The 142,009-nt window shown below is 38.9% G+C and overlaps 12 protein-coding genes and 2 long non-coding RNA genes across 18 annotated transcripts; 9 read left to right on the top strand and 5 right to left on the bottom strand.

Moving 5' to 3' along the window:
- Positions 1–6,252: 6,252 nt before the first annotated feature.
- On the bottom strand, positions 6,253–6,957 carry LOC141283066 (uncharacterized). The gene is made up of 2 exons (XR_012338049.1): positions 6,871–6,957; positions 6,253–6,547 (listed from the first exon to the last, which is right to left on the bottom strand). It is a non-coding gene; the product is annotated as an uncharacterized lncRNA (long non-coding RNA).
- A 1,913-nt stretch (positions 6,958–8,870) lies between these two features.
- Positions 8,871–10,751, bottom strand: LOC135738492 (uncharacterized). Its single transcript, XR_010528710.1, has 2 exons — positions 10,378–10,751; positions 8,871–10,217 (listed from the first exon to the last, which is right to left on the bottom strand). It is a non-coding gene; the product is annotated as an uncharacterized lncRNA (long non-coding RNA).
- Positions 10,752–22,558: 11,807 nt separating this feature from the next.
- fkbp3 (FKBP prolyl isomerase 3) lies at positions 22,559–28,691 on the top strand. Its single transcript, XM_065256577.1, has 7 exons — positions 22,559–22,717; positions 22,994–23,095; positions 24,022–24,123; positions 27,820–27,955; positions 28,092–28,159; positions 28,238–28,335; positions 28,471–28,691. Exons 1-7 carry the CDS (start codon positions 22,613–22,615, stop codon positions 28,523–28,525), a joined length of 666 nt encoding a protein of 221 aa, XP_065112649.1. The 5' UTR covers positions 22,559–22,612; the 3' UTR covers positions 28,526–28,691.
- Positions 28,692–30,195: 1,504 nt separating this feature from the next.
- On the bottom strand, positions 30,196–31,687 carry faua (FAU ubiquitin like and ribosomal protein S30 fusion a). Its single transcript, XM_065256578.1, has 5 exons — positions 31,606–31,687; positions 31,033–31,112; positions 30,805–30,949; positions 30,465–30,520; positions 30,196–30,380 (listed from the first exon to the last, which is right to left on the bottom strand). Exons 1-5 carry the CDS (start codon positions 31,655–31,657, stop codon positions 30,255–30,257), a joined length of 459 nt encoding a protein of 152 aa, XP_065112650.1. The 5' UTR covers positions 31,658–31,687; the 3' UTR covers positions 30,196–30,254.
- Positions 31,688–32,496: 809 nt separating this feature from the next.
- prpf39 (PRP39 pre-mRNA processing factor 39 homolog (yeast)) lies at positions 32,497–40,723 on the bottom strand. Its single transcript, XM_065256579.1, has 14 exons — positions 40,579–40,723; positions 38,236–38,741; positions 38,027–38,152; positions 37,707–37,825; positions 36,948–37,115; positions 36,473–36,635; positions 35,971–36,078; positions 35,677–35,841; positions 35,145–35,271; positions 34,077–34,345; positions 33,560–33,744; positions 33,398–33,472; positions 33,038–33,155; positions 32,497–32,949 (listed from the first exon to the last, which is right to left on the bottom strand). The coding sequence occupies exons 1-14, from the start codon at positions 40,589–40,591 to the stop codon at positions 32,860–32,862; spliced, it is 2,232 nt and encodes a 743-aa protein (XP_065112651.1). The 5' UTR covers positions 40,592–40,723; the 3' UTR covers positions 32,497–32,859.
- A 914-nt stretch (positions 40,724–41,637) lies between these two features.
- Positions 41,638–44,694, top strand: arf6a (ADP-ribosylation factor 6a). 3 transcript variants are annotated; one of them, XM_065256583.2, is made up of 4 exons: positions 41,639–41,795; positions 41,909–42,181; positions 42,321–43,291; positions 43,861–44,694. In XM_065256583.2, coding segments are annotated over exons 3-4 (447 nt in total). In that variant the 5' UTR covers positions 41,639–41,795; positions 41,909–42,181; positions 42,321–42,845; the 3' UTR covers positions 43,862–44,694. The 3 variants fall into 3 exon arrangements, with proteins under 3 accessions (XP_065112652.1, XP_065112655.1, XP_065112653.1); XM_065256580.2 differs by having other exon boundaries at positions 41,638–41,795; positions 42,321–44,694; XM_065256581.2 differs by lacking the exon at positions 41,639–41,795 and having other exon boundaries at positions 41,862–42,181; positions 42,321–44,694.
- A 3,435-nt stretch (positions 44,695–48,129) lies between these two features.
- Positions 48,130–61,688, top strand: LOC135738498 (E3 ubiquitin-protein ligase pellino homolog 2). Its single transcript, XM_065256588.2, has 6 exons — positions 48,130–48,602; positions 52,623–52,752; positions 52,857–52,958; positions 53,801–53,998; positions 54,337–54,522; positions 54,996–61,688. The coding sequence occupies exons 1-6, from the start codon at positions 48,529–48,531 to the stop codon at positions 55,593–55,595; spliced, it is 1,290 nt and encodes a 429-aa protein (XP_065112660.1). The 5' UTR covers positions 48,130–48,528; the 3' UTR covers positions 55,596–61,688.
- Positions 61,689–61,837: 149 nt separating this feature from the next.
- On the bottom strand, positions 61,838–71,400 carry LOC135738497 (uncharacterized). 2 transcript variants are annotated; one of them, XM_065256586.2, is made up of 9 exons: positions 70,974–71,398; positions 70,818–70,854; positions 67,700–68,687; positions 65,483–65,815; positions 65,235–65,336; positions 65,020–65,166; positions 64,835–64,866; positions 64,619–64,753; positions 61,838–64,542 (listed from the first exon to the last, which is right to left on the bottom strand). In XM_065256586.2, exons 3-9 carry the CDS (start codon positions 68,589–68,591, stop codon positions 64,471–64,473), a joined length of 1,713 nt encoding a protein of 570 aa, XP_065112658.1. In that variant the 5' UTR covers positions 68,592–68,687; positions 70,818–70,854; positions 70,974–71,398; the 3' UTR covers positions 61,838–64,470. The 2 variants fall into 2 exon arrangements, with proteins under 2 accessions (XP_065112658.1, XP_065112656.1); XM_065256584.2 differs by lacking the exon at positions 70,818–70,854 and having other exon boundaries at positions 70,974–71,400.
- A 758-nt stretch (positions 71,401–72,158) lies between these two features.
- Positions 72,159–84,773, top strand: actr10 (actin related protein 10). The gene is made up of 13 exons (XM_065256589.2): positions 72,159–72,341; positions 72,770–72,842; positions 72,960–73,042; positions 73,203–73,311; positions 79,468–79,575; positions 79,936–80,003; positions 80,085–80,158; positions 80,330–80,365; positions 80,444–80,523; positions 80,854–80,927; positions 83,024–83,105; positions 83,320–83,521; positions 83,641–84,773. The coding sequence occupies exons 1-13, from the start codon at positions 72,265–72,267 to the stop codon at positions 83,820–83,822; spliced, it is 1,248 nt and encodes a 415-aa protein (XP_065112661.1). The 5' UTR covers positions 72,159–72,264; the 3' UTR covers positions 83,823–84,773.
- A 1,937-nt stretch (positions 84,774–86,710) lies between these two features.
- Positions 86,711–96,236, top strand: LOC135738500 (zona pellucida sperm-binding protein 4-like). Of its 2 annotated transcripts, none has more exons than XM_065256590.2 (8): positions 86,711–87,211; positions 87,286–87,473; positions 87,542–87,639; positions 87,709–87,866; positions 87,951–88,143; positions 88,215–88,362; positions 88,441–88,513; positions 88,729–88,842. In XM_065256590.2, exons 1-8 carry the CDS (start codon positions 86,749–86,751, stop codon positions 88,803–88,805), a joined length of 1,398 nt encoding a protein of 465 aa, XP_065112662.1. In that variant the 5' UTR covers positions 86,711–86,748; the 3' UTR covers positions 88,806–88,842. The 2 variants fall into 2 exon arrangements, with proteins under 2 accessions (XP_065112662.1, XP_065112663.1); XM_065256591.1 differs by lacking the exons at positions 86,711–87,211; positions 87,286–87,473; positions 87,542–87,639; ... (3 more) ...; positions 88,441–88,513; positions 88,729–88,842 and adding exons at positions 94,136–94,572; positions 94,647–94,834; positions 94,904–95,001; ... (3 more) ...; positions 95,803–95,875; positions 96,118–96,236.
- Positions 96,237–106,585: 10,349 nt separating this feature from the next.
- Positions 106,586–108,962, top strand: LOC135738502 (zona pellucida sperm-binding protein 4-like). Its single transcript, XM_065256593.1, has 8 exons — positions 106,586–107,099; positions 107,171–107,358; positions 107,427–107,524; positions 107,594–107,751; positions 107,836–108,028; positions 108,098–108,245; positions 108,324–108,396; positions 108,852–108,962. The coding sequence occupies exons 1-8, from the start codon at positions 106,586–106,588 to the stop codon at positions 108,926–108,928; spliced, it is 1,449 nt and encodes a 482-aa protein (XP_065112665.1). The 3' UTR covers positions 108,929–108,962.
- A 5,266-nt stretch (positions 108,963–114,228) lies between these two features.
- LOC135738503 (zona pellucida sperm-binding protein 4-like) lies at positions 114,229–116,510 on the top strand. The gene is made up of 8 exons (XM_065256594.1): positions 114,229–114,670; positions 114,744–114,931; positions 115,000–115,097; positions 115,166–115,323; positions 115,408–115,600; positions 115,672–115,819; positions 115,898–115,970; positions 116,396–116,510. Exons 1-8 carry the CDS (start codon positions 114,253–114,255, stop codon positions 116,473–116,475), a joined length of 1,356 nt encoding a protein of 451 aa, XP_065112666.1. The 5' UTR covers positions 114,229–114,252; the 3' UTR covers positions 116,476–116,510.
- A 6,447-nt stretch (positions 116,511–122,957) lies between these two features.
- Positions 122,958–125,331, top strand: LOC135738504 (zona pellucida sperm-binding protein 4-like). Its single transcript, XM_065256596.1, has 8 exons — positions 122,958–123,494; positions 123,569–123,756; positions 123,825–123,922; positions 123,990–124,147; positions 124,232–124,424; positions 124,496–124,643; positions 124,722–124,794; positions 125,217–125,331. The coding sequence occupies exons 1-8, from the start codon at positions 122,969–122,971 to the stop codon at positions 125,294–125,296; spliced, it is 1,464 nt and encodes a 487-aa protein (XP_065112668.1). The 5' UTR covers positions 122,958–122,968; the 3' UTR covers positions 125,297–125,331.
- A 3,839-nt stretch (positions 125,332–129,170) lies between these two features.
- LOC135738505 (zona pellucida sperm-binding protein 4-like) lies at positions 129,171–131,491 on the top strand. Its single transcript, XM_065256597.2, has 8 exons — positions 129,171–129,649; positions 129,724–129,911; positions 129,980–130,077; positions 130,147–130,304; positions 130,388–130,580; positions 130,652–130,799; positions 130,878–130,950; positions 131,377–131,491. The coding sequence occupies exons 1-8, from the start codon at positions 129,193–129,195 to the stop codon at positions 131,454–131,456; spliced, it is 1,395 nt and encodes a 464-aa protein (XP_065112669.1). The 5' UTR covers positions 129,171–129,192; the 3' UTR covers positions 131,457–131,491.
- The last annotated feature ends 10,518 nt before the right edge of the window (positions 131,492–142,009 follow it).

Genomic DNA, 142,009 nt, shown 5'->3' with positions numbered 1-142,009 from the left:
GCATCCACAGAGTGCCTGTCAGTAAAGACACAGACTGCATCCGAAATCACAAACTTACCGAGTAGGCACCACAAGAACCGCCAGCAGGATGACATCACAGTACTGCGAGGGCAACTCAAAATCAGACTTCTTCATATGATTTCTGGAATCGTTCTTGTGGTACTTTGATGTCATCCTCCTGTTGGTTCTTCCAGTGCTGCATGAACTCGTACAGTCCTAATAACAGGCATGAAAACATATGTGCTTGTATGAGGGACAGGTGCACTAACACCTGATTGCATCGGTAACTTGACAACTCACACACACATGCTGAACATTCATCTCATTTTCCAGTAACTGTACACTTTATTTATTTATTCTGTAGTCTTCTGCTAGTTGTAAGAGTTGATTTATGCTCTTGCAGTTTTCTTCTTCATTTGTTTACCGAGGTCAGTCTCAGCGTTCAGCTCCAGAGCTTTGTTTTGATACCTCAGGCAGAACATCTCTGAACCCTAAAACAATAAAGAGCCAAGAAGATTGGAGCCAATAAAGCACAAGAACTAAAAATCATTTTGTATTCTTCATGGAGAGAATTACTGTGATTTCAGCTTCATTTATAAACAGTCATGTTTGATACTCTCGTGAATCCTGAGGAGAGGATCGCTTCAGTTCCAGTCCTCGAGTCTGATTGGTCAACAGCTGTGTTTTATACGATATCACTGCGCAGCACCTTTAGCAATGTTGAAGATGACCTGGAGATGAAGAATGGCAGATAACAAAAGAACTTTAATAAGCAATGAACTTAGTAAACATACAGGCTATCAAACAGGAAGACAAAACATGGTAATGTAAATATAGACCGGACAACAAAACAAGAGTGAGCTTAAATGTGGAGTTGATGAAGGAGAATGACTGGCGGGTGAAGACGAAGATGAGGTGCAGGAGAGTGAGGGATTCTGGGAAATTGAGTCCATATGGATTTGATGGGAAAACAAAGGAAAACAGGCAGGCAGGCAGACTGGGATTGTGATCAATGTAAATATATGTGTCAAACATTCTGTTGTTGTTGCTCAGAGACTATTTTATCCAGCGGAAGGGCGGCTTTAAGGGATTTTACTTCATTAAAGTTGTGTTAATAGAGATTATTTTTGCTTTAATATTTGTATGGAGTGGTTACCGTTAAATGAAAGCAATAAGGTACTGACTGCTCTGCTGTATGATGAATAAATCTTTGCTGAATGGGTTTGACTTGTGCTTAACAATAACACCCTTCAGTCGTGACTTATAATCACCATACTGTACATCACAGCATCGATGACCTTATTGCCTACTTTCATATTAATCCTAAATGGTTTAGTCAATATAGTTGTACTGTAATGTTAATCTTGCTTTTATTAAAGTACAGCTGTAGTAGCAATGGTCTTTTATTGAATACAATCTGTAAAATCACGATTTCACTGCAAACAAACATTGTTACACTGTTACTGTAAGAAAACCACGTTTCATTTGTTATAACCATGGTTAATTTAAGCATCCCAACAGTGTCAATAGCATCATACAATACATAACCAGACTTATTTTACTGCTGAATATGTGAGATTTCAGAGAAGATGTCTTCAGTGGATGTTTCTCAAGCGTCTTTAATGTTGAGATGAAGAAGATCTCATCAGATGGACAGCAGAGCTTCAGGTGTCAGAGGATTCAGTTTTCGCTGAAGTGTCAACATACTATTGTTAGATTTGATGAAGTAATGTGTTTAATGTGTCTATAAGTGCTCACCTGATTTCAACATTGATCAAACTCATATCAGTAATGCAACAGGTCACAGATCAGACAATCTGATGTGTAGTTTAAATTGAAACACTTAGATGAAGTGTAATTAAAGACCTTTATCCAGTCAGGTTTCACACATATAGATCAGACTACTAAAGTGTTTTGGACACAGGGGTTAAGACTGTTGGGTTTTTCTGACAGGTTCATTAGTTAAAGGTTAATCCTTCAGTCAATGACTCATTTCATTGAGGTTTATCACTGTGGCTTTCTCTGATCTGAGGTGTATCTCAAACCATTTCAATCAAAAACTCATCAGAGCTCTAAAACAACATTTTAAAGGTTTCCTGCCATACATACGCTCAAATATTAAAAAACTAAACTAGCATTGTGAAACATCTAAACATCATTATATAATTTTTCTTAATATTAGAAACAGAATCTAGTAGAGACAAAAGAAACAACTTCAGTTCTTTATCAACAGCATTTCTAAAATAAAAGTGAGGATTTTTAGGTATAGTTAGAGACGCATGCAGGTTAATGAACATTAAAATACATAAACATATTCAGATGAGAATAAAGTCTCTGAGTATGAATTGAATACTTGTTGTCCGTGACCGTGAGCTTTAAACTGAGATAAAGATGATTTGACAGCTGTTGTATAATCTAATGAAGATAAAGATGCAACGCATCTTACACATCAGACGCAGATGATGAGAGACTTTGATTCATCTGAACTCAATATGAGATCAAATCTGAATGTGATGATGATGGGTTCATTGTTGAAGCTTACTGAAGTCCACTTAAAACTGATCTCAGTACACAGATTCATTTAATTCATTTAGATTAATGAGTACCTAAAGATATAATATCAATTAAAGACTGTGTCTGTAGTGAATCAGCAGCCCAAGAGTCAATCAATATAAGTGAATCAGATTTGAATGAATCATATAGACTGATTCACACTAGCACACTGAATGATTTGTTCATGAACATCTTCATAACTAATGATTCAATTATAAACCACTTTTAATATTGCTTGACTGGAGTTTGAGGTTAAATAGTTAATTCTGGTCTTATTTATTCTTTTATACTTTCAAATGTAATTAAAAGGTTCAATCTTTCTGAGATTCTTTATGTATTTAATTCTTTTAAATGTCCAGTATGAAAGGGTGTGTAATATAACAGAGTTTATATTTACAGGCAGTCAAAGACTTACCATTGGTTTACCAATCATTTAATCATATTAACTTGATCCTGCCAGGCTTTGATATGAATCTCTGTACTGGGCGTCTGAAGGTGAATATCAGATGAGATTCTGTTAAATATTTGGACTTTTCTACACAAACAGCCTGCTATGATTTCTGTAATAAGAACTAAATGAGTCTCGCTGGGAAACACAGATGTCTGTGTATGAGACTAATCTCATGTTTGCTGCTGTTATTGCACACAAATGAAAATGATATTTCTTACAAAGAGAAACTTCTGCTCAGATTCCATCGGTTAATCTTTTTTTGTGTGAACAAATATTTAGATGCTTGTATGTCTATAGCAAATGAATAGTTTAAATTATTTAAAGAGCACCTATTATGGGATACACGTTTTTAAACATCCTTTTGTGTGTAAGTGTGCATTAGTACATGCTAACGATATTCAAAAAGTACGTACCTCAAAGAAAACGATGACACGAGTTATCGTCTCTAACGTTCGAGGACTACAAAAAACACTCGGATTGTAGGCAACAGTTTACTTCCTGGGATTAGTGACGTAGATAAGACCAACATTATCATAGTTCAGCCCTCTCTGCTTTGCTTGGGTACGCCCTCAAAGACGGGGGTGGGGAGCGCCGAGTCAGAAGAGAGCTAAAATGGCGGAGGTTGGGAGTCCCTGCTTTGACTCTGTTTGCAAACTCTTGTTTCATTGTTTAAGCGATTAAATCTCTCGAGTAGACGCTGTCTCTTTAGATGCAAGGGCAAAATAGCACTTTATGGACTTCCACAGAGGACATCATGTTTAATACGGTTCCGGAAAAATCCAGTCAGAAGTTGTTCACGGAGTTTTCACAATAACTGCTTCTCATGAACCGAAGCTGGACGTCTCCTCCTGAAAGTTGGATTAACGTTACTGTGCACTTCTGGATCACAGGCTGTAAGTATTCACGTTTATTATTTGCCTTTTACTGTACGTTACGTAACCGGTAACCGGAGATTAACATAATGTGCGTGTAGAGCTAAGCTTGCAAGCTAATTGTCTTGTGTTGTAATACTGTATTTCATAAACAACATACCATTTACACACGTGTATGTTGAATTATGCAGACTATCGTTTTTTTTAATCGATGTTGGTTTAGACATGTTTACAAACTTGCTAAGTTAAATACAAATACAAATGCCAGCTAAACTGTTACCGGTAAAATTTGTTCTCATGATCAAACTCAAGAAACTCTAAGTACAGATGATTTGTTTAAAGTTATATGTATTTTACTGTTGTATTTACTTGAAGCTTTCTTAGATTTTGAAACAAAGTAAACACATAATGTGTGTTGCTAATGTTGGGCCATGTAATATGTCATACATTTACGTTTTAATGAATAGTCTAACGATTTATAGTCGTTGTACTCTATTGTTATAATATGTCTTTTTGACTGAATACATGTTTGTTTTATTTGTCTGTATCCTAGATTCGCAGCTGGACACATCCTTCTACACTGTATGCAAACATGCAACATCATTACACACAGTACAAGGAGTCAGACTGGCATATGAGGAGCAAAGGTGTGTAACACATATGATGTATTTAGCTAATGAAACCACTACCAGTCTTAAATGTATAACTGATGATGACAAAGTTTTTTTTCTCTGCATAATAATAGGAACCCAGGCAGTAGCATCGTTGGTAACGCTTTAGATTACAGCCCGGAAAGTACTACGTAAGTACAGCGAATTTACAGCGTATGTTTCTGTAATTATAGTTTACTTATGAAGTACGTACGTGTAATTATAAGGGAACAATTTATAATATTTGGGGAATAAAGGGGTAACAACCAGGAAAAATACAAATAATATATGCAGTAAAGTACTGCGTAAGTACAGCGAATTTACAGCGTATGTTTCTGTAATTATAGTATACTTATGAAGAACGTAGGTGTAATTATAAGGGAACAATTTATAATATTTGGGGAACAAAGGGGTAACAACCAGGAAAAATACAAATAATATATGTAGTAAGTATTTTAGATTACTAAACAAAACTTAAAATTCAGTTAATGTGTTTATGCAATTTATTAGTACGATACAATTTATTTAGAATTTTCAATAAAGGTTACTGACCTTAATAAAGAAGAAGAGTACAGGAATTTATTGGGTCATCAAGCAAAATTAAAAATAGGCAAGGCAACTTTGGTGAAAAAAAGCAAGCAAAACTAGAACTACACTCTTAGAACAAATGTGTTAAAAACAACACATTAGTGTTGATTCTGGGACGACACACTAAATGCGTTGTTCCAAAATCCACCCATCTCTGTGTTATTATGGAAACAACACATTTTGTGTTACTTTTAACACAAAATCAACACAAAATGATATATAATGTGTTAAAATTACACATAATGTGTTGAAAACTTAACACACAAAGATGTGTAAAAAATTAACACATCCTTTCTAAGAGTGTATTTTCTGTAGTAACTGTTTTGTGTTGTTACAATCTAAGTCAAATTTTTTTACTCCCTTGTTTCACGTAGTTACAGAGTAAGTACAGAATCTGCGGGCTGTAAATTAAAGTGGCACTTGTTACCCCCTTGTTTCATGTAGTTACAGAGTAAATACAACATCTGCGGGCTGTAAATTAAAGTGGCACTTGTTACCTCCTTGTTTCACGTAGTTAAAGAGTAAATACAACATCTGCGGGCTGTAAATTAAAGTGGGACTTGTTACCCCTTTGTTCCGAAAATATTATAAATTGTTCCCTTAAAATTACATGTTTGTACTTTATAAGTACACTATAATTACAGAAATGTATGCTATAAATTCGCTGTACTTACGCAGTACTTTACTGCATATATTATTTGTATTTTTCCTGGTTGTTACCCCTTTATTCCCCAAATATTATAAATTGTTCCCTTATAATTACATGTACATACTTCATAAGTAAACTATAATTACAGAAACATATGTTGTAAATTCGCTGTACTTACCCAGTACTTTCCGGGCTGTAATCTAAAGCGTTACCGCATCGTTTCACAATGTTTCCATCACCATCATCAGTGGATGCCTTTGCCGTCTGTAGCCTGAGATTTCAGATTTGCAGCAAAAAAAAATTGATTTTCTCATTTATTGGAATGCTGTGCAGGTATTTAAGTATTTTAGTAACTTTGTTAAATAAAGTAGTATTTACTTTTACAATAAATTAATTGCTTGTTTATATTTTACAGGTCACCAAGCCGTAACAAAAGCAGGAGAGGAAAAGTACAAGGCTATGTTCCCAAAACACACAAGTGACATACCGTAAGCAGTAATGTTTTATTTCAAATACATTCATAATTAAAAACTTAATGTATGAAGCAGGGAAATAAATGATCAAAACAAAAGATTTATTGACTGCAATATTTCTACAGTTATGTGGATGATGTGATCAGGCTTGTGTTTGATGAGGTATTTGAAGATAAGCTGAAGGAAACCCCGATTCCAATGGACCTGGCATCACAGTTTGAGAGACCTTCAAAGGAGGACGTGATTGCATGCCATCTTCAGTGCAGGGGTCGTCGAAAGCCAACATTCAGATCAGGAAGCTCCAAGCATATCTGGAGAACAACACATGACAGGATGATAACCTTATAGTGTCGTCTTAGATAGCACCAGCTGACAAAGCTTTGATATGCCATTTATCTGAATAGATAGCTGTTAGAAATGAATTGAACAATTTTTGAAACAAGAGCACAATATGGTTACTAAAGTATGTTTATTTGTATATTGTTTAACATTTAAATATATATTTGTAATAAATAAATAAAACTTTTGACTGACTATTATATTTTCTTTAAAGTTACATCTTTTGTTCTTTTGGGTACTTTGTTACTATAATGATACTTTAGTGTTATTGGTTTAAAAATGTAATAAAACTTACTCTAGTCCTGCACCTCAAAGGCTTATAGTCGGTACAATAAATGTTCTGTGTGTAGGGATTTAGACAATTTGTGCAAAACCTGGATGATGAATCACGCAGGTAAGAGGCCCTGGAACATGTTACATTCTCCTTAAAACCTAATAAGTAAAAAGAGCACTTTTAAGTAAGCAGTCTTTCATAATAAACTTTACCATAGTGAAATAATGTAGAACATTCATTTCAATTAATACTTTCTTTGTGCTACATTTGGTGTTTCCATATAGTTTGCACAGTGATATAGTATGTAACAGTCTTTTATAATAAAGTTTACTATAGTAAAATAATGTCAACAAATGAAAGTTTTATAATCATTTCAACAAATACTTTCTATGTGCTACATTTGGTGTTTCCATATAGTTTGCACAGTAATATAGTATGTAAGCAGGCTTTTATAATAAAGTTTACTATAGTAAAATAATGTTAATAAGTGAAATAGTTTTATAATCATTTCAAAAAATACTTTCTATGTGCTACATTTGGTGTTTCCATATAGTTTGCAAAGTAATGTAGTACGTTATAATTACCTTTTGGATGTCTTTGCAACACATTTTCGTCTTCGTTTAGCATTCTGGCAGAACTAAGGACACCTAAAAAAGTTAAATCCAATCGCGTTCATTGACGGAGATCGTTTATATCGTAACGGCCGTCTGAACTCTCTGGATCGAGCTTGAAGTGGTAAGGCAGTACAGACACCATCGTTTATAGAGAAATATAGCGCTTGTTTACGTTGCCTGTGACTCTCAGTCAGAACCGGAAAACCCACGCGTAGTCAGGGGCGTAACCTTTCAAACACACGCCGAACCCAGTTGACCAATAACAGTTGAGTAGTCATCTGACCAATCCGAATACACTAGACATTTTGGGAGGCGGAGACAGGAACTAAACCGAGCGTTTTCCAGACTGGCAGAAATCGGTGAGGTATGTAAGCAATTTATAAGACTCACAGTGCATTAGTTCAAGTTTTAATAACATGTATGTACTATGGGATATGACAATAAGGTGCTAACGTGCTAATTTATTAGCATAATTGGTGCTCTTTAAACATTCACAGAGGCCTCTGCCATAAAATAAAACATTGATTTACATTCATGACATCATGTTTGATCTGAAAGACTTTACTACATTACAAATGATTACAAAATCAATCAATAAATCAGTTTTAAAAGTCTTAAACATATCAAACACATCACAGGAAGAGAGTTTCTCCTCGGCTTAAGACACACATTAAACAGGTGAACATTAGGGTCAGTTTCTTGGACTAGGACTTAGTTATCCCAGGTGAAAAAAAATTATATTAAAAATATACTTTAAAAAAGTGTACTAAGTATATTTTCTAGATTTTGTACTATTTTCGTCAAATCCAAGTATAGTTAAGTGTACTCAATTATGTATTAACTTCAACTTAACACCTATTTGATTACACTTCAAGTGTAAATAGTATGCTAAAATGGAACAACTTTTTTTAAACTTCAAGTGCACTAAAATACACTCCTGAAAATCAAGATTTATGAGTAATTAAGCACACTTACAGTACAATTGCATTGTATTGCCATTTTAATGGAAATACACTTAAAAAGCCATTGCAGCACAAATTATAGTTGCGTTTAAGTACATTTTTTGCATACTGCTATCATACTTATAATTAGTATAAACTATGTTAATTTAGTATGCTTCTGTAATATTTCAAGTGCTCTACAAATGCACTTCCTAACTATTTTTAGTGCTTTTAAAGTGTCCCACTATGACAATAATAATGTTTTTAAAGTGAAGTTCAATTACAACCTAAATATCATAAAGACGTACTTTCAGTGCAATATTATTATAGTGTATTTTTATATTTTAAGTATATTTAATTTGTACTTTTATCCCCATTTTGTTATACTTAAGCATGAATATTGCAATTACACTACAAGTGTATTATATAAAAATTCAGTTCAAATGCACACAAACAGATTACAAACTGCATTTCAAAAAAGGATCTTTATTATTGACACAAAAGTAACACACAAAACAGATATTGGCAAAATGGGAACCTTAAACAGTCGACTTTCTTTGAAATGCCGGGAAGAGAACAATTGCGAACAACTTGTACTATATGCACATCTAGCTCTGATTTGAACTACTGGAGGCCTTGTAACTGGCATTGTTGCACTTCCTCCGTAGAAGGTCCCGGATCTCTGCCACCTCGATGTTGGGAAATCACTCCCTCACTGCATCTGTAAAACAGGAAAGAGACATTTCAATTTTATTTATATAGCGCTTTTCACAATTTGTAGTTGTTTCAAAGCAGCTTTACATTAAAAGAAGCAGGGGAAACATAGAAAAATCAACAGACAATATAAGTAGCAAAATACAGCGGCTATGAATAAACTTTACAAGCGAGCAAATTAATAATGTCTCGTATAAAAGAGGGTGCTAAGTTAAGCCAATGTTGGTTGACTCCCCGAGGTTGAAAAACCCCTAGGAGAAAAACCTCAGGGAGGAACAAAAAGTCCTAGGAGGAAAAGATATACACATATATATATGGGATGTAAACGGATAAGGAGATTTAGCGGGTTCCGTCGGTGGTCAGGCATCGGCTGGGCATCACGTTGAAGGGCAGCCAGTAGATCAGTGGTGTGTTGACCTCCACGGCAGCCGGAACTGGTCCGTTTGTCTCAATGTCCTCGGGTTTGAGGACGAGACAGGGAGAGAGAAACAAAATCCTATTAGTGTAGGGGCCATTCACATGTAATGCAAGTGTTACACAGTGTTGTGTTTTAATATATGCTCGGTTCCAGACAGGCTAGCTATTGCGGCATTAGTAAATTACCTAGACAAGTTATGTGAATGCTTTGTTCTGTACAAGCTAACTTTTGCGAGATAAGTATAATATACTAGTCAAAATATGTGAATGCTTTGTTAAAGAAAAAAGTCTTAAAGAATAATTCCGGTATTAAACGCTTTGAGTCTCATTTCTGGTTTGTTTTGGATGAACTACAGTGATGGTCACTGAAATTTTGACAATGGGTCATGTCTTGACTTTTTGACTTGTTTAGAAGCGTCTCTTGACTGCTTCAGAATGGAGGTCAAGGGCCATGCACAAGCATGTCATTAAAACAACACTTAACGTTCATTTTTAAAACCGAGTGGTTTGTGGTTTTCGTTGATGATTAAAAACAAGTAGTGTAGCAAAATACAGTTTCTGTCGTGTTTTATTTGGCATTTTGTAAAGTTCCATTGACTTCTCTTGGAAATGAGACTCAAAGTGTTAAATGGCAGAATTATCCTTTAATGCAGTGGTTCTCAATCCTGTTCCTGGGGACCCCCTGCTCTGCACATTTTGTATGTATTCCTTATCTAACACACCTGACTCTAATCATCAGCTCATTAGATGAGAGCTCCATGAACTAAGCAAAGTGTGTCAGGTTAGAGAGACATACAAAATGTGCAGAGCAGGGGGTCCCCAGGAACAAGATTGAGAACCACTGCTTTAATGGACCATTTCACCCGTAGAAACATTAATCTTTATTGAAAGTGTCTCATATTTGTAGTGGAAATGTAACATACATTTCGAATTTGGTGCCTATTTGACTGAAAAAGGGGTGTTTGTAGTCTCACCCCCTCAACAAAGATATTGGACTTCCTTCTTTCAATGATGCAAAATGATGATTTTTACATCATTGAAAGAAGAAAGTGCAACACTGAAATCTGTATTTCTCCTGTCTCAGGAAATGATGCACGAACATTCAAAAACATGACTGGGGTTCTAAAGATACTAGGCTTAAAGGAATAGTCTACTCATTTTCAATATTAAAATATGTTATTATCTTAACTAAGAATTGTTGATACATCCCTCTATCATCTGTGTGCGTGCGCTGCGACGCTTCGATAGCATTTAGCTTAGCCCCATTCATTCAATGGTACCACTCAGAGATAAAGTTAGAAGTGACCAGACACATCAACGTTTTTCCTATTTAAGATGAGTAGTTATTTTGGTGGTACAAAATAAAACGTAGCGCTTTTCTAAGCGGATTTAAAAGAGGAACTATATTTTATGGCATAATAGCACTTTTGGGAGTACTTCAACTCGCCTGAAAAATCCGCTCCCCTTCTTCCTCTCATAATGGGAGAGGGAGGGTGTTACTGCGCCGAGTCGAAGTACTCCCAAAAGTGCTGTTCCACCATACAATATAGTTCCTCTTTTAAATCTGCTTAGAAAAGCGCTACGTTTTATTTTGTACCACCAAACTTGCTCGTATAACTACTTGTCTTAAATAGGAAAAACGTTGATGTGTTTGGTCACTTCTAACTTTATCTCTAAATGGTACCATTAAATGAATGGGGCTAAGCTAAATGCTATCGAAGTGTCGCAGCGCGCTCCAGCGCTTACGTGCACGCACACAGATGATAGAGGGATGTATCAACAATTCTTAGTTAAGGTAATAACATATTTTAATATTGAAAATGAGTAGACTATTCCTTTAATACAAATGGGTGAAGTGTCCCTTTAGATTTAAAGTGATTGACTGTGTCTGATTCACAGACATCAGTTGGCAAATCATTTCAGAGCTTAGACACTTTTGATATTCTAGGAATAATTAAGAGACCAGAATTTTGCGACCGCAGTGTACGTGTTGGATTGTATTCTGATATTAATTCTCTAAGATACGAAGGTGCTGGGCCATTTAAGGTTTTATAGGTGATTAATAGTATTTTTAATTGTATGCGATATTTGACTGGTAGCCAGCATGACATGGGCATGAATTAAAACAAGATTAATGATTAAACTTACATCATTTTAACACAGAAACCTCTTCAGCAGCAGCAAGGTCGACCACATGGTACATGACCTCTGTAAACACAAACATGGATAGACATCATATTAAAAAAGAAGGCAATCATACAACTTTAAAATATATTTTGACTCCAAGCTTCTTTACAACAGCATCTAACGTTAGTTTATCTTAAACTTAACGTGAAGCTGGCTTAAGTTGGTTACTAAACAGAATAAAGCTATTAAAACAGGCTTGCAAAATAAGCAGCATCTATCAGAACTACAGCAATGAGCTTTTAAACAACAAGAGATCGTCTATATCGTTTAAAATAGCAGAAAGAGCCATTTGCTACAGTTAGCTGAACATCTCCAACACAAGTAATCTTGCAGTTTTATTTAAGTTTTAAACATCGAATTGATTCGTTTATCAGGCATTTTGCATGTAACTTTGCTCACTGAAAAACCGCATGTTGAACTTACTAACGTTAAGTTACTGTGTACAGTCACAGTGTATACTCTTAATGTTTCCTGTGTGTGCTTTAAATTAAAACACTTCTCGCATAAAGACAAAAATAATCACAGTGAAGAACATAATAGGAACAAATACGGAACAGATCTGCGCGATGTAGAGGAATGCAAGTCAAACTTACCTCAGCCATACTGTTTAGCATGAAAACGAAAACCGAGTCACTCAGTAGCGGTTTGAATAATGCCGTTGATCCTGATTGGTGGGAATGAATGGGTGGGTGCAGGTGCATTCTGGGAATTGAAGTCTTTTGCCCTGGCGTTCACATGCTGCAGATGTAAATTTGACTACGAGTTCCAAGATGCATTGGATGTTTCAAATGTTTTTTTTTTCTTCATTATTTTGGATCCTCTGCTGGCACTTTATGTACTTTTTATAATCTGCGTTTTCACACGGATTTGTTCTTTATACTTTATCAATAATAAAAATATAAAATATTTTTATAAAATGTAACGTTTACAAAACATGTTTAGTTGACAAACATGTTGACAGTTATTTTCAGTGATGCTCAGATTTTCTTAAATAAAAAAAACTTTATCAATTAAATCACATTAGCATAATAATACATGTATTTAGTAAACGCACTTGTAGATATATAATGTTTTTATCCAGTTTTTATGTTATGTGCTGCCTCGAACCTCCCACCCAGCTTTGAAAACAGAGACAGCACCTCTGTCATTAACCCTTCACACCTCACAACCAGCACTCCTCACATCCAGCTTTGAGGATTCCTGGAAACTTCCACCAGTTCCTATACACAAGGTTTCTGGATGTTTCACGAGTTTACTTCTGAGTACGTTTCCAAGCACTCTGCCTCATTTATCTGGCAAACCTAAAGTTTAGCAGGGATTTCCCATCCGTATTTGTCCGGATACAGCTCTTTTGATGCAGTGTATACATTTTATTATTCTAACGTATTTTATGAAAGTACTCTGATATGCAACTAAAAATACACTTATTTTAGAGTGTACCGTATAAAGTGTACAGAAGTCACACTTCTAATGAAGTGAGATCATAGTACACTTTAAAAAAGTAAATTAACAATTAATTTCCAAAAAAATATACTTCCCATAAGTATATTGAATTGTCACTCTAAGTATGTCAAATTTAATACACTTTAAAAAAAATAAACTTCTATACAATTTAAAATACATTGACAACAAAGTACACTTTCAAAAAGTACATTTAAAAAATAAATTAATTACTGGTAAATTAGTATACTTATTTTTCTGGACTCTTAAGTTGAACTTAATTACATCTTTTTTTGAAGTATACTTTCAAAAAGTACAATTAAAAGATAATTGAATTTCTGGTAAATTAGTATACTTATTTTTGGACTCTTAAGTTGAACTTAATTACATCTTTTTTGAAGTATACTTTCAAAAAGTACACTTAAAAGATAATTGAATTACTGGTAAATTAGTATACTTATTTTTTCGACTCTTAAGTTGAACTTAATTACATCTTTTTTGAAGTATACTTTCCAAAAGTACATTTTAAAAATAATTGAATTACTGGTAAATTAGTATACTTATTTTTTCGACTCTTAAGTTGAACTTAATTACATCTTTTTTGAAGTATACTTTCCAAAAGTACATTTTAAAAATAATTGAATTACTGGTAAATTAGTATACTTATTTTTTGGACTGTTAAGTTGAACTTAATTACATCTTTTTGGAAGTATACTTTTAAAAAGTACATATTAAATACTCTTTAAATTAAGTACAACAAGTAGAAGCATACTTGTTTTATACTTCATGTACTTCAATCATATTTCTAATACACTAAAGTATACTACTTTTTTACCTGGGATATTAGGACATTTAAGTAGCTTTTTAAAAAAAAACCTTACAAAGAAACATTACTGGTGTAAAGATATGTCAGTGCAAGATGTTTTGAAATGAAGACAGCTTAAACATGCATTTTATTCTGGGACTAGGATCAACCCTTTCTCAGAAATCATCCCAATGAGTTTCTCCTACATGATAATGATGATTAAATCTGTCTGGATCTTCATTAACTCCTGCAGTGATGACAGCGTGCGTGTAAAAGTGTGCAAGTGTTGATCCAGAGAAGATGATTCCTGTTCCTCCAGAACAACGAGAGATTTTTCCAGGAGAAACTCTTGAGAGTTCAGTGAGTGAAACTTTAATCAGGTCCATGAATGAATCAATAAGCGTACAGGATGATAAAGTGTTGTTAAATGGACACTGTAGCCTACTGAATAAATCATTTCCCATGATGCTCTGCGGCTGCTTGACACCATCAGACCTGTGTGACCGCAGTTCCTCGTAAGCGTCCGTGCCCATGAATGTTAACGGTAAGAATCGGATTTCATTTGCATATTTTTACACCCACACTGTCTCTTGATTTCTGCTGGGAGAATCTGTGGATGCTGAATGTGAATGCTGTGCAATTAAGTGCCATAAAGTTTCCTTACTGGGTTTCCCACGAGACCTCAAAATACAACTCATGAAAATTCATTTCCAGCATCTCATGTGAAACAAATGCAGTGTTATATTAAGAGCTTACTTGTTTGTTTGAATGTTCTGTGTGGTTACATGCAGGCTGAGTCTCTTTGATTGTGATGATCTGATGATGATCTGGTGATGATACGATGATTATCCGGTGATGATCTGATGATGATCTGGTGATGATCCGGTAATGATCCGGTGATGATCCGATGATGATCCGGTGATGGTCCGGTGATGATCCGGTGACGATCCAGTAATGATCCGGTGATGATCTGATGATGATCTGGTGATAATCTGGTGATGATCCGGTAATGATCCGATGATGATCTGATGATGATCTGGTGATGATCTGGTGATGATCCGGTAATGATCCCGTGATGATCCGATGATGATCCGATGATGATCTGGTGATGATCTGATGATGATCTGGTGATGATCCCGTGATGATCTGATGATGATCCGGTGATGATCTGGTAATGATCCGGTAATGATGATCCGGTGATGGTCCGGTGATGATCCGGATCCTTCATTGTGACTCTCTGAGATTTTTACATTCAGAAATATAATCACATTAGAAAATGTATTGTTTTAGGAATAAAATCCAACCTCAAGTGTTTAAACAATCCCAGATGTCCCGGTCAGATGTGGGATTTTACAGAGACCAGCAGCAGTGACTGCATAAAGATGAAAAGGTCGAAACAGCGTCGTTTTTGTTTTTATCTTAACCGGCTGCACCGATTGCAAATGTGACCTAAAGTTGCTCTGGGATTTTGTAACTTTATTTAAAAAACTTTGTGCATAAGAAGGTGAAATAGATAAGGGTTCATTGAGAGAGGAAGGTTAGAAGAGAGCGTAATCTTCATTTTAACCTCAGGCCGCAGTTCCTGCGTGTTGAAGGATTTCTGCATTGTATTAGCGTGTTGTGAATACAGATGAATCTTATCTATAGCGCTGTAGTCTTCATCTCACTGTGTTGAATATAATACAGCTACAGACTCTTGCTCTCTTTCTAAACCTCATCGTTTTCTAAGTCAGTATAATCATTTACATCTGAACATCTATGTGATGCAAAATATCAAGCTCATTGGGTCACCAAGGCCTGGAATATAAATCTCATATTGATCATATCTGGATATCATCTTCACTTTCATCTTCTACTCAACATCTCCTCTGATGCTCCACAGAAAGTCATGTGGGTTTTAAATGACATGAGGCTTTATTTTATTGTCTAAGATACAGAACAAGCAGTGCTTATAGATGTTATTGTTTTATTTCAACTTCAGAGAAAGTTTCATCAGTCAGAGCGAGAGCCTGCGGGCGAGTCACAGAGGTCTCGCTGTTTCTCCTTCTGGGCTTTCAGAGGTTTGTGAGAAATCAACACGCAGACACTTAATGAAATTCTTCTCCACTCGCTTCCTCGTTTATTTCCTGTCCTTGGCTTCACTTGATGGATTATGGCATCAGTAAGAAATAATTAACAAGACTCCAGACTCCTGTCTGACTCAACACTGCTGCTGTGTGAGGTTAAAGATCAAACTCTCTTATTAACAGTCTTCTTCTTTCTTCCTCTTCTTCTGTTACAAACACAGTCAGATGTCAACACTTAAATAATCCACATACAGTATGGCACAAAAGTCACATTTCAGCAAATATTTAACTATATCTTCTCAAGGGAAAATACAATAGAAATGAAATGTGGATATATTTAAGAGTAGTCAATGTGTTGCTTGTATAGATTTACTGTCCTCTGAAAATAACTTAACATACAGCCGTTAATGTCAAAACAGGTGGCAACCAAAGTTAGTACACCCTAAGTGATAACAGATGTATATGGTTTAACCATGCAAAGCCACATGTCCTATTCATTATCATCATCTTACAAATGTGTGTGTATTAGAGATGCTCAAATTTGTTGCTTTGAGTAGAAATCTGTCATACTGACCACTGGATGTTGAAACTCTCTGAAGGTTTCACTGAATGTCTTCTGAAACATCTCAACTGTAGATCAATAATATTCAACAACAGATCTGTTGGTTGTCTGTTAAGCCTGTTGTTGTTTAATAGCAGTCGATTTGGATTAAAGTTGTGTGTTGATGAACTGACCCTTATAATGTTTGTATTTGAAACATAAAACTCATCCGTTTGTTATTCTGTGGCCTGAAGCATCTGAACAACTCAATGATTCATTCATTAAAGAACAGCAATTAAAGAAGAAAATCTTCAGAATATTTTTGGCACTTTATCTAAAACTTTTTGAAATTTTCCACATTAAACAAGTTTGATCATTTGACCCTGTTTCTGTTTTATCTCATTACTGCTAACACGTAGCCTCCTGACAAACTTCCAACTTGAAATGTTCCGGCTCACTTGGTTCCGGCTATATGTATTTACAATGGGCAGTTGCTGAAACCTAAACTGTTAAAAATAATTGTAAGTACATATATTTTCAGCAATATAAGAATAAATATTTTATACATCACTAGGTACTTCATCTTCAAAGGAAAAGTGTCCACCCAACAGAAGTCTTTGTTGGTAATCGGCATCCCTGCGCTTGACAATCAGCGTGATGCACCAGGTTATCTTGATTCATCAGATGCGAGGCCACTTTCTTCCAACCGTCCACGGCCCAATCACAATGATCCCTAATGACATTTCATGCATTGTTGGTAATGGTGCACAGTTAGCGTGGGGCCCTGGCTGGGTCGTCGGCTCTGACGGTCCATACGCAGAAGGTTTCAATGAACTGTGTGCTGTTGCCCCAATCATCTCTGTTGTAGCCGCTGGTGATGACCCCGCGGTCACTGTGAATAATGGGCGACAGTCTCTAATCACCTTTGGCATTGATGAGCTTCAGATGACATGCAGCTGGACAACGGTTTGTCATTTGGCCATCTGTGCACCACTTTTGATATGTACTCACTACAGTGTCACGTGAATAACTCACACGCCATGCCTAGGGTTGCAAAGGAGCGGAGAACTTCCAGTAAATTAAAGGAATTTATATAAACTATATCATATATAACATAAATACAATTTAAAACATTTAAATGGATATGGTAGCCACCATAGAACAAACACGTTGTCGTCTGAGACAATGTAGTGATGAAACACTCTCTGTAGAGCAGTTTAGGGTAGAAACCATAGACTGTAAAAAAAGATGGACGACACCCGTTTGCTCTCTTCCATTGGTAAAAAGTGAAGCCGTCAGCGTTCCGATACGGCGCTGACATCTTGGGTCTTGAATCTGCACAGTAGCAATTTTCGGGACCAGTCCTGCGCAGTAGTGAGCAGGAAGTAAAGCCGTGAAATCAAGGCCCCGCCCTCGCTCATATCACAGCTGTCAATCATGACGTGACACTACCGTTTTTATAGCATTAAATAACTAACTAAAAACAATCTTATTTTAAAAACAAACATCAGCGTGATAAAACTACAATAAATGACAGAAATTAGCTTCGGCAAAAAGATAATTGAAGTGTAATTAATTTGTGGGGGGCAATCGAGACATTTTGGATTCACTTTTCAGGGCTTGTGCGGCACGCTTGGTAGAAACATTTCAAAAGATGGTTTTGGTCCTTTAAGGGAGTTGTTATCACGCTGATATATGTTCAATTGTTTATTTTTGCGATAAGTTGAATTTTTAGCTTGATGCTATAGCGTGTTGCTATGATTGACATTTGTGATTGACAGCTTTTTTTTTAAATTCCTGGAATTTGCAACTCTGGCCACATTGAAGACTGAAGTTCCAAGATGATGGAACAATTTGTCCTTTTTTAAAATCAGATAAATCTACAGTTTTTTCCCATTTTGACGCCAAACACTGACTGAATACTGGTCCTTGTGTGGTATATAAAGCACTGATCTGTGAACTGTACCTTTGCCATTGTTTGGTTGCCAGGTGCGCACGTTGCTGTAGGATGGAGGTGTTCGTAATGTTATGACTCGTCTATGTATATGTGTGTGCGTGTGTGTGTATCTACTGCCCCCATGTGTGTGTTTGCTCTCAGCATCACTGTGATATATAAAATCATTCTTACAGACGTCATATGCCAAAACAAAATATAAGAAGATTGTATGAGGACTCATTCTGTATAAATAACCAGAAATCTGACAGCTATTGCTTATCTGTATTGTAGAGTGTTTATGAACCACTAAAACACGGAAGCCCATTCTCTTAACTGAATTCCCATTGGCTTAAACCCATTACTCAAATCATTCACTCTTTTGGCAAAACCTTAAACAAGTTTAGGTAGTAAGACACTGTTTGACAAACTCCAGTTTTTCCTTTGCAAAACTCTAAACACAGGCAGTAAAAGTTAAACACAACTACAACACAGTCATCATTGAGTAAACACAACATCTCACAATTCTTCACACTTTTGTTTGAATGATGTTTGTACACAATATAAACCAGCTGAGAGTATTCAGGTGATGCTACAGGTGTGTGGTATGTTTGACAGATGAGGAAGAGGTGCTGATGAGGAGGAAGAGCAGGACTCTATAGATGAAGTGCAGTTGTCCTGTATAGATGTGGTGTGTTGTGTTGTGTTGTGTTGTGTTTATCCTCTGTTTTCTTAGTATACTGGTGAGGGACAAAGCTGCCTGTGATGTGGATGAAGGCTTATGGTCAAAAAGACGCTGAGACAGAATGAATTTGGTTATGCAGTTGCACATTTGTTGAGTCTTGTAACATGATTTTTTGGACTGATGAATATTTTTACAGTGCTGGATAAACAAAACTTACTAATAATGTAGGCTACTTATAGTACAATATATTCACAGAACTAACTTGTGATAACTACAGATTGTTTGTGTAATAAATGTATGTTGTTATATAAACATGTAATTTTCTGTAACTACGGTGGATGTTGTGTGTAGTGAATGCTCTGTAGTGTTTTAGATATTGATTTTCTTGATTTTCATCATACTCAGTGTGTTGTCTGAATGTTTTTGAAGAAAGTGAAGGAATGAGATCAGTGATGTCTCTCACCCCTCAATGATGGCTTTGATTTATGTATATGGGTCAAACACACCTAACCTAGTTAACCAGAATTACATAACCCACCCCTCATGTGTTACACAATGCTGCCTCATTTAGTCAGCTAACCATGAAAACTGAAACTGAAAACATTCATCTTCATATGAACATGTGTTGAATATGTTCTTGAACAGGGCTGTAGCAGCAGCAGATAAGAATTTATTGTTATTATTTAATATCATATAAATATTTTATTTGTCATAAAGCCATATGAATGTATTAAATATATAACATCTTTATGGTGTGCTTGAATTGTCTCCCTGAGTTATGAACGCTTCTTTCCTCATCACACCATCACAATGATGAATGGTGATTTTATATGAATGAAATAATTTGGTATTACACCTCATAATTTACCATATCATCACAATACACAAAGCATTCACTGAATCTGTTCCTATTCACACTTTACTTCTATTATAATATAAAGATTTCTATTACATTCATTTGTCATAAACTAATACAATTATTTAATTCATTATTAGCTTTTAAATGTCCTGTTCTTTTTGAAGCTTTGATTGTGTTTACAGTGTGCAGTATAACATGTGTTCATGTTTCACATGTAAAAAAAATGCTGTATTTTTCCCACAATTGACTATAGCGCTGTTTACAGTGTCCTAAAAACGAGCTGATGTCTTAAGGAGTTCTGATTGTGTAGCTTAGGGTCCTGGCCAGGATTTCAGGTGCATCATCTCTGTAGGTTGTGTTTATGACCGCATACATCATTGAGATTTAATATTTAAGGTTCTATTTCAAAAAGCAACCATTACATTTCATGAAGTTTATTTAACTAAGTTCGGGTGGAGCGTGGTCAAGTGATTCAACCAATCAGCGTGAAGAGGTGCCTATAAAAAGCAGTCCCTCACCTCTGTCCCGTTATAGATTTTTACAGCATCAGCTCCTCCACCCCATCACCTCACTCTCATCTAGTTTCATTTATCCCAATTAAAGAGGGGGGAAGACTGTGAGTACCTCAATGACCTATAATGCGGTCGACAAATGTGACTTCTGGAGGACACACCCCAACTCCTGAGTTGTGTCCGAAACCGCTCCCTATCCACTATATAGTGCACTATATCACGTGTCAGCCATTTTGTAGTAGTGTCCGAAACCTGAGGGAACAACTTTATTCCCTAGATTCATTCACTACTTTTTACCCACAATGCACTCTGATTTTGAGGGTACATTCAAACACCAAAGATTTACAATTATACACAATTTTTTTAATTCTTGTTGTCAGTTATTTTCTATTTTTGTTTTATAAAGAAAATCAAAATAATTGCGATATCTTTTATTTAAAATATAATACACATTTTATTAATTAATAAATAAAAACAGTTGTCTTTATTATTAACTAATATAATTAACATGACAAATGATGTGACAAACAAGAAAGTAAACTTTACGTTTCACAGTACAATCAATAAATCCACACAGGTGTAATATATGGGTTTTTATGGGGTTTATGACGAATCTCTGCGACAGCTCTCCGACTCATGGCATGTAAACGTCAGTGTCCGAAATCGCTCACTCATTTTCGTTCCCTTCTTCCCCATCTAGTGGACTCAATTGTCATTTGCTATATAGGAAATAATGAATGAGTGAACCAGGGGGCGGTTTCTGACGCATCTCTGGTCATGGCATGTCTGGTTATCCTGGTTAAGCTGGTCCAGTGTGTTGTGATTCAACAACAGCTTAGTGCATGTTGTCTGATAAGGTCACTGCAAATTAAGGAAGCTGTCCTCAGTAAAGGCCAAACAAAGGGGATTTAACTCTGGGATGAATATAACAGCATCTCAATGGCATGGTGACAAAAACTCTACTAACACAACTCTTTCTCTTCTCCATGGATATGCAACGAGGTCACGACCCCCTGCTGAAAAAACAGCATCAAACCAGCATGGACCAGCATGGGAATTATGCTGGTCTATGCTGGTTTAGCTGGTGGTCACAGCATACCAGCACCAAAACACAACATATGCTGGTATGACCAGTAGGGTGGCCATTCGTGCCAGTTCCGCCGGACACATCCCGAACATGTTTTCGGGTTCGTTCTCCGGAAGTCGCGTTGCTCGACCGCATACGTCATCGAGGTTCTCACATTTCAGTTAAAATACATTAGAAAATTAAGATTTTTTTTTTTTTAAGACATACAATCATTGTAGTTTCATTCTTACCTTGAAATGTAACGGTTGCTTTTCTGAAATTAAACCCGAAATATTAAACCTTGATGACGTATGCGGTCAACCAACGCGACTTCCAGAGAACGAACCCGAAAACATGTTCGGGACGTGTCCGGCGGAACTGGCACGAATGGCCACCCTAATGACCAGCATGGGATGCTGGTGCTAATGCTGGTTTAGCTGGTGCTAATGCTGGTTTTGGTGCTGGTTTAGCTGGTGCTAATGCTGGTGCTGATGCTGGTTTCATGCTGGTTTAGCTGGTGTTCACTAGCAAACCAGCACCAAAAACACAACATATGCTGGTCTTGCTGGTATGCTGTTTTTTTTCAGCAGGGCCTTTAGGCGAAAGTTAGTCAAAAATTATAATTATTGTTGTCATCTAACCAGGAAGCTAGAGGTCTGTAGTTCTTGAAAAACGAATAATCACTTGGCATTAAACTTGGAGTTTTATACTTTTGCAGGTATTATTTATGTTCTAACAGCAACATTACACATTAACTAAAGTAAAAAATCAGCGCCTGTTTCGCTACACAATATATATTTTTTCAAATGCAATGAATTGAAACCAAACACATTATAAAAAATCATTAACTATGATAAGATTTATTGTAGAGTTTTTATTTATACAGCAATAACAGGGTGCGGTCGCTTTAAGAGCATGACCTGTGATCTGTGATTGGTTGTTGACACGCACGTGCCGGCTGTGACGCAGTCTCGTTGATTGTCATGGCGGCTGAACCCGCACGCGAGTGGAGCGATGAGCAGCTAAAGGGTGAAGAAATACCGAAAAAAGATGTTATTAAATTCATCCAGGACAACGCGGCACACTCGGTAGTGTACACACTACACTGCATTACACTACACGACACTGCACTACACTGCTCATCAAATAACATCAGTGATGTGCACGAGAGGGACTGCAGTGTGTTTTATAATGCGTGTGCACTCTCAGACCTGATTTCAGTTTTACTCCCATAAGCGTCAGATCATTTTAGTCAAGTTACTGAAATACTCTTGAGTAAAACATCAGAGTAAAGTTTGTATGTCTTCACAATATTCTTATTTGTGTTATATGTGTATTAATATACATGATATTTATGTCTCCAGTTTCTATCTGAACACAAACTTATGGGAAACATCAAGAATGTGGCAAAGACAGCCAAAAAAGAGCAACTTCTTGAAGCTTATAACCAGCTGTTCTTGAGCAAGGTCTGTATTATGTGTTTTTATATTTAGAGTCAAGTTCACGTGATGCTGCTTCTGGCCGTTTCTCAATCGGAAGGCTGCAGCCTCGGGAGGTCGCATTTGTAGGCTGCATACGTCATCGAGACTGTCTTATTTCAGAATATTAACACTGAATGTTATTCTTAGTGAATTGTTAATTGTTGTAATATGTTTTTGACATGCGTATGTAATGCTTAGTTAACTTAAATAAAGCCGTCTTGATGACGTATACAGCCTGCATATGCGACCTCCGGAGGCTGCAGACTTCCTATTGAGAAACCGCCGCTGACTCTACTTCAGTGTTTCCCAATCCTGGTCCTCAAGTACCCTCTCCAGGGTTCCAGACTGACACCAAATGGTGGCATTTTGCCACCAAAATTTGAGAGTGTGCCACTGAATTTTACATCCAGTCGCACATGTGCAACCAGTAAATTTGACCTTTTTTCTGATGTGACTGTGAATTTGAAACAGCACATTGTACTTTCTGCATCTATCATCGAAGTATGTATTAGAAATACAGTGGAAATTTGTAGAAATGTGATTATTTGGTTAGCATGTTGATTTACGGTGTATGCTCTTAATTTTTTTGGTTGTGCCCCTAAAATTTTCAGTTGGGGGCTACTGTGATCCTAGTGAAAAAAGTTAGTCTGGAGCCCTGCTCTCTCAGAAAGTTTTAGATGTCTCCTTATTTAAAACACCTGGTTTAACTTATCAGCCTCTTCCAGAATGGTTAATACGTCTCCCTAACAAGCTGATGAGTTAAATCAGTTGTGTTAAATAAGGAGACATCTAAAACTTTCTGGGAGGGGGTATTTGAGGACCAGGATTGGGAAACGCTGCTCTACTTGATTTTACGCAATCCTTCAATTGTCCAATCACAGTCCAGTATTTGTTTTCTGTTTTTTTTTCAGAGGTTTAAGGGTACAGAAGTTGATGTGGTGACACAAGAGGTCAAAGCTGTAAAACTTGATGATAATCCCAAACAAGTGAAGACAGAAGTTGTAGAAGATGAGGTATCACCAATACATGTCAAAATATTAACACAGCAGTGTCCTCCTCTCAATCAATCCTGTGACCGGATGTTGTTTATTGATGATGATATCTTTATTTCAGACTCATGAAGGTCTATATACAAAAAGAAAGAAAAAGCAACATAAATAACAACCGCAAGAGAATAATTGAAATTCAATGTCCATATAAACACTTTCTCTAATGCCTCTTAAAATGAAATGATTGTGACCGTTAGGCACCGTTAGGTACACATCTGTACTTTAGAGACGTTTAAATCCTTTAAAAGTTTATATACAAAATTTTGGATGACTGGACATAACCTGGGCACATGACTCTGACTGGCACTTTTAATAAAAGTTAAGATGCATCATCGTATGATACCTGCAGCTTGTTATTATTAGCACATCGGGAGTTTAGGATGATGAGAGGTTTGCTTAAATCTTTAACATTTAAATTCGCAATGAAAGTAAACAAAAAACTGACATTTGTTTTGTAATATTGTCGTATTTTTTTTTTACAAATGATTTATCTGTGAGCTTCATTAATTTTTAAAAATTCATGTGCCCTCATAATCTTTAATCAAAAATGCAAATGTCCTCCCCTTCCTAAAAACGATCTCTCTTTACTTCCGGTCATAATGTATGGCAGGTGGGCGGGGTCCGGGAGAATATCGCTGCGATATTTCTTATTCGTTTTATGTAATGTATTGTTTTTTGTCTTTTTTTTACCATTGTCACTTGGGGTTGGTGTTAATACAACTTTGTTACATTTCAAACATCCCAAGGGAAAATATAAAAAAATTTAAAGGTAGGGTAACACATTTTGAAAAATGCTAACGGTAGCCGCCTAGCAATGAAATCCCGATCCCACCCTCAAGTCAAATCGCTCTCCAAAGTCACGCCTCTTTCCAAACACATGAACACGCACAGATCAGACGGTCACGTCTCATGTCTCATTCACCAGTGAGAAAACTTTGCAGTACAAAGTGAATAACACTTCCAAAATAACCAACATAAACAACTGGTTTACATCAGAATTAGTTTAAGCACACATTCGGTTTTGTAGACGTAGTAACTATATCGTTATGCTAATCCGTAAACGAACACAAATTTCATAAGCAACACAATGTTTCATCAAAGTATAATATCTGAATCCATCTCATTACAAACATATCGCGTACCTACCTTACCAAAATAAACAGTGCAACGACCCTTTCAGACCCTTTGCCTCTTGCAGCTGTTTGCATCTCGCCGGTAAAGCAGTAAATTTACCAATGTTCATTTGGATTTTTGCTCTTGCTGATCCAGGAAGTTTTTGCTGTTGTTGTTATAAAAGATGCATTTAGTTTTGTTGCTCCTGTGTAGGTTGTCAATTCAGCAGAAAAGTTTGCTATTCTCGCTGTTTACAGACAGAGCGCACGTGATGACGTATGGTATCTGCGTGGACTCGCTGCGCGGTGGGAATTCAAATTACGCTTACGTATGAGGGACATAAAAGGAAACGTCCGTTCGGACCGAAATCTATGATTTGTTGAACATTTTTTGGTCCTACGCCTTTCACAGATGACATAAATTTTTACAAATACATTTAAACAACTTAACACAGTGATTGCTATCAGGATGTGAGGAGACTTTTAACCAGCATAACTAAAAATGTTTCAGGATCAAATCTGTTACCCTACCTTTAAAGGAAAACATGAAGAAACCAATAACATTACATCCTAACCCAAATCTAACCCCAAGCAACAATGATTGAAAAACAGAAAAAATACATAAATACACATAAAATGACATGAAAAAGAAAGTTGTGTTAGAAACACAAAAAAATTTGTGCTGAGTGACATGAAAAAAAAGCAGAAAATCGTGTCCATGAACACTGATAAATAAGTCAAATATTTGCTGACTATACCACAAAATGCCTTGAGATTGGGTTGAACTAGTTACAAACACAAGCACATCTATGAGCTTTTATTCATTTTTATTTGATTTATTCATTCAGCTGGCTCACTTAAAGTTACTAACAATATGTCTACTACATACATCTGCATTGTTAATCCTTTTGATTTTTTATTAACAAAATTCACAAAAATGTATTCTTTTATTGGATAATAAGAATTTAAAATGGGGGGAAATATGATTATGAAATAAATGTTTTTCTCTAATACACATTGTCCAAAATTATTAGCACCCTTTTATTCAATACTTTTTAAAACCTCCATTTGCTAGTTTACCGGTCTAAATTTTCTCCTATAATGCCTGATGAGGTAAGAAATCACCTAACAAGAGATCAGAGACCATTCCTTCATCCAGAATCACTCCAGACCTTTTAGATTCCCAGCTACATGTTGTTGCTTCTCCTCTTCAGTTCACTCCTCTCATTTTCTGTGGGGTTCAGGTCAGAAGAGTGGAATGGCTTTAGCAGAAGCTTGGTTTTGAGCTCAGTGACCCATTTTTGTGTTGTTTTTGAGGTTTGTGTTTTGGTTATTGTACAGTTAGAGGATCCAAACATGGCCCTTTATAAGAATTCTAACAGAGTCAGTCACTTACGGATTTTTTATCTGTTGGTATTTGATATAATCCACGATGCCATGTATTTTACCAAGATGTCCAGAACCTCCAGCAGAAATATAGGCCCACAACATTAAAAACACAGCAGTATATTTCATTGTACACATGGGGTACTTTTTTTTCTCTGTGTTTACCAAACCCATCTTGAGTGTTTGCTGCTAAAAAGCTCATTTTTTTGTTTCATCTGACCATAGAAGCCATTCCCATTTAAAGTTCCAGTCATGACTGATAACTGAATATGCTTTAGTTTGTTTTTGAATGAGCTAGGAGAATTTTTCTTGTAACCCTCCCAAACAACATGTGTTGATGTAGGTTCTGTTTGACAATTTTTTAAAAGGTTTTCTGAACCAGAGGCTCAACAATTTTCTGCAATTCTTCAGCTGTGACTCTAGGAGAGTCTTTAGCTACTCAAACTCTCCTTCTCACCGCACATTAGGACCATATAGGCATAGGTTCTCTTTCAGGCAGTTTTGTAACATTTTCTGATGGTTGGAAATTCTTAATTATTGCCCTGATGATGGAAATGCTCATTTTCACTGCTCTAGCTCTTTTCTTAAAGCCACTTCACCAATTTGTGAAGATCAATTATCTTTTGCTGCACATCAGAAATATATTCTTTGGTTTTTCTCATTGTGATGGATGATTAAGGGAATTTAGGCTTTGTTTCCCCTCCTCTTTATATTTTTGTGAAACAGAAGCCAGAGCTGAATGATTTTGTGTTTACAATCATGCTGGAGTTCTGAAAATTGTGAAAATGAATGGGAATATACTTCAGACATATTTTACCAATAAGAATTTCTAGGGGGGCTAATAATTCTGTCCAACGAGTATTTGAGAAAAACATTCATTTCATAAAGATATTTCCCCTCCATTATAAATTCTTATTATCCAGTGAAAGGATACATTTTTGTAAATTTTTTAAAAGAAAAATCAAAAGGATTAACAATGCAGATGAATTTTTTACAGCCTTATTTGATCATATTTACCAAGGGGGCCAATATTTTTGGCCACGACTGTACAAAGTAAACCTTGACCTTATCTGCAGGGACTTGTATCGTTTTATCCTAGTCGTGTTGCTTTTATTCGTTCCTCACATTCATTTTTAAGGTGAATGTTTGTTTGTTTTTTCAGGGTCCTCCTAAATTCACCAAATCAATTCTTAAGAAAGGCGACAAGACACATTTTCCCAAGAAAGGAGATACGGTGGGCTGCTGGTACACTGGAACCCTTGAGGACGGGACCGTGTTTGATACAAACATTCCTGCATGTAATGCACCAACTTCAAACATACAAACCCATTTGACCTGTCTGATGTGATGTATTTAAGGGGGAATGCAATGCAATAATAAATGCATGTCATGTTTGTTGTGGATTCAGTTGGTGATTAAGTTCTCCTTTAATAGCTGCAAAGAAGAAGAAACAGACGAAGCCTCTGCTCTTTAAAGTCGGGATGGGCAAAGTCATCAGAGGGGTAAATCTGACTTGAACACTTTTATTATAGCTTTACATTAGATGTACAGTAAATCATGAGGTCATGTTTCTCTTGTAGTGGGATGAAGGTCTGATGAAGATGAGTAAAGGTGAGACTGCTCGACTGGAGATCGATCCTGAATGGGCATACGGGAGAAAAGGAGTTCCTGACTCAAAGTATCCTTTATATATATATGTGTAATGGAAACATTCATTATGCTTATCACTCAGTCTAGGACTTTTATCTTGAGCTTTTCAATCTAAAGCAACTAACAGATATTGTATAACTTGCCTTAACCATTTTCAACTCAGAATTCCACCAAATGCCAAGCTGATTTTTGAAGTCGAGTTGGTTTCTATTGATTGATCGCTGATGATGATGATGATGAAGAACACAGAAACACTTCACTATAACTCACATATTCTTTTGTTTCTCTCCTCACATTTCATGGAGATTGTTGGAATGATGAGACAATGACTTCTTCGAAAGCTGCATGATTGTCATGTTACAATAAAAAAAATACTCAACACAATGTGGTCTGTCTTTTTTTACACAAACTATTAAATGTGAAAACATGAATACATTGCTGTTTTATAGAGTATGCTTTGTTTTGCATGAAAAAATTTAATTCCATTAATGTGTTGCATATCTAGCATGTGTCTATAGAGTACACAGCCATGGACAAAGTTTTGAAAATGACACAAATATAAAATCATCTTTAAATGTTTTTGTCAGATGTTACTATGGTATACTGAAGTTAAATTACAAGCATTTCATAAGTTTCAAATACTTTTTTTGACAATTACATTATTTTTATAGAAAGATTTAGTACGGGGTGGGGAACCCTGGTCCTGGAAGGCGACTGTCCTGCAGAGTTTAGTTCCAACCTTAATTAAACACACCTGAAAAATAAAATTAAAGTCTTCAGGATCACTTGGAAATTAAATTCAGGTGTGTTTGATTAGGGTTTGAACTAAACTCTTTAGGACAGTGGCCCTCCAGGACCAGGGTTCCCCACCCCTTAGAGCAACTTCTCCCAACCATCCAAGAACAGTTTGGTGACAGTCAAGATGTGGCCCAGAAGTTGATTGACAGCATGGCAGGGATGAACTGCAGAGGTCTGCAAACATTGACTCCACGCATAAACTTAACATAATTGTCAATAAAAGTCTTTGATGTTTATGACATGCTTGTAATTATACTTTACCATGGTAATGTCTGAATAAAAGATTTTAATTGCTGAAGCAGTAGACTAAAGTATTTGTGTCATTCCAGGTTTTTTTATTGTTTAAAGTGCCAAATTTAACCCAAACATGTAAGAAATGTAAATGCTGCATTTTTTTATGCTTCAACATGAATAACAAATTAATTAAACTCTGTATTCAAAGTGTCGCAGGAAAGTCTTTGAGTTTATTCTGACTGAGATGAAAGAGTTTATATCACATTTATAAATACTATAATGATTACCAATATATTATCATCTGCCTCCCTTCCCTCCTCTTAATTTACATACTGGAGCAAGTCTTTATTTAGATACCTACACAATACACACTTGAAATATTGAATACATGCAAGAATAGTCTTATTTAAAGTGGTGTTGTTGGACGCTTGAACATTTGTTTGTTTTCAGCATTCTTTGCACAACTGTGTTCTTGTAGCTATTCAGTAATGTTGAGATGAAGCTTTGATACTCAAGACAACAATCAATCACAGAAGATTAGAAACAAGCATTGATGCTCAAACATTTTTCATAAATTATGCAGCTTATTCAGGGCATCTTGATATCATTCATGATATCTTAACTACACTAGTAGTCAAAACCTTTAATAAAAGTTTACATAAAACCAATCTGTAATACCCATTTTCTTGTCTTGGAACAACTTTGATAAACTTTTATGAACCACATTAAATGCTGAGTACCATAGTTTGTTACACAAAAAAATATTCAACTTACACTGTCAAAATGTAAATTGAGTTTTGTACCACTGCATAGACCATTGGAAATCAATATGGATACATTTGAATTCAGACAAACATTTAGTTCAAGAACGTTTATTATGAATGACATTTCTCTGAAACACATCAAAAGAAGCATTTAGGAGTTTGCATTGGGACCCTTCTTCTTGCCAAAGGTGGGCACCACATTCACAAAGCGCCGGTTATACTGAATACGACGCTTAGCACGACCAGTCTTCTTCTTCTTCTTCTCCTGTTTGTCTACCTACAGACGGACGAAGAAAACAGTGGTCAATGTAATAAAAAAAAAAGTTAATAAGCTAAATAACAATTCAAACAGGTGACTTACTTTGGGTGTCTGTCCTCGTACTTTACCAGCACGAGCCAGAGATCCGTGGACTTTCCCTAAACAACAAAGACCGATGTTAAAACTCAAACCTGGGTTTGCCTTATCCTAATCTCAGACTGAAAAGCCTGTTTGTGCTGCCTCAGGTTAACATATATAATATATTAACATATATTTTCCCTGTCAGGAAAACAGCCTCATTATGTATTCTCATTCAGTTCTTGATTTATCAAGAGCCCTTTTCATAGGATAAATATATTTACAGTCAAAACCTCCACCTCCAGTAAGTTAACAAGCATTTCTATAATAAATTAATTATTTACAAATACATTTAAAGATTTACCTCCCAAGAGTCTGGCGGCGACTTCAAGGGTGCAGTGTTCAGTGATGCCACAGTCCTGCAGACTGACGTCATTCTCCAGAGGAGCACCAGACAGCAGAAGAACCTGATCATCTACAGATACTCCCTCTAGAAGTTCAACACGGGCCTAACAACATAAAAAAACACCTCAATATAACTCTCCATCACAAACACACACACATACAGGTCACAACAATGAAGATATCTCACCTTGATCTCATGGACAGCCTCGTGTCCGGACACCTCGAGGGTGTGGAGATTCTGCGCGCGTACGAAAAGCTGCATGTTTACTGAAAAGCAAATACAGAGATTATTAACAACCATAACACTTCTTAAAAGAGCAATCTATAAAAACAATGATACAATCACGACTATATCATGAGAATCAATTATTTCGTTAAATAGGTTAATGGTACTAACAGATGGGTTTCATCTCTTGGGTTTTTGCTCGTGACCGCTTTAATATTTAGTACAAGATATTTTGCATTCATCCACTTAATTTATATTCGTTCGACTTAACACAGACAGACATCTAAACATAAAAACTAAACCACCTCTCGATATGTGAGAGACTTTTAACAGCGAGAGTTCTCCGCGTGTCTGGCTGTATGGCACGAGCACACGCGGTATAAATAAATCCCCATAAACCGCTAATATGCCGCGATATCTCTTAAAAACACCATCGAACAATACACTTAAACTTTATAAAATCTATAAGGGAATTAATTATGTTTATTAAATGCTTTAAAATGACAAATTTGTTATTTAAACATAAGGCCTTACGTCGAGTGATGCTAGCCGACCCACGACTGCTCGAGAAAAGGAAAGTGCGCATGCGCGCCGCAGCAAAGAACGCTGGGAAGAAAACTGCGTCACATACAGACCACGCTCGTGCGTGATGACGAAACCGTTTCTGTTTAACGGGTCAGAAAAAGTTGTAATAAAATGTTAAGTTCTTCGGAACCCTCATGTACTCGTCTGATGCAAGACATCTTAATTTAAAACTAACTTTTTATAATACAGGTTAATTTCATGGTCTTTTTTTCTATTCTGAAAGTTAACACGAGATGTTAACACCACGTCAACTATCTAATCAAAAGATGATTCATCTTAATTAACTAGTCTTAATATTTTGGCACTTAAATGAAGTAATTTCGTTATAAACAAGCTGAAAAATAGTTACAAGTAACCCATATTGAGGTAATACACTGAACACAAAAGTCTGTTTTAAATTATGATCAAATCTCAAATCTAACTAAACTATTCATTTGACTTATTGATCATTTTCTTTCTTCATCAATTTCATAAACACGTGATCAAGTGTGAAATTCAAGCTAAAATCTATTAGGTTAATTATTAGATTTGGAGCATTTAAGTTTGAATCTTTGACAAAACCTTAGTCAATAATATTAAAGATATTTTAGCAAATGTTTCTTTCATAATATTTAGGATTTTATGTAAACTTCTGTTAATCACAATTGAGTAATTAATCTAGCTGGGTTTCTTTAGGTCCATTGTTGTTAGGCTACATTATCTGGTGTTCTCAAACACATTTGAAAAATAAAACCTTAACACACCCAAGACAAGGTATTAAAATAACAATAACTATTAGTGACTCTAACCTGATTTAAACCATTTTTTCATGTCTAGGTTAAAATATCACAACACTGTAAATGATAGCATGTCAAACTCTTTATTATGAAATCAAGTTGAAATAAAAAAATGTCTTCATGTCATGTTTATCTCTGAAAACACCATTACATATAGCAGAGCACGGATGAGGTTAAAGGGTTACGTTTTCAACTTCCACACAAATGTAAAGGTTTCATCTTACATAACTGAACCAACAACAGACAGCCACCAAATCAACCAAATTTCATTAAAAACTCATTTGCACTTTTACTTTCAACACATGCCAGAAAAGAAAAACACACTGTAGTCTGATCCGAGTGAGTGAGTGTATGAATGTTGATGATGATGATGAACATGAAGATGTAGGTAAAAAGATCGCCGTTCTGAAGCTCTGATTGTGGTCGGTTATGTTGGCGGTGGAGGATAGTATTGGTTGTACTGCCCGTACTGCCCATATTGACCCCAGGAATTCTGAGCTCCCCAGGAATTATATTGCTGGCAAAGAATAAAAAACATTAACAATTTCATACATGTATCAATACATTCAAGCAATGGCATGGATCAAAGCAACACAGCAGCTCACCTGATACCAGTTGTTGTAGTTGTATCCTGCACTGTTAGCCTGCATGTCCTGCATCATTTGACCCGAAGCTGCCGATTGGTCATCTGTCCGTTGTCTCTTTGAGTCGGACTCCTGCGAGCTGCAATAACAATGATGTTGGTTATTAATAAAACAAGTCCTTTATGGATTCATCTCAATAACATCAGTCTGTTATGTGCTCACAGCAGTAATGAGGACATTTGCTTCACAAAAAAAACAAAAATAATTTCATGTCCCATAGTCCCAATTTTTTTCTGATGATTAAATGTGAAGCACAGGTTCAATGAGATTCACTGCAGATGTTAACAAGCTCAGTGTGTGGTTAATGTGATTTCACTTTACCCATTCTCTGCTTTCCTCTTCAATGATTCGCTCTCCTTTTCAAGCCTCTGATGCTCTTCATAGGCGGCCACGAGTCTGTAAGAGGAACACACACATAACCTTAAAAACATTATAGAGGAAGAGAAAGAAATCCTCCTGCTGAGACAAATCTCCAGCACTCACACATTGATATCACTGCCAAAGTCCTCAAGGAACTCGATTTTGCGTTGAGAGAATGTGACGCGTGACTCCAGTGACATGGAGCTGCCCAGCGCTCGATCAAAGCAGGCGATGATTTCAGCTTCGTTCTGCTGAACATCACCACTGTACTCCAGCTCCAACAGGTTCAGGTACAGCTTTGGATTTGTCTGGAATGAGTAAAGGCAACTTTTAATCTTTGTTTAATGTTGCGGGTTTAACAAATGTACAGAGATGATTCCGCTGACAATATAAAATAAATCAACATTAACAATCGATTGATGAACAGACAAAAGTTTCCTACAGAGCAGGTTACTGGTATAGAGCCTAATCTGATGTTATTAAAGTCGCATCACATTGAAACTTTAGTGACAAAAACAATGCAAGCATGACATCAGACATTCAATTCCGAGGGAGCACACTGATGAAAAGTGTAATTGATTATTCCCAATATCACATCAAATGCATGTATGCATAATCAGATCAGATGCAATGTCTGTACCTCATCTTTCTCCACAGCCTCCAGCAGCACTTTTTTGGCCTTTGCAATGTTCTTCTGCACCTTCAGCATTTGTCGAGCCAGTTTAACAGAATAGAACGACGACTCGCTGCCGTTTCTTCCATTGGTAATAGCATCGCGTAACAAGGCTTCCACTTCATCCATGTTGCCGTGCCGCCGCTCCAGACTCACCCTGCGCAACCTCACCATGGCCAGACCCGGCACAGCCTCCTCTATCGCTTTCAAAATGCCACGCGCCTCGTCGATGTTTCCTAAAACACATTCAGAAATCAAATGTCAAATCTCAATAAAATAAGATAGCATATAAAACCCCAAATCCAGTTATTAAAAAGTTATTTAATACATAAGCATTAAAAATAAACCTAAAATATCTGCACTGTTAAGTCACTTTGGATAAAAGCATCTGCCAAATGCATAAATAAATAGAGTCAAGTTTTAAATAGGAAACATATCAAAACTTGGTCATTTTTGAGCATGACGCTAATGGTCCAATCAGATTCAAGGAATTATGCTAAGCTACGCTAAAAGTGGTATTGGCTGAATGGATTCCGAAACAGTAAAACTCAAATGTTTAACTCTAGGGGAGCTGGAAAATGAGCCTACTTTTTTTAAAGTGGAGTGTTCCATTTTTTTCAAATGTGTAAGAAAACCAATAAATCCCTTTTGGTAGAATAATTTTTAAGACAATAGTAAAAAGGATTCCTTTAAAAGTTAAGCAAACTAGTCTACTTATCGTGTTGTAATTACAGACAGCCACGACACACAAAGCACGATGGACACAGGCTTCATCCACATTTTAAACGCACAACTGGTGCATCCGTGAAAGCAAAGCGTGTGAACGTATAAACAGTCAACTCTTTACATGATGACTCTGGGACAGCGCCCATGCATATTTTAATAAATTCCGTCAAAGGCTTAACAGAAAGACAAATCATTATAATTTAGGAATGAGAACGTGTGGGAGCATGAATCGAGATCGTTTTATGATTAAATGTGCAGCCTTTCGCTCCAGGACTAACTAAGACCCATCATCAGATTGCTCGCCTTTACCTTGCTGCTCCTCAAAAGCCGCCCAAAGGAGATGAACGGTGGGTTTCTTGGGCAGGTGAATGCTGCAGGCCTTCTTGTAGATGTGTCTCACCCCTTCAGTGCTGTAGCTCTCTAGATACTTGGCGTACTTCAGAGGAAAAGCAGGACAGGAGAGACAGAGGAGAAATAACAGAAGAACAGGGGAAAGAACACATAAAAATTGAGTTTTTATTTCATATTCCCACACTGCTGAATTTCCATTGACAAGATCGTTTTGAGAATTTCTGTTTTAAACCCATCAGCACCTTCATGGAACCAATAAGATAAGTTTCTGTAAGGTAGAAGACGGAGAGGTGCAACGAAGTTGGCAAATGCTGCAGTCAAATCTTGTGTGGCAAGCAGGCCATCTCCTAATATAACAGATACAGTCAAATATCAACGTTACACGCAAAGAGGGCAGGAAGTTTTACTGTGGAAGTGATGAAATCGTTGATGGGGAAGCAAAGGGGTGGACAGAGGGAATGACGCGGCAGCGGAAGGTCCATCTAACTACCTTGATCCAAAACTCCTCATATAGCGCGCAGGCGATCAGGCAGCGCTCGAACAGAACCACCACCCGCTCCGGCGTGCCGTTCTCTAGCTCAAAGTCAAGGTACTCTCTCCAGTTGTTGAGCTGGGTCTTCTCCAGGGCTTTGACGTGGAAATACGGACGCTTTATCTAGAAACACAAGACAACTTCATAAGATAAAACATTTAATCACGTTTCATTTACTGATTCAAAACATGGTGGTGGTTAACCCATCGCAAACCAGTTGAAGATCCCATTACAAAAGCAATCCACACTCACCCCTTCTTCAAACGCCCAGCGCTTGCTGACTTCGTGTTCGTTATGGTTGAAGATCTCCTGACGAGTCTCGATCACTTTGTGTCTCATGTTCTCGATCTCAGTCACTCTCTGAAGGGAGAAAGAAAGCGTCCTGATTAATCACATCACAAAGGAAACAACTTATCTCGTCTGATGTCCAGCTACACAAAGGGTTTACATCACCATGACTTTGACAGAAACAAGCAGGTCGTGGTGAGTAGAATAGTACGCTTTGCACACCCAGTGAATCAGCTGCGGACCGAGCCCCGGTGCTGGGAGGGGGACGGTGTCATTCGGCAAAAATCCCGTCCCACTTTTAGCCCAAGTCTCTGATTGGATGCCAACCTGGACCCGCAGCTGGGCTGCTAACGGAAAGACACCTTCAAACCTGTACATATTTTGCTCGTTTCCAGGATCAGGTAGGCCCACCCTCCCGACCTTTGAAATGCTTTGTAACACCTCAGACAACAGGTGGCGCTCTTACCTTTGCGGGATCCGGCAGGTCGTCCGTACCCGGCGGAAGCTCTTCACCCGGGGCGTCTTCTCCGTTCGGTCTGTTTGCGTTGGCCAGTTCCACCCGGAGCTGCACGAACTCTTCTTCAGACAGGAAGTGTTTGGGATTATTGTTCTGCACGTGGTCTTTGAACCTGAAATCGAAAACAAACTAGCTGGAATTCTTGCATTTAGAAACTCCTTATCGCACAACACTGTGTTTCAGATAATAGCCATGTCAAAACTTCAAGTTTGCACGAAGGCAATAACAAACGTGTGTCCCAAACGGGTCTGATGGTACATGCAAATTATTCTTACATATTTGTGTTCACTCTGAAATGGCTTCATACAAGCTGTCAAATAAATTAGGTCAAATTAAAATTAAAGTACTGCTTACTGGTACTCATATTGTTCAACACTTGGCATATCTCAGTATGTTCTGCTGATCTTAAATCAGTAATACTCACTTCTGGAAGTGCTGGGAGTACAGCTGAGTAGGAATGCAGAGGATTCGGTCATAAACGGCCGTGACATTGGCCAGCCTATTCTGCTCGGTCTCCCAGTTGATATAGGCTTCCCACAGACGATCCGAGCGGAAATCCGTACCACAGGCGAGGACCGCATGCTCGTATGACCTAAACGATAACATTTATACTTGAACCAGCTCTAGACAATGTTACTTGATATTCGAGCAGAGCAATGAATCAAAATCAAATTAATTATAGCTGCTATAATAAACTAACAGTATTTAAATAAGTGGGTTCAAGCTAGAGGTCAACCAATACAAAATGATCCAACACTTTTTACTAGAACCCAAAGTGCATAAATACAAATTTTTGAAAGAAAGACCCGATCTGAGACAAACCCGGGAAATAAGACCCGAGCCCAACCCAGTGTCAATATTTTTTAACTGACTGGACCTGTTTCTCTATTTATTTTCTGACGACGACACCAAGGTAACCGCTAAAATCTGCATTCAAAATTGATTGACAGGTCTGGCTCAATGAAAATTAACCTACCGCCAGCCACACAACGTCACAAACGCTCTTGGCAAACAGAGGAGGGATTAGAAAAGGATTTGATGCACAAACCCGAGATAGTCTGGGTCATCTTGGGTCTGTTCCCCAAAAACAAATTCATTTTAAATTACCCAAGACCGCTAATATAACACCCGACCCATGTACTTGGTATTGCATATGTTGAGGTTAGATAAGAGCTGTACTCACGCTCTAATGCGATTTTCAGCTTCTCCGTCACTGGTGTCTTGGTTCTCTCTCAGAAACGTGATGTAATGAAGCCACAGGTCCACACTGAGCGGGATGGCCTGAAGGCCACGTCGATATACCTGTGGTGAAAACAACAGTCAAATCAGTTCATTTGAATAACCCTTTCTACATCACACATCACTCTTCCAAAGCACAGAATAAATATTTCTATAATATCTCTTTCAAGGTTAAAGATCAGACCATCTTGTGGTTCAGCCTAAAAGTAAAAAACAAAAACGCTTTTTTCAATCCTGGAAATATTCAGCGCTGACCATCTTTACCTCATCTGCCATCTGTATAAAGCCATGTTTCTTTTCAATGTCTGCATACTTCTTCCAATAGCCGTAACAGTAGGGATAGTGCAGGAAAAATGCATCAAACGCCTTCCTTGAAGCCAACAGGTGGTTCTGTAACAGAAGAAATACTTTAAAACACTGATGAATGTTTACAGCTTCCTTATTATTCATTAGTAGGATGTCAAAGCACTGACCTCTTGTTCAACATACTGCAGAAGATAAACCCAGCCATTAAAATCTTCAGGATTATCTTCCACAGCCTTCCAAAGTCTATCATATTCAGAAGGAAGCCCGGGTTCTTGTTCACTGGCAGCACCAATCGCCTCTTCTGCTCCCTCCTCTTTGGGAGCATCTTCGAGCTCCATGTTAGTAGGGCTCTCGGAGTCACCAGCTTCTTCTTTCACCGCATCGGGCTCTGAAGATTGAGTCGTGTCCTGGCCGTTTGATTCTGGAGGCTGTGGGATAACCTGTCCAGGGTCATTTATGGTGGGATCTGCCTGGTGGATGTTTTCTGCTTCAGACTTTATATGCTCCATCGAATACAGCTGTTGTTGTACTGACTCGTATTCGTGACTTTCCTGATTTGCGGGAGGAACCTGTCCTGCGGTCCAGTCGGCAGCGGTCGGGTCTGTGGCACACTCGCTTCCTGCGGCTTCCACAGCAGGGGCATCTGTGTCTAATATCCCCGTCATCTGCGCACCTGAAACAGGCAGATCAAAATAATCTACGATATATCTGCGAATTGCAGCGGTTGTAGTAAAAGTATGTGCGGTATCTATATCACGGAGTGTTACGATAACTGCCATTTATTTTACGTGTCTATAATTCGTGTTTTACATGCTTAGTTTGGCCAAATTAGACCAATCAGAAGGAGCCTTAAGCCCGATTTATAGTTGTGCGTAAGCTCTACGCCGTAGGTTATCCGTAGCCTGTGCGTAGCTCTCCGTAGCCTAACATGCACCTTGCAAAATTTTTAACAGCACGTCAGTTCTACGCGGACTGCAAGCGCTGTAATTGGCCCACCAGAACCCAGGTTTACGTCAGGTAAAAATAACTGCGTCATAGGTATTTTCGTTTGCGACGTTGAAAACAAAGATGGACCAATGAAGAGTGATTTATCTCAAACTGGAACAAAAGTCGCTGTTTATTTACTTTCATCATTGCTTGTCTTCTCAAATCATACACAACAAGTTGCTGTTTCTTCTTCATTTGTGGGTTAACTTGCCTGGTTAACTACTCTGGTTACACGTGTGGACACTGCTTACCAGCAGTCAGCTCGTGTTTGCATGTCGACGCGGATGACAACGCAAAAGTATAAATGAAAACCAACGCAGAACCTACGCACAACTATAACGAGCCCTTTACTAAATACCTGGCAAGTCGATCTTATACTGTTATACTACTAGCTAGACCACGGAGCAACGGTGAACCTAGTGGCTCAAAGCAGAGAGCGGGGAAAAAAAGTCGGGAGGAGAGAGACGAACGAGGAAAACGACAGCGACAAACTTGTGCCTAAAAAGAAAAGTATGCCTGAAAGTTTGTTTTTTTGCCTGAATTAGGTTTAATTACATCTGAAGAATGTCTTACTCATTTAATTCAGTATGATCTTCACATATCTAAATGATTGAAAATAGCTAATAAAATTGAATTTCTCAACAAAAAAAAAACACATCGTAAGAAATATGGTTATCGCAACAATCAACAGTAGAATTGCATGTTTTCTTAATACCGTGCAGCCCTAGCTACATGTAAAGATAGATGTAATATGGTACCTGTAATCCGAATTTGAAATGTTAGACTGATTAGGCTTAACTAATTGTTAGTTGGTCAGACTAATAAGGACTTGGTGGCTATGTTTATGCAACTGGCCGTTTAACGATACTGATAGCAGATAAAGTAACTTACTGAGAAACATCTTGCTGTGGGTAAATAATAATTTAACACTGACCTAAGCGCAGTTGACATATTAACTTAGATCCGTGTCTAAATTCATGTTATACCACGAGGCTGTTGAATGCTTTATTCTGATTGGTTGATAAATGTTCTACAGGTATGCATTAATTTTCTATAAACGCACACCTGACCTGTCAGATGTCTTCAAATAACCACCAGAGCAATGTCTGTGGTAACCGTGGTATAAAAAAAAATAATTGACTTCAGTCCTCTGAAATATTTAAAAATTTATAACGTTATTTCTTACATAAACGCGACCAAATCTGAGAAAACGTTTCGAGGATTTCCTGGGCAGAGAAATCGATTAGGCGTCATATTAGTTTGCTAAAATAAACTAGCCGATTTACTTTATTACGGCGGACACAAAACTGTCTTTCAAATTTGCAAGGCTAAAATTACAACTGTAATAAAACACTAAATGCTCGGTAGGTTCGGTCCACCTGGTTTCGGCCTGGCCTTTTCAGGCGCTAGCTCGACTGCTAACCACTCGATGGTGATCATTTACCTCAGAGGTTACCCTTAAAAGCAAACGCACAAAACCCGTATATTAGTCGCCTGAAACATAGCGTGCAATGTATACTTACCAGAATCTTCCATGAAACAGGGTTGAAATGGGAAATATGTTAAGAACTAATGTAAAGTTTTGTCTACTTAATAACATGCGGACAGGCGGCCGCGCTTTCTCGCCTTGCTGCGACGAGAGAACAAGAACGGTCTGCGCATGCGCACTGCGTGATGAATCACCAAACACTGAAGGGAGATTGTAATGACACAATGCTACACTGTTACCGACAGAGGGAGCACCACGACCCTAACGACTAATTAATAGAAAATAATTTTTTATGATTTCACATAACATGTTTTGGACTGTGGGAGGAAACCTTGGACTGTGAAATAATGTAAATTAATGTAAACATAAAAGACAGCACGTGCAATTAAATTGTATAGGTAAAAACATTACATTTAACATTTTTACCATATCACGTTTTTTTCTAAACAATTTTTAAATTTTTTATTAATTTAGCACACGTTAGGAAACCTAATCCTTCTGAAAGACTAAAGACTCATGCACTTATATAATTTATTTCCTCTCCATAAGTTTAATATGCCTGTTATTATTTTAATTGACTACACGTTTGATCATAAAGTATATACCTTTTTATTAGTTTATTGTCTATTTATAAGAACAAAATATTTTTCAAGAATACTATTTTGAATCATTTCCCCGTTTTCTGTGTTTTTGTTTTTTAATCTTTCTTGTTAAGCTGATTTAAAGCAATAAGACATCGTAAAAACAATGAAAAAGATAAGTTACAAATTGAAAAAAATACTTTTTTATTGCAAATAATCAAAATACAGCAATTGTAAATGAACAATTAACAAAAAACGTATATTACACTTTACAGAAGATATACAATTCAACTAAATATGCCTTACAACATTCGCTTGTATTCTGTTCAACAAAAAATGCATTTTTTGAACTCGAGATGACGTCATGAGTCACGCCCGTACGACGTCAAATGATGCCAGAGAGCAGTTTGAAGGTAATTTGTGCAAAACCAATGTATGGGTTATTCGGTATGAATGAACAATGTTCTTTTCATTGCACTGTAAGTCTGATATTTGAAAATTGTTTTTAAACAGATGAGCTGCTAAAGAAAGCGTTGCGAGTATTTGCTTCCGACTCTCAACGGCATCCATTTCATTCAGCTCGAGCTCAAGTCACGTTACGAATCCTACTATGGCATGAATGCTAAACTCATGAATATGAATCACCTCATCCGGACATGAAGTCAGTATGGTAAATAACTTTTCTTTGTTTTTCATTTGTAAGTCCGATGAATGGAAGCGTTTGTGTGATAAATTTGTTTTAATAATCTTAATGTTGTAATGTGGCGAATTCTCCTACGGCAGAAGAGTGGACGTGTGCACGGCACGCACGCACTAACGTTCCCACTGATGAACATGAATAAAGAGCCTTCGCCTTAGTACGATTCGAGAACGCGAATGGCAAATGGCGCAGTGCGCCTGAGCGAGAAAGACAGGAAGTGGCGGCTGAAGAAGGTCCGCACCTTTTCCGGTAACACCGAGAGCAGCAGCAGCGCGAGCGGGATTGAGAGCGACCGGAGGGGAAAGAGGGGCGAGAACCGACCCGGGGTGAGAGAGAAGGGCTGCTGTTATATGAAGGTAAATCTGCGTGAGTTCTAGGTCTCGTGCACGCGCGTGTAGTTGTTTTAGTACGCGTAAGTTAGTATGCTTCGAGAAACTACAAGAGTGGCCGATTAAAGTTGTGTTTGACACCCCTCCCTGTTCTCTGGTGTTTTAGGCAGATCAGAGGGGAGAGTCATGATCCGCTGACCTGTGAAGATTCCCACACAGAGAGCCTGAAGTGAACATCGGAAGTCTCAGAGAGATTAAACACGAGAGGAAAGTCGGAACTGACGTGAAGGCCTGTTTCAGATCTACACAGCTTCACTTTGAAACAAGTACACACCCTTAAAATCTTGTTTTGGGGACGAGAAGTTCTATTTTGACGGATTTTGAAGGTTTTTCTAACTATACACCATCACACAAGTCAACTTGTCTTCATAGTGGTTTCCCTCGTGCTCATACTGTATCGGAGTCATCTAAAGTGACTCACAGGTTATGCATACTACAGCGGGATTTTTTACTGGTGCTTGTCAAGGTCTAAAAAGCAACAACGGTTCAATTTGAGACGTGAATTTTGCAGCAATATTTTGTGACCGCCTTTCTGAACGTTCAAGTCGCTTATTTCTTGCCAAAGACACGAGGCCAGACACCCCTGTTATTTTTTCTTTGCAACAAACGTAATATATGCACAGCCAACAAGATGGGGAAGATGCTTTCCAAGATCTTTGGCAACAAGGAGATGAGAATATTGATGCTTGGACTTGACGCTGCCGGCAAGACGACCATCCTGTACAAACTCAAACTGGGACAGTCCGTTACCACCATTCCCACGGTCGGCTTCAACGTGGAGACCGTCACCTACAAGAACGTCAAGTTCAACGTTTGGGACGTCGGTGGTCAGGACAAGATCCGTCCTCTTTGGCGGCACTACTACACCGGCACCCAGGGACTGATCTTTGTAGTGGACTGTGCGGATAGAGATCGTATAGATGAGGCCAGGCAGGAGCTGCATCGCATCATCAACGACCGTGAAATGAGGGACGCCATCATTCTGATCTTCGCCAACAAGCAAGACCTGCCGGACGCAATGAAACCACACGAGATCCAGGAGAAGCTCGGCTTGACCCGGATCAGAGATAGAAATTGGTACGTTCAGCCGTCCTGCGCTACGACAGGCGATGGACTCTACGAAGGGCTCACGTGGCTCACGTCCAATTACAAATCCTAATGCATCCACAGAAAAGCAATTAACAATAACTTTGGCTTCAGGTCTTTGTGTTAAGGTTTATTTTAATGTCTGATTTCATTGAAATGTAACAACTTTAATTTCGTACGCTTATTTTGGCACGCATTTATGTTCCTCTTTATTGTCGTTCTGTTTCAGTCTTCATACAAAAAACATTTTCTTCATCAGTGTTTTGTCTTATTGTGGTTACAATGTATTAAAACAAGACACATTTAAAGTGTTAACTCTGTTAAAATAATCATTCTTAATTTATTTTAGCTCATCAGCAATTTTTTTTAGAGTTATGATAAACATTGTTACATTTATGATTACAACATAAAACATTATTTGCCAGTATAAGAGAAGAGTATATTCTTACGGTTTCTTTATATTGTTAATTTTCTTCTGTACTAAAAAAAGACGAAATACTCGTGAAGAAAATGTTTTTTTATTTTCAGTGTAAATTATGATTTTCCTCCTTTGAATCTAGATGAAGATTTAACATTCAGCCCTTAAGATGACACACAAAACTTTTCTTTCATTTATCTGAAGATCCAGACACCGAAAAGGCAGCTTGTTTGTTTACCTCTGTGCCATCACACATAAAGAATGTATGGAGCATTTAAATAAATAAGTCCAAGCTAAAGGTCCTCATAAAGATTTTTTGTTTTTCATGAAGAAACTGTACCTGAAGGGTGTTAAACATTACAACAAAGTATTTATGTTGCTTTGGCCTTTTCTTGACTGAGATGCACCACAAAACAATGTTCACCGCTAATCTGATTTAAATCCTGGAGATGTTTTGGGATTTATTTTGTGTAGAAGAACGAGGACCCTTTGAATTTAATATATCTATATACTTAAGTTTTGGATCCTCACCTCAGTCCATGTCTGTTATCATCTGATACCTGTTATCCTCGAATCATCATCATAAACCACAAAAATGATGCCCAGCTTTAATTCTCCTAAAAATGTTTTGTTTCAATATTTTGATTTATTTGTTATGCCCAAGACATAATAAAATCTCTTTATATAAATCAATATATACAGTATATCCAGTACAATGTGATTGTATGTTCTTGACACAGAGGAATGTGCTAATGCAGTATATTGTTTAAATCTTTGCATTTGTTGAGTTCAGAGAGACGGATGAGATTTGTGCGGCCCTGTAAAGTAAGTAAACAAATGATTGGCTGTCATTGGGATGTGCTGAGGAGTGCATGTCATTCTTTATAAAGATCTGTTCTGTCACCATCTGTTAGTGTTGTCATGTGATGATGTTGATGTGATGTATTTGAATGATAAATCAGTTTATGAAGTTCAATTTCCACAGTTCTCAGAACAAGAGTTGATGATGTGATGTTTGACAGAAAAGTGCCACGCTGATGTTTTGCGACATGTTTAAATAACAGACATTCAAAGTTGAATTAAATTCTGTTTCTTGGCATGCATTGCCAACGATTTTATATCTTAAATGTTTAATGCATGTCAGCGTGAATCTTATGAAAACATCAAAAACATTTGAAGGGGTGTATAATTTATAAAAGTAAAAAAGTGATATTTTTGTTGGGGTTATTGTGTAGGAAATTGGGCCATCTAAAATGCAACGGTATGATGGTGTTTTAATTCTTTTTTTATTGTAATCTTACAGTTTAGCAATGAAACACAGCTGCTGTTTGTTCAGTGAGTTTCAGAGGAGTTTGACCTGACACACACAAGCTTACATTCAGCAAGAAACAACTGAAATCTGTTTTGGTTGAAAGTATACGCTGTGTGTTTAGATTTAACTGTTATCTCTGTCTTTATAAACCTGAAAACATTAAAGACTCATCTGTAAGTTATAGGCTGGGAAAAAGTCATGTTAAGTCAATTCATGGCGTACAAAACGAATGTCACCTGAGCAAAGCTTTTCTCGTGTCTATCAACATTAAATGGGTAAGAGAAGTTGTTCTGAGATACTCAAACATGATTGAGTGAAAAACTAGGAACTAACATAAAATAAACTAGACTAGTGCTTCTCAAACCTTGTATGCGTGTGAGGCCCCTCAAAGAAAATGTATATAAATATTACAATACATATAAAATTATAGTGTTGCGATTAATAGCCTTAGTTTTCTGAGGTTTAATTACACAGAATGGAACATCTCGAGCTTGAGAACCACTGAACTAGACAGATGTCAGTAAAGATCAAATATAGATATTATACAGAAATGTTTACAAGGAGAATAAAACTTTTGTTGAGTTTGTTAGTATGGGCAAGAACTGGTAAATGTGGTCTTGCTGACGTAACCTGGTAAGTTAAATATTAGAGCAGATTACAGTACAGAGACCTGTGATGTTTAGCTCACTGTTATCTTCCTCTTACATGTCACAGTTTTCTCAGCCTGATCAAGAGAAAATGTGTGGCTGAATCTTTTGTCAGTGCCAAAACTTGAACAAATCAGAGCCTTTAAGACCTTACAAGACTGTATTCTTGCCATGAATATAGCATTAGAAGCTAGTCATCAAAAGCCGGTGATTCTTTTTCAAGGGCACACAATGCAAAGCTCGTCACAACATGTATTTAGCACATCACATGTGGGTTCGTCATGTCAAAATAAGTGTTCGCCGCATCATGTCAAAATATGTGTCTACTGTAGACGCTTCAAAGGGGTTTATGATAAAAGAGACGCTAATGTTTGCCAGATACTCAGTTAATCTCATCTATAATCAGAGTTTAGTGTTAAGTTAGTGTCTTGAGAGTGAATCATAAACCCTTTCGACGCGTCTGCATCAAGCACGTATTTTGACAAGACCCATTATTTACGTGGTTTAGATCGGCCATTCCCAAACTGTGGTCCGTGAGGGTACTGCAGGTGGTCTGTGTAAAGGCAAAATAAAATATAAAATAATATATATTTTTAAGAAAAACATATTTTTTTAAGAATATGTTTTAAGAATCTGTTGTACTGATGTGATGACCAGTTATAGTTTTAGTGCTAGTAAGCCTATTGGTGGTCCGCGAAAATTCTTGATTACAAATAGTGGTCCACACACCCAAAAAGTTTGAAAACCCCTGGTTTAGATAACGCACAGACACAGGAAGTGATGTGCAGGCACTGTTTAATACGTAGCCTTAGCAGTACTTTAGTCTAAACTCACTACACAACGCATCAAAGTAGTATCCAAACTATCCTGTATTATCACTAAACTCTTGTATTGGTTTGTGTGTTACTGTGAGGTGAGACACAACGTTGTTTATGTAACAGGATACAGTCTGTAAGAGTTGCCACATTTATGAGGTTTCAGGTTTCAGTCTGAGGCCAAAATGAGTGAATCTGACTGCAGAGATCTTTTACTAAACTCCTGTCACTCCTTAAACTTTACAGCAATATTCTTGTTGAATAAATGATGTGAAGTATCTGAGAGGAAATTAAAGGTTTTATATTTTCTGAACAAACGTGTTGTGTTTGCACTTTGAGAACTCAGTCTTTCAATGCTATAGTCCAGGGATCTTTTACCTTTTTGTGAGCAAGGGCTGCCTACCTCAATGATTAAAACAATCTGGAGGGCTACTACTTTACTTTTTTATAAAAAATTGAGTCTATAAAACAGAAATGTGCTCACAGACTCTATGTGGGCCACCATGTTGGAAACACTGCTATAGGGGATCTGTTAGGGCATGATGTTGTTATGACTATGAGGTTGGTTAAGACAAATAACAGTACGGATTGTAGTATAATGAATGTTGTGTATCTGCAGTGTTTAGGTTTAATTCTAGCTGAACCTTCAGCATTGTGTCTGGTTTCTATGAGAGTCCTACAGAAGCAGATGAGCAGGCCAGATAGCTTTACAGAGGTTTTGGAGAAAGTCTTTAGTTTCCGTGGTGACTGACTGATGTCTGCGCACGTCTCTATTCAGTTCTCATGAAGAAAACAATCCAGGGAAAAGAGAACAAACTAGCATCAGCTCCATTTCCTTCCTTCCTATAGAAAGCTACAGTTATGCAGTAAACACGCTACGGTTGTGTTCATTCAATCAGCTTTAAGAGCTTTTTTCAACACATTAATCACTTCTTAACAATATTTAACAGATTTTGTCTTAAACAAGACCCAGATGATTTTTACATTTAGCAGAAACTTTTATTCATAGCGACACGCAGCTAAGTAATACAACTCCTGATCAAATAAAGCATTAATGATTTTACAAAAACTACACCCATCACTGAGATCCTTCAGTCGCTACATTAATGCCAAACACAAATGTCTGTAGATAGAAAACAGTCTCTTTAAATCAGTATAATAGTATTAAGGTGAATGCTTGCTTTTACATACATCAGTAAGAAAGATTAAATCTGGTGTGACCTACATGAAAGTATTTTCACACCCACAAATGGAACATCAAGTTGTGCTTTTATGTTTAAATAAAACACTTTATGAGTTTGTGAGGGAGCCTGCATCAAAAAGGTTGAGATCTACTACACCACAGTATTGTTAAAATCTTAAAAAAAGATTCCTTGATAATAGTAATTATTTGGTTAATGTGATAAATAAAAATCTTGAATTAAGTTAAGACATAAGTGTGATACTTGTATCTTTTTCATATATATTGTAAAAACAGTTCCACCCATCCATGAAACTATATTTAGTTTCTCCTTTATTTAATTTTCTCTATGAGATTATGTGAGACACTATTGTACGGTGACGTAATGCTTCACGGCAATCCGGCACACGTCATCACGCTCATATCATAGGGGTGAAAAAGATTTTATGAATGAATCACGCGTGTCATTTCAGTCCTCCGGTGTCGTGGATTGTTGTCCGTAACAAATATAAACTTGTGAAATAACAACTAACCTGTGATTAGCTTGACTCGTGAGGCGGATCCGCGTGTTTATTTTAATTTCTCTTCCCCCGCCGCGCGACTAAATGGTTCAGTCTACTCTGCCGCGAGCTGTTTTTTCATCCGCTGCCGCCGCTGAACGGACCTTATGAACGGAGCCGCTCACTATTTTTACGGTTTACGACGCGAGGAAAAATCGCACGCTTGACGTGTCCTCGCTGCGGCGATCCACGCGTATTTGGCGTTTTCATCACGCGGGTAACTAGTTGGGTTTTCACGCGCTTGGTCCGGTCGTGTAACAGCGATAGAGGAGCAGAGTGACGGTGTGTCGAGTCCCATGTTGCAGCCGAACCACGACGAACATGCGCGCGCTAAAGATCCGGTGAAGTACGGTGAACTGGTGATCCTCGGGTGAGCGTGACACACAGTAACATATTGTAAAACACTATTATACTGAAACATACTGTAAAAAAAACATACTGTAGAACACTATAATACTGAAACACACTGTAACATACTGTAAAAAACCGAACATACTGTAAAACTCTATCATACTGTAACATACTGCAAAACACTGTAAAAAACCGAACATACTGTAACACACTGAAACATACTGTAAAAAACAAACATACTGTAGAACACTATAATACTGAAACACACTGTAACATATTGTAACACATTGTCACACTGTAAAACACTAGCACTGTAAAACACTATAATACTGTTGCACACTGTAAAATACTGTAGCACAGTGTAAAACACTGTAACACATTGTCACATACTGTAACACACTGTCACATACTGTAACACACTGTCACATACTGTAACACACTGTCACATACTGTAAAAAACTAACATACTATAAAACACTATAATACTGTAACACACTGTAACATACTGTAAACACTATAATACTGTAATACACCATCAAATACTGTAACACATTGTCAAATATGAAACAAACTGTAAAACACAAACATACTGTAACATACTGTAAACACTATAATACTGTAACACACCATCAAATACTCAAACACATTGTAACATACTGTAAAACACTTACACATTGTCATATACTGTCAAACACTGTAACACTGTAAAACACTGTCACACCCTTATCATGAATAAGTCAGAGCTGAAGAGTGTTGTATGGCACAACTTATTGATTTTATTAAACACCCAATACAATTATTTAAGAAAGAATAATATGTATCAACACAACTTTCATGAAGTAAAATGATTAAACGTATTTAGTGAATAATTCCCGAGCGACTGTGAACAATAACAGAATGGAATTTCTAAGGGTGCTGTGCAGTAATACACCAAATCATTGGGTACAGGTTAGGGATGCACCAATAACACTTTTTTGGAATACGAGTACGAGTACGAGTACTTGCATTTCAGTACTTACCGATACCGAGTACTTAATAAAAAAAACATGATTTAAATTGACAGGTAACAGCTTTAGTCATATAATTTAACAAAAAAACAAAGGACTAGTTTTCCAGTTTGTTGTAAACTCTGCCTCTTTGGACAACACGAGGCATTAACCCCTTACATGTCGCTCAAACATAGACATTTCTCAGACCGTGGTATCGATTCCAGGTATCGGGGGACTTTTAACGAGTACGAGTACTTTAGAAAATGTGGTATCGAGGCCGATACCAATATCGGTATCGGTGCATCCCTAGTACAGGTGCCATAGATGTGTTTTATCATAAATAAACCACAGCTATTGACCAATCAGAATCAAGATCTGGAACTGTTTTAAAATGGTGTATAATGGATGTGTATTACTGACGCACCTCACTGTCTAATAATGTGATTTTACTGAGTAAAGTTATGATGAGCTGCTACTTGACAGATTGATTTTCTGCTGCTGATGACTATATTAACATGTTTTTATTTAGCAGATGATTTGATCTATGATCAGTATACAGCTGTGAGGGTGTGATAAACCCACTGAGGAAATGACATCATGAAATATTTTCAGTCACATCAGGAAGTGCTTCTAGAGAGCACACAATTCCTTCCTTACACTTCACACAATGCATGTTGATGTCTCTATATGGGTGATGTTAATGTAAATCATCTTCCATCTCTTCTTCATTCACTGGTTTTATATGCCTCAGACTGACACAACTGATTGTGTTGATCAGATCAAAATCAGTTTTCTTTTTGACACAACACAAACCTGTGTAAAAAAGTGAACACATCCTTTCTTTATTTAATTACTTTAGATTTAAAGAGAAAAATATCTTATTTTTAAAATGCATGTTTTTTATGAATCCTTCTCACTTTAAATACTTTGTTGAGTTAAAAAGAATAATGGTTACACTCTAGTGTAGTTTTTCACTATTAACTAGTTGGTTATTAGCATTAATATTACTGTTTATTAATACTTTATAAGCACATATTAATGCCTGATTCTGCAAAACCTTATTCTACATCTTTAATTCTACTCAATTCTTACCACTACTTTAACTTTACAAATACTATATTAAGTATTAATAAGCAGTAATTAGGACTATACTGAGGCAAAAGTAGTTCATAGGTAGTTAATACAAGAATTGAACCTTAAAAATTGTGACCAGAAACATTGACTTTTATTTGATTTATTTAAGCCGTTTCAAGACCATCTTTGTATCATTTACTAAATAGGATTCAAGTCATTAAATACTTTTTGAGAGAGTCATTTGTACACTAATCTAATTACATGATTGAAAATGTCATTAGTAACTAGTAATGAATTACTTTTTTGAGTAACTTACCCAACACTGCCCAGGACACCTTAAACCAGGGGTCTCCAACCTTTTGTGTGGGCTACCACAATGCATAACACAATCTGGAGGGCTACGTTTTGATATAGTTTACTCAAAACTGTTTTTGTTTTACTTGATTTTATTTGATTTAACTTGTTGATATGTTTTATCATTGTTTAAAATGTTAACGTACATAAAAGAAGCCAAGCGACTATATAAATAAATATTCAAATTAAGGCTAATAATAGAATGTGCTTTGGCAGGCATCATGTTGGAGACCACTTCCTTAAACACTAAACCGCATTGACTGGCTTGATAAACTACACTTTACGGTTGGTTCTTTAGAGAAAATAATAAATGTTCACTCATTTCATTTGTAAGTTACTTTGGCTTAATTCTTTGTTAGGAATCACCTTTAACACACACAGTAGCCTGGTTTCCATTACAGACTTGCACAAAACTTCTTTTCTAAATGTTGATAAAATACTTTGCGTTTCCACAAATCAATGTTGTGTAACTAAAGGGCTCATTATAGTTGTGCATACGTCCTATAGCGTAGCAGCGACGCCGTAAGTTACACATCGGTTTTCATAAATACTTCTGCATCGTCCTCCGCATCGACGTCGCCGTATCCACGTGTGTAACCACAGTAGCAGCGCAACCCTCAATGAAGAAGCAGCTTGGCCAGTTTAACCCACAAATGAACTTCACCCATCTTTGTTCTCACCATCACAAACAGAAATATCCATGTCTTAGTTTTTTTAACCTGACGGGAGGGGTTCTAGTGGACCAATCACAGTGCTTGCGATCCACGTAGAACTGACGTGCGGTTAAAAATTTGTGGAGGTGCACATCGGGTTACGGCATAGACCTTGCGCACAACTATAACATGGGCTTATAACCTCATTTTTCTCTTTTCGCAATAACTCCTTTCAAAAGTCATGGCGAGCACAGTGTCTGCATACTGAAACCCCAAACTTGTTTATATCCTGTTATAGGGTGTGATTTATATATTTATAATGTCAAAAGCACAGGGTTTTAGTTAAATGTTGTCTCTGTACAGCTGCCTGTGTCCTCTTGCTCTTTAAATGTAAAGTTAGTGAATGAATGAATGTGATACTGATCGCTGCTGTAAGAACAGAAGAGTCTTTCTGCTGAGCTCCACATACTGACCTCTGTGTGTGGCTGTCACCTCCTCAATTCATCCTTCACATCAATGGAAATCATCTTTATTTTAATGTAAAATGCTTTGGACAAATGTTTGTTTGACAGCTGTAAAACTGGTAGTTGACTCAGAAATCCAAATTCTGCCACATTTCTTCAGTGTTGGCATCAGTAAGTGAAGTATCAGAGCAGTCTAGATGATCTTCTTCTCTGCTCTGCTCACTTCTCAAACTGAATGAAGACACAGATTTGGATTGGTTATTCATCAAACTAACAGAAACAGATGCTTGAGAATAATATTGACTTGTCAGTGTAAGCAGCAGATGTTTGCTTGTTGTTGAATCACATTGTTGATGCTGCTGAGAAGCTCTTCAGCGGCGCTTTAATATCAATTGAGACGTCTGTTGTGGCTGAATGGTGGTTTGATGACGGTGCTTTTACGGCATATATATACTGCGGTGGATCATGACACCTCGTGACATCTCTCTGTTCGTTTGTCGTTCAGGTATAATGGCTCACTGCCAGGCGGAGATCACGGCCGGAAAAGGAGCCGCTTTGCTCTTTTCAGGAGGGCAAAAGCAAACGGCGTCAAGCCGAGCGCTGTGCACATCCTCAGCAATCCACACGACAGCAAGGTGTGTTTTCTGTTCAACAGAACCCAGATATACATTTGAGAACAACATCTCTTCTACATGTGTTTAAGATGCAGCTGTTAAACTTCTTTGACCTTTGGTTTCAGGCGGTTAACAGCAGGGGTCAGCACAGCATCTCATTTACTCTCTCCAGGAATCAGACGGTGGTGGTGGAATATTGTCATGACAACAACACTGATATGTTTCAGGTCAGCAATAATCTGATATACTTTAGTGATGTGTAATGATCACATGATGTGCAGATTATACAAAGAAAATAGATCTTAAGTGTTTTATTTAGATTTTATTTAAAGGGGTCATATCATGAAAATCTGACTTCATGTTTAAGTGCTATAATTGGGTCTCCAGTGCTGCTATCAACCTAGAAAACATGATAAAGATCAACACAGTAACTTAGTTTGGGTAAACCATTCTCTGCAAGCATGTCAATAAATTTGGCCACCCTTGTGATGTCAAAAGGGGATCTTATAATAATAATACCACCCATTAATCTGCACTATCCAACCACAGCACTGACATTTAGTGTAAAGAGAGAGAAAACAATTGACAGCACAACTGAGTTTCAACTTCAACAAACCACCATTATGGCGATCAGTGTTTGTATTTCATCAGCTCATTTGCATCTTAAAGGATACACCCAAAAACAGCACATTTTTGCTCACACGTATAAAGTGTCAATTTTAACATCTTCTAATAAATTATCTGTTGGGTATTTTGAGCTAAAACTTCACATATGAACTCTGAGGACTTCAAAGATTTACTTGTTTAAAAAGTCTTATGAAATATCCACTTTAAAACGATTTCTTTACATTGTATGATTTAATTGTAATTAATTATTTTTAATCAACTCATGAACCCCCTGCAATTCCCCCCATGAACTACCAGGGTTTGGTGACCCCATATTTTGGAAACACTCACTGTTCTATTAAAATGAAATAACTTGTTTGACCTCTAACCCAACTATATATTTAAGACAGATCTCATATGATCAATGACAATCTTCTTCCAGTAAAATGAGTTTCTTCTTCAGATTGGACGCTCTACAGAGAGCCCTATAGATTTCGTGGTGACGGATACACCCGGCGGATCAAAGGAGACCGAAGAATCTTCATCTGCACCCAGCACCATCTCCCGCTTCGCCTGCAGGGTGGTGTGTGACCGAAACCCACCGTATACCGCTCGAATATATGCTGCTGGCTTTGATTCCTCCAAAAACATCTTCCTTGGGGTTGGTGTTTACTCAGAAATGAGTGCAAAATACTTACAATAATGCATTTGGCAGATGCTACCCAAAGTACCTAAAAATATGTTTCCAAAGTCTCTTCGGGAATCCCTGGGAATTGACACGATTATAACCCAATGCTCTAACAACTGATCCTCAGGAACGGCAATACTTGACTTTTTATAAATGATGTTTTAAAGACATTTGAAGAAATAGGCTGATGACAAAATGCTACGGAAGAGATGGTCAACTTCTGCTTTAATGATCATGGTTAACAAAACATATAAGGTTCATATTTATATTAATTAGTTCATAAGTTCATTTTGTTGGTGCATCTCTTATAGGAAAAAGCTACAAAATGGAAGAATCCGGATGGTCACATGGATGGACTTACGACCAATGGGGTGCTTGTAATGCATCCTCAGGGTTTCCCTGAAGAACCCAGGCAGGGCCTATGGAGAGAGATATCAGTCTGCGGACACGTCTACGCCCTCCGAGAGACCCGATCCGGTCCTATCCGTGGACAGCTGGTAAACATGATGACCAATTACACAGTTTCTCTTAACAGGAATGTTGGGATGTTTTTGGCTTGCTGCAGATGTTTGTTTCACAGTAAAATGACTCAAATATATCTCATGATAACTATAGATGTGAATCCCTGTTTTATATATATATTTTTGCAAATTGTTTGTCTATGACTGGAGTTTCTCCTTAATGTGATTTCTGCTTCCTAGCTTTTCAAATGATGGCTCGGATACTTTCGATAAAGTTAATTCAATTTATTTTATAGAGTAAATTAATTTTCTTTTATTCTTTATAATTAAACACGACTATCACCATGAACATCCAGTAGTTTCATTCTGTGTATGAATGAAAGATGGGGTTGATATATCTTGATGGTTAATTATCTAATCCTGCATGTGCTGATTTATGAGCTATCGACGTTAACACGAGACTGCACAACTCGTGACGACTGAGTCTTGTGTTTTTTCTTTGACGACAGGCTCAAGGAGAAAGCAGCGCGCTGCAGGACGGCTCTCTGGTGGATCTATGCGGTGCCACGCTCCTGTGGCGCACCGCCGAAGGTCTGCTGAAAGCTCCAACCCTGAGACACCTGGACGCCCTCCGTCTGGAGCTGAACGCCGCTCGGCCGCAGTGTCCCGTGGGTCTGAGCACGCTGGCCTTCCCCAGCCTCCCTCGCAGTCACAGTCTGGAGGAGCGTCAGCCGTGGGCTTACCTGTCCTGCGGTCACGTTCACGGCAGACACGACTGGGGCCAGCGACCCGAACGTCACAGGGAACGAGAAGAGGGATCATGCGGAGGCACCGGCGGCCGTCGGGAGTGCCCTCTCTGTCGCACGGTCGGCCCTTACGTTCCTCTGTGGTTGGGCTGCGAGCCCGCCTTCTACGTGGACGCCGGCGCTCCCACTCACGCCTTCGTGCCCTGCGGTCACGTGTGCTCGGAGAAGACGGTCAGGTATTGGGCGGAGACGTCGCTGCCTCACGGGACCCACGCCTTCCGACCCACGTGTCCTTTCTGCTCGGCCCCGTTGTCGGGTGGTCCCGGTTACACGCGTCTCATTTTCCAGGGTCCCATCGATTGATAAGGTGGCCGAATGAGGGGAGGAGTGGGGCTTTAGTTTCGTCAGGAGCTGCATTCCTGACTGCGATGTTTACGCAGATGTGTCGTTTCTGTTATGCGCGCAATTCTCTCACCATTGGTGAGTTATGCTGCCTTCAAGTCAAAATGACCCAATGTATGAGATGAGCGGTAGCATGTTACCGTGCACGGTAGCATTCTCCTCGAGTGCTAACATCTTGTGAAAGCAAACAGGTCCCAGGAAAATTCCTATACCAATATATAAATCCAAATCATTTCAAAATGTAAATGTTATGCAAGTCCTCAAAAAAGTCCTCAGTATTTTTAAAAGCGTGACAGTAATTCAGCTGTAACAGTAACGGTGCTTTCTGATGATTTTTTGCCTCATCAGGCAGTAGTTTGGAAGTGCCTGTAATTCACATTTACAGTTTCTTTGAAATATTAGAATATTGAAATAAATGGCCATTGTTAATATGTGACCCGTGCTGGCAAATTGAGTCGAAATCAGCAAATATTTAAAAATGACTTATTTATATTTTGACATTCTCTATTAAACAAACTTGTAATGTAATGTAAGGATCTAATATATTCTTACACATCAGATCCCCAACAGTTAATCAAACATAGAGATGATAACTCGCGTCATCGTTTACTTTGGGGTTAATGACTTTTGTATATCATTAACATGAACTAACACGTACACACCAAAGAAAAGTTAAAATCATGAACCGGACAATAGGTGCTCTTTAAAACTGTAATTCTGTGTAGATGTCTATATATCTGTTTGCATGCTTCAGATCTGTCAGTCAACGTGAGGAAGATCATTTTTGCGTCTAATATCTCCTAATAACTCTTTTAACATCAATCAGGGTGCAAACTTTATTTTCTAATTCCTGCAAGTTTTAAAACCTCAAAATCTCAGACGTGCAAGTGGATGGAGACCATCTTTGTATTAGACTAAGCATTTAGGACGATACACCAACTAGTAAACATAAATAAAGATCATTTTAGATGTTTAATGACTCTTTAGAGCATTAAGATCACTAGATGAGGGCTTTATGTACTTATTTTTATCAAAACCTCAAATCAAAATGAATACTTTCTTTTGCCTGTAGCTGAAAATTAGACCGAGTGAATTCAGACTCATTTTGCCAGCACGGGTCACAAATGTTTATTTTGTTTACTAATTATTCAAATATTTTTAGTATGATTAATTGTATTTAGTGTAGCATCGTGATCTGTTCTTCAAATCCACTTTTTTGTTTTTGTGCCAAATAAGTTTTGCTTTGATTAATGATTCTGATCTGAAACTGGTTTAAGTCCCTTTTGAGTAGTTAGTTATTAACTTATTCTAACTAAATACTTTAGAAACTTGACTGTAGTTTTCCCAGCGCTGTGATTGGTTGTATTGATGTTCACTGAAGAATGCGCTCTCTTGTGCTCATTGTTTTAAAGCCATCAGTCGTTTTTATCTTATTTATTTCATTCCAATTACAATCAATGAACTTCAGAAGATGACTTGAAGGCAGCATGTGTTTTATAGGGACACTTCACCCAAAAATAACAAAAATCTGTCATCATTTACTCAGTCTTGTGTTGTGCTAAACCTAAATGGGAAGCACATAGTTGATGGTATCCATTGACGTCCATAGTAGGAATAACAAATCAGTAGATGCCATCAGCTGTGTGCTTACCGTCATTTATACAAATATCTTCTTTTGTAGAGTAAAGAAACTCATACAGGTTTAAATAAACATGAGGGTGAAGAAATGACGACAGAATTGTTATTTTTGGATGACCTTTAACTTCAGCCTTTAACCGTTTCCAAAGAAATCCAGTATTGTGCCGTAACCACCATCACATGTGGAATCAGACGAATGGGATGGTTTGAAATCGCTGCCTCCTTTCCGCCCCTCTACGGCCGCCTTGACATAAGTACATGAGACTGAACCCATCTCACACTAGAAACACAAACACACACTACACTAGTACGTTTAAAATCCTTTAGATGACTTGATTTCTAGCAATAAATCGTATGGAATGAAGCTATTAGATAACACTAGAGAAATGCAAACGGTTGGAGCCATGTGCTTCCTATAGCTTATCTTAAACATGGCCTTCACATGAAGAGCTTACAGCTCAACAGTTCTTTTAGCCCTTGGGATTTTCTTTTTTTATTCTTTCACTTTTCTTTCTTTCTTTTTTTAGATTATTTTAGCATTTAAATGACGAGTCGATGTTGGCGTATGTATCGTAGTCGTTTGAAATGATGTCATATTTTTCTACATGACTGTGTTACTAAACTTTTGACCCAAGGTCAGATTGTTTTATATACGGTGTATAACAGTATATAGATTATATAAATATATATATAAATATATATTATTTTATGTACATGATATGTTTGGAGTCCGGGAGATCTTACTGGAAATGACGTAATGACTCTCACTGTGCTCAATCCAAGAAGAAGAAGAAGATGATGATGATGATGATGGAGGCCAGTATTCGATCTTATGATGACCAATCTGATGAATGTACAATTCCAGTGCTTGCTTTCTCTGATCCTCCTGGTGCTAGCGTTCATTTCAAATATTTTAAAGCTGAACTTCACTACACTCCTGTAAAGTATTGGATTGTCTCACTTGATAAAGGTCGCTAGTAAGACTTTCTTTCATCAGTGAGGCGGGTATATAGACGGGTGTATAATGTTTTTTTGGCGTATCACACACACACATACACGCGTATGCCTGCACATTCACACTGTGCACATCTCAATGTTATAACTGAAGCACTTGACTAAGCTTTGTATTGCAGGGTTAGAAAACGCTCAACTTTACCTCACGAGCTTTAGATGAGACCTCAGTTGAAGACCTGATTATTTTTTTATTGAAGGAAAGATTGACCATAAGCAGTTGGGATGATTTTTTTTGTCTTTTCTAAAGTATGTACTGTTCCCTGGACATCAGCAGAAGATTGGGTGTGCGGGGCTTTGCTGTATCCATCCAAACCTGTACGCTGGGTTTTATTTCCCGGTGAAATTCACCATCGCACCCGTGAGCATCGTGTCCCAGGCGGTTTGGAAAGAGACACATGGTCAGTTTCTGTGTGATCTGTTACTCTTCTGCACATTGATCTGGTGTTATAGACACATCATTATAATCTATGCTTTAATGAGACGTCTTGTACTGTAACTGTGTGGCGTTAGAGTCTTCCAGACAACCTCCAGATAATGCTGTTCAAGTCCCATTCTTGATCTGGGAACAGGTCACCTCAGGTTTACACGAGTCAAAGTTTACAAACGTACCACCACCAGGGTCCGTTAGCCGAGTGTCCAGCGCGTGTGCCTGTATGGCGTTCCTTCAGATTTTTGGTCTGAGAAATGACACACTGGATCTGTTGACTTCATCCTGACGGTCTTTTGTATATTCTTCACACACTGGATGCTTTCAATCTCTATTAAAAGAAAGAAAAGCCTTGGATTGGGGTTGATGATTGAAATGTGATCTGTTGAGTGTTGTCAGATTTGTGTTCAATATGAATGAGATGTGAAACTACTGCACCTTGTGTTTGATTCATTTAATAAACCTCTTAATCAGACTCAAACCTCCAGACTTTAGCGGCACTGCCACACTGCACGACCGACCGCTCGTCCAAACACATCACGAGACAAACCCAAGGTGCACTGACAATCACATAACATGAATAAAAGTGATCTTTTTCCAAATAAATACAGACTCGGCTTTGTTTATTTCTCCTTACGTTATTCATATTTCGATCTTTGCGGGAAGATGTTCTTGAAAGAGGTGATGGTGGATTTGTCCATGCGAATGATCTCTGTGACAAACAAAACATTGAAATGAATTTTGGGTTTTATTCTGAAAACAGTATTGAGCCCTGCTGAAAACCAGCATGGGTGTTATGCTGGTTTAGCTGGTGGTCACCAGCACCAAAACACACCATATGCTGGTCTTGCTGGTATGACCAGCATGGAATGCTGTTGCTAATGCTGGTTTGGTGCTGGTTTAGCTGGTGTTCACTAGCAAACCAGCACCAAAACACAACATATGCTGGTATGCTGTTTTTTTCAGCAGGGAGGTGATAAAGTCTGAACTTTATAGATTCATGTGAATGATCTGAATACTCTTACAGCTCAACATGAAAGAGCTTTAGCGAAACATTTTACTAATTAATAATAATACATTAATTAAAGGGGACAGAGAATGAAAAAAAAACATTTTTACCTTGTCTTTGTTGAATAATGGTAGTCTACCTGCATTCACAAACATACAAAAAGTGCTAGACATGCTAAACATCTCAGTCTCATAGAAATTCCTCTTTTAGAAATGTCAGCCAGAAAACGGCCCAATCTAAAAAACTGATGCTTATGACATCACAGGCATCTAACTGCCCCTCCACTTTAAAATAATTGGCTACATTTTTTGAGTGGCAGCACAGTCAGCCAATCAGTATTGAGATTGCAAGTTAAGCCAGTAGGTGGAGCCAAATAGGTGCAAAACCACTTGTTTAAAATCCACCACCCTAATAGAGCTATCTGAGAGAGGTTTTTAGGAAGCTTCTAAGGCATTACAGACCCAAACAAAAACATTGTTGTCTACATGTCACATCATAGAACAACGATAAATACTCCGTTCAATCATTCTATGTCACCTTTAATAATAATAATAAATCAGCCAGAAGTCAAATAATTAATAAGATAGTCTTCTGTGTGTTATATTGATTTTTTTTGTTAGTTTCAACAAAGTTATTTATTTCTTTCAGTAACTAATTCCATATTTCGGTAGTAAAATGTATCCAAAAGTGAGCAAAACCTGAGCAAAGGCTCCTTTTGAGGACATCCCCCGGTGTATAAAGTTTTATTCAATTATAATAGTACAGAACGTTTTCTATTAGGATTAGATTAAGTTATAGTATTTAAAACTAGTTCTCTCTTGCGCTTAGTTTAAATGCGCTGTATGTAGTTTTTTGACTACTAAATCAAAAGTATAGGTAAGAGTGGGACACAACCTAACATGGGGTTAATTGTAACACAGCTATTTTATACAGGGCAGAGCAATCTGTGCTTTATCTCATAGGGGCGGTTTCTCAGACAGGGTTTATCTTAGACTAGTCCAGAATAAAATGCATGTTTGAGCTGCCTTTATTTAAAAACATCATGCACTAACATATATCAGTGCCATTGTTTCGTCTTAAATGTCCTAATATAACTAAACTCTAGTCCTGGATTAATCTTAACCCTGTTTGGGAAACCACCCCTTAAGGATCTTCTGTAAATTAGTGTGAAGTTTTGATGTGTTTTTGTTATGATATTGGACAAGTAAACATCTTCATTAGACTATTTGTATTTTTTTTATTTCTGAGTTGGGTGTGCAAGTCACCAACTCCAACCTTATATTATTTTATTCATTGTTTTGTTACCTAAAACATGACGGGGTGGTTTCCCGGACAGGGATTATCTTAAACCAGGACTAGGCCTTAGTTTAATTAGGAAATATAACTAGTTTGAACAAACATGCCTTACTAAAAACATTACTTGTGTGCATTTTGAACCAAAGCAAAGGGCACTGATGTATTTTAAGATTATGTCAGTGGAAGTTGTTTTCAGTTTGGACAGCTCTTACATTTATTTTAGTCTAGGACTAGTCTAATCCCTGTCCTTGAAACTGCACCAACATCATTTTCAATAACTAGTATCTGATAGCTGGGATTAAATGCTATGGGCTAAGCTGTAACATTTGCACTTTTGTCACTTTTAGTTATGAGAAGAAACTTTAAGTGTTCATTTGTAGTAGAGATGTGTGTTGCTTGTGTAAAAATATGATTCATCCAACTTAATTTCCTATTTTTTTGAATTATTGAGACAAAATTGAAAATAGTTTTGTTGTGCTATACTTCACGTATCTGTTTCTCTGAGAAACAATGCTGTAGATGTTTTTTTCTTTATGAAATGCTCATTCTGTGACTGAATGTCTGTTTTGGTCTGTCTGTGTAATCGTGCCTACTGCCAATTTATACTCCCAACAGTGTATCTTGATAGTCGGTTATTAATACAGTTATCATAAATGCAAAATGAGCCGCCGAATGAGTCATAAAAACAGTTTGTCATTTGCAGAAAACAAAAACATTTGAACAGTAAAAATACATTTACATTGTGTGATGTCTTCCGCCATCAGTTGAGCTCGTGTAGGAGTCTCATCATATGAGCTTTGACAATTATTCAACACTAGATCTCAATAATACACACAGCTCCTTTAATATTACAATGCAATAAAACTCATACAATATGATCTTTATATGTACAGCAGAAATAAATTATTTCATATTTTATTCACGTACTGTAAATTATTCATGGTTCATTTTTGTCTGTACATGTGTAAGATACTGAACAGCATTTTACTGTAAAGATCTTTTTTATCACAAAATATTTTTTTAAATGCAATTAAAATTTCTACAAGAAGATTGCGGTGAAGGCATTATTCAATATTATTCAGTTAACACAAAGCATTACATATTCATACAGAACTGCACAGATTGTCATTACACAAGAAAAACATTTGGCGTTATTACAATCATATTTTTACATGTAAAACAGTAAACAATTCACGTGTTAATGTGTAAAGTTAAGCTTGATTTTCAAATGTATTTGTGGTCCATTTTACATAAATGCTGATCAAGTACTTAAACATAATAGCAGAAATGTTTCAATGATCTGTTATATACACTCACCTAAAGGATTATTAGGAACACCATACTAATACTGTGTTTGACCCCCTTTCTGCCTTAATTCTACGTGGCATTGATTCAACAAGGTGCTGAAAGCATTCTTTAGAAATGTTGGCCCATATTGATAGATTGATAGCATCTTGTAGTTGATGGTGATTTGTGGGATGCACATCCAGGACACGAAGCTCCCGTTCCACCACATCCCAAAGATGCTCTATTGGGTTGAGATCTGGTGTCTGTGGGGGCCATTTTAGTACAGTGAACTCATTGTCATCTTCAGGAAACCAATTTGAAATGATTTAAGCTTTGTGACATGATGCATTATCCTGCTGGAAGTAGCCATCAGAGGATGGGTACATGGTGGTCATAAAGGGATGGACATGGTCAGAAACAATGCTCAGGTAGGCCGTGGCATTTAAACGATGCCCAATTGGCACTAAGGGGCCTAAGGTGTGCCAAGAAAACATCCCCAACACCATTACACCACCACCAGCAGCAGCCTGCACAGTGATAACAAGGCATGATGGATCCATGTTCTCATTCTGTTTACTCCAAATTCTGACTCTATCATCTGAATGTCTCAACAGAAATCGAGACTCATCAGACCAGGCAACATTTTTCCAGTCTTCAACTGTACAATTTTGGTGAGCTTGTGCAAATTGTAGCCTCTTTTTCCTATTTGTAGTGGAGATGAGTGGTACCCGGTGGGGTCTTCTGCTGTTGTAGCCCATCCGCCTCAAAGTTGTGCGTGTTGTGGCTTCACAAATGCTTTGCTGCATACCTCGGTTGTAACGAGTGGTTATTTCAGTCAAAGTTGCTCTTCTATCAGCTTGAATCAGTCGGCTCATTCTCCTCTGACCTCTAGCATCAACAAGACATTTTCACCCACAGGACTGCTGCATACTGGATGTTTTTCCCTTTTTACACCATTCTTTGTAAACCCTGGAAATGGTTGTGCGTGAAAATCCCAGTAACTGAGCAGATTGTGAAATACTCAGACCGGCCCGTCTTGCACCAGCAACCATGCCACGCTCAAAATTGCTTAATTTTTTGCCTTTCTTTCCCATTCTGACATTCAGTTTGGAGTTCAGGAGATTGTCTTGACCAGGACCACACCCCTAAATGCATAGAAGCAACTGCCATGTTGGTTAATTAGATAATTGCATTAATGAGAAATTGAACAGGTGTTCCTAATAATCCTTTAGGTGAGTGTATACAGTTCATATAATTGTGTTAATCTTCACTCATTTAGTAAACTAAACGTGTGTGTGTGTGTGTGTGTGTGTGTGTGTGTGTGTGTGTGTGTGTGTGTGTGTGTGTGTGTGTGTGTGTACCTGGTAATTATCACGTTAAAGATAGGAATACCGGTATTTTTGTGACCTTGTGGGGACATTTTGATGTCCCCATGAGGAAACAAGCTTATAAATCAAACAAAATGATGTTTCTTCAAAATGTGAAGTAGGAGAAAGGTTTCTGTGATGGTTGAGGTTAGGGAATGGGGTAGGTAAGGGGAATAGAATATACAGTTGCATTACGTCTATGGAATGTCCCCACAAAACATGGAAACCAGAATCTGTATGTATGTGTGTGTGTGTGCGTGTGTGTGTGTGTGTGTGTGTGTGCGTGTGTGTGTGTGTGTGTGTGCGTGTGTGTGCGTGTGCGTGTGTGTGTGTGTGTGTGTGCGTGTGTGTGTCTGTGTCAAACATTGGATTCATCTTCTATAACTGCACCTCATTATATTTTCATCATCTTCATCTTCTGTGAATGAACAGTGATAAGAAGAATACTGGGAAATGTTTTGATGTAAACACATGTTTACCAATGATAAATTACTTGCATTTTTTTAATTTTCCTTAATTCATGCATATGTCAGTTGGTTTGTGTCCTCAGCTGAGCATTTATCTTAAAGATGTCATTCATGTGTGGGTCTTTATGATGGCAGCATTAAGAGTTTAAATGTTGGATTGACATACTGTTTCTCAAAACAGCATAAATCTTATTTAATAAACTAAAAGCTGGTTATTGCCTTCACTTTTACATTTACTGTATATGTTTGTTTGTTTGTATGTTTTTGTATAGATGATGAGGAGTGATATTACAGTCGAAGATCTGTTTGTACTTGGAGTGAATGAATCTGATCAGAACTCATCTTCTGAACTGTCAGCCAGCAGCATTGCATTGTCAGGTCTCCTCCTCACTTCTCTGGGTGGCTACAGATAATAAACACCAACGTCAAAAGATGAATACAGATTCAGTTTTATGATGATGTTTGGTGTGATTCTGTACCCTGATCCTCTGATGTTTAATGTTCTCCCTCCTCCTGCGATGAATCGCTCTGATGCCATACAGAGCACCGACCAACAGAAGAGCGCCGGCTATTCCAATGCCAACAGGTGCCAACATCCCAGACACATAACCGGCCTAAAGAGATGAGAGCAACGCTTGATACTCACTACTGTACAGAACCGTAAGCAAATCATTTCATAAAAGAAGAAATCTAACCTTTTCTCGTATTAGTTCAACCCAGCTCCGTACTAAAGCAAACAAACGAGAGGCGTTAATGGACAGTGAATGAGATTTAAAGAGCCGTAGAGTTTTATACCTTTGATCATCACTATTTTGTTGTTTTTGTATACACAAGCATCTACAGAACAACATGAGAATGACGGCTGTGGTTCTGGTCTCACCCAGGCCCTGATTCCCCTGCATCCAGACCGGAGGAGGAGGAGGTATGAGGCTGTTGGAAGGAGCCATGGTGGTTTCTGCTAGGTCCTCTTCACTCTCTTCCTCATCAGAGTCCACCCCTTCGTCTTCCTCGTCTTCATCTGGCTCTTCTAGAAGACAGAGTCAGTCATTTAACGTGTTGTACCAAACATTACGAGGGACCTTTGAGCACACAAACCTTTAGATTCCAGATCTTCTGCGTCTGCCTTTGGTTTTGATGTTGGTAACTGAATGACCTCAGACTTTGTAACAGACATCATCATCTGTGGGATGTCATCATCTGGAGGACCAATCAGATCAAACTTTCATTATCTCTGTCTACACAAACTACATTATTAACCTTACAATCTTTCATTTGAATAATATTAACAAGCAGTAAGAAGACATTTTATGTTTACAGAGCACACACGTATGATACACGCTCACTTCGTCTCTTCCCATCCGATTCCACGTCCAGCCCCGTTTGTGACGCACTGACGGCATCCGACATCTCGGTTCCAGACGTCTGCCCTAACGAGGACCGCTCCGGAATTCCTGTGAGAAGAAGGTCAGAGGATGTCTGCGCCGTATCCATGGACACCAGAAGCTCTGCATCTTCCACAGTTACAGCTGTAGGCATCACAGCGACCGAGGTTTCAGGTGGTGTGAGGTCCTCGAATGGTTCGAAAATCAGTGGAAGGTCTTCAGAGGACATGATGGTCTCAGCGAGAAGGTCCTGAGATGATGGCTCCACACTTACTTCTTCTTCTTCTGCAGGTTCTGAAGACGAGAAAGAAATGAATAAACGTCACCAACCCTCTTGAAGCACTAGGTCTCCATTGCAGGTGTCAATGTGAGAATAATTAAGTTGACGCAGAGTTTATCTCAAACAGATTTCTCTTTCATGGTCATGCACCAGTTTTGACTCAATGCATCTTTAACAAAAATGTGTATTTATAAAATCTTTTAATTATTTTATCTGACCTTAGTAAGACATTATCAGGCAGAACACTTTGGGCCAGATTTACTAAGCGCTTGCGCCAGCGTAAACCATCATTTTGGCGGTAAATAGCGATGTCGGAATTTACTAAAGACGCGCAGTGGATCATTAGCGCTGAAAAGGTGTGGTCTAGTTCTTTTTGCGACTGACCTGATTGCATATGCATTTCTAGGAGTTTCCCTTTCAGACGCAAACATTTTGGGAGGAGACTATTTAAATGATTCACGCAACGCGATTTACTAATGTTTGCGCATGTGTTATGTATGGCATTTGCGCGACTATTTAACGCCGAAAAAAAGCATGTCTTAAATCATTTTGCGCTCGAAATGGCTGCAATTGTTGTTGCTAGGAGGAGACATCGCAGAAATCAGAGACTGCATGGTAGAAGGGAGAGGATTTTTTCCACACGTATCAATTTATTTGGAATGCCAGAACAACAAATTATCCAAAAATTTCGTTTGCCAAGCCATGTTATTCTAAATTTGCTGGAAGAAATACAAGACGATCTGGAGCCCTCAATTAGAAGGAGTCACGCAATCCCAGGTGTTTCAAAACTTCTTGCAACACTTCATTTTTTGTCCTCCGGTTCTTTTCAGTCTACTGTGGCTACGTTAGCTGGAATTTCACAATCCGCATTTTCACCTGCGTTGTCCGTGGTGCTGAAGTCACTGATGAAAATAGTCTTTTGTACGTCTCCTTAGGTCATGCCATCTTTTCTTAATTTCATCAGCGGAACGCGATTTACCCCCTATTGCATTTACCTTTTTCGCAATACAGTTCCAAATGTCCTTTTTGCGAGCAGTTTGGACATTGCGATTTTGAAGCATTTTACTATAATTACTACACTCCTCTACTAACACATCCAGTTCTTGGGCAGAAAACTTCTCCCTCCGCTGCCTCTCCTTGGTCTTTTCCGCCATCATTTTACCAGATAAGTTCACGCGTCTCTCTGCCTTTATTTATCGGCCTGTATATCACATGCACCTGCAGGAGCATCATCTCTGCTTATTTGCAACCATGCGCTAATTTGCGCTGCTCTTAGTAGATTGGTTGGTCATTATGGAAATCAGCTGTTGCGCCTGTGTTATTTAATTAGCGCTTTTTTAGTAAATAACCCGCAGATATCACCACTCCCATCAGCGCATTTTTGGAATTGCGCTCATGCGCTAATTTGCCCTGTTTAGTAAATCTGGCCCTTTAGCTTTAAGTTTCTATTTCAAACTGCAGAAGATACGGGCGACTCGTGAAGAACACCGCTCCTTTAATCTCAAGTGACAACTTAAAATAGAAAGTCATTAGACTCCCGCTGGAGATTTAAAGTGGAGCAGGTAAAAATCTCTCTCAACCGCTCTGCTTCTCTCCTGTTCCTTTATTCATCATGGTTAAACTTTACTAATGTAAACTAGGATATAGTATAGAAAAGTAAAACTGCTCTCTTCAAATGAAATGACAATGAGATGAAAGCCTCACGCTTCTCAAGAGAGATCTCATGAATGCAAACACAACTTCACCATTATGAGGATAAAAATCGACATCTTCATTCAAACATCGATTCATTCATCCATCTATTTTTATTCCTCCCAATTCAATTCAAAGTTAAAGATCCAAAGCAATAAAGAGATCAAAAAGCTGTGGGTTTATTAGTAGTGAAATCTGTTACTGACCTCTCTGCAGGTGAAGCGGCTCCGTCCAGACATAAGCAACATCCACCAATTTAGAGTCGAGGACTCGATCTGTCTGACTGAGTCCTGAAACAGATGAGAGCTCAACACCTGTTAAAAGATGCACAGATGATCTGCTGGTAACGGTGGTGGAGGTTCCTACGATTGTTTCCAGTCGTATGTTTTCCTTCTGTAGATCAGTTCTGCTCAGTGCGCTGGACGCTGTGTTGTGTCCTGGTTGGTTATGGTCACTCTTTCTGGTTTCTGGTGATTCAACATCTTCTGTGTTGAATAAATCTGCTCTCTCCGGGTCAACAGTAGCAGATGTCCTCAATAAGACTGTAGAAACATTGACAGTCACCAGAAACGGATCCAGAGAAGATCCACCAGAGACCGGTGTGTTCTGCTGTCCAGGCTGCGTCTGATATGGAGCGTAAGTCCAGACAGCTCGATCATTAAACCTCAGCGCTCCGTCCCCATTTCTGACAGCCGTCACGCTACCCAACCCTTCGTGAACACTGCTGCTATAAACTCTGTGCTGTGCTTCTGAACCAGATGATTGTGTGAGCTCAGACGAGATGAAGAGATCAGGAGTGGTGGATGGAGAGGGGATAAATGATTTATGAGTGGAGTCTGAAACTAATGAAGAGAGATGAAACCCACTCGTACTCTCAGGTTCAGGTGAAGCTGACGCTTTCATGGTGATCATATCTGCTGCTTCTGGTAATCTTCTGTCCTCCTTCTCTTGAGGACTTCTAGTTGATGGTTCTTCATGACGTTCCTGTGGGGTTTTATGTTGCTCTGACAATAAAACAGTGCTTCTCAATGGGACGGCCCGGCTTGAAAGACAGACCGCTGCCAACAGGAGACTTGAGAATGGGGCACTGGTTAACATAGTGTATCTGTCACTCAAGCATTGAGCTATAAGAGCCTTCAAACCAAAGTTACACGTGACCAGATCCAAAACCTTAAAGTCGACTGCCTGTAGAAACTGATTTAAAGCAAAAATAACACCAATAAATATTTCATATTGATATGTGAACCATACATCACACGTCAATAATTGGTTAGAGAAGTAAATATATTAGGGCTGTCAAAATTAACGTGTTAATAACGCATTAACATACTTTTAACAACACTCACTTTATTAAAGTGCAATAAACGCAACACGCAATTACTGACCCTAAGTCAAGCCTAAAATAAGACGCAGACAGTAAATAGTCATTAAACATCTAAAATGATCTTAATTTGTACGTTTTCTGAGAGGTGTAATGTCCTAAATGCTGAATCTAATGCAAAGATGCGTCTCCATCGATGGGAAACCTTCGGATCTCTCTGATGAAGTAGAAAACTTTGAGTAGAAAATAATATCTTTACAGCCTGGAACAAAAAGTGTTTTTGGTCTGTATAGCTAATTTTGCCCTTAATGACAACTGTGAGGGGGATGAATTTTTTGCAACTCATTATATTAAAGGCGGAGTGCACAATTTCTGAAAACGCTTTGGAAAAGGGAGTCGGGGCGACTACCAAAACACACTTGTAGTCAATCAGCAGTAAGGGGCGTGTCTTCTAATCAACATCTTTGCCTGGGTTGTGTATGTGTGGGGCGGGTCTATCAAAAGAAGGTCCAGATTCTATTGGGGTAGGGACATGTTTGGTTAGGGGATTTCAAATATCAACATTGGCTTTCAAACATTGTGCACTCGGCCTTTAAGCCTTTAAGTCCTGCATAATTAAGGGCGTGGCCACTTGAGTGACGGGTGAACTGCCACTGCTGTTACTAGAGTTGAGCTAGGCAGGTGTTAGTTCAGCCCTTCACAAACCTGTGGTTGACGTCACTGACACTACGTCCAGTTTTTACAGTCTATGGTCTCCATCCACATGTACGTCTGACATTTTGGTTTCAGTTTAAATACATGCAGGAATTAGAAAGTGCAGGACTTGATTGATGTTAAAAGAGTTATTAAGAGCGACAAGACTCAAAAACGATCCTCCTGGCGCTGACAGACAAATCTGAAGCATGCACAAAGAAATGCGAGTGCCCGACCCCGATATATAGACAAATATACAGGAGCCCTGCTGAAAAAAATTGCATATCAGCAAGACCAGCATATGTGTGGTGCTAGTTTGCTGGTGACCACCACCTAAACCAGCACCAAACCAGCATGGGAATGATTCTGGTCTATGCTGTTTTTTCAGCAGGGAGATCTTAAAGCTGTCTGACTCAATGTCAATCAAACAATAAAAAAAAAACGTATAGCAGATATTGTTTTTAACTTTGTGTGCGCTAAATCTAAAAGTTTTACAGTGATTTTAAGGTATGAATGCGGTGATTTTGTTTTCGAACCTTTAAAAATCTTAATTTTGCTGACTCTTTTACTTAAAATAAGCATCAAATTGCATACAAAATAGTATCAAAAAATGCATAGTATTAAAAACTTGAAAAGTGTTAAATAAAGGTAAATGCAGAACAGATAAAAATGTTTGATTAAATTGAGATTAATCACGAGTTAACTCATGAAAATAATGTAATCTAGATTAACATTTTAATCATTGACAGCCCTAAATATATATAATCTATATATATTATATGTTCACATTGAATCTATAAGATTTCTGTGTAAATGTTTTAAGCTCAATATTCTTAATCTGATGTTCTTGTATTCTAATGTTTATTTAGTTATTATTTGGCTGTAAAAACACACTTGACATTTACATTATCATTATTGCTTATAGTTGATTAAACCGATCGTGATGTATTTCTAGCTGTGTTATAGTTCTGCAGGAGTAACCTGACTCAACACAACACTGCTATTCACTGACAAGACAACAGCTATAAATAGCACACAGCTCATTCTTACCCTAATATATCACACAATACATACACAATACATACAATCACACAATACATACAACCATTGATTTACATGTATTGGTATTATGTTTAGATTGCTGTTGTGTTATAGACCGCTTGATCAACAACAATGTAAATATATACTGTATGAGTCTGTAGTGTATATAATACACAATAACACGTGTAACTGTGATATTTCATCGCTTTATATCATTAAACACAATAAGAGTTTAATAGGCGCGTGTCACATGTCTGTGAATATCTTACGTGTTTAACTGCGCAGATTCACCCGAGACACTCGAGTCTACAAACAAACAAACACCGATTTAACTTTCATACTGAACGAACTCAACACATATTAAATAAATCATATTCATACAAACAGAAACACTGACAGATGCGATATGCGCGCGCCCACCTTACCTTCTGTCCATGAACGCGGTGCTCGTGCGCGTCATTTCCAGCGCGAGTCTCAAGTGTTATTAGCATTCATTTGTGTAGTATTTATTGTGTAGCAGTCAGTTGTTATTGTATAGCCATCTGTTGTTTAGCGTTATTGTGTAGCATTCAATTGTGTTGTTGTGTAGAAGCTGACGCCTCTCATTCCTAAACATTAGGATTTATTAGTCAGTGTTTCTCCGATCAAAAGAATAAAAAAATATAAAGTATGATAAATTTTTCTTCTAATATTATCTCTGTCTCACCTAGAACTTATTCCTTTATAGATTTTTTTGTGTTAAAGTGTTAAATCTACAAATTAAATCCTTTGCTTTATCATAAACTTAATTTACTTTCTATGCAAATTTTATATACACAAATGTAAGTTCACCAACACTAAACCACTTTTAAATGTAGGCCTATTTCTAAAAAATGTAACATGATGTTTCGCAATACTATTAAAAAAATAATAATAATAAAAATAAAGAAAAACTTTTTTATTTGTAAAGACTTTCATTTGTATACTTAACTGATACATAACTTGATGTTTTTTCTTTCTTTTTTTCTTTCTATTTAAATTTTTTCTAAAAACTTTTTGTTTTTGTTATTTTACATTAAGCTATTTAATTATTTATATTATTATAAATAATTTAAATTAATTAAATGTTTCTTTCTATGTACATTGATAAGTCACAGTTTGATATACAGATTACATTTTAAATAATGTATGTAATGACTATATTGTGACATTGTCATTTTTGTACTTAATGTTGTTCTCCAATAATAATAATAATAATAATAATAATAATAAAAGGATTTATTAATAAGACAGACTCATAAGATGTTTGATTTCAGGCGGGTCCGCAAGAACAGACAGCACGTGACATTGAAGTACCGCGAGAGCAATGCGAGATATCATTCAGATATGTATGCTTTCAAACCACTCTCGCAGTACTTTGATGTCATCCTTGTGTCGGTCTGTGCAGCCCTTCAAGAATCTGTATATTCAACTGTTTTCTCTACAGATATTCAAACATTTATTTGAAATTAAATTTACATTTAAACGAAATTATCACAACCGAATATTATTGTTTCAAATATCTGAATATAATAATAATAATAATAAAAGTTTTTTCATTCAGGCGAACCCAGGGCAGCAATGTCACAGTGAAGGACCCGGCCGGCCCTGCCCTTTTTGTAATGCTCTGACTCTCGGTGCTGTTGACACAGGAATCATTTCTGTTTTTGATATTTTCCTTCATATAAATCGATTAAAATGCCCTTGTTTGAAGGGTTGGGCAGTGGAGGAGAGAAAACAGCCGTGGTCATTGATTTAGGAGCCGCGTACACAAAGTAAGCGCCTGATAGTTTAAAGATATTAGCTTTACTGCTAAATATAGAAATAGAAGATGTTTCGCTGTTGATGAAAAGATTTATTTATATATTCGTCATGAAGTTGTGTAAATATATTAGTACACATAAAAGTGATGCACGGTTGAGATTTACTTTAGAAAGATGACTCTGTATTATTGTTACTTCATTCAGCGATGCATAAATAAATACATAACTTACACGCATACATACAGACACATATCTACTTTAGCATTTAATGGTGTGTCGATATTCTCCAAATACCCTAGAGAACAATGGTAATACCGTGGTATTTAACAATATCCATCTCTCTTTATCAAAGTATTATGTCATTACTCTTAAATATATGATATGATGGTATTTAGTACAGGAGGATGATTTTATATATAGTTTATTTATTGTATGTCTAGATGTGGTTTTGCTGGAGAAACAGGGCCCAGATTCATCATTCCCAGTCAAATTAAACGCCCTGGATCACAGGAGGTGAGTTTGTGAATCTGTTTCTGTACAAACTGATCTGATCTTCTTGTAAATCATCAGATAGATTATAAATAAAGAGATTTCACTTGTATAAGAGATGTATTTGTCTCTTTTGTACAGGTTATTGGTGTCGTTCAGTACAACATTAACACAGAAGAGTTATATAATGTCCTGAAGGAGTTCATTCATCTGCTGTACTTTAGGTATTCACTGAGATTTATTCTGGACGATTTCATGGACGGGGCTTAACCTGGTCCCAGACTATAATGCATGTTCGATCTGCCTAATATAACTCAGACCTAGTCCTTGATTCATCTCAACTCTGTCTGGGAAACGCTCCCATTTTGTTTGTTATCTCTGCAGGCATTTGCTGGTGAATCCTCGCGACCGGCGTGTTGTCATTATTGAATCCATCCTTTGCCCTTCACACTTCAGAGAAACGCTCTCCAAAGTCTTCTTTCAACATTTTGAGGTAGAGTTTTTTTATCGGGTCAACCTATTGAGGTCTTGCTCATGTTTATATGTGTGTATATATTTACCAATTTATGTATAAAATGATTGTGTGGAAGTTTGGGATAATCTGTTGTGACATTAAAGTTCCTGTAATAAGTTCTTTATCATCTTGTCTAGGATTCATCGCTCACTGCAGATCCTATAAATCTGTATAAATGTAGTATGGGTTGTTCATATATATATTTGTTATGTTTTAGGACTAGATGGAACAATCCCCTAAATATAAGACCTGAGGTATAAGTGTTGACAATTCCTCCATCAGTAATTTCCCTGCTGTGATGGTGGCTGAATGGGCTGCGACTGGGGTTTTGCTTCATTGGGGTCATCAGGTGGGCACCCTCCTTCTCTGGTGTTTCGATGATAGGCCCACGACACCTCCAGAGGGCTCATCGGCACCGCCTGGCGTCCCAGGTGTGCCCCCCTCTGCTTTTACCCCTTACGTGCAACAGGTGTTATTCGGGGCCCAGCTGGAGTCTCCCCTTTTCATCCAAAGCCACCGACTTGCTTCTTCTGCTGCACCTGAAAGTGTTTTAATGGCTTGGCGTAGGATTTGGCCACGCACTCCCAATTCCTTAAGCAGCCTGATGGTTGACTTACCCACAAAGCCTCTGCAACCGACTTCGACTGGGCAAACCTTGGCTTTCCATCCACGTTGTTCAGCATCAGCTGCCAACTCAGTGTAGTTTATACTCTTGCGTTCAAATGCCTCCTCTACAGCAGCCTCCCAGGGAACGGTAAGCTCTATGATGTACACGATATGGAGTGAGGGGGACCAGAGCACAAGGTCTGGTCTGAGGTTTGTTGTGGCAATCTCAGAAGGGAAGAAGAGCCTTTGGTTCAGATCTACTACCAACTTCCAGTCTCGAGCCCTTCCGAGCTGTCCGATGTCCGATGTTATCTGGACTGTGGCTGTCTTTGCACCTTCTCGGACGAACTCTCTTACGTATGAAGGATGGAATGATAGAGAAGGCAGGGCATTGACCTTTATTCGTCTGCTTTCCAAGGTATCTGCTAGGCACTTCAAAACATGATTGTCCCGCCAGGTATAGCGGCCTTGTGACAAGCTTGTTTTACAGCCAACCAAAATGTGCTTGAGGTTTGCGGGGGATGGACAGAGGGGGCACGTCGGGTCTTCTCCGTACCACTGGTTGAGGTTTGAGGGGGAAGGCAGGACATCATACGTTGCACGTAAGATGAAGCTGATGTGAAATGCATTCATGCCCATTAGCTCCCTCCAAGAGAACTTTCTCCTCTCAACACCTTCCCATCTCATCCACTGTCCTTGCTTCGCTTGTGAGACTGCTTTTGCACATCTCGTTGCCTGTTCCTGTCGACGCACCTCCTCAACAACCAACTGTCGGCGCTGAGCTGGAGCTGCCTTATGCCACGATGGTCTGCTCTCTCCCAGGCCGAGGCCTCCTCTCCCCTGTTGCACATTGCCAATAATGTCTCTGTGCCTAAGGTCTGACTTTGCCTGGTGAGTAGCTGCCGCTGGGTTCCATTTCCTTCCGGTCACCAGGGTATGAGCCTTTTGGGAAACACATGGGTCACGGGACTCTGTTAGTGTCATTTCCAGCCTTACCTTAGAACACTTATACTCTTCTGTAAGGCTGGAAACAGGAATCTCCAAGATATCTCTTCCATACAGCCCGATATTGGTAAAGCATCTGGGAAGTCCCAACCATTTTTTGGCAAATGAGCTGACCAACCTCTCCAGTTTTTCTACCTTTGAGATTGGGACATCGTAGATGGTAAGAGGCCACCTCAGCCTGGGTAGTAGCCCAAATTGAAGGCACCACAGCTTTAATCTGCCGGGCAGCATGGTCTTACTGATATTCTCAAGACCGCACATGGTGTCCTGCCTAAGCCTGTCTATTTGCTCTGTGTCCTTGAGGGTGGCATGGTACCAGCGACCAAGACTCTTGACTGGCTTCTCTGCCACTGTTGGTATAGGCTCCTTGCCCACATAAAACCGATGTTCCGTCAGCTTTCCCTTGACGATCGAAATGCTCCTGGACTTGCTTGGCTTTATTTCCATCCGGGCCCAGTGAATGTTCTCATGTAGCTTGTTCAGCAGCCGCCTAGCACAAGCCTTGGTAGTGGTGAGGATGGTCATATCATCCATATAGGCTCTGATAGGAGGGAGACGAAGACCAGATTTGATCTTCTGACCACCTACTACCCACCGAGATGCGGGGATGATGACCTCCATTGCCATCGTGAATGCTAAAGGTGAGATGGTACATCCTGCCATTATTCCTATTTCTACCTGTTGCCATGCTGTGGTACAATCGTCAGTTGTCAGGCATAGTTGTAAGTCTTCAAAATAGGATTTAACAAGGCTGGTGATTGCTTCTGGGACACTGAAATATTGGAATGCAGCCCAAAGGAGATTATGTGGAACTGACCCAAAGGCATTTGCTAGGTCCAAAAACACAACATGGAGATCTCTTCCATCCTTTTTTGCAGTTTGGATTTGATTCCATATCATGCTTGTATGCTCTAAGCAACCTGAGAAGCCTGGGATCCCTGCTTTCTGCACTGTGGTATCGATGTAGTGGTTCTTTACCAGGTATGCTGTTAGCCTGTGAGCCACTACACTGAAGAAGATTTTTCCTTCAACATTCAGGAGGCTTATTTGGCGGAACTGGCTGATGTCCACAGAGTCCTTTTCTTTCGGGATTAAGACACCTCCTGCCCTCCTCCATGCAGTTGGAATTGCTTGTTTCTTCCACGCTACTTTCATCAGTCTCCAGAGAAAACGCAATACCTCTGGTGTGTTCTTATAAAGCCGGTATGGGACTCCATTGGGCCCAGGGGAGGATGCAGCTCTTGCCCGTCGTACAATTCTCTCCACTTCGCTCCACCTGGGGGGGCTGGCATCCAGCTGATGCTCTGGGGAATGTATCGGCGGCATATCAGGTGGAACAATTATCTGTCTACTTCGCTGGCTATCAGTGTAACTCTGTTTCAGGAAATTTTCCAGATCTTTCTGTGATGCTTTGAGTTTGCCACTTTTTTCCTTTGTAAAAAGTTTTTTTTACAAACTTGTAGGGGTCCCCGAAAAAGTTTGATCTCGTTTGTTCCTTCGTTTTTCGTCTCCTCCTCAGATTCTCTGCTCTCCTCAAGATTGCCAGTCGGTTCTTAATTTCTGCCTGTAGCAGGTTAATTCCCTCCTTCTCCTCCTCTGGAGCTTTTCTCCATTGTTTTTTAAGCTGCCTTCTTTCCTTGACTAACTGTTCTATCTCCTGCTGTCTCCTGGACTTCGTCATGGTGGGTGACGTTTTCTTCCTCTTTTCTGTCGTCCCAAAGCGCTCTGCACCGTAGTTGTAAATCATGTCTCCCATTCGCTCTAACTTCTTAATTGCAGCTCCCTTCATTTGTCCCAAGAGGTTACTGATGTCGGTGTCGATTGTCTTCCATTCCTTTTTCTCACAGGATTTTGGCCACTTGACTTGTGGCTTTCGCCCCTGGCTCTTGTTCTCGATTGAAGGCTGCGGCAGGTTGGGATGGTGAGGCACCACTATGCTCGGATCCTCGTCTTCCTCTCTAACAGGGGGATTGATGTTCGGCAGACTTTGGTTTTGTTCCTGCTGCTGAACTTCAATTGACTTATTCGACCGGCTTCGCAAGAAGTAGCGGTCAATGCGAGTTCCCTGTTGCTCTGACTGCAAGCACTTTTTCAAGCCTTGATGTCTTCTCAGGCCTGCATAGGATGTTTCCTTGGTCCAGCCGCATCTACAACTTTGGAGCTTAATTCCTGGAGTAGATGTTGTCGTCTCAGGTATCTTATTGATCATCTTTCTCGTTGTCTGTTTCGTTCCTGGGTCAGTAACCATGTAGTCTGTCAGTGAGTCATCATCCTCCCCCGCTCTCGCTGACTCTGGGGGTGTTTTCTTCCTTGAACTTTTTGTAGCCAGAGCTGGGTGGGACCTGTACACTAATAGTGCCAAATCCCTCCAACCCCAGGGAGCTAACCTGGGGCAGGCCCGTTGGGGTCTTTCCCTCCTGTCAGCTGTCTTTCCAGGCTGTCACCGGGTCTTTCCCTAGTTGCCAGCTGCTCTCTTCACAGCAGTCACTGGATGGATCCAGATGATCAGTTATGTTTTAGGACTAGATGGAACAATCCCCTAAATATAAGACCTGAGGTATAAGTGTTGACAATTCCTCCATCAGTAATTTCCCTGCTGTGATGGTGGCTGAATGGGCTGCGACTGGGGTTTTGCTTCATTGGGGTCATCAGGTGGGCACCCTCCTTCTCTGGTGTTTCGATGATAGGCCCACGACACCTCCAGAGGGCTCATCGGCACCGCCTGGCGTCCCAGGTGTGCCCCCCCTCTGCTTTTACCCCTTACGTGCAACAGGTGTTATTCGGGGCCCAGCTGGAGTCTCCCCTTTTCATCCAAAGCCACCGACTTGCTTCTTCTGCTGCACCTGAAAGTGTTTTAATGGCTTGGCGTAGGATTTGGCCACGCACTCCCAATTCCTTAAGCAGCCTGATGGTTGACTTACCCACAAAGCCTCTGCAACCGACTTCGACTGGGCAAACCTTGGCTTTCCATCCACGTTGTTCAGCATCAGCTGCCAACTCAGTGTACTTTATACTCTTGCGTTCAAATGCCTCCTCTACAGCAGCCTCCCAGGGAACGGTAAGCTCTATGATGTACACGATATGGAGTGAGGGGGACCAGAGCACAAGGTCTGGTCTGAGGTTTGTTGTGGCAATCTCAGAAGGGAAGAAGAGCCTTTGGTTCAGATCTACTACCAACTTCCAGTCTCGAGCCCTTCCGAGCTGTCCGATGTCCGATGTTATCTGGACTGTGGCTGTCTTTGCACCTTCTCGGACGAACTCTCTTACGTATGAAGGATGGAATGATAGAGAAGGCAGGGCATTGACCTTTATTCGTCTGCTTTCCAAGGTATCTGCTAGGCACTTCAAAACATGATTGTGCCGCCAGTAGGGCTGGACCAGAAAATTCGAATATTCGAATATTCGTTCGGTGGGTTGACATTCGATTTTCAGTTTTGAGATTCGAATATATATATATAAATATTTTTCAGCGTTAATGCAGAGCTTTTGCCAAGCAGGAAGTGCAATTCACACTCCCGCTCTGTAGGTGGCGCAGAGAGACCAACATCCATAGCCAACAGCCATCAAACTCCACCAGTAGAAGAAGAGATCGCCTCGAACGGAAAGCGCGCTTCCTGCTTTGGCATTCACGCTAATAGTGTTGTAAATAACTTTCAGTTTCTTGCAAAAACTGATTGATTTGCTTCACAAGACGTCAATATGTCACACGGGGATATGGGGGATTACTTTTGTATTGGATATATATGCTTTAGCTCTTAAAGTGTGCGGATCGGTTGACTTGCATGACGGAGCACTGGGGTTTCTGCAAAATATCTTCATTATTGTTCTGATGAAAAAAACATATTGGATGGTGTAAGTGTTATAATAAATAAACTTGATTTTGAAAGTATGCTACCGTTTTATTACAGTTTGTTGAACTTCGTTCATTTATTTTCGTTGTTTTATTTAAATAGCCTACCCTACGTTGTCAGTAATTACTGTGCTGCTAATTTCTGATACGGGAATGTTTGTTTGTTAGACAAATGTTGTTAGAAAATAGGCTACCTTATTAAAAGTATTGGTCTTGTGTTTTGTTTCACTAATGCTGTTCTCGCATGATGCATGACAGGCACGCCGCTTCCGGCTTGCGCTGTTCTGTAGTATTTTTAAAGTTTATTAATTCTAGAAGTGTCACATGTCCATATTGCACGAAAAAAATGCACTACACTCCCTTGAGTTCGCAGCAACACATCCGCCACATAATAAAACTGTGGATAGACAGACACACACATACACACACACACACACACACACACACACACACAGATTCCTGCCTTTATTAAAGAGAAAAAATATGTTCAGCCCCTCCTTCCGAAGCTTCGAATATTCGATTTTATTTCTACTAGAGCTTCGAAGCTCAAAAAATGGTATTCGGAACAGCCCTAGCCGCCAGGTATAGCGGCCTTGTGACAAGCTTGTTTTACAGCCAACCAAAATGTATAGTTTATATGATCACATTGATGAATCCTCACGTATCTACCTTAGGTTCCTTCGGTTGTGTTTGCTCCCAGTCATCTGATGTCCGTCATGACTTTGGGTGTGCAGTCTGCTCTTGTGATGGACTGTGGCTACACAGAGACTCTGGTGTTACCGGTATCCTTTTCTTCAGCAATAAAAACAATCAAATATTTAATGGTGTTTAATAAACAGAAAAAGTTATACTGTTACAGGCCAGAAGTCAAATGTTGATGTTTATCTGTGTTTATAAATATCATGTTCAGAGACAAATATGAGTAAATCAAAGTATTAAAACTTAATCAACACCGCTTTGTAAGTATTTGCACCAGTGAATTTGGGATAGCAGCATTTGGGATGAGATAATCTGACACACATGTGAGGAGTTGTTTGGTTTTAAATCTATCCCGCAGTATTTCTGTTAAACAAGTCCAAAGCTATCATGTACCGAATATCACGTAAATTAGTTTGAAGTTTACTTAACAGAGATTTGAACAGATTTATGAAGGGATTCCCATCTTGTCTGCGTGGGAAGCTTTGCCACTAGGAGGAAAGGCCATTCATAAGTATGTTGATGTATTTATCACACTCGTTCTCGATGGTGATTGGTTTATATCTGATCTCCTGATGTTGTTTGTGTCCTGCAGGGAGTTACACAGTCTGTTAAGTGAACAGTGTACGGTGGACGCAGGTGCAGGTCTCCGTCTGCCCACTGTCAAAAGTAAGATGACATTTTCTCCACTATAATAATATCAACATTTACATATTCATTTGCTTAACTCATATTAACCGTGAAATTCATTTGCGATGATCCCAAATACACATGAGTAAAACCTCCAGCAGTAGTCCACAGATGAGCTAATGCGTCTTTATCTGGTTTACTACATCACAGGCTGTATTTCAGAGGACATTGTGGAGGACATCAAAGGTGGGTGGGTTATCCATCACTTCTGTTATCGATCATATCGGAGTTGTTTTCTAGCGTTAACTCTGTTGTCTGCTTTAGTGAGGACGTGTTTCGTCAGTGACCTTCAGAGGGGCTTAAAGATCCAGAAGGCCAAATTTAACATTGATGGATCAGACGAGGTCAGAGGTCATGCTTTCAAATGTTATTCAAGTGAAACAACTAGAATTCATCAATTTTATTTAGAATGAACATGTTTATGAGACTCATAGCCGAACAAATGTGTGTGTGTATCTGTAGACATAAAATGAGTTTATCCACCCTTCATTATACGTACTGTACAGTATATATAACAAATATATTTATGCAGGCACTTACTGAAACATATCTAATTTAACATCATTTTAACAATTTATTAATTAAACTGTTGTTGGTCACTATATAATAGTTTTATGTTTGACCTATGATTCTGTAAAATGAAAATATTAAGTCTGTTGTCATTGGTCCATCAGAGACCTGCACCTCCACCAGATGTTGAATATCCATTGGATGGGCAGAAGATTCTGCATGTAAAGGGTTTCATCAGGTAAACCTAACTCTCCAATGTCACCTATAAACTGAGATTAAGTAAGACCGATGCTATGTTTAACATCTGCCATTGTGTTTTGTTAACTGATTTTTGTATATTAAAGGGGCCGTGAATTGGTCGATTTTATTGCTTTATGACGTTGATTGATGTCTACTTATGCATTTCGCGTTGTTTTTACATTCAAAAACATCAAAAGCAATAAGTAATACGCTATTTTGTAACATGGATTAGTGGCTGTCTTGAGGAATGGTTCGTTTGAAGGGGCGGGCCGCATTGAAGACCTGAACGTAAACACCCACTGCTATGATTGGACAGCTTCGTTCCCCATCATTACATGTAGGGAAATGTTTTAAAAACATTAATGTGATAAAAATAGCAGCCGAACACAAATATGTTTGAGACACAAAAGATTCTGGGTGCTAAACATGATACACATAAATGACAATACGTAAATTAAAGTAGAAACAAAACTCGACGTGACTAAATTACCGTATACAACACAGTAAGCGTGCATCCGAATCTAAACTGCGGCTAATAAATCCTTATCAATAACTTTGTATATTTCTATTGTGCTTGTGAGGTTGCTTTTACATTCACGTAATGTTAAATACCACAGTCATATGATAAAAAATAAGCTTTGTTGAGTGTTTGACCTTTCAAACGCAACTTGCCTAAATTACCGTATACAACACAGTAAACGGGCATCAGAATCTAAACTGCGGTTGATAAATCCTTCCTTATAACTAACTTTGTATATTTCTACCTTTAAATTACAGTCGTATTGTTAAGTGTTGTACCTTTTATTAATCGTTTAATGTTTTTAGTAAATTAAAACGGTCAACAAACGTATTTAGACACGGATGTTACAACAGGACATAGCAAGCAATCTCTTTTAACAAAGCAATAGTGAAACGCAGTAACTTAAATAAAGTAAAATGTCTTACTGTGAATTATACTGCTGTGTCATTGTTGTCAGATCCAATATAAGTGGTGCTTCTGACTGAGTCTCTCTGCAAATCCAGCATCGACTTCTTTACAAATGAATCCATGTCCACAACGTTAACAAACGCTCCCCACACGAGCTGGAACTTCTTCAAAAGCAAACTTTATCCAAGCATATTGCTAATGTTAAGTTCCAAGCCTCCGAATTGAAGAATTTAGCTTCTGTGTTGTTCCCACGCGGTTCTTTCACAACCGATAATGCGTTTCCATGGTATCATAACAGATCACCGCGTCAAAATAAAAGTCTCTCAGAAAAAATGTATTTAAAAAGTCATTTTGGTTAAATTTGTCAATCTTTAAAGACATGTTTACTTACTGAGACACACGTGTCACGCGAAGCTGTGGGCGGGGCTACAAAAGTAGACTTGTCCTTTTGGTTATGGGGAGGTGTTTCAATTCTACTTTGACGTCATAGATTTCCGAATTTTAGACTGGAGTGTTTAGCTGGCTTGGTGCCAAAGACGGTTATATTTCAGTAGCACGGACGTTTTCAGTTCTGAAACTTGCAGGATGTTCATTTAAGTATGATGAACTCTTATATAACAAATTATCAAGTTAAAATTGAGTTTTTGATTCACCGCTCCTTTAATATAAGTGCTAGATCAATATGTTGCAAAGGACGATATATCGGCTGATATTTGGAGTTTTTTTTTTTTTATTATGCATCAGCCGATAAATCTTTTCAATCTGCCAGTAAATTTCTATATTACTTAAATGTGTTGTTTGTAATGAAAAGATACTTAATGTAAAGCCAAAGTCTCAGAGACAGTTAAATGACCAATCATTACTCGCACAACATAACCACACTAGTTCACCACTAAAGGTAGGATGAAACGTTTTTTTTTTTTTTTGAAAGCAGAGGGTCTGTTCTTTCATTTGGTATATTGTATGTTTATATATTTAAAGAAGAACATTTTCTGGAAGGCATTAAACTTTGGTGAAAATCATGAAAAACGCTGGCGCTGGCTGGCAACTTTTTTTTAAAAACGCTGGCGGTGAAAGAGTTAAAAACGCCATATTGGTCGAGCACTCATTAATATGACCCACCCACATTACTTGACCTAAACATATCTTTACTCAACTCTTCACAGAGACTCTGTAGCTGAGATGTTGTTCGAGCAGGATAATGAAGAGAAATCCATTGCTACGCTGCTACTCGACACTTTAGTAAAGGTATAAAATCTGACATCTGTAATGCAGCTGATTGTTTATTGTTGTGTCTGTTGTTGTATGCGTGTCATCGGTTTGAACAAGACCACCCTGTACTTGTGAGGCACATTTACGTTGTCAGGATTGGTGGGTCTTTTCAGTGCCCATAATGGGATTACGTAGAGTTGTTTGAGGTCTTACTCTTTTAGGCATTTACCACGTGTTCATTTCTCACCAGTGCCCCATAGACACGCGAAAGGTTCTGTCAGAGAACCTGGTGATAATCGGAGGAACGGCCATGCTGCCTGGGTTTCTGCACAGACTCCTGGCTGAAATCCGCTCGCTGGTTGAAAAACCAAAGTACTGCAATGCTTTGGCTACCAAGAGCTTTCGTATCCACAGCCCCCCCGCCAAACCCAACTGCACTGCCTGGTTAGGAGGTAAACGAGGACAGACATCAGGACTTTTAAACCAAATGCTGATCTGAAATCACACTTGTCAAACCCCACTTTAATGAGATTCTTATGAACTGAATTTATGATTGTTTCTTTGCTTCTAGGTGCAATATTTGGAGCGTTGCAAGACATCTTGGGTAGCCGGTCTGTGTCCAGAGATTACTACAACCAGACAGGGCGTATCCCAGACTGGTGCTGTCTCAGCAGCCCACCACCTGATTCAGTGTACGAGGCGGGAAAAACACCTCCACCGCTCATGAAGAGAGCTTTCTCCACTGAAAAATGAACCACAATCATCTCACAAAACTCTACAGCTTCATTCTAACATCATTTATCTGCTTATTAGAGATGCTCATGTATGTTCACAACAGAAACATCTGCACTAAATCCACCAGGGGGCAGTCACCATCATTACATATCATCTACAGACCTTCCTCTCCATTCATGTGTGAATGTAGCAGTGGTCTTGTATAGAAATCTCCATTTAAAATTCTAATTTTCACAGGCGTATGTGTTTTATTGAAACAATTGTCTGCGCACAACCTTAGTTATCTGTCTCGAGCGATTTCCATTTAGCTTACAGAAGCACATAGAAGGCCTCATGTGTGAAGAAAAAAATCCCATTTCAATGAAAATGAATGAAAAGCTCAACGTTATTTATTTGGATTGTAAATAAACATTCCCATATTAGACTGTAATGGGGTCTTTGGTCATTTTTCAGTAAAGTTATTTTTAGTTGTTTCTTGTGTCATTTATTATTCAAATATTTTCAGAGTGGGTTTACATGCACAAAATAAGTAGATATCAGTCATAAATCAGCATGTTGTTTTCATACGCTTGCATCCAAATCAATAAATTGGCATTTTGATATTTATTAAGTTTCTCACAGGCATTGACGTCACCGCTCATAGTCTGCATAGTCATTCATCAAGCTGTTCTGTTTTATCTCTTCTGATCTCTACAGAACTTGTAAATGTAACCTGAGCTTCTCATTTCACAGATCCTCTGGCAACTGCACGAGTCTAGAGCAGACCTTTATGTGTTAATTTATTCTTAGTTCCATTTGTGATGTTTATCTTTTACATGCGCACATAAACAAAACTGTGAGAAAGCCGGTTAAATGTGTATTGTGTAACTTTTAGGAGGATCTCTTGACAAAAATGTAATTTAATATACATGACTATACTATCAGTGGTGTATAAAGACCTTACATAATGAACTGTATTGTTTTCATTAACTTGGAATGAGTCGTTTTTATCTACATACACCAAGGGTCCCCTTACATGGAAGTTGCCGTCATGTTTCTACTGTAGCCCTAAATGGACAAACTGCTCTACTGAACGCATTTCATCATTATGCTGTCTCAGATGATGACGTGTTTGTCCTGTGGTGGCTACTGTAGCTTCTCTATGTGATTCTAAAGGGAGGGGTGAGCCGTGGACTGAGCTGTTGCTTGCAATTCATAATCTCACCATTAGATGAGAAGTCTACCTGTGCCAATTGGATTTTACTTTAAAGATTTCAGTGAGTTGACGTGACCTTACAAGCGATCAGCTTATTATGCATAATCAGAGAAAGGCCTTGTCCACACGGACCCGGGTATTTTTATAACCAGTTTTTCCTATTGAGGTTTAAAAAAATCCCCTCCACACATGCTCGGTTTTAAAAAAAATCTCCGCCTACATGAACACACAAAAACACGTGATCACGCGCTGTCAAGACCATGCCACCCCAGCAGGCGGTGATATAACCCTAATCATAAAGCCAGGTTGGCCAATCAAAAGCCTTAATCAGAAGCAAAACCCTCGGATTTGCTGTCTACACGACAACACTAAACCAGCGTTTCTGAAAACCTTACCCTGGCAGGGGTTTTCAAAAAAGTTGGGTTTCAGTGAAGTGATACTGTGTTTCCTTGTGGACGAACGGCCGAACTGCGTAAAAAAGTCACGGTTATAAAAATACCTTTGTCCGTGTGGACAAGCCTAAGACTGTGCATGTAAACCCACTCAGTGAAAGATCTGCCTTTACGCTTTGTTTATCCATGAATGCCTCTTTTGAAAAAGATTCAATAAAATCTACAGATCATAGCACTTCTTTAGACGTAGTTTGAATATCACATTGGCTGGTTTAAATGCATTCCTCTTGCAAAATGTAAAAAAGTGTCTTTTAAAATTGCTGTAAGTCATACTGTAGAGATGAGAATTCTAGTGAGATTATTTAGTGAACTCTTGGTATTGTCTATTGTTAGGCTACGCTTACACGTGCGCGGCTATTTTCATAAACGGACATTTCAACCTCTATGGTTTCAAAAATAATATTGTGCACACATGTCAGATTTCAGAAAAGTGTTCATTTACACGTACCCGTGCATATATGCCGTCAAGAGAAACTCAAGCCCACGTAAGCCAATCACAGACAGTGCTGGTGGTGACGCCGACTGGTTCTTCGTGTTCGAGGGAGGAGTTGTTGCAGTAGGTGGTCGATGACGTCAAAGTACCACGAGAGCGATTCGAAATTAGACCTCTATGTGTGATTTCTCAACTTGCTCTCGTGGTACGTTGACATCATCCGTCTGCCGGTTCTTGCAGCGCTGAATATGAAGTCGAACACGGGTAAAGTTGCAGACCTCCAAGCACTCGTCTCTGCTCCTTGACATAATAGAGCGGCTGTATATAAAATACAAACACACGAAACGAGTTTGCACGAACATAAATGGGATCTTGGAAGCGTTCAGAGTAGCAGCCACATGTAAACATATGTCGCACTTTTTGCGTAAGTGCGAGCTCTTGGCGCATACATTCTGACGTTGCCTGCTTAAACGTCCGTTTGTCTCAGTTTACGTGCAACCGTAGATTACACTAATCAATGACCGCTGATTCTGCCCTGTGATGTGAGATCTTTAACAATCCCTGATTCTTATCACTGTTGCAAATATACTGTGTGCTACCATCTTTAGCTCGTTCATTCATTGTTTAGTGGCACAGATTTTGAATTTTTTCTTTAATATGACAAATATGATTAACTTTCAAGGAAAAGCAAAACAACAATTTGAAATTGGATCAAATAAATTAGGGACAGCTTGTAGGCACTTAGGGTTAGTCAGGAGGACCATGATTGTTAATTGAACAGGGAGGGACCAGTGTTAAAGAGGCAGTGTGCAGAATATATAAAGAGCAGGGAAACACATTGGTGGTGTACTCAGTTCTGGAAAAATGGCAGAGAGTTGGTTTATGAGGCAGTTTTTGGTGCTGTTTGTGGGGTTTTGGGCTTTCTGCCATGCTGTTCCACAGCGGAGTAATTTACTCCAGAGTTCTCAAGCTTCAGTCTATCAACAATCTGGACAACAGTCTCCTCAGATGTTTCAGTTTCAACAGAAGCAGCCACAGCAGCAGCAGCAACAAGCACAGCAGCAACAAAAACAACCACCGCAGCAGCAAAAACAACCACAACAGCAGCAACCACCGCAGCAGCAAAAACAACCACAACAGCAGCAACCACAGCAGCAACAAAAACAACCACAGCAGCAGCCACCTGTGCTGAAAACAGATCCTCTTGACAAGTGTAGTGTTGCTGATTATGATCAGATCCAATGTGGACAACCTGGAATCAGTGGTGCTGAGTGTGAAGCTATCAACTGCTGCTTTAATGGACAGCAGTGTTATTATGGGATGTCAGGTAAGCTTGTTAAACTAGTAAAACATTTCCTGTCAAACCGTTTCTCTGGTGACTTAGTCTCTTTCTCATTACAGTGACTGTCCAGTGTATCAGAGATGGTCAGTTTGTGTTAGTGGTGGCTAGAGATGTTACACTGCCTCATCTGAGTCTGGATTCGATCCATCTACTGGGTGGAAATGATCCACCTTGTGCTCCTGTTGGTTCCACACCTTCCTTTGCCATCTACCAGTTTCCCGTCACAGCTTGTGGCACGAGCATGATGGTGAGTTTGCTGTTGATGGTTTTGATGTCCTAGAACGGATTTGACTTTGCTCATCTTCATGCTGACAGGAGGAAAACGGCTATGTGGTTTATGAGAACAGAATGACTTCATCCTATGAAGTGGGGATTGGACCTCTTGGTTCCATCACAAGAGACAGTCATTTTGAGTAGGTATTTGTTTTCTCATGACTAGAGCTCAATGAACAAATACAAGAAGCTCACTGTTTGTTGTGTAGGCTTCTCTTCCAGTGTAGATATTCTGCCACTGCTGTGGAAGCTCTGGTTGTGGAGGTCAACACCGTTCCTCCTCCTCCACCAGTAGCTGCTCCTGGACCTCTCAGGGTGGAGCTTAGACTGGCAAATGGTCAGTGTGTCACCAAAGGCTGTGCAGAAGGTAACTCATGAATGTCCTCCTGAAACAGGCTGCTGCAGTATCTTTGTAAAACTGCATTCAACAGTAACACATGATGTTCCTCAGGGGATGAGGCGTACACTTCCTACTACAGTGATGCTGAATATCCAGTCACTAAGGTCCTGCGAGAGCCTGTGTACGTTGAGGTGCACATTATGGAGCGTACCGACCCAAATGTTGTCCTGATGTTGGGACATTGTTGGGCGACAACAACCCCGAGTCCCCTCAGTCTACCCCAGTGGGACCTTCTAGTTAATGGGTAAGTAGGATGTGAATTGTTTGTCCAGTTAGCCTGATGTGAACAAGTCCTGACTGCAGTCTCTGTTTTAGATGCCCTTACCAGGATGATCGTTACCTGACCACTCTGGTTCCTGTGGTTGGCTCTTCTGCTCTTCCGTTCCCAACCCACTACAAACGCTTTATTGTAAAGATGTTTACATTTGTGGATCCAGCATCAATGGCCCCTCTGCAGGAAACCGTATGATCACTTGATCACCTAACAGTTTTACTCCCACTGTACTTTTGAGGGTACTAAGAGTTGATTTTCTCTCATCAGATCTTCATTCACTGCAGTACAGCAGTCTGCCATCCTGCTTCTGGCTCCTGCGAGCAGAGCTGTGCCAGGAAACGTAAGTTTGTGACGTGTTGAGGTACATGTTTCTGAAAGAGCGTCTACATTTACAACTTAATGACTAATACTTTGGATATTTGTGAGGTCCTACAAGATGGGAAGGCTCAATTGGATACTGGGTTGTAGAATGTAGGACCAAGGAAATAAGGAAATGTGTTGAGGAGAACCCTTGGTCTGTGTTGTAATGGATATTTCATTTCTCTTGTTCTGCAGGTCGAGCAGTTGATGTGGTGTCCACCTCTAGTGAGGGAGCTGTGGTTTCTAGCGGAGCTGTTACCATCATGACTTGATGTGTTGTGTTTTAATAAACTTTATGAATAAGCCCCATACATTAGTCTGGTAATTTGACAATGATTGTTAGCGTAACACTACATTATCAGACTTGATCTCGATGGGTGCTCTTTATGGAGTTGGGTCAATGGTAATCTACTTTGATGCGTTATGGGCAACTTCTTGTTTAAGGATGCAAATACAACTCTGCCATTATTGGTTTACTATATATGCCCTTTGTCTATGAGCTCATCAAGCATACTTTCTAATAACTCCTTTATCAACCTTGGTCCCCTTTCATGGAAGTTGCCGTCATGTTTCTACTGTAGCCATAAATGGACAAACTGGTCTACTGAAAGCATATCATCATGTGGTCTCAGATGATGACGTGTTTATCCTGTGGTGGCTACTGTAGCTTCTCTGTGACTCTAAATGGAGGGGTGAGCCGTGGACTGAGCTGTTGGTTGCAATTCATAATCTCACCATTAGATGCCACTAAAATCTACACAGCACCTTTAAAGCATTAACATGAAATCGGGGAAACAGACAGAAATCTACCTGTGCTGGCCAATTGGATTTTACTTTAAAGAAAAGATTTCAGTGAGTTGACATGACCTTACAAGCGATCAGCTTATTACACATTAGAGTAAGGCCTTGTCCACACGGACCCGGGTGTATTTATAACCGTTTTTTTCCTGCGGTTTAAAAAATCCCCTTCCACACATGCTCAGTTTTAAAGAAATCTCCGTCTACATGAACACACAAAAACACGTGATCACACGCTTTCAAGAGCATGCCACCCCACCAGGCGGTGATATAACCCTAATCATAAAGCCATTGGCCAATAAGAAGCCTTAATCAGAAGCAAAAACCCTGGTTTTACTGTCTACACGACAACACCGCAACCTGTGTTTCTGAAAGACCTCACCCTGGCAGGGGTTTTCAAAAATGTTGGGTTTCAGTGAAATAATACTGTGTTTTCATGTGGACGAACAGCCAAACCGTGTAAAAAAAGTCACGGTTACAAAAATACCTGTGTCCCAGTGGTGTAGTCTAGATTTTTGTAGTGAGTATACTCTGATTTTCCCCCTCTCACCCTTATGCTCACTCGTCCCAGCGCGACACCTCATAGGCACCACAACACTCACGGATGCATACAGTATAGATATTCATGTAACTAAGAGCATTCTGAAAGTGTACTCATGAACACATAAACTGAATGTGTTATCAACATGTTAGTTTATTATAAGAAAAAAAAGACTTTAACAGCCAATGGGTTTACAGCTGGGGAAACTGGACTGATTTCTAGACTGGTTTAGTGTTAATCAACATCTAACTCAGGGACAAAAGTTACTTAACTGTTAATTAAAATTAAATTAACTGTTTACAATCTTCAATCCGTGGCAAACACATGCATTGAAGGTGAAAAAAATATTAAATTCTTTCAATAGCTATTATCTGACAACTATTGATAACATTACCATGTGTTATTTAATGGTGTAAATGTTTTTAATTAATACACATTTAAGATGACCATGAATTAACTCTTATTTGCATAGTCATTGATATAAAAGCTTATTATTGCATATAATATGAGCATTGTCTAAAACTGAAAATAGGCTTATACTTCATTATTATTACAAGACCATCTAGCCTAATATTTGCAAGTCAGAACTGAACATCAACGCAGAGATGAATTTCCTCACAGAAGTTTAAGATCATATACATCTTGAACGTAGATATATAAATGAATACATAGAAGGGAAGTTTAACACTGAGAAGCACAAGCAAACATGCAGAGGAACTGAAGGCAGCTAAAAACCATCAGGATATAATCACGGGCTTATTTTATTGCATTTGGAGCCTTGATAAAGTAATAAACTGGACTGATGATTTAAATGTTGTTTACTCACATGTGCGTTGTAAACTCTATGGATTTTATGTTGCAGCACTGCTTCACTCGTTCACTTCTCAGTGTCGCGTGAGCAGCTACACTCCAGGTTCGACTTCATTTGGCGTAAAGCAGACCTCTTGGTTATGTCAAAGTACCGCGAGAGCGATTCAAAGCAGATTTCTCCATGTGATAACTGGAGTCTCTCTCGCGGTACTTTGCTATCACTCGCTTGTGGCGCAACACCAGTCTGCTCCCCAGTCACTTTCGCGTCACTATAGTAATTTGATTTCATAGAAATTAATACGCCGATCGGATCGCGCAGTTCGACAGGAAGTATATAGCCTATTATGTATTTCAACCAACCCGCTAAAGTAGCAAGTGTAGCATGCTAATGGTCAGTGCTTCACATCTATATAGTTTAAAAATATGTCACAAAACCATGCTGTTACGCATCCTCGCGCTATTTTTAGTGGGTATACGGAAATCCTTGACAATTTCTAGTGGGTATACGGCGTAGTCCTGCGTATCACGTAGACTACACCACTGCTGTGTCCGTGTGGACAAGGCCTAAGACTGTGTATGTAAACCCACTCAGTAAAAGATCTGCCTTTATGCTTTGTTTGTCCATGAATGCCTCTTTTAAAAAAGATTTAATAAAATCTACAGAGCATAGCACTTCTTTAGCCTTATTTTGAATACCATGAAGGATCCTACCTTAGGGGCTGTTTACACTTGGTATTAAGATGTGTTTTCGCCGATCGGATCACAAGTGGACGAGGGAGACACATTATGTTTACACCTGGTATTTCAATCCGTCTCTTTTGTCCACTTTCGACCGCTTCTGTCCTGAATACTGTGAGGGGGTGGTCTGTCAAAACGGTGGGCGCTGTCATTCAAACGCGAGCGGGAGTAAATATGAGTTTATATGGACGCGAACTAATATTATGTCAGAGTCCACTGCTTGTTTAGCAAGTAAACATGCTGCACAGAGTTTACTACATGTATATGTTAGAGCTTTCTCTGAATTTTCAGCGCAATTGATGAAATAAGATCGCGCAACTTTCACACGCTTGTTAAATAATAATACTGCGGAGATCAGCTGCTTTAGTTGTATCAATGAACGGCTAAAAATAGAGCTTTTCACCGTGTGTTCACGGCAGAAGTCTGAAAAGACGTAAAAGATTGTGTTCAGTACCTCAGATTAGATAAATGGGCGGAGAGAAGGCGGTTGCGTGTGGCTGTTCGAACACATTCAACCACATGTGTGTTTACACTACAAAATCAATCCGATCAAAAGGGTTTTCAACTACCTCTGAATGTGGTTGAAAGTGGTCGAAAGTGGACGCATTCAAAACGTTTTGAACACCGTTTACACCTGGCATTAACGTCGTCCAATTGTGATCCGATCGACAAAAAAAGCATGTTAATGCCAAGTGTAAACAGCCTCTTAGATCCTCACGTGCAGAATGTTTTTATTATTGTGTTTTTTAGTTTATTCCTATTCATTTATTTACATAATCATCATAATCATTTTATAATCATTAGATATCCATATAATTGTTTATTCAATTATTCAATATTATTTTATCATTATCAATTTCATTATTATCATTTTTATTATTACATTATTAGTAATTTATCCATTCATTATTATATTTCTATATTTTATTCATTTATTCATTATATTTCATATGTCTTATTGATTTCATTGTTGTTCAGTCTTATAGTGGTCTCACATTTGTGAAGTTTTATGAGCTGTCCTGTCTGTGTGTAAACAGAGATAGATAAAGAGAATGTTTATGGCAGCTCAAGGTTTGTGGGATGTTGCCATTAAGTTTTGGTATAACAGTGCATGCTAAATTCATGCTGGTTAGACGAGGGTTGAACAAGGTTTGAACATTGAGACATATGCAATTGAAGCTGTCCATCAATAAAAATCTGTTATATTTTATCATCTTAACCTTCGTCTCATGTCCTCTGCTTGTACTCTTCTCTAGCAACGATTGATCAATCTTTTAACTGACAGAAGCCTTTTAAACAAGTTAATTTTTATTTTCTGACGTGATCTAGCGTCCATGGCTGGATCGTTTTTTTGTCTGTGGTGTGGAGACCTGATCTAACAACCACATTGGCTGGTTTAAATGCATTCCTCTTGCACAATGTAAAAAATTGTCTTTTAAAAATTGCTGTATGTCATGGTGTAGAGATGAGAATTCTAGTGGGATTATTCGTTGAAACTCTTGGTATTGTCTATTGTTAGTACAGGCACATGAAACCACTGTGTTTTGGATACTCCCAGGACTTTGTGGATGGCTCACATTGATTGCAGAGTCAGGCTCTGTTTACACGTACATGGTTATTTTTAAAAACTGAGAGATTTACCTTCGTTTGTGCCCCTCGTTTACACGCAAACGGAGAACTCGCCTCTGAAACCGATTGTTTCTAAGAACTCCGGCCAGAGTGGAGATCTTGAAAATCTTCGGTTGCACGGTTGCATGTAAAGTGAGACAAACGGATGTTTAAGCAGGCAACGTCACAGAGTATGCGCCAGAGCTCGCACCTACGTCAAAAGTGCGACTTATGTTTACATGTGACTGCTACTCTGAACGCTTCCAAGATCACATTTCTGTTCGTGCAAACTCGTTTCGTGTGTTTGTATTTGCAAATACAGTTGCTCCATTATGTCGAGGAGCAGAGACGAGTGCTCGGAGGTCAACAATCTTGCGCGTGTTTGACTTCATGCGGCGGTGCAAGAACCGACAAACGGATGATGTCAAAGTACCGCGAGAGCGATTCGAAATTAGACCTCTACGTGTGATTCCTCAACTCGCTCTCGCTGTAGGTTGACGTCATCAATCACCTACTGCAACAACTCCTCCCTCCAACATGAAGAACCAGTTCACGTCACCACCAGTGCTGCCGGTGATTGGCTTACGTGGGCTTGAGCGTCTCTTGATGGCAAATATGCACAGGTACGTGTAAATAAGCACTTTTCTGAAAACTGTCATGTGTGCACGATATTATTTTTGAAACCGGAGAGGTTGAAATGTCCGTTTATGAAAATAGCCGCCCACGTGTAAACATAGCCTCAGTTAATAAGCAGTCAGTGAACACGTCACACTAATCAATGACCGCTGATTCTGCCCTGTGATGTGAGATCTTTAACAATCCCTGATTCTTATCACTATTGCAAATATACTGTGTGCTACCATTTTTAGCTCGTTCCTTCATTGTTTAGTGGCACAGATTTTGATTTTTTTTTTTCAATAATATGACAAATATGATTAACTTTCAAGGAAAAGCAAAACAATAATTTGAATTTGGATCAAATAAATTAGGGACAGCTTGTAGGCACTTAGGGTTAGTCATGAGAACCATGATTGTTAATTGAACAGGGAGGGACCAGTGTTAAAGAGGAAGTGTGCAGAATATATAAAGAGCAGGGAAACACATTGGTGGTGTACTCAGTTCTGGAACAATGGCAGAGAGTTGGTTTATGAGGGAGTTTTTGGTGCTGTTTGTGGGGTTTTGGGCTTTCTGCCATGCTGTTCCACAGCGGAGTAATTTACTCCAGAGTCATCAAGCTTCAGTCTATCAGCAATCTGGACAACAGTCTCCTCAGATGTTTCAGTTTCAACAGAAGCAGCAACCACAACAGCAGCAACAAAAACAACCACAACAGCAGCAACAAAAACAACCACAACAGCAGCAACCACAGCAGCAACAAAAACAACCACAACAGCAGCCACCTGTGCTGAAAACAGATCCTCTTGACAAGTGTAGTGTTGCTGATTATGATCAGATCCAATGTGGACAACCTGGAATCAGTGGTGCTGAGTGTGAAGCTATCAACTGCTGCTTTAATGGACAGCAGTGTTATTATGGGATGTCAGGTAAGCTTGTTAAACTAGTAAAACATTTCCTGTCCAACAGTTTCTCTGGTGACTTAGTCTCTTTCTCATTACAGTGACTGTCCAGTGTATCAGAGATGGTCAGTTTGTGTTAGTGGTGGCTAGAGATGTTACACTGCCTCATCTGAGTCTGGATTCGATCCATCTACTGGGTGGAAGTGATCCACCTTGTGCTCCTGTTGGTTCCACACCTTCCTTTGCCATATACCAGTTTCCTGTCACAGCTTGTGGCACGAGTATGATGGTGAGTTTGCTGTTGATTGGTTTTGATGTCCTAGAACAGATTTGACTTTGCTCATATTCTTGCTGACAGGAGGAAAACGGCTATGTGGTGTATGAGAACAGAATGACTTCATCCTATGAAGTGGGGATTGGACCTCTTGGCTCCATCACAAGAGACAGCCATTTTGAGTAGGTATTTGTTTTCTCATGACTAGAGCTCAATGAACAAATACAAGAAGCTCACTGTTTGTTGTGTAGGCTTCTCTTCCAGTGTAGATATTCTGCCACTGCTGTGCAAGCTCTGGTTGTGGAGGTCAACACCGTTCCTCCTCCTCCACCAGTAGCTGCTCCTGGACCTCTCAGGGTGGAGCTTAGACTGGCAAATGGTCAGTGTGTCACCAAAGGCTGTGCAGAAGGTAACTCCTAAATGTCCTCATTAACAACCTGCTGCAGTATCTTTGTAAAACTGCATTCAACCATAACACACATGATGTTCCTCAGGGGATGAGGCGTACACTTCCTACTACAGTGATGCTGAATATCCAGTCACTAAGGTCCTGCGAGAGCCTGTGTACGTTGAGGTGCATATTATGGAGCGGACCGACCCCAATATTGTCCTGATGTTGGGACATTGTTGGGCAACAACAACCCCGAGTCCCCTCAGTCTACCCCAGTGGGACCTTCTAGTTAATGGGTAAGTAGGATGTGAATGGTTTGTCCAGTTAGCCTGATGTGAACAAGTCCTGACTGCAGTCTCTGTTTTAGATGCCCTTACCAGGATGATCGTTACCTGACCACTCTGGTTCCTGTGGTTGGCTCTTCTGATCTTCCGTTCCCAACCCACTACAAACGCTTTATTGTAAAGATGTTTACATTTGTGGATCCAGCATCAATGGCCCCTCTGCAGGAAACTGTATGATCCTTGATCTCCTGACAGTTTTACTCCCTCTGTACTTTTGAGGGTACTAAGAGTTGATGTTCTCTCATCAGATCTTCATTCACTGCAGTACAGCAGTCTGCCATCCTGCTTCTGGCTCCTGTGAGCAGAGCTGTGCCAGGAAACGTAAGTTGGTGAAGTGTTGAGGTGCTCCTAAATTCTTTGCATCCTCAAAGACGTGAGGACTGAAGACTGTACATGTTTCTGAAATGGGTCTACATTTACAATAATTTAATGACTAATACTTTATGATATTTGAGAGGTCCTACAAGATGGGAAGGCTCAATCGGAGACTGGGTTGTAGAACGTATTGTTGAAGAACCCTTGGTCTGTGTGGTAATGGATATTTCATTTCTCTTGTTCTGCAGGTAGAGCAGTTGATGTGGTGTCCACCTCTAGTGAGGGAGCTGTGGTTTCTAGCAGAGCTGTTACTATCATCATGACTTGATGTGTTGTGCTGTTTTAATAAACTTTATGAATAAGCCCCTATACATTAGTCTGTGGTAATTTGACAATGATTGTGGAGCGTTAACACTACATTATCAGACTTTAACTCGATGGGTGCTCTCTATGGAGTTGGGTCAATGGTAATCTACTTTGATGCATTATGGGCAACTTCTTGTTTAAGGATGCAAATACAACTCTGCCATTTATAGGTTTACTATATATGCTCTTTGTCTAGGAGCTCATCTAGCATACTTTATAATAGGTAACTCCTTTATTAACCTTTACTGACACTAGACAATTACAGGCAACTTTCCAAAGTAGTTGCTTGGTCTCTATGGGGAGCTTGTGTTCTCAATACTGAGGAAGCTTAATTCTCTCAACTTTCTCTTGTCTGGGTTATTAGTCTTAAAACAGTTGTGCAATTTTCTTTTCCTGAACCAACTGCAAGACTTTCCAAACCCTGTTCCTGGTTCAGGGAAACTGACCCAAACTCCCACTTACTGTGCTTATGTGCATAATTTCTTGTCTGACAGAAGTCACTCCAATTGCAGATCAAGTAGAGTTTATATGTACCTTTTGCAATCTAATTTACATGTTCAAAGGGATAATTTCTTAATTTTTTTTGTGGGATCAGCTTACCCTAGGCAGTCAAGATGTAGGTGACTGTTCAGTAGAACACAAATGTAGATTATATATTTATTACAACCATTTCAGTCTGTCAGTTGTTTAAGGCAAGTGGATGGTGACAAAATCTGAGAAAAAGACAAATCCAAATTAAACCCTGCCGCTTGTGACAATACAGTAATGTCCTATGACACGAAGTGCAATATGCACGTTCACATCACCGTCAAATGCCCTAAACGGCGCATTTCATGTCGACTTTCGGTCTCGTGGCCTTAAATTGCGCATGCTCGCTTAGTCTATGAGTCCGTAGGTTGTCCCATCTGTCATTTTTGCGCTTTGAAGTGTGCTCATCAGCGCCTCTTTTGCCCCCCTTGATGCAGTCTTCAGCGACGCCCGCACTGCAGCAGGCTTCGCGCACTTTACCAACCCAGAAGTCCTTGCGAAAGAGCAATCAGACCAATCATACGACGAAAGGGAGGAGTTCACACTAACAGGGAAATTCTCTACCTATTTCCAGTGTGATGCTTGAGTCTGTCCCAAAATACGACTCCGGTGCACCCACGTGGACTCGCATCAAGGGTTCCTAAAGTCTGGACTACATGATGTCAACAAAGTGTGGACTCTGAGGAGGACCACAAGTCCGGAGTGTGCCATTTGGGGCAGGGCCTTAATCTTGTAATGTTTAACGGAGGGTTGCGAAACAACTTCATAGGTGCATACCGCCACCTACTGTATCAGGTGCACGGCATGTGCATATACACTATATGGGGCTCCGATACAGGCAAGTGGCGGCATGCACCTATGAAGTTGTTTCGCAACCTACAATAAAACATTACAAGAATAAGACTGTGATGTCAACGCACACATTGCCTTGGAGATAGTGTTGTATTAGAGGTAAAAAAAATTATATAAATACTGTTCGGTTTCTCGCACAAACCGATGATTTCATGGTTTAGGACATTAATGTGTCGTCACGAGCCGCAGGTTTTAATTTGGATTTGTCTGTGCATGGTTTTTCTCTCTCAGGTTTTGTTACCATCCACTTGCATTATACAACTGACAGACTGAAACGGTTGGAGTTAGAAATTCAGATTTGTGTTCTATTGAAGAAACAAAGTCACCTATATCTTGAATGGCCTGGGGGGTAAGCTGATAAACACAATTTTATTTTAAGATGAACTATCCCTTTAATATAAACTGAACGACATCTTTGAAAGTGTTGCCAGATCTGTGTAACAAAAGCAGCATAAATACCAACAACTCAAATAAAATATTTCCATATTTAATCTGTTGATAAACTAAAACTTGTGGAAATTGTTTAAAAATTGCACCAATTCCAAACTGCTGAAAAACTGCACACTTGGCAATGCAATGCACTGTTGAAAGTCATGCTTCATTCTTGGATCAATGCACAAGGTCAGGGTTGGTTGGAGAAAATTGTTTAAAGGGGTTTTTGGATGTGCAATGGAAATGTGCAACTGTGTAACTTTAACACTCTGGGGTCGGCTGCGGCGCGGGCGCCGCAAACTCTTTATTTTCCAATCACTCCCCAAAGAGACTTAGATAACTCTGCTGATTTTGGACATACAGATATGATTTATACATCATTTAAAACGTTAAATTGTCTAGTTTTTTTCTGTCCACTCCCAATAAAAACAGCATGTTGTGCTTTTCGCAAAATTAAGAAAATAAACATGATGCGCGTTTTGTTCTCTCTCCCTCAGTGAAGTCCTTTCAGAAACACGTCAGAAAAATGAACTGTAACTTAACGAATACTTGTCATATAAACAAAAGATAAATGTCTACATAATGCTTGGAATGTCTGCTTTTGGAAGATGTAAGTGAAATCGAAAACAAATATTGTAATTCGTTGTTAACTGTATTAGAAGAGAGAGATGTACCGTCTTTCTTCTGTTGCTTCATTATCTATAATGAGCCACGCCCCGCTCCATTGAAGAGAAGAGCAGAGATCATCCATATTCATTAATCAACCCCCCAACTGCTGTGTTGAGTTTTAATCCGAGTGCTAGAAACATGACATCTACTTGTTTACTCGTGACTGTAACTAAAGTTATCTCCAGACGAGAGTGTGACTCGATCGACGTCCAAACGCACACACAAACACACAATGCCTCATATTTGAAGCGCTTTGTGGTATCATTATAAAAGATGCGATTGCACACATCACATACTTGTTTACTCGCGCCTAAATCTCCAGACAGACGCGAGTGTGTGTGCTTCGTCAGTGTGACGGGAACGATGTCCGACATCTAAATCTTTATTTACTTGCGTATGTGTGTCAGTATCTCCAGACGCGAGTGTTTTCTTTGTCTTCCGTCAAACAGCTGACGCGACGGGAACGCACATACACAAATACGCGAGTCAGGAAACTCAACGCGCTTTTTGGTATTCTTATAAAATACGCGATTGCAAACAGTACAATCCTTATTTAGTTGCGTCTAAGAGCATATCTCCGCACAGCAAGTTTATTAAACACAGGATCACTCGCATGTGCACACATTCACTGCTTTCATGATCAACACGTGAGGTAATGGCGGCGGCTGTAAACAAACATTGATAGGTTTATCACGCGTGTCCCTGGTTGTGTTTCTACTATAATGATTACAAAAACACAAATAGGAGTCCAGACAACGATAGGCAGTTGTTCTTTTGAGCTTTTTACTGCACAAAAGTAAACCTCTCGCTGGCCAACCAAACACTAACCCTGTGTTCACTTTACGATGGCCATAACAGTACCTTTACCATGATTAGGCTACTATGGTTTTTAAAAGGTAACTTATACTTGTGATATTAATAAATAAATATATATAGTGTGTGTTTACATTATATTGAAAAGTAAACCTTATCATGGTTTTACTACAGAGAAAGTTACATTCCTGTTGAACATCCCCACAAGGCTTATTATGTGGCTCATTATTCAACTCTTTTGTCTCTCAGCTGTCAATCAATGATTATTCAGGAGTTTTCCCGCCTCCACGCATACAGCCTTTCCCAAGCAAAAGTGTCTTAGAAATTGTAAATCAATATGTTGCTTTATGTGAATGAGTAGGCCATATGATTTTCACATCATTTTGAAGAAAAAACTCTAGACTACTAGATCCTGTTTTGAAAAGTCTTGGGAAAACATGTTTAGAATGAGTTTTGTGGTGTTATATCAGTGACTTAAAAATTTTGCTTTTTCAAAAACCACGCATAAACATTTTTCTCTCAAAAATACAAACATGTACATACATGTTGATTATATGATATTGTAGCCCAGTTTGTGATGAACAAAGTGTTATGAGACTTTTGCCATTTAATATGTTTTCAAGCAACTGAAAAAAGCACAAATGTCAGTGCATGTCAAAACTTCCCCAGGGCCCTAAAAACCCCTTAGACCCCTGAGGGTTAAGGAGGATCTCTTGACAAAAATGTAATTTAATATACATGACTATACTATCAGTGGTGTATAAAGCTTTGTATGTGTACAAACCTTATAATGAACTGTATTGTTTTTATTAGGGCTGTCAATAGATTACATTTTTTAATCCAAAATAATCACATGATTTCATGAGTTAACTTGCGATTAATCGCAAATTTATCTCACATTTTTATCCCTTCTAAATTTACCTAAATGTAACACTTTTCAAGTTTTTAATGCTCTACTCAACATGGATTTGGACAAATCCAAATAGTGTATGCAGGTTCTCAAACTTTTTCCGCGTGCGGCTCCCCTTACGGTGCATTCCTTCGTGGCCCCCCAGAAGAAAATTTATGACAAAAACTGTTATAAAATTTAACATTTTAATTAAACAAAACATATTAAGTTATACAAAGTAGTGCTTTTGGTTAGTAGCCTTATTTTCTTTTAGGTTTAATTACACAGAATTCATGATAGATGAATGTATTTTATAAAATGTCATAAAACTGAGTCCCCCCTGGCAACATCTCGTGGCCTACTGGCTCACAGACTATAGGAATAGACAACTAATTATGAATTGTGAGTACACTTTTTTATTCTGTTTATACATTATAATTAGACAACTATTCTCTCACCTTGCACATAGTCTGGTCTAGTAGTTTCTCTTGTAAACTATCTTTTGGAACAGCTGATTTGCAACAGATAGTGTAGGCCAGAGTGTGCCAACATTACATATTTAGGGGGACATTTTGCAAATATAATAGGTAGACCTAATACATTAATAAAAGATATATTAATACTATATTCTTCTAAAACACAAAAGATGAGGGAAACCTGGTGTTTTAAGAGATTACTTCATAGTTATTAGTTTTTTTTTACTTTAATATACTGTATACTGTAAGTCACTTTGGATAAAAGGCGCAGTATTTTCATAAAAATATAAAAGTAACAGTATTTAATCTGTATTTAAATATATTTTTACAACATATGACACTCTTAACCCACCGCAGGGTTTCTAAATTGATGCTTATATATTTTAGTCAAGGAACCTAATGTCAAGTACCGTAGTTGGGTAGTGCAAAATTTATCTAAATAAGATATAACAAATAACTGATTTAATGGTTTTAAACATTATTATTATCAGTGCAGTTCTGACATACAGCGATGGCCGGACAAATTGTCATTTCGAGCTCTGCGATAAGTTATTAACATAATTTACAAGTTGCTGTTATTTAACAGTGCTCACTTTGTTTGACGTATTTGTTGGAAACTGTAGCGGGACAGTCAGGCTGCATCTCTGTCGGCATCCTCTCTGATTTGGGGTGTGGGAGGTAGATGGAGCAGATGAGGGTGCCTGGCAATCGTTAGCTGAGCTGCTGGCTAACAACACTGATGTTGATTACTATCGTTAGCTTAAACTGCTAGCTAAAAACGGGAATGTAGCATTGCGAGGTTGTTTGTAATTCTGAAAAAAAAGTTTAGTTTCGTCTTTGATGGCAGGTAGTGAACCAGGTAGTGATTGACAGTTCTCTAATCCAATTGCGTTGGGCATTGTCAGATTGACGGTGACCTAGCGGCGTTTAGGCGAATCATATTTCAAAGGAATCCGGTGCTCCTTATCGCACAAGTAACTTATTTTAGTGAGTGTTTTAGGGTATATTTGCGTTTATTCACATCATGCGATTGGATTAGCTACAAGAGAAGTGGAAATATCTTCCTTTAGTTACCTTTCTCTTTATCTCTTATTTACCTTTTCTCTTTATCTCTACTTGATGACAAAATGTAAAATGTATGTAAATGTAAATACGGCGTATACCTGCGTATACCCTGCACTAGAGGTCTGCGCGGGACACAATTTTCAGTCCTGCTCCCGCCCGCACCCGCAAAGTTCAGTCCCACTCCCGCCCGCTCCCGCAAAGATTTGTAATTTTTTGTCCCGCTCCTACCCGCATCTGTGATATTTTGTCCCGCCCGCAAATGCCCGCAGGCAGGATGGATGAATGTTTACTTTCTGTCTCAGGAAAGGTCTTAAAAAAACGTGCGTGCACATATAATTCCTTACCAATACTTGGTAACAGGCCCAGATGGCTAATCAGACCAAGAGAATTCCCGGTGGGCCCGTCTGTTTTTTGGCAATAAGGCTGGTTGTTGTCATGCCACCAGGTTGAAAGTTGCTGTCATAGGCTGCCTGCAGTCACAGCAGCCCCACCACTTTATGCCCAAATTGATTGTCCCGACCACTTATTGGAAGAATTTTTGCATTCAAGTCCATTAACTTAACATCTAAAATGAATGGAAAACGCAGGACGCGCTGAATTTCTTCTTTTCAAAGCGTTCGCCTGTAAATACAAGTTTTGTTTCACACGCGTCTATATTTGAGTGCGCTTGCCGCGCATCAAGATTTAAAATAAACTTGGCAACTTGATGCGAACGGTGTCTAAAAAGAAAAGGATATACAAATCGTAATTTTTTAAGATGTAAAAATGAATCGTCTGTGAATCGTCATATATAGTCTATTGCAAGAGTATGAAAAATCTATTTGATGCAAAACTCATCAGTTTATTGGAAAATAAAGTAAGTTTCATATATGATGTCAAGTAAAAAAAAAACTCCCGCGGGAGTGCAGACCTCTACCCTGCACTAAATCACTGTTTAGAAGTGGGTATACGCAAATCCGACTGAAAAAGAAGTGGGTATGCCTGCGTATACCCTGGATTACAACACTGGCTATATGTAAATGTATGTTTACGAGAGCCTGTTTGCATTTTCAACAGAACCATCAGCCATAGTTTTATATATGATTTTCCCTTTAGAGGACCTTATTTTTTCTCCATTTCTGTTTGCTGCTGCATCATTTGTGACCTGTGCTGGCAAATTGAGTTGAGATGAGCAAATTTACACAAAGCAAAAACAATATCAATATATGTTTAATATATGTTTTTCGTTTATTGTTTAAGTTGACATTGAGACTGACCGCTATAAGATACTAATGCAAGGGTTTAATATAATGTAACACAACAGATATACTTTTCCTCAACAGATAACCAAACATTCACACCAGATTTAACAGATTATAGGTCATACATGCGTGAATTATTTTCAAAACAGATATTTTTAAATTAATTTTGTGTAGATGTCTATATATATCGAGATCGCGCACTTGCGCGTTTGTGTGCATGTGCTTCAGACGTTGACGTCAGGAAAATCGCTTTTGAGTCTTGTCACTCTTAATAATTTTTTTAACATCAATTAGGTCCTGAACTTTATCTCTCTTAATAATTATTTTAACATCAAGCAAGTCCTGCAGTCCATTTTCTATAATTTCTGCATGCTTTGAAAACGAAACCAAAAAGTGAATGAAGATGCATCTTTGCTTTAGATTATGGATTTGGGATGGTACATCTCATGATAAAGATCATTTTAGATGTTTAATGAACATTTAGAGCATTGGATTCGCTAAACGAGAGCTTAACGTTCTTATTTTTATGAGAACCTCCGACTCATCTAGACAGCGCGGGTCACTTGCTGCGTCTCAATTTATCCAGCTGTGGACTTGACCAAGGGTCAAACAGAAATTGCGTGTTGCGTTAATCACGCGTTAATAAAATTAGTGGCGTTAAAATGAATTTGTGTTTAACACATTATTAACGTGTTAATTTTGACAGCCCTAGTTTTTATTAACTTGGAATGAGCCGTTTTTATCTACATACACCATCGGTCCCCTTATCAGGGGTGTCCAATTCTGCTCCTGGAGGCCTGGTGTCTCTGCAGAGTTTTATTCCAACACTAATCAAACACACTTGATCCAGCTAATCAAGGTCTTACCAAGCAGACTAGATACTTTGAGGCAGGTGTGTTGATCGAGGGAAGTTTTAGCTAATCTCTGCAGGACACCGGCCCTCCAGGACCAACTTTGGACATCCTTACCTTACATGGAAGTCGTCGTCATGTTTCTACTGTAGCCCTAAATGGACAAACTGATCAACTGAACGCATTTCGTCATTATGCTGTCTCAGATCAGCAGAGGTGTAAAGTACTTGAGCAATTTTACTTGATTACTGTACTTAAGTATTATTTTGGGGGATTTTTACTTTACTTGAGTATAATTCAAAATCAATACTTTTACTTTTTTTAAGATAAAAATGCCTTGACGTCTGACGTGTTTACGTGACGCAACAGCATGACATAACTGAAAAGCTACACAAATGCGATCAGGGCGGTCAGACTGAAATGGATTTCCAGAAATGCGATTTGAAAAACCATTTCAAACCACCACTGGATGTAGCCTGAAACGGAATAGAAAAAACAGATTTCATGTGGTTTGTGGCAGTTCACACGTTCTAAATGTGATTGGATTCCTATCAGATATGCACTAAAATCGGATTTGGACTGACAGTGTGAACTGGGTCTAATAAACCTTTTCCTGCATCATCTGCCTCTGAGAGGCTTGACAGAGCTTGATTTTTGAAAATTAGCATCTGCTTAAGTTAAATTCAAGGTTTTACAACTTTAAGTAGCATGTTGCATACTGAAATAAGGTAGTCTTATAGTTTGATAAATAAATACAATTAAATAAAAACAGTTGTAAAGCAGGATAAAAACTTGTATGTGGTTTATTCACTTCATTTTTTTTAGAGATTAAAAGCTTAAACAAGAATCTCTAGTTTTCATTCTTCCGGATACTTTTACTTTTTTAAAACTCAAGTACAATTTTAATGTTGTACTTTTTCAAGTATGATTCTGGCTAGATACTTTTACTTTTAATTGAGTAAAATTTACACTCAGTACTTGTACTTTCACTTGAGTAACATTTTTGAGTACTTTTTACACCTCTGGCGATCAGCTTATTATGCATAATCAGAGTAAGACTGATCTGCCGTTACACTTTGTTTATCCATGAATGCCTTTTTTGGAAAAAATTTAATAAAATCTACAGAGCATAGCACTTTAGCCTTAGTTTGAATACCACATTGGCTGGTTTAAATGCATTCCTCTTGCACAATGTAAAAAAATTGTCCTTTAAAATTGCTGTATGTCAGGCTGTAGAGATGAGAATTCTTGTGAGATCATTTGGTGAAACTCTTGGTATTGTCCAATGATCTTCTTCTTCTTCTACTCAAGTTTAATGGCAGTTGGCAAACCAAACTTAAATGGTGCATTCCCTCCACCTACTGGATTGGAGTGTGGATAACGTTATGATAGTAGTGACCTAAATCCTGTTAATTAAAAAAGTATCTTTTAAGAAATTAATTATTCCTTCATATACTTTAACCTGCTTTGGGCAATCACCTAATAATGCTTGCATAGACACAACGTTCATTTCCAACTCGCTTAAAGCTTGAAATAACTTACATCTTTCTCTTGCATAAGCCTCACATTTTAATAATACATGTTCAACTGTTTCCATTTTTTCCGAGCCACATTTTCCACAATACCCAGTCTGGTGTTTCCCAATTCTGAACATACTTTGATTTAATAAACAATGGCCAATGAGCATTCTTGAAATTAAAACATCCTTCTTCCTGTTTCAATGCTTCTTCTTTCCAAACCTACTGTTCTTTGAATGTTGTATAAATGTCTACCCTTATTTCCACTGTCCCACTCCTTCTGCCATTTATTCCTAATCTCCTTACCAATTATACTTTTTATCTCGGTCTTACTTAATGCAATTTTAATATCAACTTTTGAAAATTGTATGGCCTGTTTAGCTAAACTATCCACCTCTTCATTTCCCGTCACCCCCATATGAGCTGGTATCCAAAGGAAAGAAATACTGATTCCCAATTGTCTGATTCTGAAAAGACTTTGTAGTATTTCATAAATTAAATCCTGTCTAGCTGTAGAAATACCACTTGCTATACTTTCAATTGCAGATAAAGAGTCTGTGCATATAACAGATCTGATTGGTTGAACTTCTTCAACCCACTGTAATGCTAATGTAATTGCTATTAATTCTGCTGTAAATACTGAGATGAAATCTGATGTTCTTTTCAAAATGTTGACTTTAAATAGAGGTATAAATACTGCTGCAGATGTTGTACCAGAATCTGGATCTTTTGATCCATCAGTATATATATGGATGGCACTATAATATACATGATCTATGTAATCTTGTACTGTGATGCTATCCAGGATTTTCTCCTCATTATGTTTGTCTTATTGTCCAATGATAGTGCAGGCAAATGTATTAATAATAATAATTAGCAGTGGCTTGTAGGCACTTAGGGTTAGTCAGGAGAACCATGATTGTTAATTGAACAGGGAGGGACCAGCATTAAAGAGGCAGTGTGCAGAATATATAAAGAGTAGGGAAACACATTGGTGGTGTATTCAGTTCTGGAACAATGGCAAAGAGTTGGTTTTTGAGGGAGGTTTTGGTGCTGTTTGTGGGGTTTTGGGCTTTCTGCCATGCTGTTCCACAGCGGAGTAATTTACTCCAGAGTTCTCAAGCTTCAGTCTATCAACAATCTGGACAACAGTCTCCTCAGATGTTTCAGTTTCAACAGAAGCAGCCGCAGCAGCAGCAGCAACAAAAACAACCACAACAGCAGCAACCGCAGCAGCAACAAAAACAACCACAGCAGCAGCAACCACAGCAGCAACAAAAACAACCACTGCAACAGCAGCAACAAAAACCACTGCAACAGCAGCAACCAAAACCACCGCAACAGCAGCAACCACAGCAGCAACAAAAACAACCACAACAGCAGCCACCTGTGCTGAAAACAGATCCTCTTAACATGTGTAGTGTTGCTGATTCTGATCAGATCCAATGTGGACAACCTGGAATCAGTGGTGCTGAGTGTGAAGCTATCAACTGCTGCTTTAATGGACAGCAGTGTTATTATGGGATGTCAGGTAAGCTTGTTAAACTAGTAAAACATTTCCTGTCCAACAGTTTCTCTGACTTAGTTTCTTTCTCATTACAGTGACTGTCCAGTGTATCAGAGATGGTCAGTTTGTGTTAGTGGTGGCTAGAGATGTTACACTGCCTCATCTGAGTCTGGATTCGATCCATCTACTGGGTGGAAGTGATCCACCTTGTGCTCCTGTTGGTTCCACACCTTCCTTTGCCATATACCAGTTTCCTGTCACAGCTTGTGGCACGAGCATGATGGTGAGTTTGCTGTTGATTGTTTTGATGTCCTAGAACAGATTTGACTTTGCTCATCTTCTTGCTGACAGGAGGAAAACGGCTATGTGGTGTATGAGAACAGAATGACTTCATCCTATGAAGTGGGGATTGGACCTCTTGGTTCCATCACAAGAGACAGTCATTTTGAGTAGGTATTTGTTTTCTCATGACTAGAGCTCAATGAACAAATACAAGACGCTCACTGTTTGTTGTGTAGGCTTCTCTTCCAGTGTAGATATTCTGCCACTGCTGTGGAAGCTCTGGTTGTGGAGGTCAACACAGTTCCTCCTCCTCCACCGGTAGCTGCTCCTGGACCTCTCAGGGTGGAGCTTAGACTGGCAAATGGTCAGTGTGTCACCAAAGGCTGTGCAGAAGGTAACTCATGAATGTCCTCCTGAAACAGGCTGCTGCAGTATCTTTGTAAAACTGCATTCAACAGTAACTCATGATGTTCCTCAGGGGATGAGGCGTACACTTCCTACTACAGTGATGCTGAATATCCAGTCACTAAGGTCCTGCGAGAGCCTGTGTACGTTGAGGTGCACATTATGGAGCGGACCGACCCCAATATTGTCCTGATGTTGGGACATTGTTGGGCGACAACAACCCCGAGTCCCCTCAGTCTACCCCAGTGGGACCTTCTAGTTAATGGGTAAGTTGGATGTGAATGGTTTGTCCAGTTATCCTAGTGAACAAGTCTTGACTGCAGTCTCTGTTTTAGATGCCCTTACCAGGATGATCGTTACCTGACCACTCTGGTTCCTGTGGTTGGCTCTTCTGATCTTCCGTTCCCAACCCACTACAAACGCTTTATTGTTAAGATGTTTACATTTGTGGATCCAGCATCAATGGCCCCTCTGCAGGAAACCGTATGATCACTTGATCACCTAACAATTTTACTCCCTCTGTACTTTTGAGGATACTAAGAGTTGATGTTCTCTTGTCAGATCTTCATTCACTGCAGTACAGCAGTCTGCCATCCTGCTTCTGGCTCCTGTGAGCAGAGCTGTGCCAGGAAACGTAAGTTGGTGAAGTGAGGTGCTTCTCAATTCTTTGCGTCCTTGTTTCCTCAAGACTTGAGGAGTGCTGCTGCGCAGACTGCGCATTAAGTGTAATGCCATAACCTTGCACTCAAGGGAGTTCATTCTTGATTACATTATAAAGTGCGTTAATATTTAAATGTTTAACTGGAAAATTAATTACATGAGTAAGTTTGTAGCCTTACTACTTTAAAGCCAAACGTTTTTAAAAGTGCTGTAAAATTGGTGTCTGCCACTGATCATTTATATAGGTGGTCTCTTCATGAATCAAGTGTTGTCTGAAATGGGTCTACACAATCAATTTGACATGTTATTTAAGATGTCAAGGCTCTGTCGGTTTCTGGGTTATAGGACGTGGGAGAAGGGACTCAAAGCGTTTTGAGAAGAACCCTTGGTCTGTGTGGTAATGGATATTTCATTTCTCTTGTTCTGCAGGTCGAGCAGTTGATGTGGTGTCCACCTCTAGTGAGGGAGCTGTGGTTTCTAGCGGAGCTGTTACTATCATGATTTGATGTGTTGTGCTGTTTTAATAAACTTTATGAATAAGCCCCGTACATTAGTCTGTGGTAATTTGACTGATTGTGTAATGTAACACTACATTATCAGACTTGATCTCGATGGGTGCTTTTTATGGAATTTGGAGTCAATCGTAATTTGATGCGTTATGGGCAACTTTTGTTTAAGGATGCAAATAAAACTTTGACAGCAAAGGGCTTCTATAGTAAACCGATAATGTAAAATATACACACGTATATCTGCCTTGTAAGATTAGTTGCCTTTTGTAAAGGCCTGCCCAATTACAAAATGCCTTGACAAAAAGGACACTTTGGCCATCCAGGAGTAAAGGGGCAGGTGCTTGGGCACCCTCTGCACATGCCTGGCCGGGTGTATGGGGCCTTCTATCTGGCAGCTCATCTAGCAGTTTTTAATAGGGAATACCTTTATCAATCTTGACATTCAATAGACAGTTACAGGCAACCTTTCCAAAGTAAATGCACAGCTTTCTTCCATCTTAATATCTCAAATACGTCAGATGTAAATATCACATTTCAAAATGTAACGAATTGCCTAGAAAGCCTTAAATGGCTTAGCACCTTTGTATCTTCGACGTTTACTATCAGAATACAATCTGTCACATACACTACGGTCGCAAAATTCTGGTTACTTAATTATCCCTAGAATATCAAATGTCTAAAGGTTTGATCCTTTTCTTACTTACCCCCTATACTCTGGAATAATTTGCCATCTGATGTCTGAGAATCAGACATAGTCAATCACTTTGTCTTAAGACTTTTTTTTTTTAGCAAAGCATTCCAATAATTTCTCTAGAAAATATACTACTTGCAATAGTTAGCTTGTACGGAACAAAGCATTCACATAACTCGTCTGTGTAAGTTACTAATGCCACAATAGTTAGCCTGTCTGGAACAGAGCATATATTAAAACAATACTGTGTGACACTTGCATAACATGCTAATGGCCCCTACGCTAATAGGATTTTGTCTCTCTCTCCCTGTCTCATCCTCGATCTCGCTTTTCACAATAGGTAATTGTATAAAAGCAGCTTTACATTAATAGAAGCAGAGGAAAACACAGAAAAATTCACAGACAACCTAAGTAGCAAAATACAGCGGCTATGAATAAGCTTAACAAGCGAGCGTGTTGATGATTTAACGCAGGGTTGGGCATTGAGGGCCACTTTCCTGCAAAGCTTAGCTTCAACCCTAATCAAACACACCTGAAAATCTTAAAGGCTGCAGGATTACTTGGAAATGACATTCATGTGGGTTTGATCAGGGTTGGAGCTAAGCTTTGCAGGACAGTGGCCCTCCAGGACCAGGAATGCCCACCCCTGATGTTACGTATACTGCCCTACAAAGCAAAAAGGCAGTAACTAAGCAGAGTTCAGAAATGATAAAAATGACTTTAAAGTTATCCTTTCCCATCCAGCCTGTGCAAACGACTACCATTTTTCTCCAAAATGACACACATTTGAGATAAAATGTTTTGTCACATAACAAATGATGTCTTGAATTTCATGAAAATGATAACTAATTTTTAACCAAAAATGCAGTTACTGCCTTTTTGTGTTGTAGGGCAGTATAGAAGAGGGTGCTAAGTTAAGCCATTGTCTTTCAAACGTGATGCCTGCCAAACAACTGCCGGCTGAACCCATCTAATCTCCTTATATATATGAAGAGTTTGGTTCCAAAACGCAATGAATCCATTTTGACAAATTTCGGTAAAAACGTGTTTTCTATACCAAGAAAGTGACAAGATGAAAACCACTATTTTCTGTTACAAACTTTCACATTGCATCTTGAGGTTATAAAAACATAAAAAATTCAAATCCATAACTTGATTTTCAAAGATTTATTATAAAAACTGATTATTTTACCACAAAATGCAATAAATCCATGACAAGTTTTTATTCAAAATGCTATAAATCTATTGAATCAATCGCCTATATAAATGTGCATTCATCTTGCCGTGTTATATTCATTTAGTTGACTGCTTGTACACACTAATTAAAAATATAAACATTAATCTCATTAATCAAAACACTTACTTTGTGATATTAAGAACACTGTCATTGCTGCGGTTATACTTGACCTCGTCGCTTAACGTTTTTCACAGCGATCAGCTGTAAAATGTTTTGGTCCTGCTCAATTTTCGTTGACTTTGAGTAAAATAATGTAAAGTTTTTCATAAGATCCCTTGGGGTCAACGTGTTATTGTGACAGAAACTTGGTGCTGTCTGCCCGGGCAAACAAGCACCCGTCTGCCGAGTGCCTTTTGCGTAAATTATTAGATGTTGATGGCTTACGTTTCTTTCCCGTCACAGAAAACCACCACAGGTTTATCAATGCTATTAAAGTATTTAGGGATGCACCGATACTGGTATCGGCCTCGATACCACATTTTCTAAAGTACTCGAACTCGTTAAAAGTCCCCCGATACCAGGGATCGATACCACGGTTTGAGAAATGTCTATGTTTGAGCGGCGTGTACGGGGTTAATCCTCTTGTGTTGTCCAAAGAGGCAGAGTTTACAACAAACTGGAAAACAGGTCCCTTGTTTTTTTGTTAAATTATATGACTAAAGCTGTTACCTGTAAAAATCTGTTAAATCATGTTTTTTTTTTTTATTAAGTACTCTGTATCCGCAAGTACTGAAATGCAAGTACTCGTACTCATACTCGTATTCCAAAAAAGTGGTATCGGTGCATCCCTAAAAGTATTATTTTGTTTTTGTTTGTTTTGTGATCACGAAGTACATAGTAGATGAGGAAAACTAGGACTCCGTGTACTCAGCGCGCCGCCATTGTTTGTTTACATTGCGTGGAATGGTGCGCTGTAATCTGTGGAGTGGATTTATGGCATTCTGTAGAAAAGGAGGAGTGGCGTTTATTGCATTTTGGGAAAAAAGAGAGAAAAGATGACAGAATAACACGGCGGATATTGGATTTTTGCATAAAATTAAGAATTTACTTTTTAATACTGACCTGATATAATACTGATTCTGGCAGTAATTCATTTTTTTCAAAAATGGCGTTTATTGCGTTTTGGAACCAAACTCTTCATATATACACATATATACATATATACATATACATATATATATATATATATATATATATATATATATATATATATATATATATATATACATATACCCTAACCTATCTTCCAAGGGTTTTTTCCTCCTAGGACTTTTCTCATTGGGTTTGTCTCCTAGGGGTTTTTTCCACCCCTGGGAGTCAGCCGACTTTGGCTTAACCTACCCCCCCCCCATTCTTTACATATTACAACGCTCGCTTGTTCAGTGTAATCTCTGCCACTGTATTTTGCTACTTATGTTATCTATCGATTTTTCAGTGTTTCCCCTGCTTCTATTAATGTAAAGCTGCTTTGAAACAATTACTACCAGTAATTGTAAAAGGAATATATAAATAAAATTAAATTGAATTGTTACAGGGACCGTTATGTGGAGCTTGTGTTCTCAACACTGGGAGGCAGCTTAAATATCACAACTTGCTCTTGTCTGAGTTATTAGTCTTAAAACAGCAATTTTCTTTACCTGGACCAACAGAAAAAAGACTTTTCAAACACTGTTCCTGGTTCAGAAACTGACCAAAACTCCTACTTACTGTGCTTATGTGCACCAATTCTTGTCAGTCTGATGGAAGTCAATCCAATTGCAGATTAAGTTCAGTTTAATGTACTTCCTGCATTCTAGTTGACATGTTTAATATAAACTGATCATCTGTGCAAGTGCACAACCAGAATTTGCAAATCTATGTAACAAAGGTAGCCTAATGACCAAACACAGCCCAAATACCAACAACTTAAGAAACCAAATCTTTCCAATTTGGTTACAATCTGCATTAAGCAGATGTGAACTGTGAAGGGGTCTATAGTCACGCAGTGTGAAAACATCTGTGACCAAACTAGTTTGAAAATCATGCAGTCTGAACTTGGCATTAGTTTGAATACCACATTGGCTGGTTTAAATGCATTCCTCTTGCAAAATGTAAAAAAGTGTCTTTTAAAATTGCTGTATGTCATGGTGTAGAGATGAGAATTCTAGTGAGATCATTCAGTGAAACTTGTGGTATTGTCTATTGTTAGTACAGGCACATGAAACCACTGTGTTTTGGATACTCCCAGGACTTTGTGGATGGCTCACATTGATTGCAGAGTCAGTTAATAAGCAGTCAGTGAACACGTCACACTAATCAATGACCGCTGATTCTGCCCTGTGATGTGAGATCTTTAACAATCCCTGATTCTTATCACTGTTGCAAATATACTGTGTGCTACCATCTTTAGCTCGTTCATTCATTGTTTAGTGGCACAGATTTTGATTTTTTTTTCAATAATATGACAAATATGATTAAGGCTATGTTTACACGTGGGCGGTTATTTTCATAAACGGACATTTCAACCTCTCCGGTTTAAAAAATAATATCGTGCACACATGTCAGTTTTCAGAAAAGTGTTTATTTACACGTACCCGTGCATATATGCCGTCAAGAGAAGCTCAAGCCCACGTAAGCCAATCACCGGCAGCGCTGGTGGTGACGCGAACTGGTTCTTCATGTTGGAGGGAGGAGTTGTTGCAGTAGGTGATCGATGACGTCAAAGTACCACGAGAGCGAGTTGAGGAATCATACGTAGAGGTCTAATTTCGAATCGCTCTCGCGGTACTTTGACATCATCTGTTACAGCGCCGCATGAAGTCAAACACGCGTAAAATTGCTGACCTCAGAGCACTCGTCTCTGCTCCTCGACATAATGGAGCAGCTGTATTTGCAAATACAAACACACAAAACGAGTTTGCACGAACATAAATGTGATCTTGGAAGCGTTCAGAGTAGCAGTCACATGTAAACATAGGTCGCACTTTTGACGTAGGTGCGAGCTCTGGCGCATACTCTGTGACGTTGCCTGCTTAAACATCCGTTTGTCTCAGTTTACATGCAACCGTGCAACCGAAGATTTTCAAGATCTCCACTCTGGCCGGAGTTTTTAGAAACAATCGGTTTCAGAGGCGAGTTCTCTGTTTGCGTGTAAACGAGGGGCACAAACGAAGGTAAATCTCTCAGTTTTTAAAAATAGCCATGTACGTGTAAACAGAGCCTAACTTTCAAGGAAAAGCAAAACAACAATTTGAAATTGGATCAAATAAATTAGGGACAGCTTGTAGGCACTTAGGGTTAGTCAGGAGAACCATGATTGTTAATTGAACAGGGAGGGACCAGCATTAAAGAGGCAGTGTGCAGAATATATAAAGATCAGGGAAACACATTGGTGGTGTACTCAGTTCTGGAACAATGGCAGAGAGTTGGTTTATGAGGCAGTTTTTGGTGCTGTTTGTGGGGTTTTGTGCTTTCTGCCATGCTGTTCCACAGCGGAGTAATTTACTCCAGAGTTCTCAAGCTTCAGTCTATCAACAATCTGGACAACAGTCTCCTCAGATGTTTCAGTTTCAACAGAAGCAGCCACAGCAGCAGCAGCAACCACAACAGCAACAAAAACAACCACAACAACAGCAGCAGCAAAAACAACCACAACAGCAGCAACAAAAACAACCACAACAGCAGCCACCTGTGCTGAAAACAGATCCTCTTAACATGTGTAGTGTTGCTGATTCTGATAAGATCCAATGTGGACAACCTGGAATCAGTGGTGCTGAGTGTGAAGCTATCAACTGCTGCTTTAATGGACAGCAGTGTTATTATGGGATGTCAGGTAAGATTGTTAACTAGTAAAACATTTCCTGTCCAACAGTTTCTCTGGTGACTTAGTCTCTTTCTCATTACAGTGACTGTCCAGTGTATCAGAGATGGTCAGTTTGTGTTAGTGGTGGCTAGAGATGTTACACTGCCTCATCTGAGTCTGGATTCGATCCATCTACTGGGTGGAAGTGATCCACCTTGTGCTCCTGTTGGTTCCACACCTTCCTTTGCCATATACCAGTTTCCTGTCACAGCCTGTGGCACAAGCATGACGGTGAGTTTGCTGTTGATGGTTTTAATTTCCTAGAACAGATTTGACTTTGCTCATGTTCTTGCTGACAGGAGGAAAACGGCTATGTGGTTTATGAGAACAGAATGACTTCATCCTATGAAGTGGGGATTGGACCTCTTGGTTCCATCACAAGAGACAGCCATTTTGAGTAGGTATTTGTTTTCTCATGACTAGAGCTCAATGAACAAATAAAGAAGCTCACTGTTTGTTGTGTAGGCTTCTCTTCCAGTGTAGATATTCTGCCACTGCTGTGCAAGCTCTGGTTGTGGAGGTCAACACCGTTCCTCCTCCTCCACCAGTAGCTGCTCCTGGACCTCTCAGGGTGGAGCTTAGACTGGCAAATGGTCAGTGTGTCACCAAAGGCTGTGCAGAAGGTAACTCATGAATGTCCTCCTGAAACAGGCTGCTGCAGTATCTTTGTAAAACTGCATTCAACAGTAACACATGATGTTCCTCAGGGGACGAGGCGTACACTTCCTACTACAGTGATGCTGAATATCCAGTCACTAAGGTCCTGCGAGAGCCTGTGTACGTTGAGGTGCACATTATGGAGCGTACCGACCCAAATGTTGTCCTGATGTTGGGACATTGTTGGGGGACAACAACCCCGAGTCCCCTCAGTCTACCCCAGTGGGACCTTCTAGTTAATGGGTAAGTAGGATGTGAATGGTTTGTCCAGTTAGCCTGATGTGAACAAGTCCTGACTGCAGTCTCTGTTTTAGATGCCCTTACCAGGATGATCGTTACCTGACCACTCTGGTTCCTGTGGTTGGCTCTTCTGCTCTTCCGTTCCCAACCCACTACAAACGCTTTATTGTAAAGATGTTTACATTTGTGGATCCAGCATCAATGGCCCCTCTGCAGGAAACCGTATGATCACTTGATCACCTAACAGTTTTACTCCCTCTGTACTTTTGAGGATACTAAGAGTTGATGTTCTCTTGTCAGATCTTCATTCACTGCAGTACAGCAGTCTGCCATCCTGCTTCTGGCTCCTGCGAGCAGAGCTGTGCCAGGAAACGTAAGTTGGTGAAGTGTTGGTGTTTCTCAATTCTTTGCATCCTTGTTTCCTCAAACTTGAGGACTGCGGCTGCGCAGACTGCGCATTAAGTGTAATGCCATAACCTTACACTCAAGGGAGTTCATTTTTGATTACATTATCAAGTGCATTACTCTTAGTTGCCTTTCATGTTAAATATTAAAGTTTTTTGCACTCTTACATTAAAATGAAGACAAACATTCAAAAGTGCTGTAAAATTGGTTTATCACTTAATACAGGTGTTTTTAACATGAATGTTAAATATTGTCAAGTTTACATTTACAGTAATTTGACATTATTTGAGACTTAAGATGGCAAGGCTCAATCTGTTTCTGGGTTGTAGGACATGAGGAAATGAGAAGAACCCTTTGTCTGTGTGGTAGTGACCTTTTCATTTCTCTTTGCAGGTCGAGCAGTTGATGTGGTGTCCACCTCTAGTGAGGGAGCTGTGGTTTCTAGCGGAGCTGTAACTATCATCAAGACTTGATGTGTTGGTTTAATAAACTTTATGAATAAGCCCCATACATTAGTCTGTGGTAATTTGACTGTGATTGTGGAGTGTAACCAGAGGTGTAAAGTACTTGAGTAATTTTACTTTATTACTGTACTTGAGTATTTTGGAGGCTCTTTACTTGAGTATAATTAAAAATCACTAATTTTACTTTTACTTGATTACATAAAAGTACTTTTTACTCCTTACAATTTTATTTACAGTCAAAGTACTTTTTTAGTGATTACTTCATTTTATCTTCCTTGCTCTTAACAAACCAATTGAGTTGCACTGATGGCCAGTTTAATTTAAATGTATTTTATTCTGAAGCCTTTGGACCACACTAACGAGACATTCACACTGGGTGTAAGCGTTAATTCTTCCCATTTTAATGGGTGACGTCATTCGTTGCCGAACTGAATTGTGGATTGTGCCGTTGCTCGCCATAGATATGTATAAAGGCTAGATGTGTTACGGCGGAGTCTCTAACGTCATCACCTGGTGGCCATCTTACCACAGGGCACTCACTCACTCGTACGATTGTATTTTAATGATGCATGTACTTTTTAGCAAGTTATGGTCATTTAATTTTCTACCAATTTTCAAACAGTTTGGTTTCTTACAAATGTTATTAACCTGGCTATAATTCTGGGTGCTTTAACATGTTTCATGAATTTTTTTTGTTTAAGTATGCAGTGTCATAGGTACATCTTTGACATTTGACAAACCAAACTGTTTGAAAATCGGTAGAAAATTAAGTTATGGTCATTTAAAAGTACATGCATTATTAAAACCCAATGCTACGAGTGAGCGAGCACCCTGTGGTAAGATGGCTGCCAAATGCGGCTGTTCCACTCAGTTGGCCAGCAGCATGGTTGAGACATCTAGCCTTTATATATATCCATGTTGCTTGTGGTAGAAGTTGAACATTTCTCAACTTTTCAAGCGGAAACATGTGCGCCAGCCAATCAGATCGCCTTATGCAAATAACCTAGGCAGAGCCGGCCAATTACGTTTATGGAAGACCGGAGCATGTGTTGCAGCCACGGTGATTGGCTGTTGGCCACGCTTCAGACAAGCCTTCCGTCAAGCATTAACGATTTCGCCCCGTGTGAATGCACCGTAAGGAATTGGCTAACAGTTCATCTAATGATGAAGATTTTTTCGCTGCTTTAAAACCGACAACAAATGAAGTGTGTTCTCGTGTGACACGTTCTCTGCTAGCTCTTTATCAAGACTAAGACCTTGTTCACACTGTCTTTACAAATCTGATTTTGGTGCATATTCAATTTGACAGACTCACTGTCCATATTGTGTATCACAACTGTTCAGATCTGATCTATGCGTCCTGTAGCGTTCTGCTGTTTTCCGGATTACCTGCACTCTTTCTATGGCAATGACGTCGCTCTGGCATGACAATCTGCCTCGACGTCTGACGTGTTTACATTTAACGTGACGCAACAGCATGACGTAACCAAAAAGCTACACAAATGCGATCAAGGGCAGTCAGACTGAAATGGATTTCTGGAGTTAAATTTGAGGTTTTACAACTTTGAGTAGCATGTTACATTTAGGTAGTAGGCTTATAGTTTGATAAATAAATACAATTAAATACAAACAGTTGTAAAGCAGGATAAAACCTTGTATGTGGTTCATTCACTTCATGTTGTTCGAGATCAAAAGCTTAAACAAGAGTCTCTAGTTTTTATTCTTCCTGTTACTTTTACTTTTTTAATACTCAAGTACAATTTTAATGTGGTACTTTTTTACTTTTACTCAAGTATGATTCTGGCTAGATACTTTTACTTTTAATTGAGTAAAATTTACAATCAGTACTTGTACTTTCACTTGAGTAATATTTTTGAGTACTTTTTACACCTCTGAGTGTAACACTACATTATCAGACTTCATATCGACAGGCGCTCTCTGTCCACTATTTGACGTAAATGTGGGTGCCGCCATCTTTGAGCTCTTTAGCATAAGACTTCTGGCGAGCCTCTAAAGCTAATGGTCGTCATATTGGAAGGGACACGATTGTGCTGTTTTTGACTGGCAGTTAATCTTTATGAAAGACAGGCATATTTGTGCAGTTAGGGGTTGCCATAATGGCTAATAAAACCCAGTTAATCTCTAAAAACATTTGTTTGACCATAATCCATGCACAAAAGCTAATTGTGGCGGACACATACCCATATCCCCACATCCAGTAAAACCTGTCCTAGGCACTGCATACCAGTGAAGAAATAAAATAATTGTTCAAAAACCACTCATGTTGGTTTATTCTGCTACAATATTACAAAAGTGCAATTACAGAATATATATATATATATATATATATATACAAAATACACTGCTTGTTAATGTTTATAGTTCTTGTTGTGTTTGCACATGCTTGTGTTTTAAATGAAAAAGCAATTAATTTGATAAGGTCCTGTCTCCTAGTGTAAGAAGTGATGTAGTTTCAAAAAACAAAAATACTGCATCTAATTGTGGTTTAATTATTATGGTTTGTTCAAATAATGTGTGTGTTGAATGAGCAAGATGCTGCTGATTGCAAATTGTGTGAAGCTTGATGTGTCATCAAAAAACTAAAGGCGATTAAAAAATGTTGTTTGAAAACATTGGAAATGTTGCCTGTAACTATCTAAAGGAATTGCTCAAGGTCACGGTTACAGGGACAGTTATTTGGAGCTTGTGTTCCCAACATTGGGAGGAAGCTTAAATATCACAACTTGCTCTTATCGGGCTTATTAGTCTTAAAACAGTTGTGTGCAATTTTCTTTACCTGAACCAACTGAAGGACTTTTCAAACACTGTTCCTGGTTCAGGGAAACCGACCCAAACTCCTAACTGTGCTAACGTGCACCATTTCTTGTCAGTCTGATGAAAGTCAATCCAAATGCAGATTATGAAGTACACTTTATATGTAACTTTTGCAATCTAGTTTACATGTTTAATATCAGATGAACATCTGTGCCAGTGCACAGCCAGAATTGGCAGATCTATTTAACAGAAGCAGTCTAATGACCATACACAGCCCAAATTCCAACAAAAGAAAATCTTTCCATCTATAACCTGTAGATCAGGGGTCTTAAACTCAGACTGGCTTGGGGCCACACAACTGCATTTCATTTCCAAGTATTCCTGAAGACTTTGATTAGATTTTTCAAGTGTGTTTAATTAGGGTTGGAAATAAACTCTGCAGGACAATGGCCCTTCAGGACCAGGATTTCCCACCCCTGGTTTAAAGTCATGCTTCATCCTTGGATCAATGCACAAGGTCAGGATTATTTGGAAAACATTTTTTAAAGGAGTTGTTTAATGTGCAATGGAAATGTGCAATTGTGTAACTTTTAGGAGGATCTCTTGACAAAAGTAATTTAATATACATGACTATACTATATAAAAACCTTACATAATGAACTGTATTGTTTATAGTAACTTGGAATGAGTCGTTTTTATCTACATATACCACGGGTCCCTTACATCCCTTACATGCTCTACTGAACGCATTTCATCATTATGCTGTCTCAGATGATGACGTGTTTGTCCTGATCGCTTTGACATGACCTGACAAGTGATCAGCTTATTACACATTATTAGAGTAAGGCCTTGTCCACACGGACCCGGGTATTTTTATAACCAGTTTTTCCTCCTGCAGTTTACAAAAAATCCCCTCCACACATGCTTGGTTGAAAGGGGACAGAGAATGAAAAAACATTTTTACCTTGTCTTTGTTGAATAATGGTAGTCTACCCACATTCACAAACATACAAAAAGGTGCTAGACATGCTAAACATCTCAGTCTCATAGAAATTCCTCTTTTAGAAATGTCAGCCAGAAAACACCCCAATCTGAAAAACTGATGCTTATGACATCACAGGCATCTAACTGCCCCTCCACTTTAAAATAATTGGCTACATTTTTTGAGTGGCAGCAAGGTCAGCCAATCAGTAATGAGATTGCAAGTTAAGCCAGTAGGGGGAGCCAAATAGGTGCAAAACCACTTGTTTAAAATCCCCCACCCTAATAGAGCTATCTGAGAGAGGTTTTTAGCAAGCTTCTAAAGCATTACAGACCCCCCCCAAAAAAATTGTCTACATGGAAAAATACCCCGTTCAATCATTCTATGTCACCTTTAAAAAAAATCTCCTTCTACATGAACACACAAAAACACGTGATCACGCGCTGTCAAGAGCATGCCACCCCAGCAGGCGGTGATATAACCCTAAACGTAAAGCCATTGGCCAATCAGAAGCCTTAATCAAAAGCAAAAACCCCGGTTTTACTTTCTTCACGACAAGACTGCAACCGGGTTTTCCGAAAAATCTCACCCTGGCAGGGGTTTTCAAAAATGTTCGGTTTCAGTGACCTGATACTGCGTTTCCTTGTGGACAAACGGCCGAATTGCGTAAAAAAAGTCACTGCTATAAAAATACCCGTGTCTTTGTGGACAATGCCTAAGACTGTGCATGTTAACACACTCAGTGAAAGGTCTGCCTTTACGCTTTGTTTATCCATGAATGCCTCTTTTGAAAAAGATTCAATAAAATCAACAGATCATAGCACTTCTTTAGACTTAGTTTGAATACCACATTGGCTGGTTTAAATGCATTCCTCTTACACAATATAAAAAAGTGTCTTTTAAAATTGCTGTATGTCATGGTGTAGAGATGAGAATTCTAGTGAGATCATTTGATGAACTCTTGAGTGATTCTTATCACTGTAGCAAATATACTGTGTGCTACCATCTTTAGCTCGTTCCTTCTATGGATGGCTCCCGCGAAACTGACGTTTCGAAACTGTGTCGAGATCCCGAAGCGTAAATGTTTCGAAACACTGCTCCGAAATGTGATTCGAAACACCCATGTCACGTGATGAAGTGATTCGAAACACCAAGCGGTGCATTTCACAAGTATTTCGAAAGGTGGCGTACCTGTCGAATCTGTGTCGAATCTTAAACTGACAGGGTAGGAAACAAATCTGACAATACCTCATAGATGCGTTTTTGGCAAGATCAAATACTATAAATTACTGAAAAGAAGTAATTTTACTTCATAGGTATGTAACAATTAGGCTACTTACAAATAATGCATGCCAGCAACAAGTGTCCCTTGTGTGAGAATGTTTTCAAAGGCTAAAGATATTCAACATGATCTCACAAAGTTCCGTGGGATAGTCACGGAATTTTGTGCTCATTTTTCCGTGGCATTCTCACGGATCTCCGCATTTTCCCGTGGCCCTGCTACGGACTGTCTTTTTCCGTGGCATTCTCACGGATTGGTTACTCAACTGCTTTTTCCTATTTTCAAACCATTTTCGCTTCGGTTTAGGGTTAGATTTGGTGTTTGCATTAGTATGTCACTTTAACTATTGGTTTATATAATTTTTTCTGATTTATTCTTTTATATTTTCTAAACTTTAAACAATTGTCGCCTGGCGTTGGGGTTAGAGTTGGGTTTGGGTAGGGATGTCATTTCATGTAAATCTAACCCTAAACCGAAGCGAAAATGGTAAGAAAATAAGACAAAACAGTTGAGTAACCAATACGTGAGAATGCCACGGAAAAAGACAGTCCGTAGCAGGGCCACGGAAAAATGCGGAGATCCGTGAGAATGCCACGGAAAAATGAGCACAAAATTCCGTGACTATGCCACGGAAATTCGTGAGATCAGGTTGAGATATTATATGTAAAAAAGAAGCTGGTTGAGTTTATCAACACAGAACAATTTATATATTTGAATAAAGATCTTTATATGTAAACAATGTGGCATATTATGGCTTGATATATTTTATGAATCTCTTATTATTTATTTGGTATATCTCTATTCCATTTTTTTATTAAATAGACCTGAATAGCCTATAGTTATCGACAATTGTGAGCCTAAAAGCTCATGTAGTTGTCAAACAGATGTTAAAACAACAACAAAAAGCATTTTATTATGATGACGTAGCGCATGTATTTCCCGGGTTCGATCCTAAGATTTACGCATGAGAGTCGAGAGCACTAACCACTCTCCCATTCAATTACCTGTGTCAATCAAACAACATGTGGGATACAATTTGTCAGTGCTCGTCTAAAATTTTGTCAAGGCTGCTTCATGTAAAGACATGCAAACGACCGCTAGGTGTCACTGTGGAGGCTGTTTCGGATTGATGTTTCGAAGCCTCGAAACATACGGCACAATTGATTCAACTGTTTCAGTGTTCCACGAAGCCTCGCTCTGCCCACCACTAGTTCCTTCATTGTTTAGTGGCACAGATTTTGATTGTTTTCTTTAATATGACAAATATGATTAACTTTCAAGGAAAAGCAAAACAACAATTTGAATTTGGATCAAATAAATTAGGGACAGCTTGTAGGCACTTAGGGTTAGTCAGGAGGACCATGATTGTTAATTGAACAGGGAGGGACCAGTGTTAAAGTGGCAGTGTGCAGAATATATAAAGATCAGGGAAACACATTGGTGGTATACTCAGTTCTGGAACAATGGCAGAGAGTTGGTTTATGAGGGAGTTTTTGGTGCTGTTTGTGGGGTTTTGGGCTTTCTGCCATGCTGTTCCACAGCGGACTAATTTACTCCAGAGTTCTCAAGCTTCAGTCTATCAACAATCTGGCCAACAGTCTCCTCAGATGTTTCAGTTTCAACAGAAGCAGCCACAGCAGCAGCAGCAACAACCACCGCAGCAACAACCACAACCGCAGCAGCAAAAACAACCACAACAACCGCAGCAGCAACAAAAACAACCACAACAGCAGCAACAAAAACAACCACAACAGCAGCAACAAAAACAACCACAACAGCAGCAACAAAAACAACCACAACAGCAGCAACCACAGCAGCAACAAAAACAACCACAACAGCAGCCACCTGTGCTGAAAACAGATCCTCTTAACATGTGTAGTGTTGCTGATTCTGATCAGATCCAATGTGGACAACCTGGAATCAGTGGTGCTGAGTGTGAAGCTATCAACTGCTGCTTTAATGGACAGCAGTGTTATTATGGGATGTCAGGTAAGCTTGTTAAACTAGTAAAACATTTCCTGTCCAACAGTTTCTCTGGTGACTTAGTCTCTTTCTCATTACAGTGACTGTCCAGTGTATCAGAGATGGTCAGTTTGTGTTAGTGGTGGCTAGAGATGTTACACTGCCTCATCTGAGTCTGGATTCGATCCATCTACTGGGTGGAAGTGATCCACCTTGTGCTCCTGTTGGTTCCACACCTTCCTTTGCCATATACCAGTTTCCTGTCACAGCCTGTGGCACAAGCATGACGGTGAGTTTACTGTTGCTGGTTTTGATGTCCTAGAACAGATTTGACTTTGCTCATATTCTTGCTGACAGGAGGAAAACGGCTATGTGGTTTATGAGAACAGAATGACTTCATCCTATGAAGTGGGGATTGGACCTCTTGGCTCCATCACAAGAGACAGCCATTTTGAGTAGGTATGTTTTCTCATGACTAGAGCTCAATGAACAAATACAAGAAGCTCACTGTTTGTTGTGTAGGCTTCTCTTCCAGTGTAGATATTCTGCCACTGCTGTGGAAGCTCTGGTTGTGGAGGTCAACACCGTTCCTCCTCCTCCACCAGTAGCTGCTCCTGGACCCCTCAGGGTGGAGCTTAGACTGGCAAATGGTCAGTGTGTCACCAAAGGCTGTGCAGAAGGTAACTCATGAATGTCCTCCTGAAACAGGCTGCTGCAGTATCTTTGTAAAACTGCATTCGACAGTAACGCATGATGTTCCTCAGGGGATGAGGCGTACACTTCCTACTACAGTGATGCTGAATATCCAGTCACTAAGGTCCTGCGAGAGCCTGTGTACGTTGAGGTGCACATTATGGAGCGTACTGACCCAAATATTGTCCTGATGTTGGGACATTGTTGGGCAACAACAACCCCGAGTCCACTCAGTCTACCCCAGTGGGACCTTCTAGTTAATGGGTAAGTAGGATGTAAATGGTTTGTCCAGTTAGCCTGATGTGAACAAGTCCTGACTGCAGTCTCTGTTTTAGATGCCCTTACCAGGATGATCGTTACCTGACCACTCTGGTTCCTGTGGTTGGCTCTTCTGCTCTTCCGTTCCCAACCCACTACAAACGCTTTATTGTAAAGATGTTTACATTTGTGGATCCAGCATCAATGGCCCCTCTGCAGGAAACCGTATGATCACTTGATCACCTAACAGTTTTACTCCCTCTGTACTTTTGAGGATACTAAGAGTTGATGTTCTCTTGTCAGATCTTCATTCACTGCAGTACAGCAGTCTGCCATCCTGCTTCTGGCTCCTGCGAGCAGAGCTGTGCCAGGAAACGTAAGTTGGTGAAGTGTTGGTGTTTCTCAATTCTTTGCATCCTTGTTTCCTCAAACTTGAGGACTGCGGCTGCGCAGACTGCGCATTAAGTGTAATGCCATAACCTTACACTCAAGGGAGTTCATTTTTGATTACATTATCAAGTGCATTACTCTTAGTTGCCTTTCATGTTAAATATTAAAGTTTTTTGCACTCTTACATTAAAATGAAGACAAACATTCAAAAGTGCTGTAAAATTGGTTTATCACTTAATACAGGTGTTTTTAACATGAATGTTAAATATTGTCAAGTTTACATTTACAGTAATTTGACATTTGAGACTTAAGATGGCAAGGCTCAATCTGTTTCTGGGTCGTAGGACATGAGGAAATGAGAAGAACCCTTTGTCTGTGTGGTAGTGACCTTTTCATTTCTCTTTGCAGGTCGAGCAGTTGATGTGGTGTCCACCTCTAGTGAGGGAGCTGTGGTTTCTAGCGGAGCTGTTACTATCATCATGACTTGATGTGTTGGTTTAATAAACTTTATAAATAAGCCCCATACATTAGTCTGTGGTAATTTGACTGTGACTGGAGTGTACATTATCAGACTTCATATCGACAGGCGCTCTCTGTCCACTATTGGCCGTAAATGTGGGTGCCGCCATCTTTGAGCTCTTTAGCATAAGACTTCTGGTGAGCCTCTAAAGCTAATGGTCGTCATATTGTAAGGGACACGATTGTGCTGTTTTTGACTGGCAGTTAATCTTTATGAAAGACAGGCATATTTGTGCAGTTAGGGGTTGCCATAATGGCTAATAAAACGCAGTTAATCTCTAAAAACATTTGTTTTGACCATAATCCATGCACAAGAGCTAATTGTGGTGGACACATACCCATATCCCCACATCCAGTAAAACCTGTCCTAGGCACTGCATACCAGTGAAGAAATAAAATAATTGTTCAAACCACTCATGTTGGTTTATTCTGCTACAATATTACAAAAGTGCAATTACAGAATATATACACAAAATACATTCATTTGATAAGGTCCTGTCTCCTAGTGTAAGAAGTGATGTAGTTTCATAAAACAAATACTGCATGTAATTGTGGTTTAATTATGGTTTGATCAAATAATGTGTGTGAGCAAGATGCTGCTGATTGCCAATCGTCAAATTGTGTGAAGCTTGATGTGTCATCAAAAAACTAAAGGCGATTAAAAAATGTTGTTTGAAAACATTGGAAATGTTGCCTGTAACTATCTAAAGGAATTGCTCAAGGTCACGGTTACAGGGACAGTTATTTGGAGCTTGTGTTCTCAACATTGGGAGGAAGCTTAAATATCACAACTTGCTCTTATCGGGGTTATTAGTCTTAAAACAGTTGTGTGCAATTTTCTTTACCTGAACCAACTGAAGGACTTTTCAAACACTGTTCCTGGTTCAGGGAAACCGACCCCAACTCCTAACTGTGCTAACGTGCACCATTTCTTGTCAGTCTGATGAAAGTCAATCCAAATGCAGATTATGAAGTACACTTTATATGTAACTTTTGCAATCTAGGGCGCACTCACATTATCCAAACCAAACCATGCCCCAGCACGATTGTCTCCCCTCCCTACTCCCCCAGGTGCACGCACTCACACTGTACTTCTTATCGATCCGAGTCCGGGCGCGCTTTCGACATTAAGATGCGATTGTTTTGAAAAAAGCAGGAAGTAAAGCTCTCTCTTAACACTGGAACCCACCGTAATGATAAGTCTGTGTTTTTTATTCTGAGTCATTTGGTGCGCGATTACAAACTGCCCTCTCACATGTCATCATATTGCTTAGTTGATCTGTCACGTGTGCAGCTCAGAAATTCACGTAACCCCGCTGCTTGCAGCAAAAGGTTTTTACGGAGGCAGATGAACGTGAGTGGTCGCGCAACTGACGTCTTCACCTTTTGAATCGCGCTCAGGCGCGATTGCGCTCATACCACAGCCTTCCGTGCCTGAGCCCAAGTGAACCGCGCTCCGGCCCACCACTGCAACCCGGCCGCGGCGCGATTAACCAATCCGCGCCCGGGCACGGAACAGAGCAATCACACTAGTCAAACAAACCAGGCTTTGGGGGTCAAACGCGCCCGAGCACGGTTTGGTTTGGATAGTGTGAGTGAGCCCCTAGTTTATATGTTTAATATCAGATGAACATCTGTGCCAGTGCACAGCCAGAATTGGCAGATCTATTTAACAGAAGCAGTCTAATGACCATACACAGCCCAAATTCCAACAAAAGAAAATCTTTCCATCTATAACCTGTAGATCAGGGGTCTTAAACTCAGACTGGCTTGGGGCCACACAACTGCATTTCATTTCCAAGTATTCCTGAAGACTTTGATTAGATTTTTCAAGTGTGTTTAATTAGGGTTGGAAATAAACTCTGCAGGACAATGGCCCTTCAGGACCAGGATTTCCCACCCCTGGTTTAAAGTCATGCTTCATCCTTGGATCAATGCACAAGGTCAGGATTATTTGGAAAACATTTTTTAAAGGAGTTGTTTAATGTGCAATGGAAATGTGCAATTGTGTAACTTTTAGGAGGATCTCTTGACAAAAGTAATTTAATATACATGACTATACTATATAAAAACCTTACATAATGAACTGTATTGTTTTCAGTAATTTGGAATGAGTCGTTTTTATCTACATATACCACGGGTCCCTTACATCCCTTACATGCTCTACTGAACGCATTTCATCATTATGCTGTCTCAGATGATGACGTGTTTGTCCTGATCGCTTTGACATGACCTGACAAGTGATCAGCTTATTACACATTATTAGAGTAAGGCCTTGTCCACACGGACCCGGGTATTTTTATAACCAGTTTTTCCTCCTGCAGTTTACAAAAAATCCCCTCCACACATGCTTGGTTGAAAGGGGACAGAGAATGAAAAAACATTTTTACCTTGTCTTTGTTGAATAATGGTAGTCTACCCACATTCACAAACATACAAAAAGTTCTAGACATGCTAAACATCTCAGTCTCATAGAAATTCCTCTTTTAGAAATGTCAGCCAGAAAACACCCCAATCTGAAAAACTGATGCTTATGACATCACAGGCATCTCACTGCCCCTCCACTTTAAAATAATTGACTACATTTTTTGAGTGGCAGCAGGGTCAGCCAATCAGTAATGAGATTGCAAGTTACGCCAGTAGGGGGAGCCAAATAGGTGCAAAACCACTTGTTTAAAATCCCCCACCCTAATAGAGCTATCTGAGAGAGGTTTTTAAGAAGCTTCTAAGGCATTAAAGACCCAAACAAAAACATTTTTGTCTACATGTCACATCACAGAACAATGATAAATACCCCGTTCAATCATTCTATGTCACCTTTAAAAGAAATCTCCGCCTACATGAACACACAAAAACACGTGATCACGCGCTGTCAAGAGCATGCCACCCCAGCAGGCGGCGATATAACCCTAAACGTAAAGCCATTGGCCAATCAGAAGCCTTAATCAAAAGCAAAAACCCCGGTTTTACTTTCTTCACAACAAGACTGCAACCAGCGTTTACGAAAAACCTCACCCTGGCAGGGTTTTTCAAAAATGTTCGGTTTCAGTGACATGATACTGCGTTTCCTTGTGGACGAACGGCCGAATTGCGTAAAAAAAGTCACTGCTATAAAAATACCCGTGTCCTTGTGGACAATGCCTAAGACTGTGCATGTTAACACACTCAGTGAAAGGTCTGCCTTTACGCTTTGTTTATCCATGAATGCCTCTTTTGAAAAAGATTCAATAAAATCTACAGATCATAGCACTTCTTTAGGCTTAGTTTGAATACCACATTGGCTGGTTTAAATGCATTCCTCTTGCAAAATGTAAAAAAGTGTCTTTTAAAATTGCTGTATGTCATGGTGTAGAGATGAGAATTCTAGTGAGATCATTCAGTGAAACTTGTGGTATTGTCTATTGTTAGTACAGGCACATAAAACCACTGTGTTTTGGATACTCCCAGGACTTTGTGGATGGCTCACATTGATTGCAGAGTCAGTTAATAAGCAGACAGTGAACACGTCACACTTATCAATGACCGCTGATTCTGCCCTGTGATGTGAGATCTTTAACAATCCCTGATTCTTATCACTGTTGCAAATATACTGTGTGCTACCATCTTTAGCTCGTTCATTCATTGTTTAGTGGCACAGATTTGGATTTTTTTCAATAATATGACAAATATGACTAACTTTCAAGGAAAAGCAAAACAACAATTTGAAATTGGATCAAATAAATTAGGGACAGCTTGTAGGCACTTAGGGTTAGTCAGGAGAACCATGATTGTTAATTGAACAGGGAGGGACCAGTGTTAAAGAGGCAGTGTGCAGAATATATAAAGAGCAGGGAAACACATTGGTGGTGTACTCAGTTCTGGAACAATGGCAGAGAGTTGGTTTTTGAGGCAGGTTTTGGTGCTGTTTGTGGGGTTTTGGGCTTTCTGCCATGCTGTTCCACAGCGGAGTAATTTACTCCAGAGTTCTCAAGCTTCAGTCTATCAACAATCTGGACAACAGTCTCCTCAGATGTTTCAGTTTCAACAGAAGCAGCCACAGCAGCAGCAGCAACAACCACAGCAGCAACAAAAACAACCACAACAACAGCAGCAGCAAAAACAACCACAACAGCAGCAACCACCACAGCAGCAGCAAAAACAACCACAGCCGCAACAAAAACAACCACAACAGCAGCCACCTGTGCTGAAAACAGATCCTCTTAACATGTGTAGTGTTGCTGATTCTGATCAAATCCAATGTGGACAACCTGGAATCAGTGGTGCTGAGTGTGAAGCTATCAACTGCTGCTTTAATGGACAGCAGTGTTATTATGGGATGTCAGGTAAGCTTGTTAAACTAGTAAAACATTTCCTGTCCAACAGTTTCTCTGGTGACTTAGTCTCTTTCTCATTACAGTGACTGTCCAGTGTATCAGAGATGGTCAGTTTGTGTTAGTGGTGGCTAGAGATGTTACACTGCCTCATCTGAGTCTGGATTCGATCCATCTACTGGGTGGAAGTGATCCACCTTGTGCTCCTGTTGGTTCCACACCTTCCTTTGCCATATACCAGTTTCCTGTCACAGCCTGTGGCACAAGCATGACGGTGAGTTTGCTGTTGATGGTTTTGATGTCCTAGAACAGATTTGACTTTGCTCATCTTCCTCCTTACAGGAGGAAAACGGCTATGTGGTGTATGAGAACAGAATGACTTCATCCTATGAAGTGGGGATTGGACCTCTTGGTTCCATCACAAGAGACAGTCATTTTGAGTAGGTATTTGTTTTCTCATGACTAGAGCTCAATGAACAAATACAAGAAGCTCACTGTTTGTTGTGTAGGCTTCTCTTCCAGTGTAGATATTCTGCCACTGCTGTGGAAGCTCTGGTTGTGGAGGTCAACACCGTTCCTCCTCCTCCACCAGTAGCTGCTCCTGGACCTCTCAGGGTGGAGCTTAGACTGGCAAATGGTCAGTGTGTCACCAAAGGCTGTGCAGAAGGTAACTCATGAATGTCCTCCTGAACAAGCTGCTGCAGTATCTTTGTAAAACAGCATTCAACAGTAACTCATGATGTTCCTCAGGGGATGAGGCGTACACTTCCTACTACAGTAGTGCTGAATATCCAGTCACTAAGGTCCTACGTGAGCCTGTGTACGTTGAGGTGCACATTATGGAGCGGACCGACCCCAATATTGTCCTGATGTTGGGACATTGTTGGGCAACAACAACCCCGAGTCCACTCAGTCTACCCCAGTGGGACCTTCTAGTTAATGGGTAAGTAGGATGTGAATGGTTTGTCCAGTTAGCCTGATGTGAACAGGTCTTGACTGCAGTCTCTGTTTTAGATGCCCTTACCAGGATGATCGTTACCTGACCACTCTGGTTCCTGTGGTTGGCTCTTCTGCTCTTCCGTTCCCAACCCACTACAAACGCTTTATTGTAAAGATGTTTACATTTGTGGATCCAGCATCAATGGCCCCTCTGCAGGAAACCGTATGATCACTTGATCACCTAACAATTTTACTCCCTCTGTACTTTTGAGGATACTAAGAGTTGATGTTCTCTTGTCAGATCTTCATTCACTGCAGTACAGCAGTCTGCCATCCTGCTTCTGGCTCCTGCGAGCAGAGCTGTGCCAGGAAACGTAAGTTGGTGAAGTGTTGGTGTTTCTCAATTCTTTGCATCTTTGTTTCCTCAAAGACTTGAGGACTGCGGCTGCGCAGACTGTGCATTAAGTGTAATGCCATAACCTTACACAAGGGAGTTCATTTTTGATTACATTGTCAAGTGCATTTATTAATTGCTTTTCATGTTAAATATTAAAGTGTTTTTTTGCATTCTTACATTAAAATGAAGACAAACATTCAAAAGTGCTCTAAAATTGGTTTATCACTTAATACAGGTGTTTTTAACATGAATGTTAAATATTGTCAAGTTTACATTTACAGTAATTTGACATTATTTGAGACTTAAGATGGCAAGGCTCAATCTGTTTCTGGGTCGTAGGACATGAGGAAATGAGAAGAACCCTTTGTCTGTGTGGTAGTGACCTTTTCATTTCTCTTTGCAGGTCGAGCAGTTGATGTGGTGTCCACCTCTAGTGAGGGAGCTGTGGTTTCTAGCGGAGCTGTAACTATCATCAAGACTTGATGTGTTGGTTTAATAAACTTTATAAATAAGCCCCATACATTAGTCTGTGGTAATTTGACTGTGACTGGAGTGTACATTATCAGACTTCATATCGACAGGCGCTCTCTGTCCACTATTTGACGTAAATGTGGGTGCCGCCATCTTTGAGCTCTTTAGCATAAGACTTCTGGCGAGCCTCTAAAGCTAATGGTCGTCATATTGGAAGGGACACGATTGTGCTGTTTTTGACTGGCAGTTAATCTTTATGAAAGACAGGCATATTTGTGCAGTTAGGGGTTGCCATAATGGCTAATAAAACCCAGTTAATCTCTAAAAACATTTGTTTGACCATAATCCATGCACAAAAGCTAATTGTGGTGGACACATACCCATATCCCCACATCCAGTAAAACCTGTCCTAGGCACTGCATACCAGTGAAGAAATAAAATAATTGTTCAAACCACTCATGTTGGTTTATTCTGCTACAATATTACAAAAGTGCAATTACGGAATATATACACAAAATACATTCATTTGATAAGGTCCTGTCTCCTAGTGTAAGAAGTGATGTAGTTTCATAAAACAAAAATACTGCATGTAATTGTGGTTTAATTATTATGGTTTGATCAAATAATGTGTGTGTTGAATGAGCAAGATGCTGCTGATTGCCAATTGTCACGGTTACAGGGACAGTTATTTGGAGCTTGTGTTCTCAACATTGGGAGGAAGCTTAAATATCACAACTTGCTCTTATCGGGGTTTTTAGTCTTAAAACAGTTGTGTGCAATTTTCTTTACCTGAACCAACTGAAAGACTTTTCAAACACTGTTCCTGGTTCAGGGAAACCGACCCAAACTCCTAACTGTGCTAATGTGCACCATTTCTTGTCAGTCTGATGAAAGTCAATCAAAATGCAGATTATGAAGTACACTTTATATGTAACTTTTGCAATCTAGTTTACATGTTTAATATCAGATGAACATCTGTGCCAGTGCACAGCCAGAATTGGCAGATCTATTTAACAGAAGCAGTCTAATGACCATACACAGCCCAAATTCCAACAAAAGAAAATCTTTCCATCTATAACCTGTAGATCAGGGGTCTTAAACTCAGACTGGCTTGGGGCCATTTCTGAGATTGACATTTCGTCGGAGGGCCGCAGAGCTATTTTAACGTTCAAATGAAGCACAATGTTTCTGTAAATGTACTGTTTAAATTCTACTATTTAACGAATAATAATACTTAAAAATATATAAGCAGTGGTTTTTATCTTTTTAATATACTTATTTAATATATACTTATAATATATTTTTAATATATTATTTGATAAAAGTAAGTAAATCTTGTCGGAGCCGATGGTGTAGCTCCCTTTACTTTCCTGTCCTCTCCTAAAAACTCTGGCTAAAAAATATAACTTAAAAGTAAATATTTTCTTAACCTTATCTTAAATAACTAAGACCTATTAAAACCTTGCACTAAACTAACGAATTAAAAGAACGGTGAATCAAATACTCAATTTTAACTTGATAATTTGTTATATAAGAGGTCATCATACTTAAATGAACATCCTCCAAGTTTCAGAACTGAAAACGTCCGTGCTACTGAAATATAACCGTTTTTGGCACCAAGCCAGTAAAACAAGCCAGTGTGGAATTCGGAAAAGTATGACGTCAAAGTAGAATTGAAGCACCTCCCCATAGCCAAATACAAGGACCACTTTGTAGCCCCGCCCACAGCTTCACGTGACACACGTGTGTCTCAACAATAAGTAAACATGTATTTAAAGATTGCCAAATGTAACCAAAATGACTTTTAAATACATTTTTTCTGAGAGACTTTTATTTTGACGCGGTGATCTGAAGTAACCATGGAAACGCATTTTCGGTTGTGGAAGAACGGTCTATGGGAAGAACACAGACGCTGGATAACGGAGTCTCAACATTAGGAATGCGTGGATAAAGTTTGCTTTTGAAGAAGTTCCAGCTCGAGTGGGGAGTGTTTACTTTGTGTACACGGATTCATTTGTAAAGAAGTCGATGCTGGATTTGCAGAGAGACTGTGATTAAAAACACCACTAATATTGAATCTGACAAAAATGACACAGCATTACACAGAGTAAGACATTTTACTTTATTTAAGTTACTGCGTTTCACTATTGCTTTGTTAGAAGAGATCGCTTGATATGTCTGTTGTAACATCCGTGTCTAAACACGTATGTTTGACTGTTTTAATGTACTAAAAACATTAAACGATTAATAAAGATACACCACTTAACAACACGACTGTAATTTAACGGTAGAAATATACAGTGTTATTGATAAAGAAGGATTTATCAGCCGCAGTTTAGATTCTGATGGCCGCTTACTGTGTTGTATACGGTAATTTAGGTGAGTTACGTTTGAAAGGTCAAACACTCAACAAAGCTTTTTTATCATATAACTGTGGTATGTAACATTACGTGTATCTAAGAGCAACCTCACAAGCACAATAGAAATATACAAAGTTATTGATAAGGATTTATCAGCCGCAGTTTAGAATCTGATGCGCGCTTACTGTGTTATATACTGTAATTTAGTCACGTCGAGTTTAAAGTTTTGTTTCTACTTTATTATACGTATTGTCATTTATGTGTATCATCTTTAGCACCCAGAATCTTTTGTGGCTCAAACATATTGTGTTCGGCTGCTATTTTTATCACATTAATGTTTTTAAAACATTTGCCCACATGTAATGACGGGTAATGAAGCCCTCCAATCATAGCAGTGGGTGTTTACGTCCAGGTCTTCAGTGCGGCCCGCCCCTTCAAACAAACCATTTCTCCAGAGAGCCACTAATCCATGTTACAAAATAGCCTATTACTTATTGCTTTTGATGTTTTTAAATGTAAAAACCACGCGAACATCATAAGTAGACATCAGACAACAGTATAAAACAATAAAATCAATAAATTCACCGCCCCTTTAAATTTCTGAATACATTTATGAACTATTATAATTTTTTTACCACCAGTAAGTGTTTCTGTTTTGTTTCATTTTGGATTTTTTCAGTAACACTATTGATTTCTTTATGTTCCATCTCTGTTATTTTACAGTTTTAATGAATTTTCTATTATATGTGGAACAATTATTAATAATAAGTGAAAGTGATCATAAAACTTCAATAGTCAATGTTACATAAGCTAGTTGCACAGAAAAAAAATAATAATACTGCTCTATGTGTAACTGCATAGCAAGCTACATCATGATATATTAGATATAGTACTTCATTATATATAGCAGCATACATATATTTATCTTCTGTACATTTCTCCTCATCTTTCCTCTTTTCCTAACCTAGGCACTTCATGGCTCTTTTTCTCATCTGTAGTTTAATATGTGTTGCATTACCAGCTCTGCCTCCATTAGAAGCTGTGGCTTGAATTGAACTTAACCCACAGCAGTTCTTCTCTGAGTAACAGCAGAGTATCTACCTGGAATGATTGACGCGAGGTTCAGATGAGGAATTAAAATCCGATCACGCATTCTGTTACCCTCGCCATCAAGGAGAATGCGGCTCAAGGCTGCGCAGCAACAGAATACGGCACCCCACAGTGCGCAACCTCCTGAGCACTTTGGAAAAAGTAAAAAATACCTAGACTCGTTTAAACATGCGTTGTTGACATGTTTAATTAGGGTTGGAAATAAACTCTGCAGGACAATTGTGTAACTTTTAGGAGGATCTCTTGACAAAAGTAATTTAATATACATGACTATGCTATCAGTGGTGTATAAAAACCTTACATAATGAACTGTATTGTTTATAGTAACTTGGAATGAGTCGTTTTTATTGAATTGAATTGATTGAATTGAATTGAATTGAATTGAATGCCTTTATTGTCATTGTACTTTACAGCACAACGAAATTCGGAGCGCTCTCCACACAGTGTATACAATGAATACAATAAATAATCAATAATCATTATAATACATAAAATACTAAGAATAAATAGAATAGAATAAAAATACAGTAATAAAATACAGTAATAAAATAAGAATAAAACAATGATCGCAGTTCAAAAAATGATAGTAAGTGACTGTTTAATCTAACTACCTTTGTTTAGAGAAACTATTGCATTTGGGAAGAAACTGTTTTTAAATCTGGTGGTGCTTGTTTGTATGGACCTATATCGCCTACCAGAGGGCAATAGTTGAAACAGGTAGTGTCCAGGATGTGTATTGTCCTTGGTGATGTTCTTTGCTCTCGAGAGAGTACGACTGAGTGCAATGTCTGACAGGGAAGGGAGAGGGCAACCAATGATATTTTCTGCAATCTTTATGATTCTTTGTAGAGCCTTTTTGTCTGCGGCTGAACATGCAGCAAACCACACAGAGATACAGTAGGATAAAACGCTCTCAATGGTGGCTTTATAAAAGGACACCATCACCATCAAATTCATGCTGTTTTTCTTCAATATCCTCAGAAAGTGAAGACGCTGCTGTGCCCTTTTAACAACTGTAGTGGTGTTAGTTGTCCATGAAAGTTGATCTGTAATATGGATGCCCAGAAATTTAAAAGAGGAAACTCTCTCCACACACTCGCCATTTATGAGTAAGGGTTGATGTTGTGTATTACATTTTCTAAAGTCTATTATAAGTTCTTTTGTTTTTGCAATGTTAAGGAGTAGATTATTGGCAGAGCACCACTCAGACAAATTCTGCACTTCTTGTCTGTAAGCGGATTCATCCCCACCCGTTATCAGTCCCACCACTGTGGTGTCATCTGCAAATTTTATGATGGAAGTGGTAGAAAACGATGGTAAACAATCATAGGTGTATAATGAGTAAAGGAGAGGACTCAGCACACAGCCCTGAGGTGAGCCGGTGCTAAGTGTGATGGTGGAAGAGAAGTGTGATCCTATTCTAACAGTCTGTGGACGGTTTGATAGAAAATCCTTTATCCAGCTACAAGTAGATGGAGGAAGGCCGAGAGTCAGCAATTTGTTTGTCAAAATGTCGGGAATAATTGGCTAGTAGTTTGAACTGTAATAGTATTTGTCAGACCATCCCATATAGTGCCCCTATTAATTTGACGGAGTTGGATGTGGTTGCTTCCATCTCCAAGATAAAGCCTGGTAAAGCTAGGGGGCCTGATGGGATTAGTGGTAAAGTGTTAAAGAGTTGTTGTCACCAACTGAAATGTGTTTTGACAAGGCTATTCCAGTCTTTGTTGCAAGCTGGAATTGTACCTCCCTCATGGAAAGAAAGTTTGATAATCCCAGTACCCAAAGGGCCTTTAGTTCATACTGTGAATGATCTTCGCCCTATAGCGTTAACATCTGTGTTATGCAAGACTATGGAAAGAATTCTTGTTAAATATCTAATGTCATCTGTTGGTTCAAGTGTTGACCCACTGCAGTTTGCATATACACGAAATAGGGGCACTGATGATGCGGTGTTAACCATGATGAATTTTTTAACTTTTCATTTACAAAATTCAAATGCTTATGCAAGAATTCTTTTCTTAGATTTTACATCGGCATTTAATACAATGAGGATTGATATTTTGTTAGAACGGCATTGGTGTTAACGGGTATCTGATTTTGTGGATTAAGGACCTTTTGTTGTCCCGTACTCAGAGGGTACATTATAATGGACAGATGTCAGATGAATGTACTGTTAATACGGGGGCCCCTCAAGGAAGTGTCATATCACCTGTCTTATTTTTATTGTATATTAATAATTTTATGATTAATAACTCCAATTTTAAACTTTTTAAGTATGCAGACGACATGGCCTTAGTGGGACTTTTTAAGAAAGATGATATAAATGAGTCAGCTGAATATTTGAAATATGTTGAGGAACTCTTGGGCTGGTGTAATAATAGTGCATTAGTATTAAATATAAAGAAAACCAAGGAACTAGTTATAAGTCGCACTAGGCAAGATGTTGCAATTGTGCCGGTATCTATAGAGGGTCACCCGGTTGAGATTGTTGATAATTTTAAATATCTTGGCACATGTATAGACAGTAAGTTGAATTTTATGGATAACACTAATAATATTGTGAAAAAATGCATGCAACGATTGTTTCTAATACGGAGAATCTGTAGGTTTGGAGTAAGTCAAAACATATTGGAGATTGCCTACAAATCGTTGGTGGAGAGCGTTTTGACTTATAATTTAATCGCATGGTATGGGCATTTAAACTGTAAGCAGAAAAATAATCTGGCAAGAGTTACTACTACAGCTAGTAAAATTATTGGCAGACCACAGAGTAAGTTGGGTGAGGTGTACACCTCAAAATGTGTTTTGAAAGCGGAGAGTATATCAAAAGACCCAACTCATCCCCTGTGTGACCAGTTTGTTTTACTGCCTTCTGGGAGACGATTTTTAATGCCTAGAGCAAAGACAAATATTTACAAAAGATCCTTTGTACCCTCTGCAATCGGTTTTATTAATCAAAAAGGTATGTGATTTTATATAGTGTTATGTCTGTGTTTTATATTATGTTATGTGTTTTTATGAGTGTCTGGTTTTGCTGGTCAAAGACAAATTTCAACCACGGTTGATAATAAAGTTGTATTGTATTGTATTGTATTGTATTGTATTGTATTGTATTAAAAGCGGAGCTGTAATCCACAAAAAGCATCCTGACATAGCTATTTCTCTGTTCAAGATGACTCAAGGCAGTATGAAGAGTGATGGAGAGAGCATCATCTGTACATCTGTTTGACCTATATGCAAACTGGTGATTATCCAGGGACGGATGTAAGTTAGCTTGCACATGTTTGAGTACCAGTCTCTCAAAGCACTTCATTATTAGAGGAGTGAGAGCCACGGGTCTGTAGTCTGCAAGGCTGTTAGATATTATCTACATATACCACGGGTCCCTTACATCCCTTACATGCTCTACTGAACGCATTTCATCATTATGCTGTCTCAGATGATGACGTGTTTGTCCTGATCGCTTTGACATGACCTGACAAGTGATCAGCTTATTCCGCATTAGGCGAGAAAAAGGCCTTGTCCACACGGACCCGGGTATGAGAATGAAAAACCATTTTTACCTTATCTTTGTTGAATAATGGTAGTCTACCCACATTCACGAACATACAAAAAGTGCTAGACATGCTAAACATCTCAGTCTCATAGAAATTCCTCTTTGATTTGATTTGATTTGATTTTGATTTGATTTGACTTTATTGTCTGTTCAGATTTACTGGACAGAAATTCATCTTTGACACTGGCTTCGACAAACATTCCATAATAACATTACATACCACAATAACAAAAACACATTATAAATCACACAGTACATGATCCAATTAAATTAATACAACATCCACAATAATGGCCCTAGTTAAAAGTTAAAAGTTTGGTTTAAAACAGTCACTGCCAATGGAATAAAAGATCTTTTAAAAATGTTCTTTTTGGCATATGGTGCGCGTAGCCTACGCCCGGAAGGGAGGACCTCAAAGCAATAGTGCAGGGGATGAGTCTGGTCTGAGTAAATTGCTAACGCCCTTTTCTCCAGAAAGTTTGCGAATAATTCTTGCAATGTACTCTGTTTATGGCCGATAATCTTATTTGCTTCATTAATTACTCGTGTTAATTTATTCTTGTGTTTCATTGTTAAATTTCCATACCATGAGACGATGTTGTAAGTTAAAATGCTTTCAATCATTGATCTATATACAGTAATTAAAATGTTCCTTTCAATGTCGAAGTTTCGCAACTTTCTAAGTAGACTTAAACGTTGTCTAGTTTTCTTATGTACATAGTCCACATTATCCTGGAACGAGAGTTTGTCATCGATGATTGTGCCTAAATATTAAAAATTTTGGACTTGCTCTATCTTTACACCTTTTATGGTAACTTGCTCATATGGGAGAGCAGTTGTGCATTTCTTATTTTGATTCCCACAACATATTTCCTTTGTCTTTCTAATGTTCAACCTTAGATGACTGTTGTCAAACCATTGTACAAGACTTTCAATATACTCAAAATAGGTGGAACAGTTCCGGTCTGTTTGGCAAGAAATTAAAACCAGATCATCTGCATATTTAATCAGAGCAAGGTCATCCCTGTTGCACTGGAGCTCATTGGTATAAACAGAGAAGAGCAAAGGGGATAATACACATCCCTGTGGTAACCCAGAATGTAAGACTATACAGTCAGATGAGACTCCATTAATACAAACTCTTTGGGGCCTATTGCTTAAAAAATTCTCAATCCATAAAATTAACCAGCTATGTACAACTAAATCTTGTAACCTTCCTTTTAAAAAAAGGAATCTCTTTTAGAAATGTCAGCCAGAAAACTGCCCAATCTGAAAAACTGATGCTTATGACATCACAGGCATCTAACTGCCCCTCCACTTTAAAATAATTGGCTACATTTTTTGAGTGGTAGCAAAGTCAGCCAATCAGTAATGAGATTGCAAGTTAAGCCAGTAGGGGGAGCCAAATAGGTGCAAAACCACTTGTTTAAAATCCCCCACCCTAATAGAGCTATCTGAGAGAGGTTTTTAAGAAGCTTCTAAGGCATTACAGACCCAAACAAAAACATTTTTGTCTACATGTCACATCACAGAACAAGGATAAATACTCCGTTCAATCATGCTATGTCACCTTTTAAAAAAAATCTCCGCCTACATGAACACACAAAAACACGTGATCACGCGCTGTCAAGAGCATGCCACCCCAGTGATATAACCCTTAACATAAAGCCATTGGCCAATCAGAAGCCTTAATCAAAAGCAAAAACCCCGGTTTTACTGTCTTCACGACAAGACTGCAACCGGTGTTTCCGAAAAACCTCACCCTGGCAGGGTTTTTTAAAAATGTTCGGTTTCAGTGACCTGATACTGCGTTTCCTTGTGGACGAACGGCCGAATTGCGTAAAAAAGTCACTGCTATAAAAATACCCGTGTCCTTGTGGACAATGCCTAAGACTGTGCATGTAAACCCACTCAGTGAAAGGTCTGCCTTTACGCTTTGTTTATCCATGAATGCCTCTTTTGAAAAAGATTCAATAAAATCTACAGATCATAGCACTTCTTTAGACTTAGTTTGAATATCACATTGGCTGGTTTAAATGCATTCCTCTTGCACAATGTAAAAAAGTGTCTTTTAAAATTGCTGTATGTCATGGTGTAGAGATGAGAATTCTAGTGAGATCATTTGGTGAACTCTTGGTATTGTCTATTGTTAGTACAGGCACATAAAACCACTGTGTTTTGGATACTCCCAGAACTTTGTAGATGGCTCACATTCTTCTTCTTCTTCCGTTTTAATGGAGGTTGGCAACTAACGCGTAACTAAACCCCTGGTCAGAGCCTGACTCCACCCACTGGCAATATTTGAAAAATGCAAGAAAAGTGGGCAGATCCCAACAGAGAAAGAGGGGACGAACTAAGCTCGTACCAAGTGTGTGGTGAGATCGTAACAATGGCGTGGTGAGCTTGAACCTGCTTACGTCACGAGTCATTTTTTGGACCCAACATCCAATAGGAAAATTCTACTGCAGTAGCCACCGTTCAACCTGAAGAGGGAAGCACTCACTCGTTTTTACACCATATATTGTAGTTTTGAAACACTTTATATCCTATTTACAGATCAGTAACTAAAAAAAGTTGGATTAGGGTTTAGTTACTCTTTAATAGGGATGGCTCACAATGATTGCAGAGTCAGTTAATAAGCAGTCAGTGAACACGTCACACTAATCAATGACCGCTGATTCTGCCCTGTGATGTGAGATCTTTAACAATCCCTGATTCTTATCACTGTTGCAAATATACTGTGTGCTACCATCTTTAGCTCGTTCCTTCATTGTTTAGTGGCACAGATTTGGATTGTTTTCTTTAATATGACAAATATGATTAACTTTCAAGGAAAAGCAAAACAATAATTTGAATTTGGATCAAATAAATTAGGGACAGCTTGTAGGCACTTAGGGTGATGCTATGTTTACACGTGGGCTGTTATTTTCATAAACGGACATTTCAACCTCTCCGGTTTCAAAAGTAATATCGTGCACACATGTCAGTTTTTAGAAAAGTGTTTATTTACACGTACCCGTGCATATATGCCGTCAAGAGAAGCTCAAGCCCACGTAAGCCAATCACCGGCAGCGCTGGTGGTGACGCGAACTGGTTCTTCATGTTGGAGGGAGGAGTTGTTGCAGTAGGTGATCGATGACGTCAAAGTACCACGAGAGCGAGTTGAGGAATCATACGTAGAGGTCTAATTTCGAATCTCTCTCGCGGTACTTTGACATCATCCGGTTGTCGGTTCTTACAGCGCCGCATGAAGTCAAACAGGCGCAAGATTGCTGACCTCCGAGCACTCGTCTCTGCTCCTCGACATAATGGAGCAGCTGTATTTGCAAATACAAACACACGAAACGAGTTTGCACGAACAGAAATGTGATCTTGGAAGCGTTCAGAGTAGCAGTCACATGTAAACATGGGTCGCACTTTTGACGTAGGTGCGAGCTCTGGCGCATACTCTGTGACGTTGCCTGCTTAAACATCCGTTTGTCTCACTTTACATGCAACCGTGCAACCGAAGATTTTCAAGATCTCCACTCTGGCCG

Source organism: Paramisgurnus dabryanus, chromosome 12 (genome assembly GCF_030506205.2).
Source record: "Paramisgurnus dabryanus chromosome 12, PD_genome_1.1, whole genome shotgun sequence".
Lineage (NCBI taxonomy): Eukaryota > Metazoa > Chordata > Actinopteri > Cypriniformes > Cobitidae > Paramisgurnus > Paramisgurnus dabryanus.
Note: the sequence above shows the minus strand (reverse complement) of the source record. Positions and strands in the feature narration are given on the sequence as shown.

Excerpts from the sequence above, each read along its gene's own strand:
- LOC135738504 (XM_065256596.1), top strand. The coding sequence starts at position 122,969 with ATGGCAGAGAGTTGGTTTATGAGGGAGTTTTTGGTGCTGTTTGTGGGG. Across the intron at positions 123,495-123,568 it reads GTGTTATTATGGGATGTCAG|TGACTGTCCAGTGTATCAGA; the intron begins GTAAGCTTGTTA and ends TTCTCATTACAG. Across the intron at positions 124,644-124,721 it reads TGGCCCCTCTGCAGGAAACC|ATCTTCATTCACTGCAGTAC; the intron begins GTATGATCACTT and ends TTCTCTTGTCAG.
- LOC135738502 (XM_065256593.1), top strand. The coding sequence starts at position 106,586 with ATGGCAAAGAGTTGGTTTTTGAGGGAGGTTTTGGTGCTGTTTGTGGGG. Across the intron at positions 107,359-107,426 it reads CTTGTGGCACGAGCATGATG|GAGGAAAACGGCTATGTGGT; the intron begins GTGAGTTTGCTG and ends TCTTGCTGACAG. Across the intron at positions 107,525-107,593 it reads ACAAGAGACAGTCATTTTGA|GCTTCTCTTCCAGTGTAGAT; the intron begins GTAGGTATTTGT and ends TTTGTTGTGTAG.
- LOC135738498 (XM_065256588.2), top strand. The coding sequence starts at position 48,529 with ATGTTGCAGCCGAACCACGACGAACATGCGCGCGCTAAAGATCCGGTG. Across the intron at positions 53,999-54,336 it reads CCAAAAACATCTTCCTTGGG|GAAAAAGCTACAAAATGGAA; the intron begins GTTGGTGTTTAC and ends CATCTCTTATAG. Across the intron at positions 54,523-54,995 it reads GTCCTATCCGTGGACAGCTG|GCTCAAGGAGAAAGCAGCGC; the intron begins GTAAACATGATG and ends CTTTGACGACAG.
- actr10 (XM_065256589.2), top strand. The coding sequence starts at position 72,265 with ATGCCCTTGTTTGAAGGGTTGGGCAGTGGAGGAGAGAAAACAGCCGTG. Across the intron at positions 72,342-72,769 it reads TTAGGAGCCGCGTACACAAA|ATGTGGTTTTGCTGGAGAAA; the intron begins GTAAGCGCCTGA and ends TTGTATGTCTAG. Across the intron at positions 80,159-80,329 it reads CCGTCTGCCCACTGTCAAAA|GCTGTATTTCAGAGGACATT; the intron begins GTAAGATGACAT and ends ACTACATCACAG.
- LOC135738505 (XM_065256597.2), top strand. The coding sequence starts at position 129,193 with ATGGCAGAGAGTTGGTTTTTGAGGCAGGTTTTGGTGCTGTTTGTGGGG. Across the intron at positions 130,078-130,146 it reads ACAAGAGACAGTCATTTTGA|GCTTCTCTTCCAGTGTAGAT; the intron begins GTAGGTATTTGT and ends TTTGTTGTGTAG. Across the intron at positions 130,800-130,877 it reads TGGCCCCTCTGCAGGAAACC|ATCTTCATTCACTGCAGTAC; the intron begins GTATGATCACTT and ends TTCTCTTGTCAG.
- faua (XM_065256578.1), bottom strand. The coding sequence starts at position 31,657 with ATGCGCACTTTCCTTTTCTCGAGCAGTCGTGGGTCGGCTAGCATCACT. Across the intron at positions 31,113-31,605 it reads GTCGGCTAGCATCACTCGAC|TAAACATGCAGCTTTTCGTA; the intron begins GTAAGGCCTTAT and ends TTTGCTTTTCAG. Across the intron at positions 30,521-30,804 it reads CGCCGCCAGACTCTTGGGAG|GGAAAGTCCACGGATCTCTG; the intron begins GTAAATCTTTAA and ends TTTGTTGTTTAG.
- arf6a (XM_065256580.2), top strand. The coding sequence starts at position 42,846 with ATGGGGAAGATGCTTTCCAAGATCTTTGGCAACAAGGAGATGAGAATA.
- prpf39 (XM_065256579.1), bottom strand. Across the intron at positions 37,826-38,026 it reads TTATACAGATGGCAGATGAG|GTATATCGACGTGGCCTTCA; the intron begins GTAAAGATGGTC and ends TTTTCACCACAG. Across the intron at positions 33,473-33,559 it reads TTTGGCAGTGATATCAATGT|ACTCGTGGCCGCCTATGAAG; the intron begins GTGAGTGCTGGA and ends TTCCTCTTACAG.
- LOC135738500 (XM_065256590.2), top strand. The coding sequence starts at position 86,749 with ATGGCAGAGAGTTGGTTTATGAGGCAGTTTTTGGTGCTGTTTGTGGGG. Across the intron at positions 87,867-87,950 it reads CACCAAAGGCTGTGCAGAAG|GGGATGAGGCGTACACTTCC; the intron begins GTAACTCATGAA and ends GATGTTCCTCAG. Across the intron at positions 88,144-88,214 it reads TGGGACCTTCTAGTTAATGG|ATGCCCTTACCAGGATGATC; the intron begins GTAAGTAGGATG and ends TCTCTGTTTTAG.
- fkbp3 (XM_065256577.1), top strand. The coding sequence starts at position 22,613 with ATGGCGGCTGAACCCGCACGCGAGTGGAGCGATGAGCAGCTAAAGGGT. Across the intron at positions 24,124-27,819 it reads CAGAAGTTGTAGAAGATGAG|GGTCCTCCTAAATTCACCAA; the intron begins GTATCACCAATA and ends TTGTTTTTTCAG. Across the intron at positions 27,956-28,091 it reads TGATACAAACATTCCTGCAT|CTGCAAAGAAGAAGAAACAG; the intron begins GTAATGCACCAA and ends CTCCTTTAATAG.
- LOC135738503 (XM_065256594.1), top strand. The coding sequence starts at position 114,253 with ATGGCAGAGAGTTGGTTTATGAGGCAGTTTTTGGTGCTGTTTGTGGGG. Across the intron at positions 114,932-114,999 it reads CCTGTGGCACAAGCATGACG|GAGGAAAACGGCTATGTGGT; the intron begins GTGAGTTTGCTG and ends TCTTGCTGACAG. Across the intron at positions 115,820-115,897 it reads TGGCCCCTCTGCAGGAAACC|ATCTTCATTCACTGCAGTAC; the intron begins GTATGATCACTT and ends TTCTCTTGTCAG.
- LOC135738497 (XM_065256584.2), bottom strand. The coding sequence starts at position 71,039 with ATGCTAATAACACTTGAGACTCGCGCTGGAAATGACGCGCACGAGCAC. Across the intron at positions 65,816-67,699 it reads GCCGCTTCACCTGCAGAGAG|AACCTGCAGAAGAAGAAGAA; the intron begins GTCAGTAACAGA and ends TCTCGTCTTCAG. Across the intron at positions 65,167-65,234 it reads AGAAGATCTGGAATCTAAAG|AAGAGCCAGATGAAGACGAG; the intron begins GTTTGTGTGCTC and ends TCTGTCTTCTAG.